We start from the raw sequence: 144,179 nt of genomic DNA on the forward strand, positions 1-144,179 counted from the left end.
TTTGCAGATTGAAGATCTGCATTGCAATTACAAAGCTTAATTTAATTAAGTTATCCATCTGATAAGAATATTTATGCAGACTTATACATATCTAACCAACATCAAAGCTGTTTGGACTTTTAAGCTAAATTTTACACTGGTTTTGCATACTTGAGCTCTCCAAGTATAATTTTTATAATTAACAGTTAAGAAAACTACTGATGTTCTTGGGCACACATAACACAGAAAATTCTTCACTTCTTTTTTCTGTTTTTGAAAATGATTTAAATCTATAATTTCTGTGATGTCATCAGAGATAGTAATATTAAGTAACAGAACAACTTTTCAAGTGAAAGCACATTTGCCTCATACCAGTACTATAAGGAAGATTCAGGTAATTGCACTCAATTTAAAGATGAGAAACTTTTAAAAAAAACTGGGACCAATTCTTTCCTGAAAGCACCTAAGTACTATGTGGAGGATCTAGATTCAAATTCTAGTCTATACTGTTCTGTTTTCCTTAAATGGCTATAGCATGCTTAGCACTACTCATTTTTACTTTTGATGATAACTTAGTTTTTCTAAAATAATATCCTAAGAGTTAAATAACATTTACTTCATAGGATTTAACAGAAATACTGAAAAAATCAGCTCTACATTATCTTCTTTTAAAGATTTATTTATTTATTTATTTATTGAAAGGGAGAGTGAGAGAGAGGCAGAGGGAGAGACAGAGATGCAGTCATTTCCATCCACTGGTCTTTCATCCGCTGGTTCACTCTCCAAATCGTCACAATGGCCGGAGCTGGGCCGACCTGAAGCCAGGATCTTGGAACTTCTTCCAGGTCTCCCATGTGGGTGCAGAGGCCAAAGAACTTAGATCATCCTCTGCTGCTTTTCCAGGCCACAGCAGAGAACAAGATCGTAAGTGGAGCAGCTGGGACTCGAACTGGCACCCATATTGGATGTCGGCACTGCATGCAATGGCTTTACCCACTGCCACAGCGCTGGCCCCAACATTACCTTTAGCTATAAATCTGAAATTGAATTGAGCATTTACATATATAATAAGAAAATTATGAGCCTTTTACATACATTATCACATAAAACAATCTTCTGAGGTTGTGACATAATGTATTTTTTTTTGTTTTTCTTCATTGAGAAAATTAAGACACAAATAAATTAAGAACATTTCCTATGTTTGTTTGAGTACAAATTAAACTTCCATAATTTGAGGTCAAAATCTAGTGTTTAGCCACTGTGCTAATGCTTCCTTTATATAAAATCACTTGCTCAATTTAGAAAACTTTAAAGATAGTATAAAGAATAAAATGCATCTAGATTCAACTATGATATTCAATACAATTGAAAGACAATAACAATGGGATATACCATTTAATGTTTTTAAAAATCTTAAGACTTGGTTTCCATGTTGACTTTATGCTGATGTGCTGTCTTTTCTGCTTTGAAGTATTTGAATAGAATGTGCTGTTTTAAAAAGATTGCTTGTTTATTAAAAGGAAGGCACTGTGTAAACATTAACGTTTCTTTCCAAAACCTGATCTTATAGAATAGGCTAAAAATAAATTACCTTTTATTTAAAGCAAAAACTGTACTTGACAGTTAATCTGTGCTCTCATTTCTTGGAACTTTACGGAAGTGAGAATTCAATAGAAATAACTGAACGAAATTCAAAAAAAGCATTCTTTCATATTCCAGTGGCATGAAACTTGGAGATAAGTGTTCCAAATTCCAGGCCAGTTGCTCTCAAAGTTTGTCAAATGTCTATGTGAAAGCAGGTCATTTGCACTGAACCACTGCCACCGTATCAGAGTAAAACATATTTCTGGTGGAAATGTAAATGATTGGACCCTGAACTCTTTCATGATATGTTTGGCATTATTGGAAACATGAGGTTATTGTTTGTCTTATGCTAAAAATAAGAACCATGAACACAGGTTGACCTCTGTTTACCACCTGGAATCTGTTCTTCTGTGGGTGAGAAAAGGCCTTCTTAGTTTGAGTTGGAGACTGAACCTCTAGCTCTAATCTGCATAGCAGAGCTGAGTTTGTAAATGGTAAACTAAATATACAGAAAACAGAAACAGATATATTCATAACAGGGCATGTGTAAAGAAAAGGAAACATTACAGATGATTTTTGCTTCAAATCATATATTTTATATTGTGTCTCTGCTGTTAAGTCATTCTAGGTAAATGTTAATTCTTTTCATTAATAGTAAGATATTGAGGACTAAGAATATTATGCATGTCTTTAAGAAATAAGTGCATTCTCTCATAGACATTTAGAAGGGTATTCATTTTTCCCAATCCTCCAAATGCTGTCAACTCAATTTCCATAATCTCTATGGATAACTCTTTTCTGATTTCTTTAAACCTATAGTGCTGACTTGACCATGTTATCTACTTTCCAAAGTTACTCCGTGTGACCACACCATTAATGTTTTATTGTTGCTTGCATACAGCTAGGGCCAAGCCTCTGATCTTCAATGTAGCAGTGTGGATCAACTTTTGGTTTTTCTGTCACTGAGAGGAATGTAGGAGGGTGGTATTTGCCTGAATGCTAAGTAGATGGATCCAGGCTTTCGACACTCCCTTCTCTTTTTCCACTGGGCCAATCAAAGGATAGCTAAATCCACAAATTCAAGTTTACACTTAGGGTGTGTAGAAGGCAATTCTGTAGATTTATATGCTCTCCAAATCATGAAATCTAAACAAACAAAAGTTGTAGTATAAATCTCAATATAATGACTTTGCTCTTTAATGATGTCTCTTATGAATTTAATTCTTAAACGTTTCTGGGTTTGTGCATTTCTGGGCTTGATACCATGTGACTCTTTACTCTCATGATCATTTAGATGCTTGTCTACTATCTTATCTGCTACTCATAACTTTCAGGTAGACATTGAGAGAGATGGGAATGTGCTCAATACGGTCATTTATAAACTTTATTATATTGCACTCATGATTGCATGTGTGATAATCCCACAGGGATAACCAGATTGGTTTTTTTTTTTTTTTTTTGATACCTGGCTTGCTTTTCTGCAGGTATATTAAATAATATGCACCACATTCTCAGAAGGAATGACAATGCTGTGCAGCAGTATGTACAAATGACCTAGTAGAAAATGTACAAATTACTGCACTAGTGTGGAGAAGAAGAGAGTATCCTAGCTGAAAAAATGTGTATTCCACACTGGAATTTTCTTATGTAAATAACCTCTTAAAATCACAATTCTATAATAAGCAGCCATTTGAACTTTTACCAACCATTTAAACTTTGCTGAAGTCCTTATGACTTCATGAATTTTCTTCATATATATTAACAAGATTTTTAGATTAAAAGATAATTAGTAGCCATTGCATCCCTAATATATGTTGATAGATCTAAATTAAAACTCCTTAACCCTTTATGTCCCATCATTCTGCATATAGGACACCCACAAAGACTATATTGAACAATAAATATACCACTTATAGTAACTTGAAATAAATATTAGGTCATTGAAATATCAACATAATTTAGAACCTAAGACTTAATGAATTGAAGTAGATAATTATTATTTGTTCTTCTGAATTATAGGAATCCTGAAACAAGTGAGGAATTAGTAGAAACTCAGAGAAGAGATAAAGAATAAAAAAGGATTACTTCAAATACTCTTTGACCCAGTAGCTGGATTAGAGTTCATCCACCTGAAGTACATGCTAAGCCCTGATTTCAGATGCAGTTAAAGAATTATCAGAGCAGACAAAGAATCTATAGGTAGAACAAAAGCAGCATTGTGCAGAAGATATCTGGAAGCCCCATTGCTGTGGTCCATTTCTGCACTATTACTTTTAATAGCTGAGGTCAGCCTGTGCCCTAGGCACTACATTAAGGTCTAAGCATTCAAGAATCTAAAGACTTAGACTTATTTCTATTTTCACTTTCTTCCGTGGCATAATGCAAATGGTTCTGTAACAAAACTGGTGAAAGTTTAATTGATACATTTGACATGCTTGAATTCCTACCTAGGTGGTTGATGCCTTCAGCTTGAGATTTTGACTTCTGTAAAAATACAGACTCCTCTGGGAGAAAATATGGCTTTCGTTTGGGTGCTTTTGATAATATGCTTTTATATATATGGTGTCACCATGGACATCAAGAGGGCTGAAAGAGGATTCAAGAGTAAAAGAACCCAGAAAGGAGAGCTAAGGGTGAGGGTTGTCCTCTTTAGATTTCCTTGTCAGAAATTTCTTCTTAATTATCCCCTTAACGAGAGGTGATACTATGGAGAAGCATTAGTTTCACTCATCAGGCTCCCCTGAAAAGCTTTTAATTCCTTTTACCAAAAGAAAAATTACAACCTTAGTGTCAAGTCAATAACTGATATGCATGGCTATAAAGCTACCTTATATGACAAGGGTAAATCTTTCAGGTAAAACCTGCTTCCCATTCAAGATGGGGTTACAGCTGCAATAACATTTACAGAATTTACGAGTTGAACTCCGGAAGAAAAAGACTTCTCAAGGGAGGAATTTCGGCCTAACCTAAATGTCCAGAACCCAGTGGGGACTGTGACTTTATGTGTTAGTTGCTGTAAGGTTCAAAGATGATAAAAGGGACAAGTGAGTTTGAGTCATTCGAGTGAAAATGTTTGTGGTCAGTGTTGAGGGGGACGGAATTTACAGAAATGGGAACCGCTTACTTTTTAAATATCTCTTAAGCATATCAGATCAATCAGTCAAGCATATTTATTATCATCATCTAATTTTATTAGCACAAATTACCCCAAAATTTATCTGTACTATGATTATGTGACAGTAACATAGGTGAACATGAGAAACCCAAGGGAGATCCTTATGTGAAATTGAATATGAGCAACCCATATCTTCACATCACTGACAAACTTTCAGTGCTTCCTGTGGAGGTGCGTGGTTCAGCTCCAGCCACATGGCTGGTGCTAGAGACTTGGTGAATCCTTAAGGAATCAAAGAGTGACTGGATTTCTAGCTTGCAAAAATTGTACCAAAATATCAGTGGCTTTGTCTTAAGTGGGTTTAAATCGTGCTGCCTTAGCATCCACTTGTAGGACTGAGGTCAACTGTTTGAAACTTGATTTTTCTTCATCACCTTTGACCTAGTCAAAACATCTCCTCCTGGGTAATTGTGATAGAATCCACTTGTTTCTTATCCCCATAACATGCACAGTGCACTCCACAGCTGATAAAAATAATTAAATCTAATGGTCAACACCAGAGTTCTATAAATAAGTTCTCCCTTTCTCTTGTGTTTTTGTAAACTAGGCAATCCCCAATCCCCACAGGAAAACCCAAGAGAGCCAATCCACAGATCTTTATAAAGGAGAAGTCCTTAGATCCTCTGTCTCCTTGACCTTCCCTCTGAACTCCCTGCAGCCAGCTGCCCAACTGCCCATCAGCTCCCCTAACTTCTCTGGGATCTGTAAGTAACAAGTTTCTGCTATTTTATGCATTTGTGTTTCACCTCCTGCTGTGTCTCACTTGACCCACACACCCAAACTGAACCGACCCCCACTCTCATTAGGGCACTCCTGGCAGTGGCTGTCTTGGCTTATGGCCACTCAAGAGCAACCTGAAGACTGGGGTAAAATGGAATCACAACACAAAAATAGAGGAATCTCTCAAAGAGCGTGGCTTGGTGATTCAAGGGGAGGCAAGAGAATTAACAAAGGAGAGGGAGTTTTCAGTGTAGACATTCATTTCAAGAGAGAAAGATTCCCATACATTCTTTTATCTTTAGACCATCTGTATTTACAATTATTTAAATTTTTTAAGATTTATTTATTTAGTTGGAAGGTGGAGTTAGAGGGAGAGAGGGAGAGGTGTTCCATTAGCTGGTTCATTCCCCAAATGGCTACAAGCGCTGGAGCTGGGCTGATCCAAAGTCAGGAACTTCTTACAGGTCTCCCACATGGGTGCAGAGGCCCAAAGATTTGGGCCATCCTGTACTGCTTTCCCTGGGCCGTAGCAGAGATCTGGATTGGAAATGGATGACCTGGGACATCTACCAGCACCACATGGGATGGTGGCACTGCAGGCTGCAGGTGGCTTTACTTGCTATACCACAGTGCTGGCCCATTACTCTTCAGACTAATACATCTTCCATATACCTACAATAAACCACAATACATGCTAAGCATCTCCAATGGAAAATAAATACAAAGTAGCTCTGTCTTCAAAGTTTACATTTGCTTGGGAGTAATTGTCATGTGTGGGGAGCAACTGGGAGCAACTCAGACTAGACTAAGTTACTGGAATTAAGACTTATTCTATGCATCTGCTCTCCCACAATATGGCGCTGGGAGAGGAGGAAACAGCTTCTACACAGCTGCCTCCAGTTCAACCAATAAACAGCAGGACCTGCTCCTGATTGGAGGAGAGCAGCGTACTCGGCGTGTGGGTAGCAGAGTTGGGATTGGTGGAAGAGGACTATAAAGGAGGAGAGAGACAACATGCACCAGGAACATCTAAGGGGAACATCTATCTGAAGGAACACCTGAGCAGCCCCCGAGAGAGCCTGCCGGCGGTGTGCCGCTCCCCCGCGGAAGTGGGGAAAGTGGCAGTGGGAACCGCCCTTCCACGGAGGTGGAAGGGACGGTAGCCAACCCGGGAAGAACCAGCAGCAAACCCGGGGAGGGCCGAGCAGACAAAAGAGCAGCGCAGGGTCCTGTGTCGTTCCTCCACGAAGACGGGGAGCGACAGTCATGGAAGCAAATAGTTATTTAGGACATCAGTTCCTTTTAGAGAGTGGCAGAATACATTTAAAAGTATAATATTTAATATTATTTGATAATCCCATAACTGGGTGAGTACACTGCTTATTCTAAATTTCTTCCTGGTACTGTAATCTTATAATCCATGATCAATATGCACCATGAACCAAAAGATCATTGGGAATTAAATGTGCTTATTAACATACATGTGGTTATGTGCACTGAGTTGTCAGAATTCTTTCAAACTGACAAAATTCGATATAATTTTTGCCATGCAATGTGCTGCATTCTTCATTTTTTTTAGTGATTTTAAAATGCTGCTGGGATCCAGACTTCATATCCTCACAGAAAAGATGATGTACTTTTCCAAACTGAGTGGCATAACTTTCTTTTTCCTATGGGGGACCCAAAATGAATTTTTGAATGTCAGTGTGGCATTTAACATTTGAGAACCACATCTGATGAGTCTATTAGACCTTTACAAGTCCACTTCCTAGGGCCTTTTTCAGAGGAAAGTGACAGACATTTTGCACTAGGCAAGGAGGAAGCATGAACTCTCACAGAGGAGGGAGTGCTTAAATTACAGGCCTTAAATAAGAAGGGATGGGGAGAGAAAGGCAGTGAAAAAGGCTTATCCTGTTAGTAACCCCATGCCAACAAAGGCAAGGTGTGTTGGAGTTGATGGTGGAAGCCCCATGCAAATTAACAAGATGGGAGAAATTGGAACTTTTACTTGTGGGTGGCTTGATCTGGAAGCCTGCTTTCCTTATTCTTCACACACAATTTCCTGAAGTAAAAGGATTAGGAAAAGTACACCACATTCCTTCAGTCTGCTTTCATGCAAATTTATAGCATGACTGTTTATTTATAGAGAAATAACAAAAGCCTTTGCAAGCACCATTCTTCCTAAATAACATTTCCCCAACTATTATTGAAAAAAGTACTGAATAGACTTTTTAAAAAGAATTTCGTTTTGTTCTTTCCTATGGAAACAATCATTTACACCTGTCATGAGGGTTCAACAAGATATAAATGGAACAAAGAAGGAGGGACCAGAACTTAAATAAAATGGAGGTGGAAAAGATGCTGCAGGTGCTGACCTAACTACAGGTGTGGAGGGTGGTATATATTTTGTGTAAGTGAAAAACACAGTACATCAGAATTATTCTCTGGCTATTGTCCTCTGAAAATATTAACCGCAAGTTCAGAAGGAAACGCTGATGTATAGTACTCTGATTTGTAACCCAATGTGCACAATATTAAATGTGCAGGAAGATGGGGTGGGGCATTAATCGTGTTATTAGGGGCTCAAGCTATAATGATTTTCCTGCACAGGATTAAGCATTTGTGACTTTAATTGGCAAAATTATGGTAAAGGAGAAATTCAAGCCGGTCACCAGAACAGGAAATTAGAAGCAGGGACAAAAGACCAGTTAAAGAGTTACACACACACACACACATACGATTTAAATAATAAGATCCTTAAAATTCAAGAGGTGTCAGAAGAAGAAATGTGACTAAGTTCCAAACGAGGCATATAGACAGATTTATGTAATGGACTAGGGGCAGAGAGAGGTTTGTTTTTAGCTATTATAGCCAGTGCCATTTGAACTCTGTTTTCCCTGTAACCTGTAATTATAACATAATACCAAATACTGCTTTATAAGTCTGAAGATGGTCTATGGATGCCCAGAAGAAGTGACCATCTCTATCTGCAATTCAGGAGTGATATTTGTGTTTCTGAAATTAGGAGATGTATTTAGAACAAAAGAACACAGAGTTGAGATGTGTAGCTTTGAGTAGGAGGAAATGTTTGAAGCTTGATCTACAACTCACTCTAGCAGGATGCAAGGGAAGCAAGAAGAAGGAATTATATAAAATTCATGCTAAGGAGTATAGGATCCTATAAGTACTGGAAATCTAAAAACATCTTTAACCTGAGAACAGTCAGAATCAGATTAACTTGAAGGAAAATAATTTCAGTCACAATATTTGAGTACTCCATAATATAGTGTGATACTGGAAAAGTTTATTGACTTATACAACATATACAAAGGGACTTTGGAAAGTTTGTAAAAAAGAGGAATTAAAGGAAATTTATTTTAGTACAAAAATTTTTGAAATCTAGCCTTTTAAAAAATATTTGAGAGGTAGTTAGACAGTGAGAGGGAGAGACAGAGAAAGGTCTTCCTTCCATTGGTGCACTCCCCAAATGGCCACAATGGCCAGAGCTGTGCCGATCCAAAGCCAGGAGGCAGGTGCTTCTTCCTGGTCTCCCATGCGGGTGCAGGGGTGTAAGCACTTGGGCCATCTTCTACTGCTTTTCCAGGCCACTGCAGAGAGCTGGCTTAGAAGAGGAGCAGCTGGGACTAGACCCAGCACCCATACGGGATGCCGGCGCCGCAGGCAGAGGATTAACCTGTGCCATTGCACCGGCCCCGGAAATCTACCCTTAACGTTTACATTGTTACACATTTTCAATGAGCTTCCTGAAGACTTCTTCTATTCATGGATTTCAAACTTTTGCACTAATCTTTTTTTTTAACTTTTTAACTTTTATTTAATAAATATAAATTTCCAAAGTACAGCTTATGGATTACAATGGCTTCCCCACCATAACGTCCCTCCCACCCACAACCCTCCCCTTTCCCACTCCCTCTCTCCTTCCATTCACATCAAGATTCATTTTCAATTCTCTTTATATACAGAAGATCAGTTTAGCATACATTAAGTAAAGATTTCAACAGTTTGCTCCCACACAGAAACATAAAGTGAAAAATACTGTTTGAGTACTAGTTATAGCATTAAATCTCAATGTACAGCACACTAAGGACAAGGATCCTACATGAGGAGTATGTGCACAGTGACTCCTGTTGTCTTAACAAATTGACACTCTTGTTTATGGCATCAGTAATCACCCTAGACTCTTGTTATGAGTTGCCAAGGCTATGGAAGCACCCTGAGTAATGAATTTTCCATGAATTTTCAGAAGTGCCTTCATGGATTACAAGAAAGGAAAACATTTTCTGGAAAATCCAATGATAAACGAAGGCATAGAGATGGGGTCAATGGATGAGAAGCTTAGTTTGGTAAGAAGGGCAGGTCATTCTGGGAAAGGATGGAGACCAAAGAAAAGGTTATGAGAATTATAATGAAAGCAACATTTGCTTCTTGTTGGTTTCTATTTAGTATTCATTTCAGCCCAAGAACTATGTAATGCTCCCAAAGGTGGTTCTGACTTATTCGGACAGTTACTTCATGAGATAAAAATCGTGTTCTCTGATTTTTGGGTATGAAAACCAACCCACAGAACTTAAGTAAGGATCAGGAATAGTATTCAATGAAAGATTTACTTGATTTCTAATCTGATGTTAGTAGGAACTAAATTGGAAATATAATTTTGTTGCAGAAGTAGAGTCAACTCTTATAAATGGGATAAGCCACATAACAGCCATTATCACTAAAGCGGGAGATGTTAACCATACCATTTTAAAGAGACTTCTGTTACAAGGGTTAACTTGACACTCAGGTGAGAGAATAAAATGAACATTACTTGCTAAGCCACTTCTGCAGACTGAGACTTCAGATCTGAATACTGGTCTTCTTAGAAAACATATTCTTCTAGGTACCAAAAGCACACTCTACAAGAATGCTCAGAAGACTTAGTTTCATTTGCTTGTTTAGATATAAGCACAGACCAGCGTTAAGACTGAGGCAAGATTATGCAATAAAGGGGCCAGTGTTTAGCACAACAGTTAAATTGCTAGTTGGGACACCTGCAGCCTATGTAAGCATGTGTTGCTCCCCCTCTTCGTGGAGGAACGACACAGGACCCTGCGTTGTTCTTTTGTCTGCTCGGCCCTCCCCGGGTTTGCTGCTGGTTCTTCCCGGGTTGGCTACCGTCCCTTCCACCTCCGTGGAAGGGCGGTTCCCACTGCCACTTTCCCCACTTCCGCGGGGGAGCGGCACACCGCCGGCAGGCTCTCTCGGGGGCTGCTCAGGTGTTCCTTCAGATAGATGTTCCTGGTGCATGTTGTCTCTCTCCTCCTTTATAGTCCTCTTCCACCAATCCCAACTCTGCTACCCACACGCCGAGTACGCTGCTCTCCTCCAATCAGGAGCAGGTCCTGCTGTTTATTGGTTGAACTGGAGGCAGCTGTGTAGAAGCTGTTTCCTCCTCTCCCAGCGCCATATTGTGGGAGAGCAGATGCATAGAATAAGTCTTAATTCCAGTAACTTAGTCTAGTCCGAGTTGCTCCCAGTTGCTCCCCACAAGCATGCCTGAGATTGAGTCCAGCTTTGCTTCTGATCCAGCTTCCATATATAATGCACTCCCTATAAGACAGCAGGTTATGGCCTAAGTGGTTGGGTCCCTGCAACCCATATGGGAGACCTTGATCGTATTTCTAGCTCCCAGATTCAGCCTTGCCCAGCCTTGGCAGCTGTGGACATTAGAAAACATGGAAAGAGAGTAGAGATGGCAAATTTCTTGGTTTGTATCCCTACCCTTCAAATAAGTGTAATTCATTGATTCATTCATTTTTTAATATAGAAAAGGGAAAAAATTAGGAATTTGCCTCACTGTTAAGATTGAATGATAAAATCCATTCTCTTACTGAATTATGTGTTCATGCCAATATCTGCATTAAGTTGTAAACAACCATATTATCTATCCTCTGCCACTAGCACAATGTCTGACATCACAGTCATTAAATAAATATTTGTTGTGTGAATTAATTATTCTACTCTATATGTCTCAATTTGTGGATGAGAACACTGAAGTCCAGAATTTAAGTAACAGATAGTGGAAGACCTGTGGTTACTACTGCAACTACTGGGCATACAATGATGTCAAGGTCTCAGAAATAACAGGCTGACTCTATAATATAATAAAGTAATTTATGGCATTCATGTATTTTTTTTTGCTGCTGATAGTTTATAGAGAAGTTTCAAGGCTTAACCATGAGCAACTGATAATTCGTTCAGACTATGCATTAAAAAATATAAGAGAAGGCAGCACAGTGGCTTAGTAAATAAGACACATCAGATAGCAATATTTGCATTAGCCAAATCATTAAGAACTGTGTCAAATTTGCCAGATCCCTTTCTATAACAGTGCCAGAGGGCTAGCTTCCTTTACTGTCTTCATTATTGAGAGAGATCCCAGACAACATAGAAGTGGAATATCTGAGCTCAAATTTGCATGTTCTCAACATTTAGGAAGTTTTCTCCAAAGTATCATAGGGGTAGGATTTGAAGTTACTTCTAAGATTTGTACCTGGAAATCTACAAGAAATGAAACTCCCTGGCCCTTACTCTAAATGGTCAGGATTGAGGAGTCACTGCAAGGGTAGATACAAAATTCAGTCTGTTCACCAGGCTCTGGGTGAAGTGGTTTGCACCTGTTAATGAGTTAACAGGTTCGAAATTTTTTCAGAACCCAGCCTGTCTCTATCCCTAATTCACCACTATTCATAGCAGACATTATACTGATAACCATATGTGCACTTACCTCTAAATAATAGTCCTTGCTGTTATAAAAATGGAGGATGTATGGAAAAAATAAATGCCTTAGATGAAAATATGTGAATAAGTGATTTCATGTAAAATGAGAAATATATTAAGTTGTAAAATTACTGTGGGAAGGAAAGATTTTAAAAAGTGGATACTAAGAGACCAAATGCTTACAGTTCAGCCACAGATCAAATTTAGAGCAAAAAATAATTGAATACATCCACAGATAGTCATATATTGAGGTTTACCCCAGATTGATGTTTTTAGTTTTCAGACAGGATGCACTTTGCAGCTAAGAAAGGCCACAGAGACGATAAATTAGATTTGTGAAGGCATATCCAACTGAATTGATAGCTGGAACTTGTAGATATAAGGCTATACATTCCCTAATGCACTTAATCCTGATATTTCCATAATGTTAACCTAAATGATAAGAGAAAAACATTTCCACTTTTAGACTGCCTGCCCACTTACATTTTTAAGAACCACATAACCATCAAAAATCATTCCATACATGTTTTCAAAGCAAGTATATATAAATTGACACTGGTAACAAATTTGAATTAAAGGTTGTTATTTTCACTTGTAAGATGAAATCTGGGAAGAAATAAAAATCATGAGGTGAAAAATGTTCAGAGACCTATTTGAATTATGCCATTTCAACTGTTTCCTCCAGTGCTAACTAGAACTTCATTCACTATGCCAAATATACTGTAGATACACCTGTTCTTCAAATACTAGGGATCCCGTATAGAATCACATAGTGCATCTTGTAGGGAAAAGGAGCTGCCTTTCTAAAGTAACCCAAAGAAAACTTTTTTATACCCATAGCCTTATGGGTATAAAATATTTATACAGGAAATTCAAATGAGTCTATTTTAATGTCAGGTGACACGACACTAATTTATTCTTCTCTAGTCTTAACCCCTTCATAACTTCATAAGGAAAAACAAAAACACATTTCTGCTTTCTTGCCTGAATGCCATTTATTGTATTTTAAAATCCATTTTTCTAGTGTATTAAGGAGTGTGTGAAAAAAGACCACATGAAACTACTTCTGCATTTTCTGTTGACATGCTACTAAAATTAGCAACTTTTTAAAATTTATTTTATTGGGGCTAGTACTGTGAAATAGCAGGTAAAGCCACTGCCTGCAGTGCCCACATCGCATGTGGGAGCTGGTTCGAGTCCCGGCTGCTTCACTTCCGATCCAGCTCTCTGCTATGGCCTGGGAAAGCAGTAGAAGATGGTCCAAGTCTTGGCCCCCTGCATCCACATAGGAGACCCAGAAGAAGCTTCTGGCTTCAAATCAGCCCAGCTCCAGCTATTGTGACCATCTGGGGAGTGAACCAGCAGATGAAAGACCTGTTTCTCCTTCTCTCGGTACCTCTGCCAATAAATAAATAGGTCTTTAAAAAAAGTCATTTGAAAGCGAGGTAGAGACAGAGGTTTGCCATCCACTGGTTCACTCACCAAATGATTACAATGGCCAAGAAGAGCCCATCTGGAGCCAGGAGCCAGGAGCTTCTTCGGGTCTCCCATGTGGATGCAGGGGCCCAAGGACTTGGGCCATCTTTCACTGTTTTCCCAGGCACATTAGCAGGGAGCTGAATTAGAAGTGGAGCAGCCAGGACTTGAAACGGTGCCCATTTAGAATCCTGGAGCTTCAGGCCTGGGCTTTTAACTCACTGCACCACAGGGCTGGCCCCTAAAATTGGCAACTTCTTAACATAACCTGGCAGACTAGACTCTTGTGATACATTGGAACATAAAGGGGAATATCATTCCTGTTTTTATTAAGCTTAAGTTCTAGTTGACCTAGATCAACAGTACACACAAAATTGTAAGTTAAATGGTCATGTTTTGGAAGGAAGGGCTTTCTTAGAGTTTTTTGTTGTATAGTATGGCCAGGGAAGGCTTTATCGTACAAAGAATATTTTAGTAGAGATTAGAAAATGTAAACAAACAAGCCTTGGAAATACATACAAGAAAATTGTTTTAGGCAAATAAAAAGTAATTTAAAAGGCAATAGAATATAAATGTGGCTTGAGTGTGTAAAACAATGCAGCTGCAGGAGTAAGAAAGGGTTGGGCACTGTAGATGAGGTCTAAGGGGCAGCAAGGGCCACATTCTATACGGGCATATAGGTTGCTGTAAGACTTGTAGATTTTACTTTAAGTGATATGAAAAGGGTTCAGAATTTTGCACATAAAGAATAAGGTGACATTAGTTTTCTTTTAGCAGGAATATTTGGAATATTGTTTTGAGATTACTATGTAGGAAGGCAACCACATCCAGTTAGAAGGATGCTGAAAAATCGAATGAATACCAGGAGCTATAGGGTGGTAACAATACATGTGGTAGTTATTGTATTTTAGATGTAGTACAAAAGTCAAGATAACAAAGTAGACTGAAACTGTACATGGAAAGTGAGAAAATTCCAGTGCTCTAGAATAGGCAACTAGAATTTGAAGTTGATTTTTTTTTTAATGAGATGTGAAGTTTCAGGGGGAAAGGCAGGCTTAAGGCAATGGTGGGAGCTGCCAGAGGGGAGTGAAAAATTGGGCTTTCAATTTTTATGTTAATGTTGAGATAGATCTTTGTTAGAAACTGAAGGGGAGGTCTGGAATGTATGGTTCTGGAACCCAAGGAAGTAGAATAGCCCGTGAAAACGTGGTTGCAAGGACATTGAGAAGTGTTTGATGTATCTGACGTGAGCTGTGGTGGTTGCTATCGTGAGTGTTTCATACATCTAAACTCATTAAATTGTGCATATAAAATATGTGGCGTTCTGTATCAGTTAACCTGAGGAAGAGCTGTGTAAAATGGAAATAGACGTTTGAAGATGGTCAATCTTTCCTAAGCATCCAATGTGACTGTATTCTATACAAAAGTACTTCACAACGTTTGTGCAATTGGATTTAAAAATTGAGTTTAGAGGCATGTTTTTTTTTTGACACAGCAGGTTAAGTGGCTGCTTATGATGCCAGCATCCAATGTAAGAGTGACAGAGCCCTGGGAACACCACTTCCCATCCAGTTTACTAATGTGCCTTGGAAAGCGACAACTGTAGCTCAAGTACTTGAGCCTCTGCTACCCTTGTGGGAGACATGGATAGAGTTCATGGATCTTGGCCTCAGCCTGGATCAGCTCTGTCTGTTGGTTGCCATTTGGGAAGTGAATCAGAGGATAGAAGATCTCTCTACCTCTGTCTCTGACACTCTGCTTTTCATATAAATAAAGAAAGCTTGGTAAAAAGAGTCGATTTTGATGCTAAAAGTTTTGAAATCAATGTGAAATTTTGAAGATAAGGGGTCTTCAAAAAGCCCATAGGGAATGTAAATTATGATTAAAAAAAATACTGCATGGGCTTCAAAATATTTTTGCACCAAAATGGACTTATTCCATGTGTCCACAGACTTTCAAATACCTCCACAGAATTTTAAGACTGTCTTATTTTTCATCACATAATAGAAATGCTACAGTATTTTTCCTAGAAAATGTTGGTTGCATTCAGAACACTTATTTTCAAATTCTCTTCATTTTGCTTCTTTTACTAATTTTAATTGAGGGAACAGAATTAAGTCTAATTTAGATGAGCCCAGGACAATTTGTGCACAATAATTTAGGAAGATCATTTGGGTTCTGCAGGCCACATTAAGAAATATGTTTACACATCAATGAAAGGGTTATGTTGGACAAGTTTGCTTCAATCAATGCCATTTGTTCTCAGATGTTCATAAATATAAACAAACAGGCTGAGTCCTCTTCCATTTGACTCTTTGTTTTTCAAGTATAAATTTAGTAATTTGTTCAGTTGATCTTTTCCCAAAGGGGAGAACTTACAGAGGGTGGCTGGCAGCACACGTTGCCAATACTCCTGTTTGTCTTAGTGAAATTTGCTGCAAGCTCTGTTCCTGTCTCTAGCAACTTGCTACTTCTTATTCAGCACTTTTAAATAAAACCACTTCTGCTCCAATTCATTAGTCCTTAGAATTTTATATTTTAAAATATTTACGTATTTGAAAGGTAGAGTGGCCACAATGGCTAGCGCTGGGCCAAGGCTAACCAGGAGCCAGGGACTATATCCAGGTGTTCCTCACCCATATCAGTGGCCCAAGTCCTCTAGCTTCCACTGCTTTCCCAGGTGCATTAGCAGGGAGCTTGATTGTAAGCAGAGCAGCCAGGGCCTGAACCAGCCCTCTGAATGGGATGTCAGCATTGCATGTGGCAGCCTTTCCCAATGTGCTGCAGCATCAGCCCCAAGTTCTTAAAATTTGATAGTATTCCTCTAAGGCCTGAGTTGTAGCACAGCAGGGTGGGCCACTGCCTCGGACCCCTGCATCCCATTTGAGTGCTAGATCAAGTCTCAGCTTCTCCACTTTCAATCTAGCTCCCTACTAATTCACCTGGGAAAGCAGTGGGAGATAACCTGAGTACAAAGGCTCCTACCACCCTTGTAGGACAGGATGGAGTTTCAGGCTGCTATCTTCAGTCTGGTCCATTGCGGCCATTTGGGGAGTGAACCAGTGGATGTAAGATTACTCTAACTCTGCATTTCAAATTAATAAAACACGTTTTATAGCGTACTGTATGTGTATACTACACAGTCCCTCACACTGCAAAGACACTAGTTTCTATGACCTGGAAAATAATCAAGATTCCTCTGGCAACATATACTACTTTACAAATGTATCAAATTCTTAAGGAGTATTTTGGAAGTGGTGAAGGGAAATCTAACTTTAGAGTGAGGAACTGCAAGATTATGAAAGAATCTTTAGTCACAAATGGAAAAATAAAATCTTATATAAAATGTGACCATGTGCCCTAAGTACAATGAGTGAATAAAGGGGAGTTTCTGAATAGGGGAAAAAAGGGAGAATGGCAATCAGGGAAGAGAAAACATAACTTGGAATTTTCAAAAAAAAGTTACATAAAGCAGCTAAACTGAACAAAAAGCTCAAAATTTAGATGTTTCATAGACTCGACAGTGAAAATGTAGATTTTTAAGAGGAAACATCAAAGTTTCATGGAAATTTGTGTTTTTTAATTTTATTTCACCATGAGCTTTTAGATACACCTTAAATTTGTAAAAGTAGAAGCAATTAATATTTTATACATTTTACAGATATTTACTTCATTTAATTCTGTTCTGTTATTCTGAGAGGGGCAGGTTTATGATTATGATTTGTTAAATGAAGATGAGGAAACAAGTTGAGAATGGACAATTAGTACCCAACATGCAATAGTCAGCAAAAAGCATAATCTGAACTGTAAAAGATTCTTAGATACTAAGCATATTGTTATCACTTTGGGTTTTGAACTGAATTTTTTTTCCAATTCTACTGTGGATCCCAGAAGCTCATTTATCATTTGGATGTTTTCACTCAAAGAAAACTACCAAAACCAAAAACTAAGCTTTGTAAAATACTGCTATTACTTTTGAAAAAGTATTTAGTAAAGGCTAATTCTTAAACTTATCTAATGAAGAGAACAGATTTCATGTATTTCATATATGCAGTTTTAAGAGCATAATGACACTTCCTACTTTTACTCCCTCCCTTATATCTTTGATCCTCCTGCCTTAATTTTTTTTTTTAATTTTGGAGATAACATACTTTGAATTTACTTGAATCACAAACTTAATCCTCTGCTAAGCAAAGAATTCAACAAGTAGAAAGTAGAAAGACCACCATTCCTTAGGCATATAGACAAGGGTTACAAACAATAATCAAATCTCAAAAGTCTATTTCACTCAAATTAGCTACCACAAATCAGAAAACATATTTGTCTCTTGGGGATTGGCTTAGTAAGTTTAATGGTCTCCAACTGCATCCATTTTGTTTTGAACAAAAAAATTCATTCTGTTTTTATGATTAAATAGTACTTGTGTGTGTGTGTGTGTGTGACATTTCCTTTATTCAGTCATCAGTTGACAAATACCTGGGTTGAGTCTATATCTTGGGTTTTGTGGATTGAGCTTCTATAAACATAAAAGTACAGATAAATCCTTCATATGCTGATAACATATATTTTGAGTAAATTCCCAGAGATGGGATGGTTGGGTCATATGGTTGATCAACATTCAAATTTTTAAGGAATCAACTTACTGTCTTCCATAATGATTGTGGCTAGTTTACAGTCCCAATAGTGTATTAGGATGTTTATCCTCCACTCCTCATGAGCATTCATTGTTGGATTTTTTTGATAGCCATTCTAACAGGGGTGAAGTGATACTACGTTGTGGTTATTTGCAGTTCCCTTAATGGAGTCTTTTGGTTCCCCCTAAGTATGGGATCATGTCATCTGCAAACAGGAATTATTTAACCTCCTACTTTGCAATTTTTATCTCTGATTTGTTTTTCTTGCCTATTGGCTCTGGCTAAAATATTCAAGAAAATATTGAATAGCAATAGTGCATGTGGGCATCCCTGTCTTGTCCCTAATCTTAGTGAAAATGCTTCCAACTTCTGCCTATTCAATAAAATTCTAGCTGTGGGTTTGTCATACATTACCTTGACTGTGTTGAAATGTTCCTTGTATATCCCATTTGCTTAAGGTTTTTAATATGAAAGGAAGTTGTATTTTATCAGATGCTTTCTCTGCATCTATTGAGCTAATCAGATCATTTTTATTCAGATTGTTAATGTGACATATCACATTTGTTGAATTGCAGATGTTGAACCATTCCTGCATTCCCGGAATGAATCCACTTGTCCAGGGTGAGTGATCTTTCTGTTATTGGGTTCAATTAGTATTTTGTTGAGGATTTTTATACCTTTATCAGTGACTGTGTTCTATAGTTTTCTTTCATTGTTGTATCTTTTTCTGGTTGAAGAATTAGGGTGATTATGACCTCAAAGATATAATTTGGAAGGATTCCCTCCCATTCAGTTGTTTTGTGAAGTCCAGTACAATTCAGTGGTGAAGCCATTCAGTCCTGGGCTTTTTGTTGTTGTTGTTGTTGTTGTTGCAAGGGCCTTTATCACTGATTCAATCTTCTTCCTAGTTATAGGTCTATTTAGATTTTCTATGTCTTCATGACTCAATTTGGGTAGACTGCATATGTCCAGAAATTATCCATTTATTCTAGATTTTCCAATTTTTTGACAAATAGCTGTAGTAATTTGTGATGATTCTTTTTATTTCTATGGTACCCATTGTAACATATCCTTTTTCATCTCTAATACTATAAATTTGGGTCTTCTCCTTCCTTTTGTTTTTAGTCAGTTAGGCCAATGGAATACCAATTTTATTATTAAAAACAGCTCTTAATTTCACTGGTTTGTGTTTTTTATTTCATTCTATTCTCTAATTTTTGTTTCTTCTAATTTGGGGCTGGCTTGTTCTTTTCTAGGTTCTTGAGAAGCATTGTTAGAGCATTTATTTAATGGGTTTCCAGTTTAATTCCTTGTGGTCAGAAAAGATATATGGTATCATTTCATTTTTTAAAAATATTTTGTTGACTTATTTTATAGTCTAGCATATGGTCTATCCTATTAAGTCCCATGCAGTTATGAAAAAAATATATGTATTCTCAGTTGTGGCATAACACATTCTGGAGATATTAATTAAATGCATATTGTTAATAGTGCAGATTAGCTCTGTATTTTTATTCATTGATTTGTTTTGTCTAGTTCTGTCCATTGATGAAAGTGGGATATTGCCATCCTCGATTATCATTGTATTGGAATACACGTGTCCCTTCAAAGCCATTGACATTTGTTTTAAATATTCAGGTGCCTTACCATTGGGTACCTATATATTTGCTATAGTCACACCTTTCTGTTGAATCGATCCCTTAATCACTACATAATACCCTTATTTGTCTCTTAACAGTTTTTGTGTTAAAGTCTATCTTGTTTCATATTAGGTAGGCTATTCCTGTTCATTTTTCATTTCTGTTCACATGAATATCTTTTGCCATCCTTTCATTTTCAGTCTGTATCTTTGTTCGTGCTATGCTATTGTCAGCAACATATAGATGGGTCTTCTTTTTCAGTCCATTCAGCTAGTTTGTATCTTTCAATTGGATAATCTAGGTCATTTACATTCAAGGTTATTATTGAAATTGATTTGCCATTTTTCTATGTTTTGGATCTCCTTTGTCCTTTTGAGGTTTTCTGCCTTCATATTCTTTTCCAATGCTGATTATCATTCTCTATTTCTGTGTGATCCTTAAGTATCATTTTTATGGCTGGCCATTTGGTTACAAATTCTTTCAATATATCTACTTTGGAAGGTTTTCATTTCACCTTCATTTATGAATGAGAGCTTTGCTGAGTATAGTATTCTGGATTGACAGCTCTGATTTGCTTTTAGGGATTGAGCTGTATTCTCTCCTAGCTTTTAGAATTTCTGATGAGAATGAGCTGTCATTCTAATTGGAGATCCATTGAAGGTAATTTGGCATTTGTTACACATTTTAGGACATTTTATATTTTAGTTTTGAACATTTGCTATAATATATTGTGGTGAATATGTTCTCTAATCATCTATTTTGGGTTCTATTTGCATTCTGTTCTTGGATACCCAAATGTTTGTCCAAATAATGGGAATTTTCAGATTATTTCACTGCATAAGTCTTCAAAATCATTTTCTTTCCCTAACTTCAGGAACTCCTAAGATATTTGCTCATTTGATGATAGTGCATAAATCTCAAACTGTTTCAGTTTTCCCACATTTCTCTTTTTTTCTGAGATTTCTTTTATTAAAAAAAATTTATTTGAAAGTTGAGAAAGAGAAAGAACAAACTTCCATTCTGCTGGTTCATTTCCCAAATGGCCACAATGGCCAGGATAGAGTCAGGCTGAAGCCAGGAGCTTCTTCCAGGTCTCATACATGGGTGCAGGGGCTGAAGCACTTGGTACATCCTCCACTGCTTTCCTACGCATATTAGTAGGTTGTTGGATGGCAAGTAGAGCAGCCAAGACTCAAACCACAGTACCCATATGGGGTGCTGAGATCACATGAGGCATCTTAACCAGCTATGTCACAGTGCTGGCCCCAGTATATTTCTAAAAATTTATCTTCTAGATTGGATATTTCTTTTTTTAACTTTTATTTAATAAATATAAATTTCCAAAGTACAGCTTTTGGATTACAGTGGCTTTTTCCCCACACTTTCTTCCCACATGTAACTCTCCTATCTCCCGCTCCCTCTCCCATTCCATTCACATCAAGATTCATTTTCAATTCTCTTTATATACATAAGATCAATTTAGTATATACTAAAGTAAACATTTAAACGCGGAAAAACAAAGTGTAAAGTACTGTTTGAGTACTAGTTATAGCATTTATTCACATAATAAAACACATTAAGGACAGAGATCCTACATGAGGAGTAAGTGTACAGTGACTCCTGTTGTTGACTTAACAAATTGACACTCTTGTTTATGGCTTCAGCAATCACCCTAGGCTCTTGTCATGAGTTGCCAAGGCTATGGAAGCCTCTTGAGTTCGCCAACTTTGACCTTATTTAGACAAGCTCATAGTCAAAGTGGAAGTTCTCTCCTCCCTTCAGAGAAAGGTACCTCCTACTTTGATGGCCCATTCTTTCCACTGGGATCTCACTTGCAAAGATCTTTCATTTAGGTTTTGTTTTTGTTTTGCCAGAGTATCTTGGCTTTCCATGCCTAAAATACTCTCATGGGCTCTTTAGCCAGATCTGAATGCCTTAAGGGCTGATTCTGAGGCCAGAGTGCTGTTTAGGACATCTGCCCTTCTATGAGTCTGCTGTGTATCCCGCTTCCCATGTTGGATCGTTCTTTCCTTTTTAATTCTATCAGTTAATATTAGCAGACACTGGTCTTGTTTATGTGATCCCTTTGACTCTTAGACCTATCAGTATGATCAATTTTGAACTGAAATTGATCACTGGGACTAGTGAGATGGCATTGGTACATGCCACCTTGATGGGATTGAATTGGAATCCCCTGGCACATTTCTAGCTCTACCATTAGAGGTAAATCCATTGTGAGCATGAGCCAAACTGCACATCTCTTCCCTCTCTTATTCCCACTCTTATATTAAACAGGGATCACTTTTCAGTTAAATTTAAACACCTAAGAATAATTGTGCATTTAATTAAGAATTCAACCAATAGTATTAAGTAGAAAAAAAAATTACTAAAAGGGATAGAGTATAGAAACTGGAATATAACCCTACCAGACAACCCAGCCATCCCACTTGGAATTTACCCACAGGAAATTAAATTGAAAAATATTAGAGCTGTCTGCACCTTATTGTTTTTTGCAGCTCAATTCACAATAGCTAAGATCTGGAATCAGCCTCAATGCCCATCAACAGTAGACTGGATGAAGAAATTATGGGCTATGTACTCTATAGAATATACAGCAGTAAAAAAAATGAAATCCAGGCTGGTGCCACAGCTCATTAGGCTAATCCTCCACCTGCGGCACAGGCACCCCGGGTTCTAGTCCCGGTCAAGGCGCCAGATTCTGTCCCGATTGCTCCTCTTCCTGTCCAGCTCTCTGCTGTGGCCTGGGAGGACAGTAGAGGATGGCCCAGGTCCTTGGGCCCTGCACCCGCACGGGAGACCAGGAGAAGCACCTGGCTCCTGACTTCGGATCAGCGTGGTGTGCCGGTTGCAGCGAGCCGGCCACAGCATCCATTGGGGGTGAACCAATGGAAAAGGAAGACCTCTGTCTCTCTCTTTCTCACTGTGTAACTCTGCCTGTCAAAAATAAATAAATACATAATAAAAAAATGAAATCTGTCATTTGTAACAAAATGGAGGAATCTGAAAAACAATATGCTGAATGAAATAAGCCAGTCCAGTTCCAAAGGGACAAATATCATATATTCTCCCTGATTGGTGACAACTGAGCACTAAAAAAGAAACCTGTTGAAGTGAAATGGATGCTATGAGAAACAATGACTTGATCAGCCCTTGTTCTGACTGTTGAGGATATTTGTTCTGACCAACCAAGTTTTTTGTTTAAGCTTTCTATAGTATTTTTATTTCACATATTGAATTCTTCATTTCTAATACTTCAGTTAGACTTTTCTTCACTATTTTTACTTCCTAGCAGAATTTCTCATGTCTGTCATGTATAAATTTTTTAACTCTTGTGTTTCTTGTTTGTTTGTGAGTAATCTCATTCTTTTGAGTTCCATTTCAAACATTTCATTAATCTCTTCATCTTCACATTCTAATATTGAAGTGTTGTGTTCCTTTTGGGGAGTCATATTGTCTTCCTGTTCATGTTTCTTGTATTTTTATGTTTCTTTTTCCAAAACTGTGGACACACTTGTTGGTTTTCTCTTTTGCAGCCTTTGTTCTTTGAAATAGCCACTATAGATTAATGAAATTCCTGCTTCTTCAGTGGATTTCCAGCAGTGTATGCTGGGTGGGGGCAGGAAGCAATATCCAGTGCTCAAGGATCTGGCAAGAGTCTAAAGTGACATTCATGTTCACAACCCCAGTCCCTCTCTGCCAAGGTGATCCACCTGCCCAGGGTGAATCCACAGTGCCTGTGTACAGGTGTACAAACTACACAAAGGGTCTATGTGTTCCTTAGTGTGAACACTGTGCCCTGTGTGATGATTCTCCCCAGCACTGAGGGGAGTCTGAGCTTCTTGAGTGAGACCTAGTGATTGTCCAAAGCACTAGAAACAACACACACCATATTGCATAGTCACAGGGCTCCCAAAGTCATAGGGAACGGTAGATCCACTCCCTTATGAACATCTCCATCAAAGGAGAGTGCTACTTCATTCATGAGCCAGCTGCCAGAGATTGCTCAGGTTCCACCTTGGCAACTTGAAAACATTGCCTTGGTGGGGTGAGAGGAAAGAAATGACATGAGCCCTTACTGGAACTAAGTGGATGCCCTGTTCCTCTCCCAGCTCTCCAGGCCAGACCCAAAGACTGTGGAGAATGCAGATGTACCCCCTCTGACAAAATCCACTATTGGCTCTAGGGCTGCAGCAGCCTCCATACACCTTATTAAGATAGTGCTTTCTCCCTGTTGTTCTCCATCTGCATTTGTTGGGGTAAGGGAGGAAATGTGCTTGCTTTTCCTGGCATTAGGTGGCATCTTGTGTACCCCAGTCAGTGCTTCAGACCAGTCAAGTTCAGTGGGGACTGAGAGGATCTCCCTCAGGCAATAACACCAGTGTAGATACTCCAGTTTTCTCTCACCTGACTCAGGGAAGGTGAGGCCCCCACTTGTTGCCAGCTGTGGGAGTCACTGGCAGCATCCTGCTAGTTGCTGTATGACTGTACAGTCCCTGCTGCTCTATAGTGTCTTTTCTTTCCGTAGACTTTCCATTAAAAACACCTCTCCAACTCTCCCCTGGGAAAATGATCCCTCCCTGTTCTTTTGGTATATTCCTATGTTCAAAGTCAGAATGTCTTTTCTGTACTCAACCATCTTGGATCTCTCCAAGGCTAATTTTTTAAGAGTTCTATATATTTGAAAAGCAGAATGACAGGAAGAGACAAAGTGAGAAAAATCTATTCTCTGGTTTATTCCCCAAATAGCTGCAACAGCCAAGTCTTGGCCAGGTCAAATCCAAGATTTAAGAACTCTGTTTTTGTCTCCACTTGCATGGTTGGTGTCCAAGTAGCTGAATCATTTTCCATTTGTTTCCCAGGCACATCAGAAAGAAGGTGGGTCAGAAGCAAGGGAGCCAGAACTTGGACTCAAACAATCACTATGATTTGGGATGCTGGCATTGCAAGTCTCCAATAAAATGGAACGCTAAAAGGCTAACTTGATTGCTATATTGTTCAATGAATTAATCCTTAAAACCCATTCCAGAATTTTTGTTTTTAGTTGATAAATAAGAGTTTATGTAAGACTGAGATAAAAGACATGTGATTCTCTTAACTGAAAATAGTAGGTGTATTTATTTATTTATTTATTTTACCATCCTTTTTTTTTTAACTTTTATTTAATAAATACAAATTTCCAAAGTACAGCTTATGAATTACAATGGCTTCCCCTCCATAACGTCCCTCCCACCCGCAACCCTCCCCTTTCCCACTCCCTCTCCCCTTCCATTCACATCAAGATTCATTTTCAATTCTCTTTATATACAGAAGATCAGTTTAGCATACATTAAGTAAAGATTTCAACAGTTTGCTCCCACACAGAAACATAAAGTGAAAAATACTGTTTGAGTACTAGTTATAGCATTAAATCTCAATGTACAGCACACTAAGGACAAGGATCCTACATGAGGAATAAGTGCACAGTGACTCCTGTTGTAGACTTAACAAATTGGCACTCTTGTTTATGGCATCAGTAATCACCCTAAGCTCTTGTCATGAGCTGCCAAGGCCATGGAAGCCCCCTGAGTTCACTGACTCTGATCATATTTAGACAAGGCCATGGTCAAAGTGGAAGTTCTCTCCTCCCTTCGGAGAAAGGTACCTCCTTCTTTGATGACCCGTTCTTTCTACTGGGATCTCACTCGCAGAGATCTTTCATTTAGGGTTTTTTCCCCCCAGAGTGTCTTGGCTTTCCATGCCTGAAATAGTCTCATGGGCTTTTCAGCCGGATCCGCATGCCTTAAGGGCTGATTCTGAGGCCAGAGTGCTGTTTAGGACATCTGCTATTCTATGGGTCTGCTGTGACTAGGTGTATTTAAAGTATTTCTCTCCCCCCCCAGCCATATAATCATAATTTGGAAACTGGCAATCTAATTCCAAGTCAAATCATGGTTTAGGGAATTTGGCACTTGAATCATTATCAAAATATTTCCCAGACTGTTTTCTTTTTTTATGGATAAGAAAACGCTTCTTAGATTAAAAGCAAAGTGGTTAGATAAAGCTTAGCATATCTAAGGAATACAGTAGTGATGTGACATGAGTATACCTTGATAAACTTTACTCCAGACACCTGTCCTCTTTTGAAGTACAATAATCATACTCAACTTCTAAATCCTTGATTAAAGTCCAATTATAATTTTAGGCATTTGACTTTTTTTTCTGCTGAACTGGGTATATTTACAAAACAAAGATACATATGTGGATTGGATAGAGTTTAATGAACTAATGAATTGTGCAAATTCCTTGAAGGTGAGATAGTTTAATAATCTCATTTCATAAGTTAAAAATGTAAAGGTAAAAGGAGAACGTTAAAGTGCTGATTTAATGAAATTTTCTGCTTAATGCGTAACCATGACTAACCACAGCATGGGGGAGCCTTCTGTTAATGAGGCAAACTTTCCTTGATGCAAGTGAGCAACTAATAATGTCTACCTCTAGGGCAGATGAATCTGTTATTTCAGTCCTGGTGAACAACGAAGAAAAGGGTTAGAACAAGAAATGTAATATAATTGCCTCTTAAAGGAAAATCCATTTTCCTTAGAGATAGAATTTCTTCTCTGACTGCATAGCAATGCTTTAGTTTTAGTTTTAGTTTTACTTTATTGCAGCATTAAGCCAGGTGTTCCATAAAGTAAAACCAGTTTCTTCTTTTCTTTAAGTTATATTCATTAAATTAACAAGCCAAGTGAGTCCTCCACTGCATCTCATTCTGAAAATTAATTATTTCAATTTACGATAGAGCATCCCCACTACCTGGAGTTCCCTTTTCATAAGTTATCTACTATTAATGCAGCAAAGATATAAAATCAAAATCTATTTTCACTGAATTTCAAAAAACGAAACAAAATACAACTCAAATGGATCTAATATGGCAGGGGTATTGAGGAAAAAAATCTAAAACATAAGGCAGGAAAAATGAATGGGCCTTCAAGTAGAAAGAGGTGGGTGGGCTTAAACTCTATGTTCTTGTATTTCATACGTGAATTATGCTAGTCAAATTGTTCAGACTAAATGAGCTTGACTTCCCATTTATGTAACTGAGGGAATAACACATGTACCTTAGAGTGTAGATTTAAAGATGAATAGGTTATGTCTCTAAAGAGCTTCCTTTTTTCTTTCCCTTTTCAAGTTAAATTGCACTTTTACTTCATTTTATGTGTCTGGCAGTTCTCATATTGTGTCCATATGAAGAGAATGCAACCTCATATTTTGAATAATAATTGTTCTTCCCACTCATTTTTTTGAGCCTTGAAAAAGACTATACTGTTGCTGTACAAAGTGTGTATAAGCACAAGAGAAAATTTTCAAGCTACTTTGAATTGCTATGGCTATTTTTGGTAACGAGCTAAAAGGATAAGGGAGCCTGAGATTCAGTTAATTCCTGGCACTAGCACTCTCTCATTATAATTATTAGTCCTAAAGATGTTCTAGCTGTCAAATTGTGATGAGAGTAATAAAAATTGGATAGCCTCTGAGCTCTACTTGGTTCTGTTTCCACTAAGTAGAACCAGATGATGGCCTTTACTGAGACCTGATTCCTATACAAGATAGTACCATATTGGTTACATTTCGTTATTTTCTAATAGTAAAATTTTAATTAAAAATAAATGAAACATTAATAGAGATAGGCAGTTTCAGCTGCTACAATTAAAGCCCTATGTAATTCAAATTATTTAGTATGATAATTTTAAAAAGAACTGTAAATAGTGTGAATGTTAACAGACCAAAAGGAAATTGGAAGACATAAGAATGACAGTACATTATAGTTATTTCTTGGTTGAATCTTGGTTATCTCCAATTTACATCCCAAACCTGGTAGACCATATATGCTGTCCTCTTGAGTAAGTCCTTATCCTCCAAAGTGACAAGCATATATACCTTGGAACACCAGTCAACAGAAGCCATGACAAGCATTAGTTCAAATTTCTAGAATGACATTTCAGTCATGATTGCCTCGAATTCTAGAATGTAGGAGCCCTGGTACTATTTTTCCTTCAGGAAAGGAAACTTTTATGCATACTTGTTCCATATGGTTGTGGGAAAAAAAAAAAAAAACAACTGGGGATAGCAATTATTTCCAGCTAATGGCTTGAAAACAAGATAAAACAATTTGTTAAGATCCAAATCCATTGTTTGCCTGTAAGCAAAATCACCATTGTATAGAATTTCTTTGTATATCTCTACAGAATTCTATGAAGAGTATATATGTATTTTATAGTTATTCTTCTTACTTGCCTACTTAATTATCTCCAGGACTCTAGACTATTGACTGACTCTGTATGTTTGCTTTGCCCACCAAAAACTGTAGGCAAGGCGGCCTCTGCTATACCACTTTAAAACTTTGGTCTCTTCTGTATTTCCCCCAAATGATTGCAAATAAAGGCTTAGACTTTTGAAATAATTGATATCAGGTCTTTGACAAATTGAAGAGAGTTAAAACATTGAATTTTTTTTAACTTTTATTTAATGAATATAAATTTCCAAAGTACGACTTATGGATTACAATGGCTTCCCCCCCATACCGTCTCTCCCACCCACAACCCTCCCATTTCCCACTCCCTCTCTCCTTCCATTCACATCAAGATTCATTTTTGATTATCTTAATATACAGAAGATCAGCTTAGTATACATTAAGTAAGGATTTCAAAAGTTTGCTCCCACACAGAAACATAAAGTGAAAAATAATAGATGATTTTTTTAAATGATTATGAAATCAGATCAGACCTATTGTCATGTTTAATCCCAGCAAGAGTCAAGTTGGGAATTGCTAATTTCTTTTGTTTTTTTTTTTTTTTTTTTAACAGAAGATCAGTTTAGTGTACATTAAGTAAAGATTTCAACAGTTTGCACCCCCATAGAAACACAAAGTGAAATATACTGTTTGAGTATCACTCTCCCCTTTATTTATTCTATCGGTTAGTGTTATCAGGTACTAGACTTGTTTATGTTCTCCCTTTGACTCTTAGACCTTTCATTATGATCAATTGTGAACTGAAATTGATCACTTGGAATAGTGAGATGGCATTGGTACATGCCACCTTGATGGGATTGAATTGGAATCCCCTGGTATGTTTCTAACTCTACCATTTGGGGCAAGTCAACGTGAGCATGTCCCAAATTATACATCTCTTCCCTCTCTTATTCCCACTCTTATGTTTAACAGGGATCACATTTCAGTTAATTTTCTTTTTTTTCTTTTTTCTTTTTTTTTTTTTTTTTTTGACAGGCAGAGTGGACAGTGAGAGAGAGAGACAGAGAGAAAGGTCTTCCTTTTGCCGTTGGTTCACCCTCCAATGGCCGCCGCGGCCGGCGCGCTGTGGCCGGCGCACTGCGCTGATCCGATGGCAGGAGCCAGGAGCCAGGTGCTTTTCCTGGTCTCCCATGGGGTGCAGGGCCCAAGCACCTGGGCCATCCTCCACTGCACTCCCTGGCCACAGCAGAGGGCTGGCCTGGAAGAGGGGCAACCGGGACAGAATCCGGCACCCCGACTGGGACTAGAACCCGGTGTGCCAGTGCCACTAGGCGGAGGATTAGCCTAGTGAGCCGCGGCGCCGGCCTCAGTTAATTTTCAACACTTAAGAATAACTGTGTGATAATTACAGAATTAAACCAGTCATATTAAGTAGAACAGACAAAAAAAAAATACTAAGAGGGATAATGTATTAAGTTGTTTATTAACAGTCAGGGCTATGCTGATCAAGTCACCATTTCTCATAGTGTCCATTTCACTTCAGGAGCTTTCCTTTTTGGTGTTCAGTCAGTTGTCACCGATCAGAGAGAACATATGGTATTTGTCCCTTTGGGACTGGCTTACTTCACTCAGCATGATGTGTTCCAGATTCCTCCATTTTGTTGCAAATGACTGGATTTCGTTGTTTCTTACTGCGGTATAGTATTCTAAAGAATACATATCCCATAATTTCTTTATCCAGTCTACCGTTGATGGGCATTTAGGTTGGTTCCAGGTCTTGGCTATTGTGAATTGTGCTGCAATAAACATTAGGGTGCAGACCGCTTTTTTGTTTGTCAATTTAAACTCCTTTGTTAAATTTCAAGGAGTGGGATGGCTGGGTCGAACGGTAGGGTTATCTTCAGGTTTCTGAGGAATCTCCAGACTGACTTCCATAGTGGCTTGACCAGTTTGCATTCCCACCAACAGTGGGTTAGTGTCCCTTTTTCCCCACATCCTCGCCAGCATCTGTTGTGGTAGATTTCTGTATGTGAGCCATTCCACCCGGGGTGAGGTGAAACCTCATTGTGGTTTTGATTTGCATTTCCCTGATCGCTAGTGACCTTGAACATTTTTTCATGTGCCTGTTGGCCATTTGGATTTCCTCTTTTGAAAAATGTCTATTGAGGTCCTTGGCCCATCTCTTAAGTGGGTTGTTGGTTTTGTTTTTGTGGAGTTTCTTGATCTCTTTGTAGATTCTGGTTATTAACCCTTTATCTGTTGCATAGTTTGCAAATATTTTTTCCCATTCTGTCGGTTGTCTCTTCACTCTCCTGACCGTTTCTTTTGCAGTACAGAAACTTCTCAATTTGATGCAATCCCAATAGTTGATTTTGGCTTTGACTGCCTGTGCCTCCCGGGTCTTTTCCAGAAATTCTTTGCCTGTGCCAATATCTTGAAGGGTTTCTCCAATGTTCTCTAATAACTTAATGGTGCCAGGACGCAGATTTAGGTCTTTAATCCACGTTGAGTGGATTTTTGTGTAAGGTGTAAGGTAGGGGTCTTGCTTCATGCTTCTGCACGTGGAAATCCAGTTTTCCCAGCACCATTTGTTGAATAGACTGTCCTTGCTCCAGGAATTGCTTTTAGATCCTTGATCAAATATAAGTTGGCTGTAGATGTTTGAGTTGATTTCTGGTGTTTCAATTTTGTTCCATTGGTCTATCCAACTGTTTCTGTACCAGTACCATGCTGTTTTGATTACAACTGCCCTGTAGTATGCCCTGAAATCTGGTATTGTGATGCCTCTGGCTTTGTGTTTGTTGTACAAGATTGCTTTAGCTATTCGAGGTCTCTTGTGCCTCCATATGAATTTCAGCATCATTTTTTCTAGATCTGAGAATGTCTTTGGTATCTTGATTGGGATTGCATTGAATCTATAAATTGCTTTTGGGAGAATGGACATTTTGATGATGTTGATTCTTCCAATCCATGAGCATGGAAGATTTTTCCATTTTTTGGTATCCTCTTCTATTTCTTTCTTTAAGATTTTGTAATTCTCATCGTAGAGATCTTTAACGTCCTTGGTTAAGTTTATTCCAAGGTATTTGATTGTTTTTGTAGCTATTGTGAATGGGATTGATCTTAGCAGTTCTTTCTCAGTCATGGCATTGCTTGTGTATACAAAGGCTGTTGATTTTTGTGCATTGATTTTATATCCTGCCACTTTGCCAAACTCTTCTATGAGTTCCAATAGTCTCTTAGTAGAGTTCTTTGGATCCTCTAAGTAAAGAATCATGTCATCTGCAAAGAGGGATAGTTTGACTTCTTCCTTCTCAATTTGTATTCCTTTGATTTCTTTTCTTGTGTGATGGCTCTGGCTAAAACTTCCAGAACTATGTTAAATAGCAGTGGTGAGAGTGGGCATCCCTGCCTGGTGCCACATTTCAGTGGAAATGCTTCCAACTTTTCTGCGTTCAATAGGATGTTGGCCGTGGGTTTTTTATAAATTGCTTTGATTATATTGAGGAATGTTCCTTCTATACCCAATTTGCTTAGAGTTTTCATCATGAAACGGTGTTGAATTTTATCGAATGCTTTCTCTGCATCAATTGAGATAATCATATGGTTTTTCTTTTGCAGTCTGTTAATGTGGTGAATCACATTGATTGATTTGCAAATGTTGAACCATCCCTGCATACCAGGGATGAATCCCACTTGGTCTGGGTGGATGATTTTCCTGATGTGTTGGTTTACTCTATTGGCCAGAATTTTATTGAGGATTTTTGCGTCTATGTTCATCAGGGATATTGGTCTGTAATTTTCTTTCAATGCTGCATCTTTCTCTGGCTTAGGGATTAAGGTGATGCTGGCTTCATAGAAAGAATTTGGGAGGATTCCCTCTTTTTCGATTGTTCTGAATAGTTTGAGAAGAAATGGGATTAGTTCTTCTTTAAATGTCTGGTAGAATTCAGCAGTGAATCCATCTGGTCCTGGGCTTTTCTTTGTTGGGAGGGCCTTTATTACTCTTTCAATTTCTGTTTCAGTTATGGGTCTATTTAGGTTTTCTGTGTCTTCATGGTTCAATTTTGGTAGATTGCATGTGTCCAGGAATCTATCCATTTCTGATAGATTTTCCTGTTTGCTGGCATACAGGTCCTTGTAGTAATTTCTGATGATTCTTTTTATTTCTGTGGTGTCTGTTGTTACATTTCCTTTTTCATCTCTGATTTTATTGATTTGGGTCTTTTCTTTTTTTAGTTAGTTGGGCCAATGGGGTGTCAATTTTGTTTATTTTTTCAAAAAACCAGCTTCTCGCTTGGCTGATTTTTTGTAGTGTTTTTTTGGATTCAATCCTGTTAATTTCTTCTCTGATTTTAATTATTTCTCTTCTCCTACTAGATTTGGGTTTGGTTTGCTGCAGTTTTTCTAGGTCCTTGAGATGTGCTGAAAGCTCATTTATTTGGTACCTTTCCAATTTCTTGATATAGGCACCTATTGCTATAAATTTGCCTCTCAATACTGCTTTTGCTGTATCCCATAAGTTTTGATATGTTGTGTTGTTGTCTTCATTTACTTCCAGAAAGTGTTTGATTTCTCTTTTGATTTCTTGAATGACCCAGTGTTCATTCAGGAGCATGTTGTTCAGTCTCCATGTGTTTGCATACTTTCTGGGGTTTCCTGAGTTGCTAATTTCCAGCTTCATTCCGCTGTGGTCTGAGAAGCTGCATGGTATGATTCTAATTCTTTTAAATTTGCTGAGACTTGCTTTATGGCCTAGTATGTGATCAATCCTAGAGAAGGTTCCATGCACTGCTGAGAAGAATGTGAAGTCTGTAGATGTAGGGTTGAAAGTTCTGTAGATATCTGTTAGATCCATTTGGGCAATAGTGTCAATTAAATCTGCTGTTTCCTTGTTGATCTTCTGTCCGGATGATCTGTCTATTTCTGAGAGTGGAGTACTGAAGTCCCCCAGTACTATCGTATTGGAATCTAAATCCCCCTTTAAGTCCCTTAACATATCTTTCAAATAGACCGGTGCCCTGTAATTAGATGCATATACATTTATAATAGTTACATCTTCCTGTTGAATTGAACCCTTAATCATTATATAGTGTCCCTCTTTGTCTCTCTTAACAGTTTTTGTATTAAAGTTTATTTTGTCTGATGTTAATATGGCTACACCTGCTTTTTTTTGGTTTCTGTTGGCATGGAATATCTTTTTCCAACCTTTCACTTTCAGTCTGCATGCCTCTTTGTTAGAGAGATGTGTTTCTTGTAGGCAACAAATAGTTGGGTTGTGTTCTTTGAGCCAGTCAGCCAAACGGTGTGTTTTAACTGAAGAATTCAGACCATTAATGTTCAATGTGACTATTGATATGTAGTGACTTTGCCCTGCTATTTTCCCGGAAATATTTTCTAGTACATGCTTTGAGCTTCCCATGCTCTTTTACTGGTAGGTGTTCTTCCTTTCCCTTCTTTCATATTGATGGCCGTGATTCTGTGTTTCTGAGTGTAGCACATCTTTAAGTATCTTTTGCAGGGCTGGACGAGTGGCCACAAAGTCTTTCAATTTCTGTTTGCTATGAAAGGTCTTTATTTCACCTTCATTCACAAATGAGAGCTTAGCAGGATATAATATTCTGGGCTGGTAATTTTTCTCTCTTAGCACCTGTGCTATGTCTCCCCATTCCCTCCTAGCCTGTAGTGTTTCTGATGAGAAGTCTGCTGTGAGTCTGATTGGAGATCCTCTGAGAGTAATCTGACGTTTCTCTCTTGCACATTTTAGGATCTTTTCTTTATGTTTCACTGTGGTAAGTTTAATTACCACGTGTTGTGGTGAGGATCTCTTTTGGTCATGTTTATTGGGGGTTCTATGAGCTTCCTGTACTAGGATGTCTCTGTCCTTCTCCAAACCTGGAAAGTTCTCTGCTAGTATCTCACTAAAAAGGCCTTCTAATCCTTTCTCTCTCTCCATGCCTTCAGGAACTCCTAGAACTCGAATGTTGGTTTTTTTAATAGTATCCTGTAGATTCTCAACAATATGTTTTAGATTTCTAATTTCCTCTTCTTTTCTTTGGTTTGACTGTATGTTTTCCTGTGCTCTATCTTCTAAGTCCGATATTCTCTCTTCTGCTTCACCCATTCTGTTTTTAAGGCTTTCTAATGTGTTTGTCATTTGATCTATTGAGCTCTTCATTTCATTTTGATTTCTCTTCACTATCACACTTTCCTGTTCTATTAGTTTCTGAGTTTCATTTTGATTCTTCCTTAAAATTTCATTTTCACGAGAGAGATTTTCAATCTTGTCCAATAAGGATTTCTGTAGTTCAAGGATTTGCTTTTGAAAACTTCTAAATGTTCTTATCATAAATTTTTTGAAATCCGTATCTTGCATTTCTTCTATCTCATCATCTTCATAATCTTGGTTTGGGGTGTTTTGTTTATTTGGAGGCATCATAGTGTCATCGTTGATCTTGTTCCCTCGATTTCTGTGTTTGTTACTTGGCATAGTTAATTCTTCTTTCGTCACTGTGCATTTTTTTTTATTTTATACTATGTCCGTGTTAAGTGGACTGCCTGCTGTTGGAGGAGCCTTGGAGGCTTGAGATGGGTGCGGCCTGAGAGCTCTGCTTGGTTCTTCCTGGTTAAGGGTGTGCAAAGGTGATGCCCTCAGGTTATGTGTGGTAAATCTCTCTCTATTTATTTATTTATTTATTTATTTATTTTATTCAGGGGGTAAGTAACACCACACGGCATGGCTGTGCAGAATTGATGGTATTTAGCTTCCAGTCTCTGGCTTCTACCCACAGAGTCTGTTTAGGCTCCTCTGGACTCCCACTGGGTTGCCTAGGCTACTGAATTGTAGTGACTCAGTTCCTTAGCTCTCCCCTGTTGATATGTAAATCCAGAGAGGGGGCCTGCTCTTTGTCTCTTGGGAATTCTTCAAGCCTTGCAGCCTTGTAACCTTTGCAAGGTTAGGGGAAAGAGAAACCCCTAAGCTTTTTTTTTTTTTTTCCTTCTTTCCGGTAGTGAGTTTGCTGCACTTTCTGGCCCCCTCTAGATTCTGACCCCCGTTTCCCCACCAATGTCTCAGGTTATTGAGCTCACCTCCCCTTCCAGCACCGATGTGTGTACTCGGAGCCCTGGACATCGCAAGTCTCCCCGCTGTTGTCTGTGTGGCATGCACTCCCCTTCAAGCACTGGCGCAGACGCTGTGGCTTCCGCAGCTCGGTCCCGCGGCTCGGCTTCCGCGCAGTGGGCGACCTTGTTCTCCCAGTAGGTCCTCCGATTCGCAGCCACTCAATCCAGAAGAGTTTCCTCTGCAATATTTTCCTGGTTCTTTTTTTCTGAGGCTATCGTAACTCCCCTTTTATTAAACTAAATTTTCCTGGACTATCGGTGCCTGCCCTCACTATTCCGCCATTTTGGCTCCGCCCCTTCTAAAACATTCAATTTTAAATCAGTGACAGCTAGTATGCACTTTTTCATAGAGGTTTTCCCTTGGACTATCTTCTTCCTTTTTTAACCTGGTTTGTGTGTCAAGGGTCCCTCTGTAACCTTGTTGCCTTCCAGGAACCCGTTTGAGTGCACCTCTCTTCCTCTAGAGTTGATGATTCAACTTCTGGGCAGTGATGGCAGAAACAGGGGAAAGAAGGCATTCATTAGGCAATTGTTTAGTAGAATGTTAATATTAGAAAAATTGTCTCTATCACAATGTCAAGCTTACTTGTTATGCAAAAATTGGCTTTCCATTGGTTTAAAACTACATTTTACAATGGATTGTTTTTTAAGATTTATTTATTCTAAAGGTGGAGTTACAGAGAGGTAGAGGCAGAGACAGAGAGAAGTGTCTTCTCTCTGCTGGTTCACTTGCCAAATGGGTGCAACAGCTGGAGCTGGGCTGATCTGAAGCCAAGAGCCAGCTTCTTCTGGGTCTGCCACATGGGTGCAGGGGCCCAAGGACTCGGGCCATCCTCCACTGCTTTCTCAGGCTATAGCAGAGAGCTGGATTGGAAATGGAGTAGCTGGGAATTGAACCAGTGCCCATATAGAATGCTGGCGCTGCAGGCAGTGGCTTTATGCACCAGAGTGCTGGCCCCTGGAATTTTGCTTTATCATTGTATAAAATAATTTTATGTAAAACAAAAAGTGGAATGAATTCACAGCAATTTAAAGTTTATTTTTTTAATTTTATTTTTGGCTTCTTTTCTAAACACAAATAATTGACAAGGGGTAGGCGTTGGGCATTGTGGTTAAGACATTTATTGGGATGTTTGTATGGGATTGCCTGGATTCAAATCTCTTGATTCCAACTTCCTGCTAGCGTGTACCCTGGGAGGCAGTAGGTGATAGTTCAAGCAATTGTGTCCCTAAAACTCATGTATGAGACCCAGATTGAGTTCTTGGCTCCTGACTTGCCTGGCCTGGCCTGGCCTCAGCCGGTACAGGCATTTGGGGGTGGGGATGGGGGGTGAACTGGTGAATTGGGGTAGCTCTATTCTCTTAGTCTCCCTCCTACCTTTGCTTCCATGTCCATCTCTCTCCATGTCCTCACCCCTTTCAAATAAACATAGTTTTTAAACTTTAAAAAACAATTCACAAAAATAGGGTGAGCAGTATAATTATAGAACAGCTATCACTTACTGGGAAATCATTTCTCAGCATTTGTTCTCATGACATCTCTTCAGAGTTCATCTGAAGTTGCTCTCCCTTATCTCGAATAGTCAATGCAGTACCTAGTAAACCTTTGCCATTTTGCTGTTATTAAGTGGAGAATGAAACTAAATGGCTCTGGAAAAACAATCATACTTACATGGTTTACAAAATCAGTTGCCTCTTCTGTAAAGCAGATGTAATAATGCCTGCTCTTTCGAATTCATTGCTGGTTATTGAATCTCAATGCCCTTTAAGCCCATGTGTGTGATGATGTGGAGTCTTTGGGTTTGACTTGTGTAGCTGCCAAAGGTACAACATTTATTTCCTCCCCGAATCCCACAGCTATGCACACACACTCCATTATTCCTTCTCCTGCAGAGTGGGCAGAGTATCTGAAATGTCTTACTTCAGCCATATTTTTTCCCATGCTTCACTTACAAGTGTTTCCACTGGCCAAAGAGACAATATCAGAAGATCCTGCCCCTTTCTTTAAGAAAAATGTAAAGTAAATAATAATAATAATAATAATAGAAATGAGATGGAATTTAAAATGAGACTTGGATGTCACTGCCAGCTATATTTAATCAGATGGTATTAATGTAAAGTCAGGGTAGGTTTTTGCTGCTATTGCTTATTTACAAAACTGTTAAAAAAAATCTTGGGTTTTATTTATAAATCTGAAAAGGAAACAAAGTGATAAGTGTTCCCAAATGTGTCCACATTTGTGGCATTTGTAGTGTATAAATGTACAAAGTACAAAAAATAGTTTTCCAAAAAGATAAATATGATGGGCTTCTTTGTAATATAATTCACATGGATAATAATTCTATGTACAGTATTCTAATAGCCACATTGATTGCATTTGAAATAATGAATTGCTTAAATTAACAGTAATTGGAATTTGCTTATTTGAGTACCTATCATTACTAATTTCAGTTAGCCAATAAAGGGAAGTTAAGATTATTCAATTACATGAATTTTATCAAGTTTTCTTTGGAGGAAATGCATTCATCCTGATATGAAAACTATTTTAATGCCAGCTCTGTTTTAAGCAAACAGATTTAATTTAAAATAAGAGCTTTAATTATGAAAAGATGTGTTTAGGCAGCAGTGCCTAGTTTCAGCATGGACTTGGTATGATAGATTATTTTGTGAGGTTATTTTTCCTCCCCCACCGTACTTCATGTTCTTCTTAAGTGCTTTAAAATTGTTTTCATAAGTATTCATCACAATAATCATAGGACATGAGTTAAAATGATGTTCTGTATTTGAAAAATAAATGCATAGGATCATTAATGCTTAAAAGTGGTTCCTTCAAGTCAAGACTGCAATAGATGCTCAGAGGTAGCTGATGTGTATACGTCATGATAACTCCATATACAAGCTAGCACGGTATTTGGTGCAGAAGAAGTCATTCAAAAATCTCTATAGTGGATACATGTTTAAAATAATGAATTGAGCTCTGGTTTGCATAGTTGAAGGCTAATATTTTGCCTTTTTCAGTGCTGACTTGGGTCCGTGGACATAATTGATTTAAGTTGTGCTGGATACAAATTTATCTTCTGTCCTATGTCAGTGGTTCTCCCATAATTGTACCTTAGACTATTGTAAAGAATTGGGGAATTGTTCTGTAAGATTGGAATGTCACTGCAGCTCTCAGTCTTTCTCTATAAGATGGCTATTGAACCTAGAATACACTAGGAAATTATAAGTACCATTAGTGTCAGATGAAAATCAGTGACTTATGGAGAAGAATATTTATTTAATACTTAAAATAAATACTAGTTATGAACCTATAGGGTTATATAACATGCTAGCTTTTTTGCATATGCTATAATACTGTTTTAATGTCTTATTTTTTTCTGCTTTTCCCCCCACCATAACTACATAGTGAGATTTATCTGCTTCTGTTTTCGAAAGATGAATGATTCTATTTTCTGACCTATGAATCTAAGGAGTTTGAGTGCCCAGCGTACATAAGATACTATTTGTTATTTTGGCAAAAAAATGTTTTACCCATGTGTAAAAGCTTGATTTCAACAAATAATAATCTGTTTTCTCTAGAACACATTGAACACATAACTGTGATGCAACATGTAATCTTACAGGTATGAAACAGGTTACATAAGATCTATAGGATTTCAGAGAAATAAACCATCTCTTGGTGTTAGAAAATGTGGCCAGTTGGAGTTTTAGTTTTAAAATATGGATAGAATTTCAGCAATTTTGCAAACTTAGAACTTCATAATATTGATTTCTGAAAATGCTCTTCAAGTTATTTCAGTGGCTAGCCACGTTTGGAAATCTCTGCCAGCTGAATTCTTGAATACCTATCCTTGTGAGAGGGGGTCCAACGTGCTGCAGATGGAAGAGAAGCAGAGAGAAGGATCTACCAAGAAAGAAGAGTAGGTACAGGTGTTCCTGCAGAAAAGGTAGTTTATAAAGTGGTAGTCTAGGTACAGCTTACTTTCCTATCTCATTCCCGCAGTATACTGTCTCTCGTGCATACACCATTACTATGAGTTTCTCAAACAATTTATTGCTGATCTAAATGTAGAGTTTAAGTCTCAATCTTTTGTTAGCAAGCTAGAGACCCGAGAGAGATGATAGTTTAGTTCCAGACCACATCTGGGACAAAGGGAGGAAAACAGCATGCATACAATGAGGGAGAGACAGCCTCTTTTCTCTTACTCAGGGTTTGCGTTGTTCAGGCCTTCTAAGAATTGGATGAAGCCCACCCACAGTAGGGAGGGTAGTTTGCTTTTGCTGTCTACCAAATTGAGTGCAAATCTCCTCCAGAAAGACTCACAAATACACCCAGATAATATTAACCTCAGTATCTGGGCACTCCGTGGCTGTCAAATGAAAATATAAAATTAACGAGCGTACTTTGTTTGTTAGGGGCCCTCATGGCAAAGGACCATGGGTTGGGTGGCTCACAATAGAACCTTATTTTATGGTGCTGAAGAATAAATCTGAGGCAATGGTCCTGGCAGGTTTGGCTCTTTCTGAGGGTGGTGAGGAAAGACAAATTATTCCAGGCATTTCTCCTTGTTTAGATGCCTATTTGCTCAGATTTTTCCACCTGTGCATGGAAGTGTCCACCTTGTGAAAGAAAGCTCAGTATCTTGGGTTAGAGCGCACCCTAATGACCTCACTTAAGCTTGACTGCCTTGTAAAGACTCTGTACATAGGTCACATTCTGAAGTACTGAGAGTTAGGACTCTAAAGTGAATTCAGCAGAAGACACAATTCAGCCATAATACCTGCAATCTAATCTCTCCCAGCAGCTGTTCTAGTCTGTCTTCTCCAGAGGAATCATGAATTTAGTGATTATCATTCTCCTTTTTCTTTATAATTTTTCTGAATATCTAGGTATAGCCAATGTATTCTTTAAATTTGGAAGATAATTGACTTCTAATAAATTAAACCATTATGTGATTCTTTGAATTTTTATGTTGATATTGTTTTCTGGGTTTTGGTCATGTTATAGAAGTACATGCTCACTTTGTAAGAAAGTATGTCATTACTTGTCCATTTTATATTAGATAGACATTTATGTTGAATCCAGTCTTACCACAAATAGATTGCAATGGAATTCCAAAATTTTTCTTGTGTTTCTTGGTGTATACAGACAAGAAGTACTTGAATATGCTCTCAGCAATGAATTTGCAGAACTGCAAATTGTCAGTCTGTGTTCAGTTCGGGTAGCATAGCTATTAGTATTATGGAATAAGGAGTTTATCATAGGTATCTTAAAATATTATAGGAAACGTGGGAGAAAGATTAAGGAAGGATCAGGGGAAAAACAGTGACCAGTCCTAACATGGTAGAGGAAGGAAGCTGTGGGGAAGCTAAGTAGATCCAGCTTCTTGAATGGATTGCACAGGGGTTGGCTAGAGAGAGAGAAAAACCCAAAGGTTCTCCTCTCAAATGCTTCCTCCGCATACTATTTTGATATCAGTTGTGTAAGTGTCTTGTCCCGTACATCCTCCTGTGGACACTAACTGAGGCCTTTTTTAGTCCATCCTCTGCTGCTATAACTAAGGCATCCTTCCCACCCCCACTTGTAACCATGTGTTTGGTTTCCTTGACAACCAGCTCTCACCCAGAAGCCATCCAGGACATGTAAGCTATCAGTCATTTTATACAAAAAGGCACTGACGACTTTGCAGAGTCCAAAGATTTTAGGAACTGTGTGCCAGGAACTGTGGAGAGATTACAGATGTATATTTCTTCTTACAGCATAATGTCACAGGAAGTTTGAGTTTTCATGAGTACTGCTTCTATAAGTTTGCAGGAAATAGTTGCAGAGCTGACAGAGAAGGAGGTTTGGTTTGGATGAGGAGCAGAGTTAAAAAGGGCAAGGTACAGGTGTTTGGCCTAGCAGTTAAAAATCTCTTGAGACACTAGCATCCCACATGTGAGTGACTGGGGTCAGCACTGGCCTTGAGCTCCTGACTCCAGCTTCCTGTTGTTGAAAACCCGAGGAGTCATTTATGATGACTCAAGGAATTGTGTACCTGCTACCCAGGGGAGAAACTGCACTGGGTTTCTGGCTTCATCAAGGGCATTTGGACAGTGAACCAATAGATAGGAGGAAGTCTCTCTGCTTCTCCCTCTATCCTTCCCCCTCTCCCTTTTCCTCTTCTTGCCTATTAAATATATACATGCATACATATTCAGAAAAAATGAATTTCACTGGCACTCTGAGTCTGCTTCTTCAAGGAATCTGACAAAATGACACGTAAACTTCCTAAGGGGCAAACCCAAACACGAAAGCACACAAAGGGTGTGATTCAGAGGTTCACATTTCCAGTTGGCTTAAATTGCAATAGTGTGATACCACTAAATCAACTTAATTAGGTAATTCCAAATACATTCCCAAAGTTGTACCATTATCCTCCTCACTAGAGTATGTGAAGTGCCCTGCATTCTTAGCAGAACTGGTTTTTATTCTGACCACTCCATTATCAAATGCACTGAAGTTAAAGGTAATTAAGAAATAACAATGATCTCTCTGCTTGGTCTTGTCCTAATTTAACATTGGGGTTTCTGAAGCTTGTGGAAATTCAAGGCTCACTCTTTCACTGGTGTGTTTGTGACCTTGGACTCTCTTTCCCAATATGCAGGTGATTTTTTCCCCAAAAACTTATAGTGTAGGTTTCTTATCTCAGTTCTTGTACATGCAGTAGTCAGTCTATGTTGAGATTACATCACCCTTACATCCCTTCCCAAGGTAGGAGTTAAGAGGGCTTTTGTCACTTCTATACAGTGTCCACTGTGACCCATGAGTAATACTGTGCCTTTCTTGCTCTAATTTTTGCCATCATCTCTCCTTCCCTTCCATGTCTTAGGCTCATAGAGCCATATTCTCAACTTTAGAGGCACCTTGATTAAACATGACCATACCCTCCTCCTCCAAAATGCCAAGAGTCACTGAAATCCCTTGAGGCAGTTCTCTTAGAATCCCTCTTGTCCAGAGTGAGTTGAAGGTATAATTATAACAGTTCTTGCTAAGGTAATCCACTCTTTCCACTTCTTCAAACTTAACCCACTTGTACTATCGAGTAGATACTGGAATAAAGTATGAAACCTATTTTAAAAATTTGAAAATAAACCTTGGGACGGGTATTTGACTTGGCAGTTAAGATGCCATTTGGGATGCCCAAATTCCCATATCAAAGTGTGTGGATTGGAACCCTGACTGTTCTGATTCCAGCTTCCTGCTAGTATAGACCCTGGGATGCAGGAAGAGAAGGCTCAAGTAGTTGGCTCCTTGCTACCCACGTGGAAATTCGGAATTGAGTTCTTAGTTCCTGAAACTGATAGACTGAGAGTGGATTTTTCTTTCTTTTTTTTTTAAAGATTTATTTATTTGAAGTCAGAGTTACACAGAGAGAGAAGAGACAGAGAGCAAGAGAGGCCTTCCATCTGATGGTTCACTCCCCAATTGGCCGCAACAGCTGGAGCTACACCGATCTGAAGCCAGGAGCCAGAATCTTCTTCTGGGACTCCCACAAGGGTGTAGGAGCTCAAGGACTTGGGCCATCTTCCACTGCTTCCCAGGCCATAGCAGAGAGCTGGATTGGAAGTGGAGCAGCCGGGTCTCGAACCGGTGCCCATATGGGATGCTGGTGCTTCAGGCCAGGGTGTTAACCTGCTGTGCCACAGCACCGGCCCTGGGAGTGGATTTTGCCAATGATTTATTTTTGCTCTATTTGAAATTGGCACCAGAGAAAGAAAAGCAGAAATCTTCTATCCAGTGGTTCATCTCCAAATAGCTACAATAGTGAGGCTGAAGCCAGGAGCCTAGAACTCAATCTGGACCTGCCATATTGGTGGCAAGGACCTGAGGACTTGGACCGTCACCTGCTATCTTCCAAGGTATGCATCAGCATGGAGCTAGAAATGGAAGTGGAGTCAGGATTCCAACCCAGGCACCCTGTTATGGCATGCAGCATCCTTTGTGGAATCTTCATGGCTTCACTAAGTGACCTCGGAAGTAGATGTTACAATCAGCATATTAACCACGAGGCCTTATGTGTGGCCTAAACAACTCTGCTTTATAAGCTCTTAAAAGCATGATTTGCGGCTGGTGTTGTGGTGCCACAAGTTAAGCTGGCTGTAATGCTGGAGTTACATATGGGCTCCAGTTTGAGCCCCATCTGCTTCACTTCCAATCCGACTCCCTGCTATTACACAGAGAATGACCTACGCACATGGGGAGCTGCCACCCATGAGGAGACCTTGAAGTTCCTGGCTCCCACCTTTGTCTTGGTTCAACCTCAGACATTGCAGTTATTTGGGGAGATAACCAGCAGATAAAAGGTCTCTCCCTTTCTAACTGCCTTTCAAATAAATAAGCAAACCTTTTTTTTAAAAAATTACAACTTCCACAATTTGGATACTTCAATTGATTTTCAGAAAGGCTTCCCAAGGAGATTTCTGAAGTTCTGAGTTTTTCCCCAGTGGTATCCAAGCTTCCCAGAAGCGGAAAGGCAAACTCTCTTCCTTCTGCTACCATTGAACCTAGTGGGAAGCGGTCCCAACTTCCTCATTCCATTTTTAAAAAAGTCAACGATGAAAACACTAAGTTTCTAAGTGCATAGCATATTTTCTCTTTGAAAACCTATACAAAAGCTAAACTCTCACTACGTGGCTTTGCAACCTTGAAGTCTTACTTCATTTTAGGATTGGATCAGAAGTTTTTCCGAAGAAACCAGTGGTCACTTAAGTAATGGAGCTATTGATTGTAAGCATTGTATTAGGAAAGTAGAACAATTCAAGAAAGAACACCCTACATTTGTATCTAAATTAAATCATTTAATCATTTAAATTAGTTTTGGGTTCTGACTGGGATATTGAGACATTCTAGACAAGTCATTTAATTTTTTTCAATTATGTAATGCCTCTCTATTTGTCAATATCTGCTACCTTTACCTTTATATTCATTCTCCAGTAGTCTTGATGTTCCTCTAAATCTCCATACACAGCAGTCTCTGAACTTGGTGGCTGAGTTTAGTTTACCTTTAACCCAGTTGTGTGCTGGGGGCCAAGTTGCGCTTTAGTCGTACACATCTCTTCCCCACTTCAATTGAGTCACAGCACATTGGTAGATTGAGGTCTGCTGTCATTGGAGGGATTATATCACAGTCGCTGACAAATTTTAAAATCGAGGTTTTGTTTTTGTTTTTAATTGCATCTTTAGACATCTTATTTACTAGTATGATAGTCCTGGTTTGGCCAGTGGAGGTACTGTCAGGAGGCCAGAGTGCAGGAAGAAAAATAGAGGTAATTCATTCTGATTCCTCTTGCTTCAGTGCCCCGATTTTGGAAGCATCTCCTCACTTCTCTACAATTCCTATCAAGCAGGTGTACTTCCATAGATTGCGCTCTTACAGAAGGTATGGTAATGTTACTGCATCCTGTATTTTGACTCCTAAGGTTTTCTTTGTTGCTTGTTGCTGGTTGCCTCTGCATCCTTTCAGGTTTCCCTTAATGCTGCCCAGAGCTCTCTAAGTAGCACCGTCATTAAATTTCATTTGAACCATCTGGCAGGAATTCTATTTCCTTCAGACTGTGAATGACGCATCAGTCATGACAGTTCTTCTGAAATGACCCAAATGCAGCCTCGGAATTCTGCTAAATATAGGACTCCTGGCAGTTCCTACCAGTGTACAGGATTTGGTATGCAGGATAAATTGCCTTGGGAATCCACACCCTGGAGTTTGGGATGGTGGCAGTTAGCCTAACACTAAGTAAAAACTGCTTTTCAAAAATTAAGCATTTTCTCATTTTCACACTAATTAAAACTTAAAAAGCCAAAGATTTAGCTTTGGGCTACTGGTGATCTTCCCAGCCCTAGCACATGTAACACTGGTTATTCTTTCATCAAATCACAATGATTTTTGCTTTACTTGAGACTTTGAAAGACTTCATAGTCTTTACTCTGTTTAATCTGCTGCCAAATAGCTCACCTGCTGACATCATTTCACTAGAGGAACAAACAATGGGATTCTTATTTATTTTTTAAATGTAGCTCTGAGAGGCATGTGAGGAATGTTAATATTCCCTCTCCCTTCTGTAACCAATTAGTCATTAAAAAGCACTCTGGGCCCAGGAAAGATGCAGCTCAGCTCCTTCCCTCCGTTTTGTTTGTTTGTTTGTTTGTTTTCTCAATTTTTAGCAAGACAGAGTTTTAAGGGTCATGGCTCATTTAATTATTCCTCCGGCTGTGGTGCCGGCATCCCATATGGGCACCGGGTTCTAGTCCCGGTTGTTCCTCTTCCAGTCCAGCTCTCTGCTGTGACCCAGGAAGGCAGTGCAGGATGGCCCAGGTCCTTGGGCTCTGCACCCGCATGGGAGACCAGGAGAAGCACCTGGCTCCTGGCTTTGGATCAGCGTAGTGCCGGCCACAGCGGCCATTTGGAGAGTGAACCAGTGGAAGGAAGACTTTCTTTCTCTATGACTCTACCTGTCAAATAAATGAAAAGAGTTTTAAACAGTGGAAATAGCATCCATTAGCATCAGATTTCATTTTAATGATTGGTTATGTTGATAGTTGTTAAACTGCATAATTTTGTTCTGAAATTAAAAATAGGGGAAAAATCTTTTCCCTACAATCATTTTTCATGAAATATATACTAATTCTCTCTAAAGTCTATTTTCATTTTTACTCCATTTTATTTCTCATGTCAATGTATGCTTCACATGCTATCTTTTTAAATAGCTCTGTTATCTACATCACCATTTGATGTGTGAAATCATAGTAATTATTTTCTAGTCCAGGGAACATAGCCATGTACAGAGCATGCTCCTTGTGAATGACTTTATGCTTAACTGCGTTTATGCACTGCATTAAGATAGATAAGTAGAAAATGAGTCTATGGGATTCAAACTCAGAGCCAAAGTCCAGTTTGTACATCTCATTCCAGTGTACTGTTTTGCAAATGTCTATAATCTATTGGCTTTCCTTCTTTGGAGGATCTTAACTGATTCAGTTATGGTATGCAGGTAGCTTTTCAGAATGTAAATGTTACTACTTTTAAAGTGACATTGCTGGCCAGCGCAGCGGCTCAATAGGCTAATCTTCCACCTTGCGGTGCTAGCACCCCGGATTCTGTCCCAGTTGCCCCTCTTCCAGGCCAGCTCTCTGCTGTGGCTAGGGAGTGCAGTGGAGGATGGCCCAAGTACTTGGGCCCTGTACCCGCCTGGGAGACCAGGAGGAGCACCTGGCTCCCGGCTTCGGATCAGCACGGTGCTTAGGATGTACAAACATCCTAAGAATTTTCATTGAAAAATATCTATGGAGTACATGCATGGTGAAAACTACTTCCTGCATTGTTCCAGAAATATATTCCAAAGTGAGAACCCTTTTACTATGGTGCTATAGTCAATTGTCACATCAAGGAATTGAAAAATTACAATTGCAATTATTTTTATGAATATATAGTATATATTCATCACATTTCTTTCACTGACTTTACCAGTTATATAATATTTATGTTCCTTGAAGTTTTATTTATAATTAGCACATAATGCGTGTATGGGATATAATGCAATTTTTGAAATCATATACTGTATAATAGCTAAATGAGTGTAATTAGCCTATCCATCACTTCAAACAGTATCATTACTGCATGGTAAGAGCATCCAAATTCTCACTTCTAGCTATTGTGAAATATAGGGCACATTACTGTGAACTATAGCCATCCTACTGTGTAATATAATATCAAGACAAAGTTATATAAGGCTTTAGAGGATACTAACATGAGACAATCAAACAGATTATGATTAATGTCTCGTAAGTGTATCTTTACTCATCAAAGTGAATGGCTTCCATGCCCCTGAAGCTAAATGACACTTCAAGAGTAATTGATAGAATGTAGAGTGGAGACAAAACTGCTTGTCTTAAGTTTTGAAGGTAGGGATTGTCAGTAATGATAGATAACGCAGAGTCTTTTGTATTTAACTTTTACTCCTAACAATTGACACCAGACAATATTGTAATGAACCTTGATATGCATTCCTAAGCCATGATTCTCTGAATACACTACTTCGAGTAATCAGAAGCCAGATTATTAGAACCCCTGACTTTAGACTTGAACCTCCAAAAACTGTGGAACACATACATCATTTTCCTCAAGGGAAAGAGGGAAAAAGGGAGAGATTTTTCAGGCTGGTTTATTCCCCAAATGGCTCCTGGCTTTATCCTGAGACTCCATCCATATGGACCTCTTATGTGGGTGGTAGGAGCCCAAAAAATTAGGCCATCATTTGCTGCTTGCTCAGGCATGTTAGCAAGTACCTGGATCAGAAGCAGAGCATCCTGGATGTGAACTGGAGCTCGTATGGAATGCTGGCATCACAGGTGGCAGCTTAACCTGCTATACCACAATTCCAGCTCCTAAACATCTTATGAAGGCGGTTGTGCTAAGCATTTGATCATATGACAAAAAACTGACTAATATAGTCTTGTAGTTAATTTCCCAAAGATAATGTAAGCCATAAAATAGCAAAATGACATTTAACTCTGAAAGAAAATACTACCAACCTAAGACCCCTTGTTTTTAAAAAAATTTTTAACATTTTATTCCAGAATAGTTCTAAATTTATAATTGAAAAATGTAATGATAATATTAACAAGTTGCCATAAACATCTTTCCCCATTTCAGCTATTAAAATCTCATATTTGTATCTTTGTCACCATTAATGAACCACACCCATCTTACAGTTAGAAAATAGTTGATGGTTTCCAAGTTTCAAAAGTTATGAATATATCTGCTGTTAACTGTCATGTGCAGGCCTTTATATGGAGCTATTTGCCACTCATCTGAGTGAATACCAATTACTATGATTTTTAGATTGTATCATAAGAGTATATTTAGATTTTAAAGTAAGAGTCTGGTGCCTTTCAAAGTAGCTGCTCCCTTTGCATTCTCACCAACAATAATTCAGAGTTCCTCTTGCCTTATATCCTCAGTGGCATTTGATATTGTCAGGAAACCCCTTAATTTATTACAGTTTACACATAGTATTTTGCTAGAAACTCTTGCATTTAAGAATTGATTGAAATGCACAAATTATTGGTTATTCCATGAAGAAATTACAAATGCAGATAGGTCAAAGGGAAAGAGTGAAAAATCATTCAGCCCTTGGTTACCCAAATATGATCTTTTTTACTATGTAGAAGCAATTTATTAAATGATCTGAACTGCATGTAAGCATATCACTACTCACTGCCTTTAATTATACTGGACTAATATCCCTTTCAAATCTTAAGTGACATGTGAGGAAGTTTTCTGTGTATTTCTTGGTTTCTAAAGAAACCTGTTCTAGTTGAGTCAATTTTTAGATTTCAAGTCTCATAAGTGGATATTTTCCTGTTCTGCAAACTTCTGCTGTTGTGAGTCAAGGTTTATCTATTGAATTATAGGGTTGTTGTTTCATTCTAATTTACCACCGCTCCTTTATGTTAAGCTTCCCTATTTTAATCTAAAATGGAATGGATCGAGAGTAGTATATAAGAAAACAGGAATATCATCTACTTATTCTTTCTACAACATTCTCCCCTTCCGTTTTGTTCCTTCTATGTGTCTAAACACTTAGCTGTTGCCTGTCCGTGGGGTTCTTAGGTCAGTTCTTGAAGCACCTTCTAAAAGTCCGATCCCAGTTGAGAGATGAATCTCACTGACTTCCCTTAAAACTCCCTTATTGTACTCTACTCTTTCTACCTTCTGGGTTCCTTTAGTTCAGCAACAAATCCTTTTGGGTGACATACTGAAAAGACAGAGTATGTAGTCAGACTGCCTTTCCATTTTTCTAGAAAACTAATGTCTCCCTGCTAAATTAGATGAATGAAAGATGCTTCGTTGCTACCCCTATCCTTGCCTTCTGTCTCTAGTTTTTATTGTTTTTACTCAGATAGGCCTGGTGATGTGACTGCCCTCCAACCAAAGAACAGCAAGTACATATCCCTAAGTTACCAAGTTGGGCTCATGGCTTAAAGCAGCAAGGAGAGTGTGCACTGTGTTAAAGTGTATTAATAATTTTTATCTACGAAGAGGGAAAACAAAAGCAAAGCTAAAATTGTAATTAGTAGAGAAGCACCATCTCTCATATTAGCTAAGATATGGGTTCATTTTGTGGCTCGAATGCTGTTCCGGTTTTATTTGTATGCAGACAAGATTGAGAAGTAGCCTTCTTGTTGTCTTGATCCATTATTATCACAGAAGGGTCCTTTATAGTATTGATGTTTTATGAGAATCAGTTCAACATCAAGTCCTAGCAATGAGTAAAAGGTCGGTCAGCTCTTGGCAGCACTACTTATTCACTGGTATAACTAGCCAGATTCTATGTATCAGTGTTCAAATAAGCAAGTTCAAAGCTAGAGGTAGAATTCAAACTGGTAATAAACCAGTTACTCTTTCTGACAAAACCCTATGCTCCTTTGCTCCTTATGCATAAATCTCTTAGGATCCATTTCACTTAACTCATTAGAAGGTTGTAGTAATTTTCAAATTTCTAACTTTGTTGATACAGGAAGTAAACATAGTGAGGTGATGGTTACAGATGACATTCTGCAATCTCATAACAAATGCTTCATAGATATATATATATATATTTTTGGTGGATGTCTTTGAAAGGGTCATATAACACTCTTCAAACTTTGAGATGATTGTTAGACTGGACATATTGCTAAGACAGTAGCATAAGATTCAGTAAACTTACTACATGTATGTGTATGTGTGTATACACTCATGATGTAAGTGTTTATCAAAATACATCAAGCCAAGCCGGCGCCGCGGCTCACTAGGCTAATCCTCCGCCTAGCGGCGCCGGCACACCGGGTTCTAGTCCCGGTCGGGGCGCCGGATTCTGTCCCGGTTGCCCCTCTTCCAGGCCAGCCCTCTGCTGTGGCCAGGGAGTGCAGTGGAGGATGGCCCAGGTGCTTGGGCCCTGCACCCCATGGGAGACCAGGAAAAGCACCTGGCTCCTGGCTCCTGCCATCGGATCAGCGCGGTGCGCCGGCCGCAGCGCGCCGGCCGTGGCGGCCATTGGAGGGTGAACCAACGGCAAAGGAAGACCTTTCTCTCTGTCTCTCTCTCTCACTGTCCACTCTGCCTGTCAAAAAAAAAAAAAAAAATACATCAAGCCAAAATATTCTAATTTGCTTTTATCAGCAATATAATTTGTATATTGTTCCATATGCAAATAAAATATAGTCTTCATATATTTGAATAATAAATTTTTCATTTTAGGTCATTCTAGGAGGTAAAATATTTAAATTCACACTGTTAGTGCTAGTACTATCTTCTGTTTTATTACACAATAAATTGTTAAAAGTGTATATAATCTCTTTATGTGAATTGATCCTGTCCAAATTGGGCTTGTTTGCTGTTTTCAATAAACTGTATTGGAATAGCAGTATTCCTGGATTATACTGTCTTAGCTTCCTTCAGAAATGCTTTTGCAGAATTCAGTTGTAATATTGGAGCTTGCATTCTGTATTGATGGTCAAAAGGGAATATTGTAGCTGAATGGACTTCAGTGGAATGAATGTTTCTGAGTGGAATTCTGATTCTATGTGTTAATGTCCAACATTTATTTGATAACTCTGCGTATATTTCCAAAATGTATTTCAAATATGCTATGTCTAAAACAGAAATCTTTTCCTCCCTGAACATGCTCATGCTATCTTTTCAATTTCAATGGATGGCAATTGCATTCTTACACTTTCTCAAGGCAAAATTTATTTTCCTTGGCTCCTCTTTTTTCATACTCCTGTATCACATGAACAAGCCCACTTGATGCATCTTTAAAACTATACTCAAATTCAGTTCATTACTTAGCACCTCTGCTACTAATATCTTTAGTCTGCTGTCTTTTGACAAGATTACTGCAAAATACTTCTAAATGCTGGTCTTAAAATCTTATTACTGCTTTATTTTTAATTTTGAAAAAAAAATTACAGAGAAGAGAGAGGGGAGAGATATCAGTCATCCATCTGTTGTTTCACTCTCCAGATGGCCGCAATGGCCAGCACTAGGTCAGATGGTAGTCACAGCCAGAAGCTTCATCTGGATCTCCAAATCAGTGGCAGGGACCCAAGTACCTGGGCCATCTGCCATTGCTTTTTCCAGGCCATTAGCATGGAGCTAGATCAGAAGTGGAGCATCCAGGACTTGAACTGGTGACTATATGGGATGCCAGTTTTGCAGGCAACAGCTTTACCCGCTAGGCTACATCACCAACCCCTTATTTTGGTGTGTGTATTTCTGTTGTGCTTTTTAATTGCCACCTGGTATATTTTATATTCCATTTATTTATATTGTTTCATTTTTTGGGGCGGAATCTGAGGACAGGGATTTTTGTTCTTGTTTTCTGACATTAATAAGCCAAGCAAAATACCAGGTACTTCATAATTGTCCATGTTTATATTTGATGGTGTGCAGGAATTAAAGACTGTCTTTGAGTAATCCTAATTATCTTTAGGGTCTTCCTATCTATTTAAAATAAAAAAAAAATGTCTTTCCCTACTTCAACAAATAATAAGTTTATTTTCATTATTTATTAAGTTCATATCATACTTAATCAATTTTTAAGGTTTTTATTAATATAAAGAGAAAATATTTCATGCCACACACTTCTAAGATAGCCATTTTTCCTACCTCTCTACCTCTCTCAACCCTCCCTATTCATTCCTTTTTTCCCTTTAATTTATGCTGTGATATATTTTAATTTTCTTTATTATAGGCTTAATGCATCCTAACCATAATGTTCAACAAGTGAAAAGTAGAGAAAACTCTGTTCCACAAATTATAGACAAAGACAAATTTTTTGAAGAAAATTTGAGATTCTATGGCCTTCCTATTTAATTAGGAAGTGTATAAAATGAAATAAAAACTTTGTTTTATATTAGTAGTTTATTAAGCATATGACTTTTATGCCTTTTTAAATGTTTCTCTTTTTTAAAAAATTTAAAAGCAGAGGACAGAGATGGAAAGACCAAAGTCTTCCATCTGCTGTTTGTTTGTCCAAATGCTCGTAACAGCCACAGGTGGGCCAGGCAAAAGCCATAGGTCTGGAGCTCAATCTGGGTCTCCCTTGTGGGGCATGGTGACCTACATCTTGAGCCATTATCTGCTGCTTTCCAGCATGCATGCTACCAGGCGTTTGAATAGCAGCAAAGCTGGGACATGAACCAGGCATTGCAATACGGCATTCAGGCATCACAAGTGGCAACTTAACTGCTATGTCCATTTTTTATGTTTACTTTAAGTGGAGGATTTAATAGAACAGTAAGTCATTTGAACATCAGTTCTTGATTTATTCCTGAAATGAATATTTCCACTTTCTGAGTAATAGCAGGTAAGCTCATGATTCTTCATAAATGTCTTCATTGTTTCTTAACACTTCTTAGTCTGAATCATAAATAAGCACATTCCCTGAAAATATTCATATCTTATCTAAATATTTCCCATAAATTGAATAATAAAGATTCTACTTGATCATGTTAAACATTTTTATCTGTTTTGAAACTTGCATTTGATATAATTCTTGAAACATTAATTGATTTCAGCATAAGAATAAGAATGAGAAGCTTCTTAAGGACTTCAAAATATTTAAAAATCATATTTGAAGGATCTTATACAATTCTTTCTTTCATCATGATACTTTGTTTCACTTGAAATTTCAGCACTAAAGTGTCAGGGACCAAATAAAGAAGTGGGAGCTTCTGTACTTTGATTAAGTGAAAAATTTTCAGACTGTAAACATAAGAAACGTTGGAACAGATGTTTTTGGGGATACTTCTAGACCTTACTGCTGGTACATCCATCCTCCAGCTGTGAATGTTGGCAGCTGAGGTCCTAAATCTGCACTCGCCTCTGAGATGTGAAAAGTTGACAAGCGCCACCTTGTCTGCGGCTGCTTAGGGTGTAATGATTCTGCCACCTTGCCTCTGATGGAAACAACCTTTGTGGCACAATTTCACACTCCTAAGATCTAGTGGGCATCAGACTAACACTAAACTTCATTTAACATCACATCATTGCCTGGCTTTTCCCGTAGCCTAAGTCTTCGAATCTATTGCTGAAAGATTGGAGACAACTGTAATATGGTTAATTGTTGTTTTATTGTTAACAATAAAATGAATTTGATTTTTAAGATTTAGTTTACTGGTTATCCTGTGTCTGACATTTTGAACACGTTTATGGGAAAACGGTATACTTTTTTTTTTTTAACTCAATGGTAGCACCAGATGTGTATTTCTCATAGAAAACACCTGAGACTAGAAGTGTGTTGGAATATTTTTTTGATTTAGGATAGTTGTATACACATACTGGGATATCTTAGGGAATGAAATTCAAGAACAAATGCAAAATTCATTTATGTTTCATATTTAAAGGATCTTTAAAAAGTTCACGGAAAAAGCACATTATGAAAAGAATGCATGTACCCATCCAAGGAAGCCAAATGTGGAATTTTCCACTATTGGATCCATATCAGCCCTTTAAAGTTAACATTTGGGATTTTGGAGCACTCTTTTAACTTTAGATTTCTATTTATTTGAGAGGTAGAACTACAAAGGGAGAGACGGAAAGGATTTCCATCTGCTGGTTCACCCCCAAAATGTCCACGATGGCTGGAACCAGGCAGATATGTGATAGGGGCCAGGAGCTTCTTCATGTCTCAAGCAGGTATAGGGGCCCAAGCACTTGGGCCATCTTTTATTATTTCCTAGACATAGGCAGAGAGTTTGCTCAGAAGCAGGATAACCAGGACACAAACCAGTGCCCATGTGGGATGCTGGCGCCACATGTGAAAGCTTAGCCTACTAGGCCTCAGCACCAGCCTTTGGAGCACCGTTTTAAAAACTTTATATAAGGTAGGGCCAGCGCCGCAGCTCGCTAGGCCAATCCTCCACCTGTGGCGCTGGCACCCCGGGTTCTAGTCCTGGTTGGGGCGCCGGTTTCTGTCCCGGTTGCTACTCTTCCAGTCCATCTCTCTGCTGTGGCCCAGGAGTGCAGTGGAGGTTCATCTCTCTGCTGTGGCCCAGGAGTGCAGTGGAGGTTGACCCAGGTCATTGGGCCCTGCACCTGTATGGGAGACCAGGAGGAAGCACCTGGCTCCTGGCTTCGGATCGGCGTAGCGCGCTGGCCGCTACGCACCAGCCATAGCGGCCACTTGGGGGGTGAACCAATGGAAAAAGGAAGACTTTTCTCTCTCTCTCTCACTAACTCTCCCTGTCAAAGTAAATAAAAATAAAAACTTTATATAAGGTAAACAAAGTTATATATACATATATAGAGTTTTTTAAAGATTTATTTATTTGAAGTACAGTGTTAGAGAGGTAGAGACTGAGAGAAACAGATTTCCATCCACTGGTTCACTCCCCAAATAGCCACAACCTTTGGAGATGAGCTGATCTGGAGCCAGGAGCTTCTTCTGGATCTCCCACGTGGGTGCAGGGTCCCAAGGACATGGCCCATATTCTGCTGTTTTCTTAGGCGCATTAGCAGGGAGCTGAATGGGAAGTGGAGCAGCAGGGACTTGAACCGGTTCCCATATGATATAGTTTCAGTTTATAAATAAAACATTAACATTAAAATAACTAAAGATTTCAACAAATAGTAAGAAAATACTGTTTTTCAGCAGTAGAGACAAGGGCTTCAAAATATTTAAAAATCATATTTGAAGGATCTTATACACTTCTTTCTTTCATCATGATACTTTGTTTCACTTGAAATTTCAGCACTAACCAAACTTCAATGTTAATTTAGCTCAAATACATTACATTTTTTGGTACTCTATTAGTTATCACAGATCTGGGAAAACATAGTTCTCTCTTTGGGACTGCTTTATGCCTAAGCATAATGGTTTCAAGTTGCATCAATTTTATTGCAAAAGACAGGATTTCATTTTTTTTGGCTCAGTAGTATTCCACAGTATGCATATACCACATTATCTCTAACCAGCCTTTGATTGATAGACACCTGGGTTGATTCCCTATCGTATCTATTGTGAATTGAGCTGCAATAAACATGACAGTACTGATAACTCATTCATATGCTGATTTCATTTCCCTTGGGTAAATTCCCAGGAGTGAATTGGCTGGGTCACATGAGAAATCTTCATACTGTCTTGCACGATGGCTATATTAGTTTACATTCCCAACAACAGTGGATTAGGGTACCCTTTTCCCTACATCCTCACTAGCATTTATTGTTATTTGATTTCTACATGAGGGCAATTCTAACGGGTGAGGTGAGACCTCATTAAGGTTTCGATTTGCATTTCACTGATAGCTTGTGATCTGAGAATTTTTTTAATGTGTCTATTGGATATTTGAATTTCATCCATTGAAAAATGCCAGTTCAAGCCCTCTACCAATTTCTTAACTTTGTTTTGCGATTGAGTTGAGCTTATTATAGATTCTATGTATTAATTGTTTACCGGTTGCATAGTTTGCAAGTATTTTCTCCTAGTCTCTAGGCTATCTTCACTTTGAGTGTTTCCTTTTCAGTACAGAATTTTCTTAACTTGATTTAATCACATTTGTCTGTTTTTGCTTTGATTGTGCTTCTGGTGTCTTTTCCTAGCAGTCTTTGCCTATGCCAATATCTTGCAGAGTTTCCCCAATGGTCTCCACTAGTAATTCAATGCTATCAGGTCATAGATTTAGACTCTTAATCCATTTTGAGTTGATGTTTGCATAAAGTATAAGGTAGGGTTCTTGTTTCATTCTTCTGCTACTGGAGATCCAAGTTTCCCACTGCCATTTCTGGAAGACCCTCCTCTCTCCAGGGATTGATTTTTAGCTTTTTTGTGAAAGATTAGTTTGTTGATGTATGAATTGATCCCTGGGATTTATATTCTATTCCATTTGTCTATATGTCTATGTTTGTGTCAGTACCAGACATTTTTGAATATAACTGCCCTGGTGTTCAGCTTTAAATCTGGTATTATGACACCTGTGCCTTCGTGTTTATTGTCTAACATTGCTTTAGCTATTCAGGGTCTCTTGTGTTTCTGTATGAATTTTGGCATAATTTCTTTTAGATCTGAGAAGAATATCCTTGATTGTTTGGGCTCTGTAAATTGCTTTCATTAGCATGGACATCTTGATGATAGTAATTCTTCCAATCAAGGAATATGGAAGAATTTTCCATTTTTGTGTGCATATCTTCTTTTTTTTCTTTCTTTAATGTTTTATAATTTTCATTGTAGAAATCTTTCACTCTGTTCAAATTTATTCCAAGGTACTTAATTTTCTTGTAGCTATTGTGAATGTGGCTGATCTTACAAATTCTTTCTCAGCCTTGGCATTGTCTGTGTATACAAAGGTTAATGATTTTTATGTGTTCATTTTATATCCTGCCACTTATATACTGCCACTTTACCAAATTTTACCCAATTCCAGAAGAGTCTTAGAGTGTTTTGGTTTAACTATATATAGAATCATGTCATCTGCAAACAGTGAAAATTTGAATTCTTTGTTTCCAATTTGAATCCCTTTGATTGGTTTTTGTTGCTTAATGGCTCTGGCTAAAAACTCCAGGACTATTTTCATTAACAATGGTGAGAATTGGTATCCTTGTCTGAGTCCAGATTTTAGTGGAAATGCTTTCAGCTTTTCCCCCATTCAATAGGATGTTTGCAGTGGGTTTGTCATAAATTGCCTTGATCATGTTGAGCAATGTTCCTTCTATACCCAGTTTGCTTAAGGTTTTCATTATGAAAGGATGTTATATTTTATCAAATGCTTTCTCTTCATTATAGAGATAATCACATGGATTTTATTCTTCAAATTCTTAATGTGATATATCATATTTATTGAATCATGTATGTTGAACCATCCCTGTATACCAGAGATAACTTCCATTTCATCTGAGATCTTTCTGAATGTTCCTTCTGATGTGTTTGATTAGCTAGTATTTTGTTGAGGATTTTTGTATTTATGTTCACCAGTGATATTGATCTATAGTTCTCTTTCTTTGTTGTATCTTTTTTTGGTTTTGGAATTAAGGTGATTCTGGTCTCATAGAAGGATTTTGAGAGTATCTCCTCCCTTTCAATTGTTTTCAATAGTTTGCAAAGAATTGGAATTAGTTCTCTAAAAGTTTGGTAGAATTCAGTAATGATGTCATACAGCCCTGGACTCTTTTTGCTGGGAGGGTCTACATTACTGATTCCATTTCCACCTTGGTTATTGGCATCTTTAGGTTTTCTATGTCTTCCTGATTCAATTTTGGTAGATTGGATATGTCCAGAAATCTATTCATTGTCTTTAGATTTTTTCAATTGTAGCGGATAGTTGTTTGTAGTAATTCGTGATGATTCTTTTTATTTCTGTGGTATCCATTGTAACATCTCCTTTTTGATCTCTAATTTTAATGATTTGGGCTTTGCTCCCCCTCCTTTGGGTTTTGCTCCCCTCTCCTTTTTTTTTTTCTTGGTTCGTTGGGCCAATTAATGTTGTATCAATATTGTCTATTTTTGTAACCCTTCATTCAATGATCTTTTGTACTGTTTTGTTCTCCATTTTGTTTATTTCTTTCATTTTAATTATTTCCTCCTAATTTGGGGTTTGATTTCTTTGCTAAGTCCTTGATTAAGTCATTTTTGATGCCTTTCCAATTCCTTGATGTAGGTACTAATTGCTATAAATTTCCTTCTTAATATTGCTTTTGCCGTATACCATAGGTTTTGATGTGTTATGCTGTCATCTTCATTTCCAGGAACATTTTTATTTCTCTTTTGATTTCTTCTATGATGCAGTGTTTATTCAGGAACATGCTGTTCTGTCTCTGTGTATTTACATATTTTCTAGAGTTTCCTAAGTTGTTCATTTCCAGCGCACTGTTTTAGAAGCATGTATATCTCAAACATTTAATTAGGTCTTATTCTGTGCCAGGCTGTTACATATGTTGTATAGTTATAACTCATATGCCTAAGACAGTGAGCACCTTTGGCATAATTGCTAGAAATGATTCCTTCTATGTGACCTCAACTAATTCCAAGAGTATTCTAGGTAATTACCTCAAGACTATATTGGACCTGACCCTGAAGTTTTTTGGTGCAGAGTTTTTTTCACATTGTTTTGCCATGGTCACATTTGTTGTTTTTAGCTCATGGAGACCAGTAATATAAGAATAGGTGTACTTCATCAGAAACCACTCTGAGCTCAGTGATCGCTCCGGAAGTCCTTAAAGATCCCAATCCCCTTATTGTTGCACCCTATTTCCTTGTTTGTGGTGTGTGAACTTAGTAGCTTTTAAGGAGATGTTGCTGGGGAATGTTGAGGAATAACAGAAATGAGTTGGAATAATGCCATCAATGCACACCCCTAGTTCCACACTAAAGTCTCTTACTACATAGACTCTGCTTTTTTCAGGACTTTTTCCCACTTGGCTTTCAGCAGTAATGCCTTCAGAAGGAACACAACAGGATTTCTTTATTGTTAGTTCTTCTTTTTCGTCTACCTTCTGAGACCAGTTTTAACTTCTTTGGCATTTTTTCACCTTTGGAATAAGACTGATCTTTTCTCATTGTAGCATTCATTTCATGGTCTAGCAGGGATAAGGAACTTTTCTTCTGTCAAGGGACTATTTGGAGATTTAGAACATCATTTGCAGGCCATGCAAAATTATCAGCATAAAAACTAGGCCAGCTATGGATCTGTTGAGTGTCAAGTCCCGCCTGCAGTTGCCTTGGCAAGGTCAGTCCAGATGATTTTATGCCTTTATGTGGCCCACAAGCAAGATGTTCCCCACCCCTTGAAGGCGTATGGTAGATTTTGCTACTAAATATAAAATGATTCTTTGTTTGACCAAAAGGTAACTCATCCTTTTCTGTGGTAACTGGAATCAGGGGGTTGTGGTTGTGATTGACTTACCCTCAGCTCCAGGAATAAATCTTGATTATCTTAAAGAGATGGTGCTGATGGTGTTACTGAAACCTTTGGTTTGGTTTTAATGGAGTCCTGAAATCTTACAGGATGGCTAACCCAGAAATTACAAGGACTAACAGCCAGCATAAGTGTAATAGCTTCTCTTTAGGAACTGTTAACAAGGAGCGGTCTACCTTGTAGGAACTGGAACCCTAGAAGAGATGTAGCCAAGTGCCTGACCAGTGATAACCAAAATAGAACCAGCTGCCTAACTGGAGGAGGAGGCAGTACAACATGAAAATGATGGACTCTGATCTTTCAACTTGTGTTTTTGGTCATTTTAAGTAAAGAAAAATTATTTTACCACTCCTCTTTATACTGGGCAGGGTTATATTTAAATGTACTATGTTTATGGAATCACTAAGGTTAAATAATCTACATATTGGAATTCAGATATACATTTGTGTTTTTTCTTACCAGAACAGTGTAATTGTTAGCTTATAGCTAAGTAGTTTTGGTTTCACCTCGTTATGCGTTTGTTCTACCAGCATACAATGGAAGCCAGTGACTTTCCAAACACCTTAATTTGGACTACCTTGAAACTTTCTGAACTCCCATGTGTGACTGTCCATCTGATTGTGTACAGGGCATTGTAAATACTATGTGAGGATGAAGAGACAAGGAATGGAGGATTCAGGCATTGTACTCATTACCTCTGCTTATATGCATGCTCCACTGTCTGACTGGACTTACAAAACACAACGTCAAGTGGAAAATTGATTACAGACTTTAGGATAACCACAACAGAGCATTAACTAATCATGTAGCCTTCCGAGCAAGACAGTGTTGGTGATGATACAGGTCACATGCTCATGAGCCCAATCTGAAGCAGTGGATAGGGTAAGAAGTGTAATGCCCTCACTTCTTCTTTTCTGCTCTCCAAGTTTCCAGTAGTCCCTCCAATTGCTCAAATATTTTTGGGAAATGGTTAGTAAGAGATCATGGAAATTTTGTTGGCAATTCTCAGACCCTTACACCACAATACAGCAGAATACAGAAACAGAGCAAACAGATGTAGAAGGGGCAAAAATATGTACCCTGGAAAATAAAGGTAGAAATTTTCACTTCCCTCTTAATATCTCTATTATTCCTTGTAGTGATAAAAATTTCTGGAATCTTTTATTATATGCTAAGCACATAGCATAAAAGTGAGCATGCTTATGTGTGGATAAAACTAAAAAAGTGAAGATAATGAAGTATCTGTTGCAAAAGCAATCATTCAATCAGCAGTCTTGAAAAATGGTATCGATTTATTCAAATTTGGCATATAAATAAAAATACAAAACTCTGCCTTGGACATATAGTATCCCCTTTTAAATGTGAATTAAAATTTTCATTTATCTTTCAGTTCTTGGTGTGATAATCATGTATATATTTATATATGTAGTCAAAGATAATTTGGTTTGAAAAATATTGTCTGTACGAGGTTTATTTTACTTTTACTTTGACTCAATTATGAAAGTGAATTACACTTTATAATACAAGTTTAACATGTCAAACTATATGTAAACATTATTGATAACTTACTGAAAGTTTTTTTTTCTGATAGTAACAATTTCTGCTTCATGGAATAAGCCATCCTGGTTCTAGAGTTCTTAGAAAGCAAATTTTTAAATGGACATGGCATACAACTTTCATACTGATATTTTTCTGAGTTCAAGTTTTGGCTTAGGTGTCTAGTATTTTTCACTTATTTTTTTTTTAAAGATTTATTTATTTGAAAGAGTTAGAGAGAGAGAGAGACAGAGAAAGCCATCTGCTGGTTCACTCTTCAAATGGCAGCAATAGCTAGAAATGGGCCATATCAGAGATGGGCCAAGCTGAAGCCAGGAGCTTCTTCCAGCCCATCCATGTGGGTGCTGGTGCCCAAGTACGAGGGTCATCTTCTGCTGTTTTCCCAGGCTGTAGCAGAGAACTGGATCAGAAGAGGAGCAACAAATCAGTGCCCATGTGGGATGTGGGCAGTGGCTTTACATTCTATGCCACTGCACTGGACCCTGATTTAAATTTTGCTTGTTTAAATTTATTCTTTTCCCTTTGGTAAAATAGGAATTGTTACATTTAACACATAGGATTAGTGTGAAGCAGAAAATGAACTGATACCTGCATGTTTCCTAATACTTAAGAACAAGTGGTGTGCTGAATGACTGTGGTGTGTGTCTCATAATGAAAATGTAATTCCACCTGATTCTCACATTATTCCTTTAAATTATTCAGTGGAGAGTTCTCTTTACTTCTCAAACCAGGCTCATAGGGGCTGGTGCTCCAGCATGCCATATGACCATCTGAGTTTTGGCTGTTCTACTTCCAATCCAGCTCCCTGTTAATGTCCCTGAGAAAGCAGCAGAGGATGGCCCAAGTCCTTAGGCCCCTGCACCCAGGTGGGAGACCTGGAAGAATTTCCTGGCTTTTGGCTTCAGTCTGGCTCAGCTCTGGCCATTGCAGCATTTGGAGAGTGAACCAGCAGATGGAAATCAATCAATATCTCTCTCTCTCTCTCTCTCTCTCTCTCTCTCTCTCCCCCTCTCTCCCTTTAAAACAAATAAATCAATCTTTTCAACAATGGCTCTTACTTTATGTGCTCATTCTGAAGACACAGAAAGGATTGGGCTAGTGTGTCTCAATTTTAAGCTGTCGACTGGGTTGCTGGGTCTCATACCATTTTCTCTGTGTTTCCCTCTGTGTCACTCTGCCTTTCAATGTTTTAAAAACAGAAGTAGAAGGCCTGTGCCATGGCTCACTAGGCCAATCCTCCACCTGCTGCACCAGCACCCCGGTTCTAGTCCCGGTTGGGGCGCTGGATTCTGTCCCGTTTGTTCCTATTCCAGTCCAGCTCTCTGCTGTGGCCTGGGAGTGCAGTGGACAATGGCCCAAATGCTTGGGCCCTGCACCCGCATGGGAGACCAGGAGGAAGCACCTGGCTCCTGGCTTCGGATCAGGGCGGTGCGCCGGCCACAGCGGCCATTGAGGGGTGAACCAACGGAAAAGGAAGACCTTTCTGTTTCTCTCTCACTGTCCACTCTGCCTGTCAAAATACAAAAAAAAAAAAAAAAAAAAAAAAGATTAAAAGTGGAAGTAGAACTTAATTATTTTGTTACAAATGACATCTCAGTGAAGGAATGACAATATGCAGTTTGATTTACAATTTAAATTTGAACCTGATGAGGCATTTGATCTTCCAACTCACATGCCTATACATGGCACAGTGGCTAGTTTCCTCTTCCCCTTACCTTCATTCTCCTTAGATGTATTTTGGAGAAAGGGAAAAAGATGAGTGTGGGGAGCAACTGAGACTAGACTAAGTTACTGGAATTAAGACTTATTCTATGCATCTGCTCTCCCATAATATGGCGCTGAGAGAGCAAACAACCTCTACGCAGCTGCCTCATCAGTTTGATAAGCTGCAGGAGCTGATCCTGCTCCTGATTGGAGGAGAGCAGCGTGCTCCGCGTGTGGGTAGCAGAGTTGGGATTGGTGGAAGAGGACTATAAAGGAGGAGAGAGCCAACATGCACCAGGAACACCTGAGGGAACACCTGAGGGAACACCTGAGCAGCCCCCAAGAGAGCCGGCCAGCAGTGTGCTGCTCCTCCGCGGAAGCGGGGAAAGTGGCAGTGGGTGCCACCCCTCCACGGAGGTGGAGTGGCCGGCAGCTAACGGCAGCTAACCCGGGAAGGGCCGAGCAGACGAAAGAACAGCGCAGGGTCCAGTGTCATTCCTCCGCGAATGGGGGAGCGACAGATGAGACATCAACAGAGATGAAAACACACACACACCCCTAAGGTTGGGGGGAGAAAGAAATGTAAACCTCTAATGCACTTTTTATTTGAATCACTATCTTTGAATTTGCCTTTTTTGTTTGTTTGTTTGTTTTTAGCTTTAGCCTCCTGTTTAAAAAAAAAAAAAAATCTCACATTTAAAATTTCCCTAGCCCCTAGCATCTGTATCCTGGCAGTGGGAGGAGGGTGCTTAATTTCTGCCTCAATTCATGGCAAACAAATGTTTCCCAGTCTCTTGGGACTGAGTTTGCTAAATCCTTTATGCAGCCCTCCTGGTGATCCCAAAGTGCCTTCATCTCTTATATGGCCTGAGAATCACTGAGACAAGCTTTACCCACAATCAGTCCTGAAGGAACAAGCATATCTATCCTATCAGTGAAATCTGCCTCCACCATCTAGAGGACAGTCAATGATTCTTCTACTCTTTCACCCAAATCCTTGTACAGGTGAGGTGGGGAATATGTGTGCCTCCAAGGACTATGTTTCCTTTCTCCAACTGCATCTCTTCACCAAGCATCCTTTACTTCACTCTGAAAATTTTACATTCCTGGATTGGAAAGGATATTTGAGAATTCTGGAAAAGTTTGCTTCTCTTTTAATTCATTTTAAGGTATGCATTTGTTGGAACTGTTGTTTTATATATAGCTAGGTATTCTGATAGCATTTTTTAAGTTCTTGAGAAATTTAGATAAAAAAACTACACAATACTTTTTCACTTTGAAAGCTATGGTTATGAATTAATGTACAAACTCCAGTCCTAGGAATATAATAATTTTCCTGATATCCAAGCATTTAACAATACATATTGAGTGAAGAGCCAAACATAAGACTGATAGAAAATAAGCTAGAGGGTACAATTGTATAGTATAGTTCCAAGTATTTCTATAAAGTCTTACATCTGAAAAAAAAAATTGATCAAAGGGTGTTTTAGAATGTGGCCAATTATATTAGGATAACTCACCTTTGTGGAGTAGAATAAAGGAATTGCCATGGTTCATAATACAGCTTTTCTTTAAATTTGGTTTCATCAGCTATTTCTGATACTCTAATACAGTGAATACATGTGGTAAGATATTTTTTCCATATAAGCAAGAATGTTTATCAAATATGTCAAAGACAAAATAAGTAAACATCACTGTACTCTATACACTGAATTATTTGAGAACAAGGATTAGAGCAAATTAGAATTGTCCAAAAATTCATACAGTATCAATTAAATGCAAAAATCAGTGTTAGCTCAGTGCAAAGGCACACTTTCTTAAGTGAGCTTGAAATCTCAGATTAAAAGTGATTAACAATAACTAATGAGTAATGCAGAATTGTCCCTTTATGATGTCATAGCTGAAAAATTAAAAATAAAGCAGGACCAGAACAGCAAATAAGAGTACTAAAATTCTCAACCCATTACTGACGTTATTAGTACTGAAAGAGGATTTTGTTCTTTCTTGATTATCTTATATTTGGGCTATAATACATGTACTGTTGGTTATTTGCCTCTTTACTGGAACTAAACACAAAAACATAGACATTATCCTAGTTTATATAGATTGCTTGATCCCTATTTACTCTGAAATCCATTTTTAAATTGGCTTTTCTTTTTAATTCCCAGTGTATTGATCTGTATTTTCCTCCTTACTATCATTTATCTTTTGGGTGCTTGCCTTCTTGACATGTGTATACAAAGGCAGCCATTTCTATCCTCCTCAGGAGTGTTTTAACACACAACTGTCTTTCTGAATCAATGGCTTTAACTATCTTCAAATCTCCCCTGAAAATCCATTTTATTTCCATTAAGTTTGTAACACTCTTCACTATATTAAATAATCTTGGAAATAGCTGATGAAACAAAATTTCAGAAGAGTTGATCATGGATTTGTTAATGAACCACTCAAAAGTATCACTTTATGTTATGATACTAATGTAACTCCCTGATGAGTAGCTCAAGTTGCAAGGCTGAGAATCAAAAATACTGTAGCATTTTAGGATGTTAAAAGATTTAATTTTCTGGTTTTGAATCATGTAAAAGGCCAGTAGGGTCAAAATATTTTCCTAGCATTTTATTGTTACTAAAAAATAACATGATAGAGCTGAGTTGAAAGAGCCTGGATTATGGCATAACTTTGGTCTCTACATCTTAGGAAGTGTGTTATTTCAGGTGAGGTAATGATACTGCTGAGCTCCCATTACTTCATTTTTAGGTAAGAACGATGATTTGCTCTACAAGTTTTCCTTCTTATGGAGGATTGCCATATAGAAAGCTCAACAGTACTTCAAAAAATTCATGGTAAATGAAATTACATGTTAAACTAGGGTTAGGCATGTGAACTAACAGTTAAGCTGCAGATTGGGATGCCTAAGTCCTACATAACAGAGCCTGGGTTGAGTTCCCAGTTCCAGCTCCTGTTTCTGGCTTCCTGCTAATGCAAGCCCTCAGAGTCAGCAGTGATTGCTCTATTAGTTGGGTTCCTCTCACTCACTAGGGAAACCTAGATCAAATTCCCTGTTCCTAACTTAATCCACCAGACCATTGTGGGCATGTGGCAAGTGAACCAGCACATGGGAGCAAGCTCTCATTTTCTCTTTCTCTCTCAATAAAAATGTTTGCTTTTTAAGAGATACTTATTTTGGTGGGTGCCAAAATTTAAAATTGGAACATATAAATTGTCTTCAAAATATTCATGAAAAATAAATATTATGATAAATGACACATTCATTTCAAACATTTTCCCCAGAATACACTTATCTCTTAATCTTATTTTTCATAAATTCTTTGAGTTAACCCTCATTTTGCTGTTCTTAGTAGGTACTCTGCTCCAGTTGAAAGGAAAGGCCAACACAAAATGAACCAAACACTGGAGTAGGGGAAAAGGTTTATTGTCAGGTGGGGGAAACCTGACAGGCTGCCTTCCTATGCAGCAGAGAACAGTAGCTTGTACTAGGAGAACATGTTTTATATAGCTTTGCAGAGGTAAGGAAGTGGGAGCAGCAAATCCACTTGGGTAGGCTTGTGATTGAGCCATTTGGTCACCTGATTTCTAGTAAGCCAGGCTGAGCTTAGGAAGATGGTACATTTTACTAACATTCTCTTCTCTTTTATTTTATTTTTTTTAATTTATTTTTTTGTAAAGCAAGTGTTGTTGTATGGGATTACATCAGCCCCAAAAGCCCAGCCGGGGTGGAGGGACAATGATCTATCTTCTAGAGCTGCTTCCTGTGGACATTCAGTGACAAGTTACTCTCTGCTGGCATGGGGAGATGTCTAAAATCATGATGGCCTTGTGTGGGGAGCTGAGTGTACCTCTGTAGTAGCGTTTGTTTGCCTGATTGGTGGAGGCTTTGGTTCATTCCATTATTGTTGTAGGCAGGCATAGAGAATAAAATTGATTAGGTTTGTGAGCTGGAAGACCCCACCTTCACCATGCCCCTACCTGGCCAAACCTGTGCACCCACCAGCCAATCAGGTTAATTAACCACTCCCCTTTGGAAGTGGATTAAAAACCTGGGACATAGTGTGCTCACCCCTTCCTTTCTTTGACCTTTTGCCAGTGTGGGCCTTCAGGCCACCCGCCCCATGCTTCCTGGACTAGATGCTCCTCCACTTGGCTGAGTCCTGGTACTCGGTATGAATCCAGATTTACCCCTTCTCCTTATATTTGACCAACACTCTAGTTTCCGTTGGTTCATCCCACCCCACCAAATGGCCACCACAGCTGGAGCACTGTGCTGATCCGAAGCCAGGAGCCAGGTGTTTCCTCCCTGTCTCCCACACGGGTGCAGGGGCTCGAGCACTTGGGCCATCCTCCACAGCCTTCCTGGGCCATAGCAGAGAGCTGGACTGGAAGAGGAGCAACTGGGACGAGAACCCGCCACTCATATGGGATGCTGGTGCTGAGGGCAGAGGATTAACCAAGTGAACCATGGCTCCAGCCCCTTAAAATGATTTTTAAGATGATTTCAAAATACTGTGAAAACCTCATTGCTTTAACATAGGATCAGATTCTAGTTCTATGCCAAATAATAGCTTTTGCTTTCCACCTGATTTCTTTGATTTACATTTTGAAATAACCTTTTAGAAATTTGTGAGTTAAGACAACATTTTCTAAATAAGATAGCACATCAAATTTCAACCTCAGTTATTTCCACCTTAGGGGCTATGGTGAGTACTGATTATCCATTGCTGTTTCATCAAGTACTGATTACCCATTGCTATATCATTGGAAACCTGTTAAAACAAATTGTGAAATAAGTTTTGCAAGTTATTGTTTACCATTATGTTAGGTTTAATGGGAGAGGGCATCCATCAGAACAGATGGGCACCCCTCTGGAGATTCCTAAGGAGAATCTGGTAGGTGGTAGAATAAGAGGAAATTATGGGAAAAAAAAAAAAGTCTGGAAATAGTTATTAACCCAGGGAGCCTGCTGGTTTGAAGGGCCAGTAGTCTTGATCATTATTTCACATAGGTTGAGAGAGATGGGTGTAGAATTTCTGAAATTTCTCTCAGAGCTTTATGGTCCCCTTGGTGCAGGGCAGAATAGATGCCAAAGTGGCTAAGTTAAAAGAGAGGGAGTGGAAGAACAGAGAAGGAAGGTTTAGGAAAAAAGAGAGGCAGTTTTGACATTTAAACCAGAGTTAATGAATGAAATACCAACCAGGCCAGTTGGTGGTGTAGAAAAAGATGACACATTTTTCTTTAAGCTCAGGGGTCAAGATGTTTCTCAAAACTGTCACTGTCTGTGGCATCCAGATGGGTGCTGAAGCCCACAGGTAACGAAAGAAGGTGAGGGTGGGATCAGCACGTCTCACCCTCTTCACTTAGCTTCCCATGCCTATGGCCTAGGGTACATATTTGTCAGAATAGCACATGCAGGGAGTGATCAGTTCCCCTTACAGTGATGTGCTAGACTGGGCCTCTGTCTGGTCAAATATATACTGTCAGTTTGTTCCCTACATGAAGAAAAATAGTTGCTCTCTGCCTATTAATCTTGAGTCATATCTAATAGGTTTGATTTTGACAATGAGCCTTCATGGCAAGAGCCTTAGCAAAAGTGTTTTTAAGCTAGAGAGTGCCAGCTCTGGTTACCACCCAGGTTGGTGACTTAGTCAGCTGAAGTTACAAAGAAGCAGAGTGGGGGAATAAAGTTCTCCCCAGTAAACCTCTGAGGTATATACTACATAGGGAGGACCAGACAGAAGTGACCAAAAAGAGAGAACTTAAGAAGGAAGACAGGGGATGCCAGAGACATGCTGAAGCTTGTCTACACAAGTTCAGGCCACGTGGGAACTGTATCTAATGGAAGTCTGAATTGAAAAACTGCCTGTCTGCAAACAGGATAATTAGATTTTAACCCAGAGCTAAAGAATGAAATATCTAGGAAATGCTTGTTTATAGGACTAGGAAATCAAGTTTGTAGGAACCAGGAGACCTGCTGAAGTCAACTTGACATTCAGGTACAAGGCAGGGAGGAACCCATCAAAAGATTTGATTTGTAGTCCTTTATTCTGTCTGTCTTGCTCATGATAGAACAATGAGCTCTTAGAAGAGTAGGGTAGGTGACTTGTTTACAGTAAACTGTGAATTCAAAAGGATGGAATCCCCACTCCCTTGCTATTCTTATGGTAAAATTGGATCAGGAGCTGGAGAAGCAAAGGCCAGTTGGAGGACCAGGGCCAGAGAGTGATGGCATGGAGACAGCTGGTTCCCAAACTTGCCTTTGCTTTCCAGGAGGAGGGTGTTAGGATCATAGATAAAGCAGGAGTAGACATGAACAAGGGCTGGTTCTGAGATAAGGGCAAGCAGGAGCTTAGAATTCCCAGGCAGGAGAGGTAGGGTAGTGAGCGAGGCAGTGAGAGCTGGAGTTTTGGGTTTTTAGCAAGAGCTTTGGAAGTTGAGGGGTTGAACCAGAGAACATGAGAAGAGATAGAAGGCTTAGACATAGGAAATCTTCCACGTTTTCAAATGCTGACAGACGTGGTAGAGATCCCCATAATGTTGGGGTTAAACATGCCATTAAGCAGCCATTTGGACTGTTTGTTGAGGTAGGAGACAACTGAGAGGAGGATCACATGGAATGTGGGATGAGGAAACTCCTATGGTGACCTGTAGAGTCAGACTGGTGGATATCAAGTGTCCCTAATATCACACCCATCTGATGGGAGGATATAGGAACAGAGGGTAGGGTCTTCACCTATGTACCCACTGGTGCCCATGGCATAGCCCATAGAAGGGAAACAGGGAGTTGAATTGCCACCCACACACACTGTTGCCTAGACACAGTGTCTGTAGAGGCAAGAGGCCGTAGGAGTTGTGGTACCTGGTTCCAGGACTTCAGGGTGAAGTCACGTAGAACCACAACTCAGAGAGTCACAATGAGAGGATGCTCTACCCACCCATCTTACCTCAGGAATTTTGGAGGGTTGGTGTGTGGATGGAGATTTCAGAGTGTTTGGTGGTAAAGAAAGAGGTCCAGGGGTGAGTTTTGTGGTTGGCAGAAGTCCAGGATCCTGAAGCAGCTCACAACCCCGAGGGGAGAGCAAGGTCCCAGGTTATGACACCAATGAAAGGAAAGGCCATCACTAAACACACCAAACACCAGAGTAAGGGAAAAGTTTTTATTGTCAGGTGGGGAAAACCTGACAGGCTGCCTCCCCTTGCAGGAGAGAATAGCAGCCTGTGCTAGATCAGGTTTTACATAGCTTTGCACAGGTAAGGAATTGGGAGCAGCAAATCCCGTTAGGATGGGGGTAGAGCTGATGCTTGTGGTTGGGCCATTTGGTCACCTGAATTCTAGTAAGCCATCCTAGGCTTAGAAAGTCGGTACCATTTTACTAACACCAATTTTTTTATTTTTTTTTTTGACAGGCAGAGTGGACAGTGAGAGAGAGAGAGAGAGAGAGGTCTTCCGTTGCCGTTGGTTCATCCTCCAATGGCTGCCATGGCCAGCGCGCTGCGGCCGGCGCACCGCGCTGATCCGATGGCAGGAGCCAGGTGCTTATTCTGGTCACCCATGGGGTGCAGGGCCCAAGTACTTGGGCCATTCTCCACTGCACTCCTGGGCCACAGCAGAGAGCTGGCCTGGAAGAGGGGCAACCGGGACTAGAACCCGGTGTGCTGGCACCTCAAGGCGGAGGATTAGCCTATTGAGCCATGGCGCTGGCTACTAACACCAATATTAATTGAACTTATTTTATTAGCTACTCAATACAGAAAAAGAATGGATTTTCCTATTGTACAACTGTGCAAATAGTTTTTAAAGATTTATTGATTTACAGAAGATAGAGATCTTCCATCTACCAGTTTATACCCAGATGGCTGCAGTGTCCATGGTGGACCAGATCGAAGCCAGGGTCTTCATCTGTGTCTCCGATATGGGTGGCAGGGGCCCAGGCACTTGGTCTTTCTTCCATTACTTTCACAGGTACATTAGCAGGGAGCTGGATCAGAAGTGAAATAGAAAGGACTTGAACCGGCACCCATATGGGTTGTCAATGCTACTGGCAGTGGCTTAATCTGCTATGCCACAGTACCAGCCCTGGTCACTTAATTTTAAAATAAACCATATAGAAATATAATTTATCTGTAATTAAATACAACCACTTTTATAATACTACATAACTTTACCAATGCATTCTTCTGTGTATTGATGACATCAATTATTACTTATAACATGTCATCGCTTTGAAAGGCATCTGCTGATTAAATATCTGTCACTGTAGATGAGTTTTGTATGTTATAGAACTTGATGAGTTGTAATTATATCGTACCCATTCTTTCTATAATTTGGGAGACACAAATATTTCCTATTTGCTTTTTCACTCCTGAAATGCATACAACTGCTGGGACTGGACTGGACTGAATCAGGTTGAATGTGGGATCTGGGAATTCAATCCCGGTTACTCGTGGTTGGCAGGGATCCAACTACTTGTACCTTCACCAACTGCCTCTCAGGGTCTCTTTTGGTAGGTAGCTAGAATTGGGAGTCAGAGCTGGGTGTTGAACCCAGGCATTCTATTATGGGAATTGGCCATTTTAACTGAAATCTTAAACATTCAGTCAAATGCCCACTGCTAATACACATTCTTGTATTTCAGGGTATATTCACTTACCATAAAAGTGTTGACATTCATCAGTGTTTTCCATTACTCTCATTCTATTCATGAATAATATTTCATTGTAAGAATGTGCCCTGGTTTTTTTAACCATCATCTGTTGATACACAGTTTGATTGCTTGCTCATTTGGTTTATTATGTTTCATGCTTTTGTTAATACTTACATACAATTATTTGTGATGGATATGATTTTTAAAAAGATTGGTTGGATAGACTGAGTTACACAGAGAAAGGGACATTAGAAAAAGAGTTCTTCCATCTACTGTTCACAAAATGCCCTCAACAGCCAAAGCTCTGCCAGACCAAGGCCAGGAGTAAAGCACTTCTTCCAGATCTCACATGTGGGTGGCAAGGGCTCTAACACTTGAACTGTCTTGCACTATTTTCCCTGCATCATTAGCAGGGAGCTGGATCAGAAGTGGAGCAACCAAGACTCAAACTGTTACCCATATGGGATGATAGCATTGCGGGCGGAGGCTTTGCCTGTTACATCACAATGCCAGCCCCAAGGATCTGATATTTTTATGGCTAGGTAATTGCGATGGTCAGATCTTGCTTCAGAACGGCTTGTCCCATGGAGTATAGTTAACTGGCAACTTTCAGCTCTCACTTTCTAGTATCTGTGGCAATGGCATTCATGTTGACACTGACTATTCCTAGCCAATGACTAACCTTTGACTCAGGCCATTTTCATCCAATGCAGGATTCCTTTAGCAAGCAATATGTGGAGTATTCCATCAATAGAGCAGGACATTTTTAGAACTACTGTGTGAGAATTTTCTTACCAAATCCTCTGTATGTTTGCACAGATATCAGACTTGTATTATGGTCTAAGGGCTCTTAACACAGAATTTCTCCTTTACCTTTTACATGTGTTGCATCTAATAAGTCTTTTACCACGTAATCTCATCTTGGTATCTTATTCCAGGAGGGAACTCAGTTATTAATCTTGTCTGTTAAAATTATGGGAGTTGAGTTAATGGTACAGCATCACAAAGTGGTTTATGTGAGAGAGACAGTATCTTCTGTGTACAATCCTTAATCTTTTATCAGGCACAGCTTGTACCTGGATGGTTTACAGCATGACTTAATTCTAGTTATGGAGTAGGGATGTAGCCAAGAGAGGATGTGGGAAGCATATTTTGGGATGGTTGATGGTTGATTTTTGTCTTTTGGTTGATAAATTCAATATTCTTTTAGAAAAGATTTATCTGAAAGGTTAAGTTACAGAGTGAGGTAGAGACAGAGAGGTCTTCTAACCACTGGTTCACTCCCCAAATGGCCGCAACAACCAGGGCTGGACTAGGCTGAAGCCAGGAGCCAGGAGCTTCTTCCAGGTCTCTCACAGGGGTGTAGGGGCCCAAGCACTCGGGCTATCTTCCACTGCTTTGCCAGGTGCATTAGCAGGGAGCTGGATCAGAAGTAGAGCAGCTGGGACTTGAACCAGGGCCCATACGGGATGCTGGCACTGTAGGCCAGGGCTTTAACTCACTGTACCACAATGTTGGGTCCTATGTATTACTTTATGCATAGATAAGGTATTAGCCTTAAATGGGCAGGAATGGGCTACTTCTGTAGGCCAAGAAGCTTTATATGAATCTGGGGAACAAAGATTCTGGGGTCTTCTCTTCAACTGTTTCTATCTGATGTGTCAGCCTGCAGGGTTATCCATACTAGGGTAATGACTTTCAAATAACACATCTGCCTTGGCTGAGCATTCAACAATCTTGACATTGGGCTTTTAATGATCACTCACTGCTTGAGAGGAAGACTTCTTTCTAAGCAACCAAAGGGATTTTCTCACTCTCATACTCAGTTGACACTTGCTTGCTAAGTATCTATGACTTTTTAATCTGTCTATGTAGTATCAAAACAACTTGGTAACAATCATCGAATTCTATTACGATTATACTTCTCATCACAATCATCAACGCCTTCTCTCCCACCAGAATCATCTTACTTTACAACAGGTGAACTTTTTAAATAACTGAATTGTTCTATTGTGACAGGAGCTGTCATCACATCACCTACCACCAGGTCTGGCATCTTTATTCCTACTAATTGATGGGAATCCAATACATATTGTCATGAGTTAAATTCTCTGGAAAGCGGAAAATGAGAGAGTAAGGTTTAGTGAAGCTGGGTTTGGTAGAAGACATCAGGTAACACAGATGTGAAAAGATCTCTGCCAGCCCAACAAGAATCCCCTTGGATCAAAGGTCCTCAGTTAAAGGAAGTATCTTGATGTGTACAAATTGTCAGTCTCTCATTTTACTTCCTCATGCAGTTGTTGACTAGGGTGCCATACTGAAAATGACATGACCTCAGCTTGAAAACAGGTAGAGAGCTAGGAACAGAAAATGTCAGCTAAACTCAATCTTTAAGAACTAGTTAATCAGTCTTTTCTCTGAGAGAAGTCTAATCCAAACATCTGTGTCTGTTAAATGTGATGTATACGATATAAGGAGAAATTTGCAAACCTTTTCACGGTGGTTGAGCATTTGTTCTGCAAATGCTAGTTCTCCACTTTCTCCACTTACTTGGTATTATCATTGTTACAAACAGATTTGTTTATTTGAAAGGCAATAAGTTAGAGGGAGAGACAGAGAGCTAGAGATATTCCATCTACTGGGTCATTCCTCATAAAACCACAACAGCCAGGATTGGGACAGTCGGAAGCCAGGAGCCAGGATTTCCTCCAGGTCTCCCGCATAGATTGCATGGGCTCAAGCACTTGGGTTGCTTTCAATGCATGTTAGCAGAAGCTAGATGAGGAGCAGAGGAATTGGAACTGGAGCCGGCACTTGATATGGGATGTGAGCATCACAAGCAGACTTAATCTGCTACACCACAACATTGGTCCCTTGTCAGTTTGTTTAACATTAGTTTGTCAAATGGTTGTGTAATGTAAGCCCTTCATAATTTTAACTTTATAATTAGTGTCTTCTCCAGTGGTTATTGGACACTTGTGTATCTTTTGTGATGTAAAAATCTTTGTGAGGTTTTAAAGTGAATCATTGGCTGTTTACTACTCAATCCTAAAAGCTCATTACATATGGTAGATACAAATCATTTTACAGGTTGCAGATATTTGTAATCAGACCGAGGCTTGCTGTTGTCTTGGTTAAATTGGGACTTTTGAAGAACAGGAACATTTTAAATTTCATTAATCCATATTGTCTTTTTTCTTTTATGCTTATTACTTTTTGTGTCTTGTGCAGAAATTGATTTTTCAACCCAAGTTTACAAAAAGTATTTTATACTTTACTTGTTTATAGTTTAGCTTTATATTTAAGCCTATGTTTACAAACTTTTGTGCAGGGTATAAGAAGGGATTAAGAGTCTTTTTTTTTTTTTTTTTTTTTTTGTAATCACATATCTACCAATGATTCCTAAAGTATATCTAGTAGCATTTGCTGAAAGTTGAATAACCCAACAACTTGTTGAAAAGTCTACCTATTCATATTGAATACCCTTGTTAGAAATTCTATTAACTAAATTTCTGTGTGTATACTTCCGGATTCTCTGTTCTTTATTATTTTTAAGGATTAATTTTTGAAAATCATAGTTACAGAAAAAGGGAAAGAGACCATTTCTCCCAGATGGCTGCAATTTCCAGGACTGTTCTAGGATGAAGCCAGGAGTTAAAAACTTCATCCAGGTCTCCCAGGTGGGTGGCTGGGGCCAAGTGCTTGGGCCACCTTTGGATGTTTATCCCAGGCCTTTCGTAGTGAGCTGGATCAGAAGTGGAGCAGCCAGGAAATGAACAGGCACTCATATGGGATGCCAGCATTGTAGGTATTGGCTTTACCCATTTTTAAATTTTTCTTATCTTTAGTTTTTAAAAGATTTAATATCATTTGTAAATACAATTCTAAGAATACAATATTCCCTTTCCCTCCCTCTCCCTTTCTTCAATTTTTGAAGTTTTTGCAATAACATCTTTTACATTACAGGAAAAGGTTTAATGTTTCACCAAATAAGAAATTTAATAAGTAAAAAGCAAAAGTACACAAGTTCAGTGGGATTATAGGCAGCAGCTATAAACAATAATTGAGTGGAAAAATAAAAACTTCACCCATATACTATTATTTTTTAAAAAAATCTCAGATCACTAAATATATAGTACAACATTGTTATTTTTAAATGGATAAAGAAATTATGGGACATGTACTCTATAGAATACTATATAGCAGTCAAAAACAATGAAATCCAGTCATTTGCAACAAGATGAAGGAATCTGGAAAACATTATGCTGAGTGAATTAAGCCAGTCCCAAAGGGACAAATACCATATGTTCTCCCTGATTGGCAACAACTAACTTAGCACCAAAGGGGAAACCTGTTGAAGTGAAATGGACACTATGAGAAACAGTGACTTGATCAGCTCTTGTCCTGACTGTTGATGTACAGTGTAATACTTTATCCATTTTAGTATTTTATCATTGTTTTGTTCTAGTACTATTGGTTGAACTCTGTGATTAACACACAATTATTCTTAGGTGTTTAAATTTTAACTGAAAAGTGATCCCTGTTTAATATAACAGTGGGAATAAGAGAGGGAGGAGATGTACAATTTGGGACATACTCAATCGGACTTGTCCCAAATGGTAGAGTTAGCATTGTGCCAGGGAATCCCAATACAATCCCATCAAGGTGGCATGTACCAATGCCATCTCACTAGTCCAAGTGATCAATTTCAGTTCACAATTGATCACACTGATAGGTCTAAGAGTCAAAGGGATCACACAAACAAGTCTAGTGTCTGCTAATACTAGCTGATAGAATCAAAAAGGGAGAGAACGATCCATCATGGGAAGCGGGATACACAGCAGACTCATAGAATGGAAAATGTCCTAAATAGCACTCTGGCCTCAGAATCAGCACTTAAGGCATTCAGATCTGGTTGAAGAGCCCATGAGAGTATTTTAGGCATGGAAATCCAAGACACCCTAGGGGAAAAAAAAAAAAAAAAAAGAAGAAGAAGAAGAAGAAGAAGACCTAAATGGAAGATCTCTGCAAGTGAGATCCCAGTGGAAAGAACGGGGCCATCAAAGAAGGAGGTAACTTTCTCTGAAGGGAGGAGAGAACTTCCACTTTGACTATGACCCTGTTGGAATAAGATCGAAGTCGGCAAACTCCAAAGGCTTCCATAGCCTTGGCAACTCATGACTAGAGCCTAGGGAGATTACTGATGCCATAAACAAGAGTGTCAAATTGTTAAGTCAACAACAGGAGTGAGTCACTGTGTACTTACTTCTCATGTAGGATCTGTCCTTAATGTGTTTTCCAATGTGAAGTAATGCTATAACTAGTACTGAAACAGTATCTTCCACTTTATGTTTCTTTGTGGGTGCAAACTGATGAAATCTTTACTTAATATATACTGAATTGATCTTCTGTATATAAATAGATCATTGAAAATGAATTTTGATGCGAATGGAATGCGAGAGGGAGCGGGAGATGGGAGGGGTGTGAGTGGGAAGGAAATTATGGGGGGGGGAAGCCAGTGTAATCCATAAACTGTACTTTGAAAATTTATATTTACTAAATAAAAAATTAAAAAAAATTATTTAGGCTATACCTTTTGTGTATTTCATATACACAGATTTAGGAACAAAGTGATACTTCACCCCCTACCCTCTCTCTTGCCCATGCTCCAACTTTCTTTCTTCTCCCTCTCACATTCCCACTCTTAATTATTGCAGAGATCTATTTTCAGTTTACTTAATTATTGTATAGTTAACCCTACACTAAGTAAAAGAGTTCAACAAAAGGTATGAGAAAAAATATTGTTCCTCAACAGAAGAGGCAAAGGGCTATAAACAGTCTTCAAATCTCAAAACATCATTTAACCTGTATTGGAGTGAAGTAGTATAACATTCTAAAGCATTGGTTTGGCAAAGATATGCAGCAAAGTTTTACAAAACTATGTTTTTAGCATTACTGATAGATATAGGCATTTCTTTTGAATTTTATTTTTGATTTATCTTTAAAAAATTTAGCTCCCAAACATTCAGGAGAAAATGCAATATTTGTACAGTTCACATCAGTGAACATGATGTTCTCCAGTTGTGTCCATTTTGATGCAAATGTTGAATTTCATTCATTTTTAAAGCTGAATAAACTTCTAATGTGTATATATACTAATTGCCTTTTTTTTCCATTTATCTGATGGAAACACCTTGGTTAATTCCACATTTGTGGCTATCATGAACAGTGCTGCTATCAACGTGGAGATATGGATATCTTTTTGATCATTGTATTCAAGTCTTTGGGGTATATACCCAGTAGTGGAATTGCTGGATTAAATGGCAAGTCTATTTGCAGTTTCTAAAAAAGTTCATTCCCCAAATGGCCGCAATGGTCGGAGCTGTGCTGATCTGAAGCCAGGAGCCAGGTGCTTCTTCCCGATCTCCCAAGCGGGTGCAGGGACCCAAGCACCTGAGCCATTCTCCACTGCCCTCCCGGGCCACAGCAGAGAGCTGGACTGGAAGAGGAGCAGCCAGGACTAGAACCAGTGCCCATATGGGATGCCGGCAACACAGGTGGAGGATTAATTTACTGCGCCATGGCACCGGCCCCTAGTATTCAGTTTCTTTTTTATCATCCCTTTTTTAAATGATGGAAGAAACTGTTTTCTCTGACTGATTAAGGGATAAATCATTTTATTTTTGAGTTTGTGGATTCATATTCATGTTTATTAGAAACTACCTTCTTAAGGGATCTAAGATGGCTGGATAGTGAGAAGTCACACTGAACACAACTGTGGAAAGATTTCAGGAGATGAGAGAAGGGCGATGCTCACAGAGAAATTTTTAGTGGGTAGAAGTTTTTAGTGGAGAACAGATAAAAATGAACAGATTCCATGGAGCAATGAGGGGAGGGGACAGGCCACTGGCAGCCATTCCTGCATGTAAATGGCTTCTAGTTCAGAAGTACCATCACAGAGCAAGGTGAGATGAGGCTGCCACGGCCCCTCTCACTGTCAGCTTTGACCGATAGAGAATTCCATGGACTCCATGGACTGGGGGACTGGCAGGCATCCAGGTGATTACTTTGTTCCATGAAGGGAAGCCATTTTGTCTCCCTCTTGTCCTCCCACCAAATTACCTGACTGAATTTTCAGAGGTTGAGGCTGCAATTGAACTCTGCCCTGGCTTGGGGAACAGTGTGCAATTCTGCTACTGCCAGAGGACTCAGGGGATAGGGATGTTTTTCAGGATGGACAGATGACCCCCCTCCTGCACCCTGTGACTCTGGAAGCTCTGGGCACAGGTTTGGGATGAAGTTGGGTTCCTATGTACGCACCCAGTCTTATGGTAGCTACTCGGAGCTCCCTGCATGCTGGAGATGGATCTCGCAGATGGCTCCAGAGATGTCACGTGGAGCGCTTCAGTGCATTGTATAGAGTGCATGCGTGGGTGAATGGGCATGTTGCAGTGTGAGCTCACTCTAGGCTGTGAAGCAGCTGGTAAACCCTGACAAAGAGAAGGGCTAGAACTATGAATGCGTTAGCTGGCTCCAACATCCTTTCCATGCCTCCTTATAGCCGGAGGTACTCCAGCATGCCCAACTAGGGTTTCACTCTGGACTGTTGCTCCATCTATAAATGGTAGTCTAAGATGCTTGGGCCCATCCACCACACCTTCCTGGAACTGAAGAGTGAAAGGTATTCCATCAAGTCCTAAAGGCACATTTTTGGGGAATACAACTTTCAATCAAAACAAACAAAACCATTCTCCAGATGAGGTGGTAAGAAGACATTCCCGGATGCACAAAAATCAATGTAGAAACAAAAACACGAACAAAGAAGGCAGCGAGTCTCCTCAATAGGGATACAATAATTCAGTAACATTGGACTGTGAAGAAGGGAGAATGCCAAAACATCTGAGAAGCAATTCAAAAGAATAATTTAAGCTTACTCAAACACATGGAAAAACTGTTAGAATGAAATGAGGAAATCAGTTCATGACATGGAGGAGAAATTCTGTGATTACACAGAGATATGCAGAAGAAATAATAGAATTGACAATTTAAGGACGTTTCATAAAAATACACTGAGAACCCTTAATACACACTTGGTGAAACAGAAGAAAGAGTATCAATCTAGATGACAGGTCTTCTGAAATATCTCACTTGAAAACAGAAAAAAAAATAAGACCATAAATTTATTTTTATTTTAAATTTATTCCTGGAGTCCATCTATTCTTGGTTTTTCAATTTTTTCTTTGGAGTTAATGTTCATCTGGAAGGTAGCTTGCAGCCTTGCTGGTTCTCTGTTGAAGGGAACCAAGGTGCCTGGAGCATCTTTGGTCTCTGTTAATGTCACAAATTATTTGCTGGTATCTGTTGCTCATTGTGGCTTTAGCCTGTGTACTGCATACTTACATCTCTAACTCTCAATTTTGCCTGTTCACATTAGCTCTCAGTGCTACTATAGTCTCCAAGGATAACATTTGCAAAATACTATATAGAGTTTGCATTAAAATAAACTAAGTTTGCTTGAGAGATTTTGAAATATATTCACTCATTTTAAATCTCAAATTCTCCCTTGACTGTTAAGGAAACAGAGAGAAATATATATATTTGTTTCTAATGCGTGATCTGTTTCATATTTTTCATGTTTGTACACATTGTAACCATGCAGTGAGCCAAAGGGTTGTGGTAGGGAGTGAAAGGCCTCAGTTCCAAGTGCTTTCCTATTATTTTGGACCAATAAAACTATTGGACAATTAGGAAATTCCTAGAGAATACTGGCATTTAATGATGCTAATACACACCTGTCCATTTTTCTGTAGGGAACTTTGGGTAAGAGGAATAGTTTGCTTGAGTGTCGGAGTGTTGTCATCACTGGTTCCTTTGTGCACTGACAAAAGAGTAACAATTGGCAAATGTCTAACACAGCTGCACTATTGCCTATAAAAAATAGAAATGAAGCAAACGTGTATCTAGGGTAAATGAGATAGTGGCACCCTTATACTGCTTCCTCCAAAAATAAATTTCACTCAGGGTCAGTAATGAGAAAATGTCTCCGTGTCTTTAATGGATATTTTAAATTTATGTAGTTTGACACTTAAAATTTTTAGAAACATCTAAAATAGCATAAAAATAACCAAGCCATGAGGTTAAAATATTCTACAGTCTAACCTTTAAATCTTTCAGGAGGGGTTTTAGAGCAACACATCAAATTAAGTGCTTGTTTAAGTTCTGTTGTCATTCTTTTATTGAAGATACCAGGGAAATCATCAAGGAAACATACAAATGGCACACTCAGGATTAAACTTTGCTCAGGAATACATGACGATCTGCTGTTGTGTATTTGGATTTTCACAAGCACAAATGTGTTGCTTGTGTTCAGCACTAAACTTTATCTTGAATTCTTGAATTCCCTTTTTTTTTTTTTTTTTTTTTTTTTTTGACAGGCAGAGTTAGAGACAGAGGGAAAGGTCTTCCTTTTCCATTGGTTCACCCCCGAAGTGGCCGCTCTGGCTGGCACGCTGCGGCTGGTGCGCTGTGCCAATCCGAAGCCAGGAGCCAGGTTCTTCCTCCTGGTCTCCCATGTGGGTGCAGGGCCCAAGGACCCGGGCCATCCTCCACTGCCTTCCTGGGCCACAGCAGAGAGCTGGACTGGAAGAGGGGCAACCGGGACAGAATCCGGCGTGCCGGCACCGCAGGCAGAGGATTAGCCTAGTGAGCCGTGGTGCCAGCCTTGAATTGCTTTTAATTATGATTCTGTATTTAGAATTTAGTAATAATGATAATATCCATTTGTGTTCCAATTTCTAGATGAGCTCTTTGCTGTAAATGTTTTGCCGCCTGTTGCTCAAATTCATGGTGCTGTTTGAGGTACAGGGAATTCCTAGAAAATGACTGTTTCAAACCAATTAATATTAACACATTAAGAGTGGTTATTTGCCAATAAAAGAAACATTTTGCCTTTGGTCATCTTGTTATGAATTTTCTATGGAACTTGAAACTTGAAAACATTCTATGTTATACTATTTTAAACCCAGATGCAGGGGTGTTGGGATGTTTTTGAAACACACTTAGAAAAAAATTAAAAATGTACAGGTGAGTTTGATTTTCCTAGAAAAGGATCTTTCAGCTCTGCACTGCTTTTCTTACTGTCTTATTCTGTCTGCCTTGCCCTGAATTTATTGATAATACTGAGCTCCTTTACTGAAAAGCTGATACATCAGTTAATCTACTTCTAGATATTTACGTCCTTATCTTGTATTCTGGTACCAGTCATAATCACTTTCTTTGCCACTCAGTAGCGATACAATATTAAAGAACATTTGATGTAAGCCCTGCTTTCTTCACTGTTAAAATTATGATGACAGCTACTTTGTCAGAGGGGTGTGTGTATGTGGGGGTGCGGTGGGGATATGGAGTATCCCAATAAGCTTCTGTTTATAGAAACAAGTTCCTGGTTCAGGTTCAGAGTCTCTATAAGGTTAAATCTAGGCCCTCAAAAAATAATGCTGCCATTTTGCTTGAGTAAAAGTACAATGCAAATATAATTACAATTAACTCATTCACTTAACAAATATTTAGAGAAAACATATACTATTAATATCTGCTTTACCATAAAAGACATGAACTATCCCTACAGGGGCCATCCTGTGGTATGAGTCACTGTTCTTTTCTTCAAGGAGGTTTTAAAAAAAAGAGGAAATAACAGAGTATCTACACTAACGCATGGGGATTTTATATCAACTGCACTCCTCACATTCTTGAGGATAATATAATAAAATGTTAAAATTCAAGTCTTACTCCAGTGAAATAAAGGCTTGTACTTTAAGTACTTACTCATAGAATGGCCACAGCACACCCATATTTAGAAATGGGATCTCTTATTTGCAAGCTCAACCACTTGTTCCTAATATAATTCATTACAGCATGAGTGCTTTGGCATATGAGTGAAGGTAACTACTTGATACTATGTCTTAGGTGATTTCTATAGCACGCCTGCATTAGAAGCAAGATGTGGAGATCTCCCAAAGGTTGATTATCTGGTTCAGATCCCAGCTGCATGTTTTATTGCAGTTTGATTTGGATAAGTTATTTACTCTCCAGTTTGCTTTTTCAGAAAAGCTCAACTTCATATCCCCATCATTTAGTATTTCTGTGAGTACTGAATGAGCCAGTATGTAGTTGAAGAGTGCCTGTGAAGAGAGGTATGCCCCAGCTGTATCTGCCCAAGAAAAGATCGTTCTCTAGGATCCACAACCAGGTTAGGCTACATTGTAATTACATCACTGCTTACTCTCTAAGAAATGTTCTAATGAATTTTCCAATTTCTCTGTAGCTCTGAAAAGTGATTTCTTCTCTAAGTGAAAGATCTTATACCCACAAAGCTGTGACCTCTTGATCTATAATTTAGTTGTCTACCGGCACTTTGTATTCTAATTAAAAATGTCTCATCAGTTTTTACTCATATGTTAGCTCTAAGCGGTTGGTAATGGCTGCCTAAACCTGGGTATTGAGAAGAATTCAGAGCTCCCCCCTCAACATCTACCAGAAAGGCTTACCTGTTACTGAAGTCAACCTCAGTCACAGGAGACAGGGGAGAATGCAAACACAGGGGCCTTATTATTCACATCTGTTGTACTGTGTATGGCCCCCCACTTTTATACAAAGTATTGTTAGTGTTTATTTACAACCTTCCACAATTAAACATATAATTCATTTTCAAAAAAATGTGCTTAGTCTTAGTACATTTTGTCTTAGTATATTTTTCTGTTGGCTTAACAACAATAAAAAAAAAGACTGGATAATTTACCAGGCAAAGAGATTTGGCTCATGGTTCTGGAGACTGAAATGTCCAAGAGCATGGCTCTAGCATTTCTCTGGCATCTGGTCAGGGTCTTCTAGTAGTATCGTGACCTGAAATGAGATGACACATAGCAAGACACATAAGTGTGCTCTTGGGTCTTCTTTTCTCATTTTGGAAAGCTGTTAATGCCATTGTGGGATATTCTGATGACCTCACTTTATCCTAATTATTTTCCAGAATTTCCACCTGTATACACAAATAATATGAATTTGTTGATCAAGTACCCAGCATAAACTTTTGCAGGACAGATTTAAACCAAATTGTTTACTATATTCAAATATGCACTGCAAGAGAAGGTATGTGCAGAGAGCAGGATGTTGGGGGTGTAACCATTACAGTTCATCCAGTTCAGTTTAGAAATATCTTTTAACACAAAGAAATAGAGGTGAAATAAATGTTACTGCAGAATGTGTGTCCTCATTAGGGCCTTCTGGAATAAACAGACATAAAATTTAAAAGAAACACTGTGATCTTAGGTCTATTAAGTCAACTTGTCAAGATCTACAATGCTCGAATCCCCTAAGGAGGATAATGGTCATTAATAAACAGCCCATTAAGTTGAAAACAAAACTGTCATCAGTCTCATACACTTAATTTGTGACCAAATGTTAAAGTTACATCATTTAAAGCCCTCTTTAGGATCTGAGGTAATTCAGACATGATATATGCAATTTTCACTGTGAGAAGTGCTGTGTATAACCCTTCTGTATTCAGGGCAGGCCTTCTGTTTAGTGGTCACTTGAGAAGCCTATATCCCTATCAGAGAATCTGGGTTCAAGTCCCTGCTCCCGTTCCAGATTCCAGTTTCTTGCAACTTTGTACCCCAAGTAGGCAGCAGATGTTTGTTCAAGTAGTTGGGTCCCAGACATCCATGTGGGAGACCAGGACTGAGCTCCCGGCTCTTGGTTTTGCTCTGGCCCAGTACCAGAAATTTTGTAAATTCAGGGAGGAAACAGTGGATGGAATAGCTGTCTCTGTCTCTCTGCCTTTCAAATAAAATAAGTAAAAATTAGGAAAAAATTTTTTCCTATCCTAATTATTATGGTTTTTACAATGAAACTTTATGCCTAGAAATTAGTGTATGAATCAGGAATTCATTTTTGTTGTTTATTTCTCTGAAGCATGATTTATTATCTGGATCCATATTGTATACAGAGGAACAACTTAACTATTCCTTTTAGTATTTTTTTGTTCTACTTAATACCATTCATTGAACTCTTTAATTAACACACAATTATTCTTAGGCATTTAAAATTAACTGAGAAGTGATCCCCGTTAAATATAAGAGTAGGTATAAGAGAGGGAGGAGATGTACAGTTTGTTACATGCTCACTCGGACTTACCCCTAATGGTAGAGCTAGAAAAGTTCCAGGGGATTCCAATTCAATCCCATCAAGGTGGCATGTACCAATGCCATCTCACTAGTCCCAGTGATCAGTTTCAGTTCATAATTTATCATAATGAGAGGATTAAGAGTCAAAGGGATCACATAAACAATACTAGTGTCTGCTAATACTGACTGTTAGAATTAAAAAGGAGAGAACAATCCAACATGGGAAGCAGGATACACAGCAGACTCATAGAATGGCAGATGTCCTAAACAGCACTCTGGCCTCAGAATCAGCCCTTAAGGCATTCACATCTGGCTAAAAAGCCCATTAGAGTTTCTCAGGCATGGAAAGCCAAGACACTGTGGAAAAAAAAATGAGCTAAATTAAAGATATTTGCGAGCGAGATCCCAGTAGAAAGAACAGGCCATCAAAGAAGGAGGTACCTTTCTCTGAAGGGAGGAGAGAACTACCACTTTGACTATGGCCTTGTCTAAATATGATGAGTCTGTGAAATCAAGAGGCTTCCATAGCCTTGGCAGCTCATTAGAAGACCCTTGGGTGATTACTGATGCCATAAACAAGAGTGTCAATTGTTAAATCAACAACAGAGTCACTGTGCACTTACTCCTCATGTACAATCTCTCTCCTTAATGTGTTGTACTATGTGAATTAATGGTATAACTAGTACTCAAACAGTATTTTATACTTTGTGTATTTGTGTCGGTGCAAACTGTTGAAATCTTTACTTCGTATATACTAAGTTGATCTTTTGCATATAAAGATAATTGAACATCTTGATGAAGAATGGGATGGGAGAGGGAGTGGGAAATGGGATGGTTGTAGGTGGGAGGAAGGTTATGGGGGGGAAGCTGCTATAATCCAAAAGTTGTACTTCATAAATTTACATTCATTAAATAAAAGTTGAAAAAAAAAAAGAAAAAATTCAGAGCTTCAATTCATTATACATTGTAGCCTCTTAAAAGATCCATATATTTTAAAATCTCTTGATTTCTATAGTCATCACATTCGGAGTTTTTATTTCTCATTTTTGACACTATGGTTTCTTTATGGATATTCACCTTTTTACTCCTTACCTTTTGAAAAGTTATTAGGTTTTTTCTACTCCCTACTTTCTTATTTACCTTTCACTCATTTGATTTTCACCTTGTTTTATTTGTGGCCTTAAACTTACCTAATCAATTTTGTTTTGAATATTCTTAAATATCTCCAGATATGTTTCCAATGATTATCAGTCACTATTATTCATGATACTACATCTTTTTCAATTTTAATTTGTGTCAATTTCTATATATGGTCTCAGCCAGAACATCTGTTTTACTTTACAAAGACTTATGAATTTTCTCTATATCATCCCCATGGTTTGAATATAGTAAAATGGTTTTAATTCTGATATTTATAATTTATTTAGGCTTTGTTTTCAAGGTCATATTGTTTATAATGTACTGGTATTCACCTTTAGGAAGAGTCTTAAATATTTATCTTTCATTGAAATTTAATGCTGTGATATAGAAAATAAAACTTGTAGGGTTGTCTCAAAACATATACAACAATCTCTTATTTACCTGCTCAAATCCTTGTTAAGAAGTGGGGATAGGCATTTGGCATAGCAGTTAAAATGCCACTTGAGTCACCACCTCCCTTAATAGAATGCCTGGGTCTGAGGCCTATTCCAGTTCCAGCTCCCAGCCAATGTGCACCCAAGGAGGCAGGTGACAGCTCAAGTACTTGGTCCCTACTACCCATGCAAGAAACCCAGATTGAGTTCAGGGTTCCTGGCTTATTCAGGCCCAGCCCTGGCTGTTGAAAGCATTCAGGGAATGAACTAGCAGATGGAAGGTCATTCATATTCATTCATTCATTCATTCAATCTCTCTCTCTCTTTCTCTCTCTCTCTCTGCCTTTCAATTAAATAAAAACAAAGCAAGCTGCAAAACATGTGAAAAGCCTTTAGATTTCTGTTTATTGCATCAAATTCTAGGCATTACTTGGTCTCAGAGTATGAAAGTTTTTGACTATTATGGACATAAACAAAGATTATTATCTGTTTCATTCATTCTTTGACAATTCACTCTAAAAAGATTGATGAAAGCCCCTGGAGGGCCCAGCGCCGTGGCTTACTTGGTTAATCCTCCACCTGTGGCACCAGCATCCCATATGGGTGCCGGGTTCTAGTCCTGGTTGCTCCTCTTCCAGTCCAGCTCTCTGCTGTGGCCCATGAGTGCAGTGGAGGATGGCCCAAGTGCTTGGGCCCCTGCACCTGCATGGGAGACCGGGAGGAAACACCTGGATCCTGGCTTCGGATAGGCGCAGCTCCTGCTGTGGAGGCCATTTGGGGGATGAACCAGTGGAAGGAAGACCTCTCTCTCTGTCTCTCCCTCTCTCTGTAACTCTATCTTTCAAATAAAAAGCTTAAAAAGAAAGCCCCTGGAAATAACTGTCCTAATAGTTAAGTGAGTCTGTGCTTAGTTGATAGACCCCTTGGATATACACATGACAGATAATGGGAATTGAATTTTCTAATGAAAATATCCTTTTAAAATATTAAGACCAGATAAATGACTTCTGACACATCCTGTGCAGGGAAAAGGAATGATACAAAAGTTCCAAAATGGTGATTTTTATCTCAGGTGAATCATAGAGAATAATAGGAATTACCAGGCAACAAACAAGAGAGGAAAGGAGAGCAAGACAGACAACTAAGGACTGACATTCTGTAATAGAGTAAGGGTGGACTCTATGCATGTAACTTGGTTGGAATGCTGTACTCACTGGATTTGGGGTTATGTTATATTTGTGTGTTTATAATGGGAGTTGAGATGAGCAGTGAGTCATGTATTTGAATTTAAGTTTCTAGAAAAATAGAAAAAGTTCAACTGTTGAACTCTTCAACTATGTATTATATAATAAAAGAAAATTATTGTATACTTTTTTCTAGTAATTCCATTTTCATGGTCCTATTTATTACTATGTATAAACCTATGGGGCTGACTCTAATACAATTCCCAATATAGTATGGAGAAACTGAAAGTTATCAAGATTAATTACAGCTATAGTTTTTAAGAGGGAGAACAGTAATTCAAAACCAGTAGATCTACTTCATACCATCTCTGCCTCTGCCAATATCAACATCTGTCTCTATATTTTCAGATCAAACTATAATGATGTTGCTTATACTATGTAAGTATGGTCCTTCTGCAACAGAGAAAGAAAATTATGATTATGGAAAACAGTTATGGAAGCAGAAAAACGACAGAATCTTGAAGTTCCAGACTACCACTTGGCAATGGAACCCCAACACACGTTTCTTCTTGGTTCGGTGGTCACATCTTGTATTGGGTCAGTACATTAGTAAGATGAAGGATTGGAAAGAAGCTCACCAATTGCCTATTGCCTTTCACTGAAAGACACATCATCCTCGAGTAGTTCAAATTGGCCTTAGATTGAATTTTTTTTGAGCTTTTATAAGGTTTAGTAAAAAAATGAATCCTATTTAAATTTACCAATAATTTAGCGCTCACCCTGAGGCTGAATTATACATGAAATCCTTGCTATGGATAGAATAATGTCTTTTTTAAACTCTGCAGAGCCCACAGCTGGACATGTACAGTTTGTAAAGTCTACACATAAAGTCCTAGATATTATTGAATATCACCTTGCCACCTGTTCTCCACTCTCAGAGAAATATTGTATGAGTATATGTGTCCCTTCCTTGCTCCTATAAATCTTTCCCATACTATCCAAAGCCACTTGTCTGGCAAATCTCCACTGTTGATTCAGGGAAGAATAGCATCAGAGTATGTTTTGCCTAGAGCTCTGCTTATTCAAAATGATAAACATTCACAAGACAGTAAACTTGAATTTCAAATAACAGGAGAAGAAGATTATGTATAAATTATACATATGAACTACTTGGTTTCTATCTCTGAATATTAACCTAGATAAATATGCAGTGAAGGATGCTAGAAATGTACCTGTCATAAAACAGAGGACAAATGTCTTCACATATGTCATAGAAACAGACAGTATATCAAATTTCTCAATAACAATCTGGAGGAACACCAAAAAGTGACTTTTGGCCGGGTTGAAATGCTACATCAACAGTGGCATCCGTGACAGGAAGCACAAGTTCAAGGAAGACAGAAAATGTGAACCATACCTTGGGAGGCTTGTGTGCGGTAACATTGGTAGTTAGAATGGGACTAATGACGCTGAGCTCTTCCAGTGCCTGAAGGATAACTGAATTAAAAAGTCATAAACATTAGATGGGAAAGAGCTCCATTAAGGTCACCTCATTCATTTCCAGCCCGCCGAGGGTTGTTCCCTATAGCATATTCTATAGCACAGTGGAATAATGTTTGGGAAAAAAAAAAAAGGAACAAAGTTTCCCCAGTCCACACTAGATAATCGCTGTGAATCAGAATCTCTCAAACCACTCATTCTGTACTCTATCCTGGTTAGAAAATTAAAGTGATTAATAGATTTGGAGGCTTCAGGTCTAGATAACAAAGGAGGGATTGCCTGTGCCAAATTTCATGGGGGAAGGCATTGATTTAATGAAAAGGGCTTTAACTGAATGACATGAATAACGGAAGCACTAGATAAAAAGGACCCCTTCCCCTAGGTGGACATGGTAGTTCAGAAACCTGTGAGATGTCACCTGTAGTAAGTATTATTTAAGCCACAGTTTGCAAATCTCTGAAGTTGAAACCTTTAGCACATGTTTTAGATGAAGTGCTTTATTCTCTTTCTTGCCATTGTGTTCCTGTAATGAAAGGATCTCTTAAAGGTGTCCAGAGCATTAAGACTTGAATAACTGAATGTGAGTCTCATAAAGGATAATTGCTATGTCCTGATTGACTGCAGAGTATACTGATATCAGTGGGTAGGAACTTAAATGCAAAGGGCAAAATACAATGAAATGGGCCAGGGAGTCACATTGTGCAGTATGGGACCTGACTCTAGCTTTAGTTTGCTTTTGCAATTACTTACTTCCATATTAGGTCTCATTTTTCTAACCTTTGCCTCATAGCTCTTAACATCATAAGCCACAGCATCTAGCAAGCCAAATTCTTTCTCTTAAAAAAATCAAATTAAGAGGGAGAGAGTGGGATGCCTTTTCTTATTGAGATTTCCAAGTCTTCCTAGCTATGGATGTGTTTTGTATTTCAGACTGTCAGAACTGGAGACAGCACAACATACCTAGACAGGTGACAAGAAATCTCTCACCCTCAGTGTGCCAATGAGCTCTTAAGTTGTCAGAAACAGAAAAGAGCAGGAGAAGGGATGATCAGCATATTTGTAGATACAGCTTGGTGGGTTTCCTCTGGAAGATCATAGAGGCCGGATGGTGCTGTCCAGGCCTGAAAGGAACAGAGGTGTCTCTTAGTGAAATAATGACTTTTCCACCTTTCTATGCCATCACTGCTGTTAGGTTTCTCTTGGCATCAGATGACCTGATCCTGCATCCCTGTGGACTCTGATGCAAGTTGTCTCTGTTTTTTTGCACTCCAGAATTGTGAATAACTATAACAACTGCTATCTGTTTCTCACTATTTATGAAATTTATGAACTGTAACATTCTATGTTTGAATTTATTATTTGAAATTGTGAGTTGTGTGTGCATGTTCATTTCCAATATTTTTGCTAGCAAAAAAGCTACCTCATTTCTTTTCTATCTGTCAATCTATTAATTTACTCATGAATCATCTGTGTAGTATTATGTGGTATTTATCTTATGTCTAAGTTATGCTCAAAATTGCTTACCATAGTATGTTGAACTTCAGTTATATATTCTCAGCAAAAAACACTTGTCTATGTATTTTCTTCATGTAGGTGTTTTCCATCTATATTATCTCCAACTTTTTATTGCGTTGTTTGAATTCTGAATGGTCTAATGGAGCTTTTAGCATTCTGATGCAAGAGTTTTAGAAACTGACTTCCACTTTATTTTTTTAAGTGTGTATTGTTTATTTTTTAAACTTTTATTTAGTAAATATAATTTTCCAAAGTACAGTTTATGGATTACAGTGGCTATTTCCCCCCCATAACTTCCCTCCCACCCGCAACCCTCCCATCTCCCACTCCCTCTCCCATTCCATTCACATCAAGATTCATTTTCAATTCTCTTTATAAACAGAATATAAATTCAGTATATATTAAGTAAAGATTTCATCAGTTTGCACGCACACAGAATATAAAGTATAAAATACTGTTTGAGTACTAGTTATAGCATTAATTCATATTGGGCAACACATTAAGGACAGAGATCACACATGAGGATAAGTACACAGTGACTCCTGTTGTTGACTTAACAAATCAATACTCTTGTTTATGGCATCAGTAATCTCCCTAAGCTCTAGTCATGAGTTGCCAAGGCTATGGAAGGTCTTGAGTTCTCTGACTTCGATCTTATTTAGACAAGGTCATAGTCAAAGTGGAAGTTCTCTCCTCCCTTCAGAGAAAGGTACCTCCTCCTTTCAGATCTTTCATCTTTCATTTAGGTTTTGGTTGTTTTTTTTTTTTTTTTTTTTTTTTTCTTTTTTTGCCAGAGTGTCTTGGCTTTCCATGCCTAAAATAATCTCATGGGCTCTTCAGCCAGATCCGAATGCCTCAGGGCTGATTCTGAGGCCAGAGTGCTGTTTAGGACATCTGCCATTCTATGGGTCTGCTGTGTATCTCGCTTCCCATGTTGGATCATTTTCTCCCTTTTTCTTTCTATCAGTTAGTATTTGCAGACACTAGTCTTGTTTTTGTCTTCAGCCATACCACCCTGAACGTGCCCGATCTCGTCTGACTTCCATTTTAAAGAAATACTCTTATAAACTGTCATTCTAGAAGGCCTTTTTGAGCACCTCTGTGTAACAATACTATTAAACATTTAAGTCCCATTTAATGTAATTCATGAAATTTTATTAGATAATTTTACAATATGAATTTACATTCTAGAGTCTGAAGGCCTGAGTTTGTTTATCATGTGAGTCCCCTATTAACAGTACAAATTTTGGTAAGCTGCTTAGATGTGCAAAATCATTTTTTTCTTTTAAGAAAATAAAAGCAATATTGGTAGTTGTATCATTATAAAACAGGTGATCATATGTTTTAAAGTGGTGTGCACTGGGCTTCTTACCTACTAAGTGCCCAGTACCATTGTAGTTGTAGCAGTGTCTTTTACTTTATATTTCCTTAGTATCCAACTGCAGCATAGACAAAAACATTTGTAAAAGTTTACAGAAAAGAATTAAGATGTTATTTTGGTGTAAACTTTTTTGAAATTCTCACATAACTTTTTCAGAATCCACAATTTCCATGTGATTATGAAGTTCCGTTGTATTTATTTGGTGTGTCACCATTCTTATTCTATGTTTTAGACATTTCATCACTAAACGAACTATAGCTATCAGGTGATAGTAAGAGTCTTCAAAGAATTCATAGAAAATGTACACTGTCAAAACTTCATGTTTGTCTTTAACGATTTATTTGAAGAAATCATTGTACAGCAGGTTGAGTCATGAGTTGAGGCACGCACATCCCACGTTGGGGTACCTGGGTTTGAATCCCAGTTACTCATACTTCTGATCCAGTTTCCTGCTGACATACCTGAGAGGCAGCAGGTAATGTCCCAAGTACTTAGTCTGTGCCACTGACTGGGGGACCCAGGGGCTTTCTAGGCTCCTGGCTTTGTCTCGCCCATTCCCAGCAGTTGGGTTTGGTAGATGAATGAACCCATGGATAAATGAACCCATGGATAGAATATTTCTATTTCTTTCAAATATTTATTTGAATGACAGAGAGAGAAACAGAGAGAGGTAGAGAAAGTGACAGACAGATCTTCCATCTATTTGTTCACTCCCCAAAGGCACCAACAGCCAGGGCTCAGGTAGGCCAAAGCCAGGAACTCCATTCAGGTCTCCCATGTGGGTGGCAGGAACTCAGGTACTTGAGCCATCATCAGATGCTTCCCAGGCACATTAGCAAGTAACTGTATCAGAAATACATAGCAGCAGAGACTCAAAGCAGGTACCCTGACATGGGATGCATGTGTCCCAAGAGGCAGCTAAACTCATTGCACCACAATGGCAGCACTCAAAATGTTTTTTATACCAAAATAAAGTGACCTTTTAACTCCTTTTTTTCTATGAACAATTTGAGGTATCCTTGTGTATATAAGTATTTGTATATATTATAAAACAACTGGCTTGTATTTTTTATTTTTTATTTAGTAAATATAAATTTTCAAAGTACAGTTAATGGATTACAATGGCTTACCCCCCATAATTTCCCTCCAACTCACACCCCTCCCATCTCCCGCTCCCTCTCCCATTCCATTCACATCAAGATTCATTTTCAATTCTCTTTATATACAGAAGATCAGTTCAGTATATATTAAGTAAAGATTTCATCAGTTTGCACCCACACAGAAACACAAAGTGTAAGATACTGTTTCAGTACTAGTTATAGCATTACTTCACATTGGACAACACATTAAGGACAGATCCCACATGAGAAGTAAGTACACAGTGACTCCTGTTGTTGACTTAACAATTTGACACTCTTGTTTATGGCATCAGTAATCTCCCTAGGCTCTAGTCATGAGTTGCCAAGGCTATGGAAGCCTTTTGAGTTTGCCGACTTCGATCTTATTCCGACAGGGTCATAGTCAAAGTGGAAGTTCTCTCCTCCCTTCAGAGAAAGGTACCTCCTTCTTTGATGGCCCTGTTCTCTCCACTGGGATCTCACTCACAGAGATCTTTCATTTAGGTCTTCCTTTTTTTTATTTTTTTTTCAGGGTGTCTTGGCTTTCCATGCCTAAAATACTCTCATGGGCTCTTCAGCCATATCCGAATGCCTTAAGGGCTGATTCTGAGGCCAGAGTGCTCTTTAGGACATCTTCCATTCTATGAGTCTGCTGTGTATCCCGCTTCCCATGATGTCTTGTCTTATAAATTGAAGGGATGTGAGGACCAATACAGTATTAAAGTCCATGGAAAATAGGGCATTGCTCTTATATGCTAAACTTTGATCTTGACAATACACATTGCTGAAAGACTTTAGGTTGCCTGGTGTGAATTTTAGTTATGTTAAACATATCCTATAAAAATAAATTAGAAACAGAAGCAGGAAATAAGAGTTTTTAGGTAAGAAAGTTTTGTGCACATCAACTATTAGTGCACTAAGTAGTAACATTTCTATCTGAAATGATTTTTTTGGAGCTAGTCTAACACAGAGACAGTATTTATTACTTTGATCTATGATGCATTTGTTATTAGTCCTTAGAGGTTAATGTTATAACACAATTTTCAGTGGATTGATGATATTTACTTTTGTCATTGTATTGAATTGGATGAGAGAAAATAAAAAACCAGGCCGGAGAAAAATATTTGACTTTCAATTGAGCTTGGAAATTGATAGCTAATTAGATAGAAGAAATAAGAAGACTATTTCAGGAAATGAGGGTTACAAGGGAGAAATTCTGTTTACTAGTTCCGTGGTAATTAGTGGATAGCAAGGATTGAGAGAGGAAATTACAGATTACATAGATTGCCATAGGAAAAATTATAAGGAGACTGTCGTAAGTTTAAAACTTTTTTTAAAAAAGTTTAGAACAAACCCTTTACTGAAGAGATAGTCAATGGAATTGCCAGAGGAAGAGGGGATGGCAGTTGTGTGTCTACATGAGGCTGTCACTAGGCCTTTGCAATTGCACCATGTGGTATATTATGTAACTTGAATATATGAACCCCGAGAGGCTATTATAGAAGTGAACTGAGTAGTTAAATTGAGAGGTGGTAAAGGCATGGATAAGGAGCTAAGTAGAGATGCAACTGTGACACAGTGGTACACGTGGACAGATTTGCAGAAGCGGTTTTAATGTGTTTTTAATGTGTTTGTAAAGGCTGTGGAAAACTTGGCCTGCTGCCCAAACCATCAAGGCTTCAAACAAGTAGGTTGGAGGGAAGACTTGAGACAGAGTTACAGGAACAGCATGGAGCAGGCCATCAATAGCTAAAGGGGTAATAAAGTTTATTAATTAGGGAAATTAATTGGCTAACTGTGACTTTTGCCTTATGTCGTCAAAATAGAATAAAACAAATGAACTGTAAAGTGAGTACAATTTAGTAACTGAGCTTAAAAATGGAATCTTGTAAGAGACCCATAGAAATGAGATGGAAAAGGGCAAAGGCCAAGAAGTAGGAAATATAGAACACTGTGAGTATCTGTATGGTTTATGAAGTATCACTTAATGGTTCTTGTTTCTTAGGGACTATAATTCAAAATCATCCATTGAAAGAGGTTAGCCAATTCCTTAGAAGCTGAAATAAATTAAATGTCATTTTACTGTAAAATAGAGGTTCTTGATTAGAACTTTCCGATACTATCTCTGCTATGAATTATTTTATAAAATTTATAAGCCTTATTTTTCAAAAGAAGAAATCCAAATGTTGAACAGACACATGAAAAAATGCTCAGGATTACTAGCCATCAGGGAAATGCAAATAAAAGCCACAATGAAATTTCACCTCACCTCAGTTAGAATGGCTCTCAAACAGATCTCAACAACCAACAGCGGGGAAAAATGTGTCTCCATCCACTGTTGGTGGGAATGTAAACTAGTACAGCTATTATGGAAGACAGTATGGTGATTCCTCAGAAGTCTTAAAAATAATTCTACCATATGTCCCTGCCATCCCACTCCTGGGAATTTATCCAAACCAAATGAAATCAGCATGAGTTATCTGTACCAATTCTACCATTCAAAATGATAGAATTTCATCATTTTTACAGCTGAATAATATTCCATTGTGTATATATACATCACATTTTCTTTATCGATTCATCAAAGGATGGACACCTTGGTTGATTCCAAATTTTGGCTATTGTGAACACTGCTGCTATAAACACGATGGTGCAAGTAACTCTTTGATTCAGAGTCTTGAAGTCTTCTGCGTATATACCCAGTGGTAGGATGGTGGATCATATTGCAAGTCTATTTCTGGTTTTTAAAGAAATCTCCACAGGTTTTTCTCAGGGACTGCACTAATTTACATCCTCACCAACAGTGTATAAGAGTTCCCCTTTGTCCCCATCCTTGCCAACATTTGTTATTCTCTGTGTTTTGGATTTTAGCCATTCTGACAGGGGTGAGTGGTATCTCATTTGTGGTTTTGATATGCATTTCCCTGATGGCTAGTGAGTATGGAGATTATTTTTCATATATTTGTTGGATATTTGTATTTCTTTTTCTTGGAACTATCTATTGAATTCCCTTGCCTATTTCTCTACTGGATTGGTTGGATTTTTTTGTTATTCTTGTTGTTTAAGTTGTTCATATATTTTTGAGATATTAGTCCTTTGTCAGGTTGTTTGGAAATATATTTTCCTGGGGCTAACACTGTGTGATAGCAAGTTAAGCATACACCTGTGGCACCGACATCCCATCTAGGTGCTGGTGCCAGTCCCCGCTGCTCCAGTACTGATCCAGTTCCATGCTAGTGGCCTAGGAAAGCACTAGAAAATGGCCCAAGTGCTTGGGCCCCTGCACCCATGTGGGAGACCCGGAAGAAGCTCCTGGCTCCTGATCAGCCAGACTCTGGCCACTAGGGTGTGAACTAGCAGATGGATAGACCTCTTTCTCAATCTTTCCCTCTCTCTGTAATTCTGCCTCCCAAATAAATAAATGTTTAAAATTATTTATAATAAATAAATATATTTCATATACAAATGTATAGTTTTATAAAATATAATTTATACATTTAAATATATATTTAATGAGTAAATGTATCTTCCATTCTGTTGGATGCCCCTTCAATCTATTGATATTACCTTTGTTGTGCAAAAGCTTCTGAGTTTGATATAGTCCAATTTATTTAGTTTTACTTTTGTTGCCTGTGCATTATGGTTCTTATCCAACAGGTCATCCCATACATCAATGTCTTGAAGGTTTTCCCCTGTGTTTTCTTAGAGCGACTTCATAGTCTTGAGTCTTATATTTAGGCTTCTATCTATCTAAAGTTGATTTTTATTTATATTGTGAGAGGTGTGGATCTAATTTCATTCTTCCACATATGTACATACAGTTTTGCCAGTGCCATGTTTTGAAGAGATTATCCTTATTCCACTATGTGGTCTGAGCACTTTCCTGAAAAAATCAGTTGGCTTGGCTGCATGTACATGGATTAATTTCTGGGCTCTCTATTATGTTCCATTGAACTATGTGTCAGTTTTTATATAAGTACCATGGTGTTTTCATCACTATAGCTTTGTAGTATACTTGGAAGTCAGGTACTGTGATGCGTCCTCATTGATTTTTCTTGGTCAGGATTGCTTTAGCTATTCTGGGTCTTTTGTGATTCCATATGAATTTTAGGATTGCTTTTTCTAATTCTACAAAGAATGTCTTTGGGCCGGCGCCGCAGCTCACTAGGCTAATCCTCCGCCTTGCGGCGCCGGCACACCAGGTTCTAGTCCCGATCGGGGTGCTGGATTCTGTCCCGGTTGCCCCTCTTCCAGGCCAGCTCTCTGCTGTGGCCCAGGAGTGCAGTGGAGTATGGCCCAAGTCCTTGGGCCCTGCACCCCATGGGAGACCAGGATAAGTACCTGGCTCCAGGCATCAGATCAGCATGGTGCGACGGCCGCAGTGCGCCAGCCGCGGCGGCCATTGGAGGGTGAATCAACTGCAAAGGAAGACCTTTCTCTCTGTCTCTCTCTCTCACTGTCCACTCTGCCTGTCAAAAAACAAAATAAAAAAAGAATATCTTTGGTATTTTGATAAAGGTTGCATTGAATCTGTAGACTTCTATAGGTAGTATATACATTTTTATATTGATTCTTCTCATGCATAAGCAAGGAATATCTTTCCATTTTTTGTGTGTCCTTAATGGTTTCTTTCATCAATGTTTGATAATTTTCATTGTAAAGATATTTTTCACTTCTTTGGTTAAATTGATTCCTAAATATTCAACTCTTTTGTGGCTACTATGAATGAGATTTTCTTCTTGACTTCTCTTTCTGTGAGTTTATCATTAGCATATAAAATACTATATTTTTGTATGTGTATTATATAACCTGCAGCATACTATTTTTATTCATTCTATTGATGTGATGTTTATTGGTTTGTGAATGTTGAATCACCCTTGAATTTCTTGGATAAATCCCACCTGATCATAAAGTATCATATTTTTAATGTGCTTTTAGATTCAGTTTGCTAGTATATTGGTTAGAATCCTTGCGTCTACATTCATTAAGGATATAGGTCTGTGGTTTTCTTTTTGTGTCATGTCTTTATTTGGTTTTGGTATCAAAGTAATGCTGGCTTCATAAAAAGAGTTTGGCAAAGTTCCATCCTGTTTAGTATTTTGGAATAATCTGAAGAGTATTGGAGTTACTTCATTTTTGAATGTTTTGTGGAATTCAGTAGTAAAGCCCTGAGGTCCTGGAATTTTCCTTGATGGAAGACTTTTGATTGCTGCTTCATCACAGTGCTTGTTATGATTCCATTCAGGTTGTTAATATCTTCTTGATTTAATCTTTGTAGGTCATATGAATCCAGGAATTGATCCATTTCTTTGAGATTTTCCAGTTTATTAGCATTGGATTTTAGTTTATTAGCATTAGATTTTCCAGTTTATTAGTTCTTCATAGTGTTCCTTAGGATCTTGTATTTCAGTGGTGTCAGTTGTAATGTTTTATGCATCTCTAACTTTTTTCTTTGTTAATCTGGATAGAGGTTTACCTACTTATCCTCTCCAGGAAACAACTTTTTGTTTTCTTGATTTTTAGATTTTTTAGTTTCAGTTTCATTTATTTCTGCTCTGATCCTTATTTCTCACCTCCTGCTGATTTTTTTTCTTGTTTTTATAGGTCTTGGAGGTGTATCATTAGATTTTTGAGACATTTCTTTTTTCTTTTTAATGTAAGTACTTAATGTTATAAACTTTCCATTTTTTGAAGATTTATTTATTTTTTTTATTTGAAAGCAGAGTTACGGAGAGAGAGACAGAGGGAGCAGGAGAGAAATAAAGATCTTTCATCTGATGATTCACTCCCCAAGTGGCTACAAAAGCCAGGGCTGGAGTAGGCTAAAGCCAGGAGCCAGGAGCTTCATCTGAGACCCCTACATGGGTTATAGGGGCATAAGAAATTGGGCCTTCCTCCACTGTTTTCCCAGGAGCATTAACAGGAAGCTGGATCAGAAGTGGAGCAGCCAGAACTCAAACTGATACCAATATGGAATGCTAGCATCGCAGGTAGCAGCTTTACTTGATATACCACAATGCTGGGCCCTGAACTTCCCACGTAGTACTGCTTTTGCTGTATCTCACCAATTTTGATATGTTGTGTTTTCATTTTTATTTATTTCAAGAAAGTTTTTAAATTCCTTTTTAATTTCTTCAATGACCCATTGATTATTCAGTAGCATGTTGTTTAATTTTGAAGTATTTAAGTGTTCTACTGTTCTGCTTGTTGTTGATTTAGTTTTATTCCTTTATGGTCTAAGAACATACATGGTATGATTTCAGTCTACTTAAATGTGCTGAGACTTGATTCTGGTGCTGTGGCATACCAGGTTAAACTTCTACCTATCTTTCCAGCATCCCATGTAGGCATGGGTTCAAGTTCTCTCTGCATCACTTTTGCCTGGGAGAGCAGTGAAAGATATCCCATCTGCTTGAGTCCCTGCTCCTACCTGGGAGACCTGGAAGAAGCTCCTGGCTTCAGATTGGCCAAGCTCTGGCCATTGTAGCCATTTGGGAAGTAGACAAGCAAATGGAAGATTGGCCATTTGGGGAGTGAACTAGTGGAGCGCTCTGTCTCTCCCTTTCTCTGTCTGTAACTCTGCCTCTCAAATGAATAAATAAGTCTTTAAAAATAAATTACTGAGAATTGATCTGTGGCCTACTATGTGGTCTTTCCTAGAAAATGTTCCATATTCTGATAAGAAAAATGTGTATGCTGTAGCTGTATTCTGTAGCTTTTGGGTGAAATATCCTGTAAATATCTGTTAGGTTCATTTGCTTGAGTAAGTATTAAGTATGTTTCAACTCCAATGTATCTTTATTGATTTGATGTCTGGATGATCTGTCCATTGATGAGAATAGAGTGTTGAAGTCACTTGCTATTATTATATTGGAGTATACCTCTCCCTTTAAGTCTAATAGTGCTTTCTGTATGTATCTGAGTGGCCTTTTTTAGTGCATATATATTTATGACATGTCTTCTTCCTGAATTGGAGCTTCATCAACATATAATGTCCTTCTTTAACTCGTTTTGCAGTTTTTGATTTAAGGTCTATTTTATATGATATCAGGATAGCTATTTTTGTTCACTTTTGGTTTCCATTTGGCATATCTTTTTCCAATCCTTCACTTCTAGTCAGTGTGAGTCTTTGTGAAGTGATTTTCCTGTAGGCAACATATAGTGGGGTCCTAGTTGTTATATCCATTCTATCAATCTAAGTCTTTGGGTTGTTGAGTGTAATCCATTTACATTCAGGATTAGTATTGATAGGTAGCTAAGACCTGCTACCTGCTCTGTTAGTGAATTTGGTGGTGACATGCATTTCCTGTTTACTGTAATGCAGGGCACCTTTTAGATTTTCTTGTAAGGCTGGTCTGGTTGTGATGAATTCTCTATTTTTACTTATATGGAAATACTTTATTTTTCCTTCATCTTTAAAATATAGCTTCACTGGATATAATATTCTTGGTTGATTTTTTTTTTTTCTTTTAAGACCTTGACTATATCATTCCACACTGTTCTGGCCTGTAGGGTTTCTACTGAGAAGTCTGATGCTAATCTAATTGATTTTCCTTTATATGTAACACCACAGTTTTCTCTTACTGTCTTTAGCATTATTTTTAGCTTTTGACAATTTAATGACAATATGCCTTGGAGAAGACTTTTGGTGGTTGAGTCTGCTGGAGTTCTTTGGGCTTCTTGTTTTTCCAAGACTTGGGAAATTTTTAACTATTCACTTAGCAACTATTCATTTAGCAAGTTCTCAATGACTTTTCCCTTTCTTCCCCTTGGGAATACCTATAATAGGAACATTTGGATGTTCAATGGTATCCCATAATTCACAGGCTTTCTTCGTTGTTTTAAATTCTTTTTATTTTTATCAAGATTGAGCTATTTCAAAAATGTTTGTCCTCAAGGTCAGAAATTCTTTCTTCCACTTGATCTATTCTGTTAAGCCTCTCAATTATATTTTTTATTTCATTGAAAGATGATTTTACTTCTAGTAGTACTTATTGATTTTCATTTCCTTACTAACATTTTTATTAATTTTAATCATTTATTAATTTATTTAACATATCAGTATTCTCCTGCATCTCACTGATACTTTTCCTTACAGTCATTATTTCGAATGCAATATCTATAATTTCATTTATTTCCTTCAGTTCAGATCTAATTCTGGAGGAGTATTGTGTTCTTTAGGAAGCATAATGATCCCTTGCTTCTTCATGTCTCTTGTGTCCCTACATTGGTAACTGCCTGTCTGGTGTATTCATCCCTCCTGCTTTATGGAGTAGGTTTTGTTATAAAAGAGTTTGTTTATCTGGAATGCAGGCTATCACTTGGCTTGTTACTTTGGCTCTGGTTCTGGTGAGCCCAGTAGTATAGTCTCTGAGTGATCCCTTTTGTCTTAATCAATTTCAGCTGTGTCTGTAATGGAGCGTTCTAGTCTGTTGCAATTTGTAAGGATAGAAATGTGGCTTTCAGATGAATAAATGTTTCCTTGGGTGTTTACCTTTAGCCAACAGAAAGTTTGCTGTTAGTCTTCCTAATGAATGTGATAGCCAGGACCTTGTTCTTGGTGCTGAAGGAGAAACGGATGGCTACCTCCTTGTCCTACTGGCAAGCCTGAGTGATGCCGGGACTTGTGGTACCAGTTGCTGTGATTCTAGGACTGTGTGATACGGATGCACCCTTCCTCATTTCCTGCTAGGAGAGTCCAGCTAATGCTGTAGCTTATAATACTGACATCCCTAGCCACAGGACAAGAGGATGTTTATTGTAATTGTTCCATTTCTACAGGGACACTAAAAGGTATATAGGATATTTTACTCTGGAGTATATGAATCCAGAGAGGTGGGGTGCAGGTGGGTTCTTCCCTATGTCCCCTGGATAGATTCCCATGGCATTGGGAAATTTAGAATGAATTGTTAGTCTTGATGTTGGAGGTATAGTGGGGTTATTACTCAGCTCTCCCAGGGTGGGAGCAGATTTTTTATGGGCTGCTTCTGGTGTTAGCCCCAAGCAGCTTAGGCAAATTTCTGTGGCTCATGTAGAGTGCATGAGCATAGTTTGGAGCTGGTGCCCACACACTCACATTTTTGCAGGATGCAGGCAATCTGTCCTTTGCCCTACACATTGCCCTGACTCCGGCAATGATGCTGGTATGAACAGAACAGAGGTGTACTGTGAGACTTTTCCCTGTGGAGTATGGAGCCTTGCACTGGTGAGGGGAGGGGAAGAAAGCATGTGGCTTTCCTGCTCTGAGCCTAGCAGTTGACCAGACTCCTATCAGCTATCCAGGCCGAAGTAGATCTCACTCAAATTTTAAAACTCTCATGGTTTTAGTGCTTTTGATATATATTTTACTGTTGATCACATTCTGAGTTTTCCTCAGAGTTCTCAGACTTTGTTTTTATATTAGGTTTCTTTAGCAGAATTGCCATATTACCTCTACTTTTGATCATAGGTATATTTTTATGAATTAAAATTTCAGTTTCATACTATATATAAAAATAATATATATTCCCTATCCCTTATTTTACACATTCACAAACAATGCCTTCCTCAAACTATTAGAATATCCATTCAATTTCTGTTGTTAATAACAACCAGTAAGATATCAATCACATCAGATAAATAGCTTTTGCATCAAAATTAAAAGTTAATACTTATAATTTCATGCTAATTTACATTTTATAACACTTTCTCATATAATGTTTACTATGAATTTATAAAATACATCAGATGTGATTCTTACACGTTGAGAATAGGTAGGTGACTTGTTTATTTTTAGCTAGTTGCTTATAGAGATTTTGAACATTTTAAACTGTTATCTCAGTACTTTCAAATTCAGTAAAAAAATACAGCTTATAATCTCATGACATGCTGGACATTATGTCAGTAAATGAACTATAAAATAGCTTTATTTTGAACTTAGTGAACTTACAGTGTATAGGGAAAAGGTTACTGTTTTGTTTTACTCTGGAAAGAGCTTTGCTAGAATTAAGTATAATGGTAAGAAAGCTGAGACATAGCAGAGACAACTAATGCAGTCAAATGAAGGATAAAGGATTTCCTTAAGAGACTCCATCAGTCTAAGAAAGTATAAAAACAACAAACCATTTACAGTCAGAAACACACACAGTATTCTAGAAGCAAGAGAAATGTTAAGAGAGCATGTATATAGAGACTATTTTATTTATTGCAATATGAATGAGAGCAGGATAAGAGAAGATGAGTGTGACATATGTAGACATGAGAATAGATCGTGTGTGGAGAGCCTTGAGGCACTGATTTTCAGTTAGTGTTTTTTTTTCTGCTTTTCTTTTTCTTTTTCAGTTTATTTGACAGGTAGAGTTACAGACAGTGAGAGAGAGACAGACAGAAAGAAAGGCCTTCCTTCCATTGGTTCACTCCCCAAATGGCTGCTGTGGCTGGTGCTGCACTGATCCATAGCCAGGAGCCAGGTGCTTCTTCCTGGTATCCCACGCAGGTGCAGAGGCCCAAGAACTTGGGCCATCTTCTACTGCCCTCACAGGCCACAGCAGAAATCTGGACTGGAAGAGGAGCAACTGGGACTGGAACCCAGTGCCTATACGGGATGCCAGTGCCACAGGCAGAGGATTAACCAAGTGAGCCACGGCGCTGGCCCTCAGTGTTTTTATCTTTGCCATTCTCCTTCCATTGCACAATGTCCTCCTATGACTTGCGTGCTAATTTGACAATCCCTGTGGTATATAAAGGAGATTTTTGCATACTGGGTGATTGGGAAATGCCATCACTGACAAACTCAAGTTTTAATTCATAGTCATTGTATTCTGCTCCTTTTCATATTTAATGTGCAGCCCATCTGTGTTCAACAAGAGTATAGATAGTATTTTATTAGGTGCCAATAATCATTGCTAATAACGGCCGATATTTACATTTCTTCTCTCTATTTTGGTCTCTTCCTTCATGCATAGAACGCTAATTGAGTGAAAATTATATATGAAAAAAAACTTTTGGAAAAATAGAATTTTTCCTATTGGTGAAAATTCACAAAGTGTGTCTGTCAATAATTAAGTAGAAGAAAACTCAGATAACACTGAAGTTCTCTGCTCTAACACAGACATAAAATACATTGTAATTTTTTATTAAAATATTAAAATTATTATTTTGACTAGAATTTGGTAAGAGATTTATTTGGAAGTCAGTTTCAGAGAGAAAGGCGGGAGAGAGAGCAGAGAGAGAACACAGAGAGAGAGAGCAGAGAGAGAGAGAGAGATTAATTGATTTTGCATCCTCTCATTCACTCCCCAGATGGCAACAGAAGCCAAGAGCCAAGAGCTTCCTCTGGTTCTCCCACATGGGTAGAAGGAACCCAGATCCTTGGGCCATCTTCTGTCCTTTTCTCAGAGCATTAGCAGGGAGCTGGTTGGAAGTAGAGTAGCCAGAATACAAACCAGCACCCATGTGGGATGCTGACATTGTAGGCAGCTGCTTAACCTGCTGTGCCATAATGCCAGTCACAATTTGGGTAGAATTTTAGACTATATGTATGTGATAGGGAAATATCATATTTTATTTCTCCAAATCTAGAGATGTTTTTCATAAGCTTATTCATAAGAAAAATATTCTAGTCATTCCCTTGACGATTCTTGCCTCAATTTTCCAAGAAACAATGGTGAGTTGCAAATAATTATTGTTGTTATGGTTGTGTTGTTTTATTTGGAAATCAACATTTTTCCTTCTTTGACATTGCTTTATGATTGGAAGCTTGGGGCTGGACCAGTCTATTTGTTCATAAAATATATACTAGGTTATTGTGAACTATACTTTCCCTACTATGCTGGGTAACAGTAGAAACATATTCCTTTAATCTAATTATTATTTGGCACCTATTATCCAAACTACCTCAATCTTCCTACCACTTGCAACATCTAGTAATTACCATTCTCTGTTTAGTTTTTCTTTTTATAAAGTTCCGCATATGAAGGAAAAGAAGTATTATTTGTCTTCATGTGTCTTGCTTATTTCACAGTTCAATCTATTTTGCTAGAAATGACTTAATGCCATTATTATAGTTGAATTCCATTCCATTGCATGTATATGATACATATAATGTGCATAAAATATATATAGCAATTTGTTTATCCATTCATCTGGTTGTGGATCCCGTGGTTGATTCTATATCTTGGTTATTATGAGCACGCTACAGTAAACATGATGGAAGTGGAATCTCTTTGATACAATTATTTCAGGTCTTTGGGATATATACTCAATAGTGAGATTGCTAATTTTTAAAAGAAACATCCATACTTATTTCCACATCTGCTATATTAACTTATTTAAAAATATTTAAGACAAATATTATGCATTTCATATACACAGATTTAGGAACATAGTGGTTCTTACCACTCTAGCCTCCCTCCTGCCCATTGTCCCACCCTTCATCCTCCTCTCTCTCATATTCCCACCCTTGATTTTTTACAAAGATCTCTTTTCAGCTGACTTCATGATTAAATTAACTCTATGCAAGGTAAAGACTTCAATAATAGTATGAGGGGCAGAAAGCACTTTCTATATAAATTTCCACCAACAGTATATTAGTATTTCCCTTTCTCTGCCTTTTTACTAGCATATTTTTTATTTTCTGTCTTTTTGATAATACTGATCTTAACAGGGTGAGATGATACCTCATTGTGGTTGTGATTTGTATTTCACTCAGGCCTAGTGTTATTGAGCAATTTTTCATATTTAACATTTGCATTTCTTTTTTGATAGGTATATTCAGGTCTTCTGCTGACTTTGTAATTGGATTAGTTGTTTGTTAATGTTGTTGAGTTCCTGATATATTCTGGATAGTAATCCTTTGTCAGATAAGAAGCTTGCAAACATTTTCTCCCACTCTCTTGGTTCTCTTGACCGTATGTACTAGTTCCTGTGCTGTGCAGAAGCTTCTGGTTTTGCTGTAATCACTATTATCTAGTTTTGCTGTTGTTGACACATTCTTACATTGATATCTGAGATATTGTTGGCACACCAATATCTTGAATTTCTCTTATGTTATCTTTTAGTAATTTCATAGTTTCAGGTCTTAAGTTTAGGTCTTGGAAACATCTTGAGTCGGTTTTGTTATATAGTGAGTAGTTTTACTCTTCCACATATACATTGATTGAAAAGACTATCCTTGTTTCATACTTCGGCACATGGAGATCCAATTTTCCCAACACGTTTTGTTGCAGATACTGTCCTTGTTCCAGAGATTGGTTTTAGCTACTGTGTCAAAGATTACTTGGTTTTAGATTTGTGGATTGATTTCTGGGTCTTCTATTCTGTTTTGTTGGTCTATGTGTCTATTTATATGTCTATTTATATGCCAGTACCAGACAGCTTTGACTACAACTGTCCTGTAGTAAATGAAATCTGCTATTGTCATGCCTGTGGCTTTCTTTTTGTTGTTGAAGATTGCTTTAGCTATTTCCATATGGAGTATGAAAAGCTTTTACATTTCCATATGAAATTTAGCATCATTTTTTCTAGATCTGAGAAGAATATTGTTAGTATTTTGATTGAGTCCACACTGAATCTGTAAATTGCTTTCAGTAGTATGGACATTTTGATGATATTATTCTTCCCATCCCTGAACATGGAAGGTTTTTCTTTTTTGTGTGTCTTCTGTTTCTTTCTTTAATGTTTTGTAATTTTCATTGTAGAAATCTTTCAACTCCTTGGATAAGTTTATTCCAAAGTATTCACATTATTTGTAGCTATTGTGACTGGGAAAGATCTTTCAAATTCTTTGTCAGCCATGATATGGTCTGTGTATGCAAAAGCTATGAATTTTGTATGTTGGTTTTATATCATGCAACTTTACCAAACTCTGTTATGAATTCTAATAGTCTCTTACAAATGAACTAAAAATGAACCATGCATCTATACATATGACCTGGTACCATTAGATTTCTACAGGAGAACATGGGGGAGACTGCAAACATTGGCATAGGCAAAGACTTTTTGAAAAAGACACAAAAACAGACAAATGGGATCACATCAATCTAAGAAGCTTCTGCACTACAAAGGAAATGTTCAACAAAGTGTCACTAATAGAATGGGGTTACATATTTATAAACTATGCAACTGATAGAGTGTTAATATCCACAATCTATAAAGAGCTCAAGAGAATAAACAATAACCAAACAATCCAGTTAATAAATGTGCAAAGGACTTGAGCAGGCATTTTTCAATCAATGAAATTCAAGTGTCCAACAGACAAATGAAAAGACCATTAGCCATCAGGGAAGTGGAAATAAAAACCACAATGAGGTTTCACCTCACCCAAATTAGAATGGCTTTCATATAGAAATCAACAAACAATAAATGCTAGCAAGGGTGGTGGGAGTTTGGGAGATAACCTAATCCATTGTTGGTGGGACTGTAAACTAGTACAGCTGTTGTGGAAGGCAGTATGGATATACTTCAGAAATTTGAAAATAGATGTACTGTATGTCCCAGCCATCCTACTCTTGGGAATTTAACAAGTAAAACTAAATCAGCACATGAAAGAATTATCTAAATTCTCATGTTTACTACAGATCAATTCACAAAATCTAAGATATAGAATTAACACAAATGTCCATCAACCAATGAATGGATACAGAAAATATGGTATATATACACTAAGGAATACTACTCAGTCATAAAAAAGAATGAAATCCTGTATTTTGCAACAAAATGGCTACAACTGGAAAGCATTATACTTAGTGAAATATGCCAATCCCAGAAAGACAAATCCTATATTTTCCTTGATGTGTGGTAACTGATCAAATACCAAAAATTTGTATAGGAATGAAATTGACATTTTAAGATTCAATGATTTTTTACAGCCCTTGTCTGTACTGTTGAGGAGCAGTGTTTTTTTTCCTTACAACTTCTTGAATTCTAAGCTTACAATCATAAAATATACTGAAATTATGTCATTATAAAAATGACAGGATAAGAAAGGATGGAGGAGAATAGGTGGGGACATGTGTTTGAGGGAAGTTAGGATGAAAAGTATCATTTTGCTTCTAAATCTGTACATAGGAAATACATGAAATTTGTTCACCTTGTATAAATAAAAATTATTTAAAATAGACTATCCTTTCTATAATGTGTGTTCTTGACACCTTTGCCAAAAGTCAGCTGTATGTATTTGATTGTTATGTTCTCTATTCTGCTTCATTGATGTATGCGTTAATTTTTTTTATTTGACAGATAGAGTTGGAGACAGAGAAAGGTCGTCTTTCTGTAGGTTCACCCCCCAAAATGGCCACTATGGCCGAAACTATGTCGATCTGAAGCCAGGAGCCAGGTGGTTCCTCCTGATCTCCCATGTGGGTACAGGGGCCCAAGTACTTGGGCCATCCTCCACTACCTTCACGGGCCACAGCAGAGAGCTGGACTGGAAGAGGAGCAGCCTGGACTAGAACCCGACACCCATATGGGATGCTGGTGCCACAGGTGGAGGATTAACCAAGTAAGCAATGGTGCGGGCCCCTTATGTGTTAATTTTTTATGGCAGTACCATGCTATTTTAATTACTACACTTTATAGTATGCTTTGAAATTGAGTATTATGATGCCTCTAGGTTGACTGTTATTTTCCCCAGAATTGATCAGGACATTCTGGATTCTTTGTGGTTCCATATGAATTTTAACATTTTGTTTTCTCATTCTATAAATAATATAATTAGTATCTTACATTGAATCTGCAGTTGTTTATGGAACATGGACATTTTAATGATATTAGTTTTTCAATTCATAGATAATATATTTGTATGTTTGATCCTTAATTATTTCTTTCATCTGTGTTTTAAAATTTCTATTGAAGGGATGTTTTATTTCTTTGATGACACATATTCCTACATAATGAATTTTTTTAGCTATTGTTAATGCAAATTATTCTTTGATTTCTGCTCCAATGAAATCATTGTTGTTATATAAAAATGTTATTACTTTTTGCCTGTTGATTTTGTATCCTGAGACTTTACTGAATTGCTTTCTCAGTTCTAACAGTGTTTGGGGGTGTGTTTAGATTTTTCCATGTAAAAATCATGCCTTCTGAAAACATGGATACTTTGATATACCTTTCCAATTTTGATGTCCTATTTCATTCTCTTCCCTAATTGCTAATGCTAATATTCCAATACTATATTGAATAGGAGTGGCAAAAGTTAATGTTATTGTTTCAGTTTTAAGGGGAAGTTACTTTTAATTTTTTCATTCTGATTGACATCAGCTGTTTTTTTTTTTTTTTGATTGTAGAGCCTTTATGAGCTATGTTCTTTCTATACATAATCCGTTAACAGTTTTCATCATGAAGGGATATTGAGTCTTATCAAATGTAGTATCACCCTTTATTGAGCTATTCTTTTGGTTTTTGTTCCCCATTCTATCAGTGTATCTCATGATGTTTGTTGATTTGGAAATGTTGAGCCACCCTTGCTCCCTGGTATAAATCCTGTTTGTTCATGATGTATGATCTTTTTGATATAGTTTCATTCAGTTGCTAATATTTTGTTGACAATGTTTGCATCTATGTTTATCAAGGATATTGATATCTAGCTTTATTTTTGTGTTGTGTCATTGTTTGATTTTGATATAAGATTAATGCTGGCCTCACAAAGATTTCAGTAAAGTTCTATCCTTTTCAATGACATGGGATGCTTTTTGATGTATTGGGTTAATCCCTCTTTAAAAGTTTTATTTAATTCAGGTGTAAAGCCATTAGGTTCTAGAATTTCTCTGACTGGAGACTTTTAATTACTGTTTCAGTGCAGAGTTAGACAGCGAAAGAGGGAGAGAGACAGAGAGAAAGGTCCTCCTTCCTTTGGTTCACCCCCAAATGGCCACCACTGCCGGCACAGTGCACTGATACGAAGCCAGAAGCCAGGTGCTTCCTCCTGATCTCCCATGCGGGTGCAGGGCCCAAGCACTTGGGCCATCCTCCACTGCACTCCCGGGCCAAAGCAGAGAGCTGGACTAGAAGAGGAGCTTCTAGGACAGAATCAGCACCCCAACTTGGATTAGAACCCGGTGTGCCAGTGCCGCAGGTGTAGGACTAGCCTAGTGAGCCACGGAGCTGGCCTGTTTCAGTCTTATTATTTACTTGGGCTACTTAGATTTTATGTATTTTCTTGATTTGATATTGGAAATGTTTTCTATCAGGAATATGCCCTTTTCCTTGGGGTTTTCCCATTTGTTAGCACATTGTTGCCTATAGTAGCTTCTTAAGATTCTTTGTATTTCTGTGGTATCAGTAGCAATGCCTCATTTTACATCTCTAATTTTATTTATTTGAGTTTCTTATTTTCTTTGTTATTCATTTAATTTATCTTTACAAAAATAGCTACTAATCTAGTTTTTTTCAGTTTGTTTCATTTATTTCTGTTGGGAGCCTTATTTCGTGCTTTCTGCTAATATTGAGTTAGGTTTACTTTCGCTAAATCCTTGATGTGCATCATTAGGTTGTTTATTTGATATCTTTCTTTTTTAATATACGCATTTATTACCTTTTATAAACTGCCCTCATAATATTGCTTTTGCTGGGCTGTGGCATTTTAATTTGTTCCAAGAAATTTTTTATCTTCTTTTTAATTTATTCAGTATTCCATTGTTCATATAAAAGCATGTTGTTCAATTTCCATTTATTGGTAAATTTTCTATTATTCTTGTTGATTTCCAGTTCTATATCTCGGTGATCTGAAAATATAGCATGATTTCGGTGTTTTAAATGATTACTGAGACTAGGCTAGTGTTCTAACATATAGTTTACCTAGAAAAATATTTCATGTACTGATGAGATGAGTGTGTATTATGAAAATATTGGGTGAAATATTCAATGAATGTTAGTTTCATTTGACCTACTGTATGGTTCAATTCTAATGTGTTGATTGGATGATTATGTCTTGATAACAATGGGGTTTTGAAGCCGCCCATTATTGTGGAATCTATCTCTCACTTCAATTCTAATAATATTGGTTTTATATTTTCAATTTGTCTTATATTGGGTGCATATCTATTTCTGATTGTTATGTTATTTGTTGAATTGATTTTTATACCAATATAATGCCTTTATTTGTCTCTTTTTACCCAGTTTGATTTAAAACCTGTTTTATCTCCTAGAATTATAGCTGCTCCAGCTTGATTTTGATTCACATTTGTGGGCCATATCTCTTTTCAACCCTTCATTTTCAGTGTGTGTTTATGTTATCTATCTTTATGGATGGATATAAATGAATCACTTCCATTTTATCAGTGGCTTCATAATTGCTTTATGTATTATGTTTCTTTATGCTTCTCTTATTATTTGTCTTTATATTTTAGAGTATTTTTCCATGATAATGGGATTTTCTTCTTCTTTCTCTACCTGACCTGTTATTGAATTCTGTCATGTGTTTTCTTGAAGGTTACTTCTAATGCATGACTTGTTTCAGGATTTCTTGTTTAGCTGGTGGTAATGAATTATTCTAGCTTTTCCTTGTCTGGAAAATATTTCTCCTTCAATTACAAAGGATAGTTTCACTGGGTACACTATCCCTCATTAGAAGTTATTTCCTAGCTCTACCCACGTATCTCAAAGTCTTGAATGTATAATCCTATTTTCTTTGGTCCTCTATGTTCCTGCCAAGAAGTCTGCTGTTAGTCTAGTCTTTTTGGTTTTATGTTATACATAACTTGTTATTTTTCTCTCACTGTCATCAGCCATATGACTATAAAATGTTTAGAAAAAGCTTATTTTGGCTCAGCCTGGTTGGGATACTTTGAGCTCTCTTGTATCTGGTTGTCTTCATGTATTTTCAGAATTGTTAAATTTTTGACTATTATTTATGTCATTCATTAGTTTCTCAATGCCATTGTCCTTCTCTTGCAGTTACCATAGTGATATAAATATTCTTTTACTTAATGATATACCATATGTCTTATGGTCTTTCTTTAAATTTTTTTCTGCTTATTTTTGTTTATTTTCAAAAGTCTTTTCCTCAAGGTTAGCATTTGTTTCTTCTGGTTGATCTATTCTGTTGCTGAAGCTCTCCATTGTATTTTAATTTCATAAAATTTTAAGCTCCCACATTTCTTACTGAAATTTTTATCTTTATGTTGAATTTCTCATTAATATTTTTCACAGTTTTCCCCATTATATTGAATTATCCATTTGCATTATCTTGTATCCCATTGAGATTCCTGAGGATAGTTATTTTGAATTTTTTTCAGCCATTTCATGCATTTTTTTGAAATCAGAATCTATTTCTGGTATCAACTACTGCGTGGTTTTGGAAGTTTCATGGTTTGTGGCTTCCAGTATCCATGCTTCCAATATCCCTACATGAAAATCTACAATCTGGTGTAATAGTTTCTTTTTCTTTATAGATCAATTTTCCTTGAAAAAGGCCTTTTTTTAGATAGAACATGGGGTGTCACTTGGTTAGTCCCTTTGGCTTTAGTTCCAGGTGAACCCACAAATATAGCCTCTGAATAATTTTTTCTGCTGCATTCAATGGAAGCAGGGTCTATAAGTGCCTCAGTTGTCTACGCTGCATTACTCTGGTCATAATAGTATGACTTTGAATTGGATGTAGACTTCCAGAAAGATGTATTTTCAGTCTTCAGAGGGTTGGTATCAATAAAACTAGGGTTTGCCATGTTTTCACCACATTCCTTTTGCTGTGAGACAGAGAGGAGGCAAGCCTGGTTGATGCTGGGTTTATGACACCAATAGCTGTGGCTCTAAAACTGTGGGATGTGAATGGATACTTCTTCAGTTTTTTTCTGCTTGGGCAGGGGGGCACTTGGGCTTATAGAATGAACAGCCCTAGTTTTAGGACTGGAGGATGTGAAGGGATCTTGTCCTGGTTCCATGTTTTGGTATAGATTATATTGGGAATGGAACATGTGGAATTGTGGCCCTGCACGAGTGCAATGGAGATGGAGACTTCCTCAGGTCCCAAAGGGCAAGTGCAGGCATTTCCAGGACTCACAGAATAAACAGTGTGATCTCAAAACAGCAGGATACAGTGGAGAAGTTACCCAGTCTCATACTTCATGTGCAAGTTATTCTGTGGATTGTGCCCTGGACGGCATGAGCCTGGAGTGGTGGAATATAGGTGGCTTCCTTTCCAGGTCCCATGAGGATAACTTAAGTGACTTTGGAGTATAACATCTATATCTTATTTCATGAGCTGCAAGATTCAAAGCATTGCTTACCCAACTACCACAGGTTGATTATAGATTACGCTTGGGACTGTGCCCTTGGTTGAGCCAGCCTAGTCAGCATTATGTAGATTCAGCCATCCTCAGTCAGTCCCTGCAGGTGAACATAGGTGTCCCTGAGATTAAAGAACAAATAGTCACAGACCCAAATCTGCAGGATACAGTGGGGTCCTTATGCAGGTCCCGCAAAATGAACTCAGGTGACTTTGCATTATAACTCTGACTGTCTGAGAGCTTTGGTTCACATTGAGGTCCTTACCCAGATCCAAACAGTTTGAGTGCTAGTTATAATAGGTAGTCTGGACTGTTAGCTGCAGTGTGAGGTTAGGAATCTTCAGGTCCCACTGGTGAATGTAAGTTACTCCAGGGAATGTAGCATTGGCAGCCAGTCTCAGAGCTACAAGACAGAGAAGGGCCTACCTCCAGCTCCCAGAGGCATGCAAATGTTCTGTGACTTATTCTCTGAATAGCCCATACCCTTTGCTAAAAGATGCAGGTGGGGCCTTGCTGTGGCTTAGTCCTGTGGGCTTTTGTGTCATTGGTTACTGATGTCGAGCCCCAAGAAGCAGAGGGAGGCTTCCTTGGATCATACATCGGGAGTGAGCCTGGTTCTGTGATTTGTGGCCAATAATCCTGTAACTGCAGGATGCAGAGTGGCCTGCTCTCTGCTCTGTGAATCACTTTGGCTGTCTCTGGGGCCTGGTGGATATGACAGGGCTATCTGCTGTCCTCTAAGTATAGAGTTTATCAGTGGCTGTACTGCAGCACTTCAGTTCTGGGGCTTTGGGGCCAGAGGCAAAATGTGTGTGTGTATGTGTGTGTGTGTGTGTGTGTGTTTGCACGTGCATGTGCATGTATAGAGAAAAGTTGCTCAGAGCAATAGCTCTCTAGACTGAACATGGAGCCAGTGAGGAGTGTGGAAAGCTCCTGTAGTTAAGACTGCTGGTCTGTGGTGATGGGTGCAGGCCGGTCATGGACTTCTCCAATTATTTTTCTGTCAAGATGGAGATACCTGCCGCACCGTGCCCCCTCTCCCCACCCTGCACTGCAGCAATGGAGCCTGAGTAGGAGCTCCAGTGTGCTTTCTTCCCCCTATGCTGGCTTTCACAGAGTCTCTGCCCTTTACATTCCCTTGACTTCCTTAATGAAGTTTTCTCTCAGTCTCCAGGATGGCAGAGGGGAGTGCAGGACTCTGTTCAGCCATCTTGGATTACTCCTGGTAATAAAAACATTTTAAACCTCACACCGTTTTCACCAGTGTTGAGCCTCTTGGCAGAAATCAACTTTATACAGGCAGAATATAGATAGAAAACAGTTTGGGAACATTTCAAATCTATTTTTATTTAACAAGTATGCTTATGTCAAAAGAAATTTTGTCTCCTATCAAAAGTTTTATTCACTTCCTTTGCTTACCTTTTAAAGTACACATTCCTTCACTTTATATTCAAGGCCTATCCTGTATTTTTCAACCAGAATTTTTAATAATGTTGTACTCATAATGGTTGATGCATGTGATAATCTTCATATACAATGAAGACATCATCATTTACTTCTCATATGCAAAATGCTAGTTATAAACTGTAACCTCTAAGAAGAACTCTAGGTATTTCTCTTTCCTCTAATTTGGCTCCCCTTCCCATGAGGAAAATTAAAGCAAGTAGTACACATACTTATGTGCATGGTGCAGGTTAAATATTTAGTAGGGAACAATAAGTGGATTGTGAATGGAATTGAACTGTTGCAAGTGATTTTTATTGATGGACCTTATCTGTTTCCTTCTGTGTCACTTGAGAGGCGTTCAGCAGTTTGAAAGGCAAGTAGGACCCGAGGGAAGCCTGGAGGAAAAAGGCATTGACTGTCTAAATCAGGGAAGGTTTATAATGCTTAAGAACACTGGCCACAGGGTTGGATACATCTGATATTAAATGTCATCTCTGGTCTGAATATTTATATGGAGGTGAGATAGTCTCTTTAAGTCCCTAGCCTTACTATGCCTCAGTTTTCACATTATAAATGATTTTTTACTTTGACCACTATTACAGAAATAGAGGTTATGATTTGTCTTTTACACTGCTTATGTTTCAGAAACTATAATTTTGTGGCAGTGCTGGGCAGACACTCCTGGTGTGGGCATCACAACTGTCATCACTTCACATGCCTGACAAACTGCTGGGCTGGACTGCTTCTGTTTATTCACAAAAAATGTCAAATATGATCTCTTCCTTCCTATGGACAAACAACTCATGACAATATTTTACTTAGAATGACCTTAATACAATTTAATAACTTATACCATGGTAGAGAGAAAAACTAAAAGATTAGATAATTTCATTTGCTTTTCTACTTCTTTTGGTAAATATTAGGCAAAACAATAAAGGCAAATAATTCATGAAAATCTGACCCAATTATTTATTAATTATAATCTCTATACCCTACATTACAAATTTTCATTAAGTATCTAATAATCTTTAATAACTTAAAAATGTGACCATTTTAGGAACAGTTATTTGAAAAGGACATAATGGTACAAAATTATGGCAGAAATTGCAGGGTAGAAATTTAAGAGTTAAAATGTTTAACAGGTGAAAGAGAATGAGATCAAGAGGAAAAAAATGCAGGAAAGAGTTACAAAGGTCTGGAGTAAGAAAGTAGTACAAGGAGTTAAGTAGCAGTAAGAAGAGTTTAGTATCAGAGAAAGAATAGAAATTGAACAGAATGAAAAAAGAAATGGCAGAATGAGGGCAAGAGAAGGCAAAGGATCTCCTATCAAGCACTGATGAGAATTCTTTAAATGAAAAGTGTGACCTAGAATAAAATGATATTTTTAGTTTAATGGTTACTTGAGAAGAATGCTGCTGACAATTGTTGAATAAAGGTCACTCAATATTTAATTTTAGAATCTCCTTTTTAATCTCTTTTGAATCTAAGGTTTTCAAAAATGTAATTTAGTGAAATTGTGAGGCATATTTGGATGATGGAATCAAGTTTTTGTAGTTCTAATCTAACATACTGACTAATGATACATGATTACCATTATACCATCCACTTCTCTTAAGCCAGTCCTTGTTTAAGAACACACCCACTCACACACACACATACACATGTGCACATGCACACACACACAGAGGCACGCACACACACACATGATAGTGCCTTTTATCCTTGGACTTTTTTTATTCAAATAATTTCATAGGTCATAGAAAGAACCCTATGTGTAAAAATGAAGATACAATAGCTATAAAGACCTGAATGCCACTGGTTGTTTACCCATCTGCTCTTGTAGAATGTCACATATTTAAGAGGACCTTGGAAGGCCTATGACATGTACATAGCAGAGTATGCTTACAGGGTGTGCTGCTTCTTTCCTGGATCCCAGGGGGACCCACTGTAAGTTTCTAGGTCCTGCAATCACCCTTGCTTCTTGCTGCATGACAGGCCATGGAATTTTCAAAATGCCAGAGCTGTACTGTGTTCTGTGAGAAACAGGTAAAAATACCTTTCTTACTAGTTTTTTACATTAGAGGGCTAATGCAGAAGCTCTGTTCATCCCACCAACACGTAGTAAAGATATGGGTATCATGACTTTTTTCATCTGTTTCTGCTTCTTCACCTTCACCTGCCTGCTTTTTAAAGATGTTATTTATTTATTTGATAGGTACAGTTACAGAGAGAGAAAAGGAGAGAGAGATCAAGCTCTTCCATCTACTGGTTCACTCCCCCAAATAGCTGCAATGGCTGAAGTTGAGTTGGTCTGAAACCAGGAGCCAGGAGCTTCTTCTGGGTCTCCCACATGGGTGCAGGGGCCCAAACACTTAGGCTATCTTCTACTGCTTTCCTAGGTCATCAGCAGAGAGCTAGCTCAGAAATGCAGCAGTCTGGACAGGAATCGGCCCCCATATGGAATGTACGCACCACAGATGGAGGCTTAGCCTACTATTCCACAGCTCCAGCCCACTGCCTGAGTTTTGTCAGATGGAGTTCTGTAAGAGAACAACCAGAGTGCAGTGGATATTAGAATGACAGGCAGATACTTACAGGATCCATTAGGCTTTTTTAGCTTCACCACTGAGAAAAGACCTTTATTCCTTGATCAGGTTTATTGAAAGATGTTCCTCCTTCCCTTAGGCTGAATTTATTCTGAGGAGGCCAATTGGTACTTTGTGAACATAAAATTTACCCACTTCACTCAGCTCCTTTGCCAGACATGCTTAGCAGAGGCACAGTCTTCGCTAGAGGTTAAAGGGAAGCAATGATGATGCCAACGATAACAACATATTTAAAGGCTTTATATGTGTTTATGCTATGATTATGATACATTTGAGAACAAAGTTTTAGAAACTGAAACATCTTTTTAATTTTCGTGTTCTATCTAGAAAATAATTTTGATTTTTCTTGTCTCAGGCATTTTACCCTTAGCTAGTTTACACATACTCCACATAAATGCCAAACACACAGTACCTGGTAGGAAATTGACCTGGACTATTACCCATTTTTATCCTAGCAACGTCTAGGATTCTGGCCTCCATCCCTTTCAGATATTTGAATTCATATCCTGACTTTAAAACCTGCTTTCAATTGCAGCAAAAATTTCATTCTTTCACATTTATATATGTACAATAACAAATATGTATACATTATGTAACTGCTCATTAAATACAGTAAATGAATATAATATATGATATGTTATATATAGTTATAAGTGTAGAGTTCATTGTATATTAACACATGATTTACATAATATATGTTTATATGTGCATTTGTTTAAAGATTTATTTATTTACTTGAAAGTTAGAGTTACACAGAGAAGGAGAGGCAGAGAGAGAGAGAGGTCTTCCTTCGCTGGTTCACTCCCCAATTGGCCACAATGGCTGGAGATGCACCAATCTGAAACCAGGAGCCAGGAGCTTCTTCTGGGTCTCCCACACGGGTGCAGGGGCCCTAGGACTTCGGCCATCTTCCACTGATTTCCCAGGCCATAGCAGAGAGCTGGATCAGAAGTGGAGCAGCGGGACTCGAACTGGTGCCCATGTGGGATGCTGGCATTGCAGACTGGAGCTTGAACCTGCTGTGCCACAGTGCCAGCCCCATATGTGCATATTTTGTAATTAGTGGCTTCAGACTATGGAGAGAAAAAATAGTGTAATAGCTATAACTTTTTATGTACTTTTGTAATAGATGAGAATGGAAAAAGAATGGAATGAATTGATAGCAAGAATTGGTACCAATTAGGATAGTAGCCAGGATTTCCTTTGTTGGTACTTTCTGAGTTACTTTAATCTATTTTATTTGTTCTGTTTAATAATAACAATTGCAAACTTAACAATTGAATAATTGGCAAAAGCATAAACAGTTAGGCTTATAGAGTAGTTCATGCTCCAAAGTAGTTCATCAAATAAAAATGGCAATTTTATAATTTAGCATATTTTGCTAACATAAAATGCAGCAGCTGTTGATAAATTAACAACATGAAGACTTGGATGAGGTACAGTTAAGGTTTTCTGCCCTTTAATGTGTCATTGGATTATTTTTCAAGTTACGATACCTGTATCATCTTTATGCTTTCATATTTAGGGCACATATTTGCTTTTCTAGAAAAGTGTTCCTAATATGTTTTCAATCATCTTTAGCTGAACTATACCTGGGGCTATGTAATCAGAACATAATAAATGATATTGACTATTATTGTCTCTGATATGTTTGTCTGCTTGTCCTTCAAGTACTACTTGAAATGTATTCCTTCTGAGAACTTGAAGCTTTCTCTTCATGTACAAGTTATGCTATGCCTTCAAATTTCTGTATGCTTGAATCTTCAAATGTATGTTGGACTTTTCCCATACCATCCATTTGACAACACTTCCTGCTTTCAAAAATTGCCAGATGAAGCCAATTGGGGAGTAGATATATCTTCTTTAGGCTTCCTAGCTGCTATGGAAATTGAATATGACCTAATATAAGCCAATTGTATATTTCCACCTGAGATTTAACTTTTTTAATAAGTTCCACAAAATTCAAACTCAGTTAAATATTTTTTGGAAGAGAACCAAGTTTAGAAATGGCAGCAAGGTAGTTAGTTGCCTAGTGTGCTAGAGTCCAGTAGCAGATTATAAGGTCACATGGACTGAAGCTTTGAAGCCTAACATACGCTATCACAAGTATAGTAGTACAGGTAATGAAGAGTTGCTGTAGATGAGCATTTCTCTCATTTAGTTCTGCTGTGGATCCTGCATGCTTAGCAAATATGGAATACTTAGATATGTGACTAATCCTATACTCCCAATTATTTGAATTTATGCATAAGATAGTGGTTATGAGTTAAGGTGATACAGGCTTCACAGAAGGAGTTTGGGAGGATTCCTTCCCTTTCAATTGTTTTGAATAGCTTGAGAAGAATTGGAATTAGTTCTTGTTTAAATGTCTGGTAGAATTCAGCAAGGAAGCCATCTGGTCCTGGGCTTTTCTTTGTTCGGAGAGTCTTTATTACTGATTCAATTTCTGCCTTGGTTATTGTTTTGTTTAGGTTTTCTGTGTCTTCATGACTCAATTTTGATGGATTGTGTGTGTCTAGGAATCTATCCATTTCTTCTAGGTTTCCCAATTTATTGGTACACAATTCTGTAGTAATTTCTGATTTTTTAAAAATTTCTGTGTTATCTGTTATTACATTTTCTTTATTTTATTGATTAAGTATTCTTTTTTTCATTAGTTGGGCTAATGGTATATCAATTTTGTTTATTTTTTCAAAAAACCAACTCTTCATTTTATGACTTTTTTGTATTTTTGTTTCAATTTTCTTTCTCTAATTTTAATTATTTCTTTCCTCCATTTTTTTTTATTTTGCTAGCTCCTTGAGATGCATTGATAGCTCATTTATTTGGTACATTTCCAATATCTTCATGAAGGCATCAACAGCAATAACCTTCCCTCTTAACACTGCTTTTTCTGTATCCCATAAGGTTTTTTTTTTTTTTTCTGACAGAGTGGACAGTGAGAGAGACAGAGACAAAGTCTTCCTTATTCCATTGGTTCACCACCCAGTGTCCGCTGCGGCTGGCGCACCACACTGATCCGAAGCCAGGAACCAGGTGCTTCTCCTGGTCTCCCATGTGGGTACAGGGCCCAAGGACTTGGGCCATCCTCCACTGCACTCCCGGGCTACAGCAGAGAGCTGTACTGGAAGAGGAGCAACCAGGACAGAATCCAGCACCCCAACCAGGAATAGAACCCGGGATGCCAGTGCTGCAGGCGGAGGATTAGCCTATTGAACCGCAGCGCTGGCCCCATAAGTTTTAATATGGTGTATTGTCACCTTAACTTGTTTCCAGAAATGTTTCGATTTTTCTTTTGATTTTTTTCTATGTCCCACTATTAATTCAGAACCATGTTTTTCAGTCTCCATGTGTTTGCATATGATTCTCTCTCTCTCTCTCTCTCTCTCTCTCTATATATATATATATGTATATATGTGTGTGTGTGTATGTGTGTGTATAAATATATTTATGTATGCATAAATCAACACATACAGATATGTGTATATATATATATGTGTGTATATATATATGTGTGTGTGTGTGTGTGTGTGTGTGTGCTTCATTCCATTATGGTAACGGAAGATACAGAGTATGATTTTGATTTTTTGAACTTGCTGAGACTTGTTTTATGGCCTAGCTTATGGTCTATCCTGGTCTACCCTAGAAAAACTTCCATGCACTGGTGAGAAGAATGTGCATTTTGAAACTGTGGGGTGAAAAGTTGTGTAAATATCCATTAGGTTCATTTGATCCATAGTGTCCATTAGCTCTATTTTTAATTTGGTGATTATTTTTCTAGTTAATCTGTCCATTGATTAAGTGGGGTGTTGAAGTCCCATGTTACTATTGTTTTTAGACTCTGTATCTCCCTTTAGATCCATTAAAATGTCATTAAATAGGCAAACACTCTGTAATTGCTTGTATCTACCTTTATTATAGTCATGTCTTCCTGTTGAATTGATCCTTTAATTATTACATAGTGTCCTTCTTCATCACTTTTAACAGTTATTTGTTAAGTTCTATTTTGTGTGATATTAGGATGGCAACACCTGCCCATTTTTGTATTCTGTTAGCTAAATGAAAGTTAAAAAAATTTTTAAAAAGCATGGAATATCTTTTTGATCTGTTCATTTTCAGTCTGTGTATCTTTGTTGGTGAGATGTGTTACTTGTAAGTAGCAAATGGATGGGTTGTTTTTTTAATCCATTCAGCCAGTGTGTATCTTTTAACTGTAAATTTGAGGATTTAATATTCAAGTTATATTATTGATAAGTAATGACTTGGCCCTGCTATTTTTCCATAAATATTTCTAATGCTTAATTTGCATTTCTTTTGCACTTTTATTGCGGGATTTTCTGGCTTCATATTCTTTCATAATAATGGCTATCTTTCTGTGTGTAGCACATTCTTTAGCATCTTTTGTAAGGCTGGATAAGTGGTGACAAATTCTTTCAATTTCTGTTTGTTACAGAAGGTATTTCTTTCACTTTCATTCATAAATGAGAGCTTTACAGGCTACAATATTCTGGTTTGACAGTTTTTTTTCCTTTTAAGACTTGAACTATATCTCACCATTCCTTGTAGCCTGTAGATTTTCGACTGATTATTCAACTCTGAGTCAAATTGTAGATCCCCTGAGAGTAATCTGGCATTCTTTTCATGTAACATTCAGACTCTTTTCTGTATGTTTTACTGTGGAAAGTTTGACTACAATGTGTCATGGTAAAGATCTTTTCTGGTCCTGTTAGGAGTTCTATGTGCTTCCTCTAATTGGATATCTCCTTATTTCTCATATTGAGAAGTTTTCTGTAATTATTTCACTAAATAGGACTTCTAGTCCATTCACTCTTTTTTTTTTTTTTTTTGAAAGGCAGAGTGGACAGTGAGAGAGAGAGACAGAGAGGAGAAAGGTCTTCCTTTGCCATTGGTTCACCCTCCAATGGCCGCCGCGGCCGGCGCACCACACTGATCCGATGGCAGGAGCCAGGTGCTTCTCCTGGTCTCCCACGGGGTGCAAGGCCCAAGGACTTGGGCCATCCTTCACTGCACTCCCTGGCCACAGCAGAGAGCTGGCCTGGAAGAGGGGCAACCGGGACAGAATCTGGCACCCCCGGGACTGGAACCTGGTGTGCCAGCGCCGCAAGGCGGAGGATTAGCCTAGTGAGCTGCGGCACCAGCCCTAGTCCATTCACTCTTTCCACACTTTCAGGAACTCCTAAGACTTGTAGGTTGAGTCATTTGATAATACAGAGAAAGGAAACTATAGCCTAATATTCCTAATGAACATATATGTAAAAATCCTCAAGAAAATATTGGCTATTCAAATCCAACAACACATCAGAAAGAACACTGACATGAAACAAGTGGAATTTATCTCTGGTGTGTAGGGATGGTTCAACATTTTCAAATCAATCAATGTGATACATCACATTAACAAACTAAAAATAAACAAAAACCATACAGTTACCTCAACAGATGAAGAGAAAGCATTTGATAATATGCAACATCCTTTCATGACGAAAACTTAAGCAGATTGGGTGTAGTAGAAATATTGTTCAACACAATAAAGGCAATTTATGACAAACTCATGCCCAGCATCCTATTGAATGGGGAAAGCTAGGAGCATCCCCCCTAAGATGTGGAACTAGACAGGGACCCTCATTCTCACCCTTTCAATATCTTTAATATAGTCCTGAAATTTTAGTCAGAACCATTAGTCAACAAAATTAAATCAAAGGGACACAAATTGGAAAGGAGGAAATCGAACTATCCCTTTTGTGGATGATAGCACTCTATATGTAGGTTAGCAAAAAGGCTCCACTGACAGACTATTGAAACTCAGAGTTTTGATAAATTGCAGGATATAAAATCAACACAGAAATATCAATAGCCTTTGTTTACACAGATAGTGTCATGGCTGAGAAAGAACTTTTAAGATCAATCCCATTAATAATAGCTTTCAAATGAATTAAATACCTTGGAATAAACTTAACCAAGGGTGTCAAAGATGATGAACATTATGAAGTACTAAAGAGATAAACAGAACTAGACATTAAAAAATGGAAAAAATCTTAGATGTTCATGAATTGGAAGAATCAACATCATCAAAATGTCCATACTACCAAAATCAATTTACATTTTGAATGTGATCCCAATCAAAATACTCAGAACATTCTCAGATCTAGAAAAATGATACAAAAATTCATAAGGAAACATGAGAGACCCCATATAGCTAAAGCAATGTTATACAACAAAATAAAAGCCAGAGGCATCACAATACCTGATTTCAAGACATACTACTGGGCTGTTATCATCAAAACAACCTGGTACTGGAACAAAAACAGACTTACAGACAAATGGAACAGAATAGAAACTTCATAAATTAATCCATATGTCTACAACAAACTTATCTTTCACAAAAGAGCAAAAATCAACCTGTGGAGCAAGGGCAATCTCTTTAACAAATGGTGCTGGGGAAACTGGGTCTCTGAGTACAGAAGTATGAAACTGACCAATAGCTTACACCTTACATAAAAGTCCTCTCAAAATGGACCAAAGAACTAAATCTATGACCTGATACCAAGAAATTACTAAAGAACATCGAGGAAGCTCTGGCTATTGGCATAGGCAAAGATTTCTTGGGAAAAAACAAACAAACAAACACAGGCAATCAAAGCCAAAATTGACAAATAGGATTACATCAAACTGAGAAGGCTCTGCACTGGAAAAGAAACACTCAGCAAAATGAAGAGGGAACCAACAGGATGGGAGAAAATATTTTCAAACTACACGACTGATAAAGGGTTAACATCCAGAATATATAGAGCTCAAGAGATTAAACAACAAAATGAACAATCCAGATAAGAAATGAGCAAAAGATTTGAACAGGCAATTTTCAAGAGAGGAAATTCAAATGGCCAACAGACACTATCAAATGGCCAACAGACAGAAAAAAATGTTCAGGATCCCTAGGCATCAGGGAAATTGAAACCAAGGCCAAAGTGAGGTTTCATCTCACTCCAATTATAATGGCTCTCATACAGAAATCTACACATAACAAATATTGGTGTGAATGTGGGGAAAAAGGTACCTTGGTCCACTGTTAGTGGGAATGTAAGCTGATGCAGTCACTGTGGAAGACAACTTGGAGATACCTCAGAAATCTGAATACAGATCTACCAAATCCAGGGAATTAACTCAAACAAAAATCATTATATGAATCCCATGTTTATTGCAGCACAATTCACAGTAGCTATATTATGGAATCAATCTAGATGTCCATCAACTGTTGACTGGATAAAGAAATTATCAGGATTCAAATATGGCAGAAAAGTGAAAGGATAGTCCAAATCACACAGGGAAAAATTAAAGAGTTGAAACTACACACCTGAGATAAAGCAATGGAGAATTCACAGCAGGAAAACCAGTAAGGACAGCAGAAATGGTCCAGGTTCATGCCTAAAGAGCAAGAGGAAAAAAAAATGGAGGCTCTGGACTGGAAAGGAGGGTGCTGGCCACAGTGGACCAGATTAGAGAGCTGTGGATAGCAGCAGGAGGGAGTGCTTGGTGAACTACTTCTGAATTTCCATGTGGGGAAAAAGTAAATGAACAAAAAGGGAGGTGGTACAGCTCCTCTATCCTTCAGGGACCAACAGGCAGCTGTTCCTTTGGCTTTCTTTCTTTCTTTCTTTCTTTCTTTTTTTTTTGACAGGCAGAGGGGACAGTGAGAGAGATAGAGAGATAGAGAGAAATATCTTCCTTTGCCGTTGGTTCACCCTCCAATGGCCACCACGGCTGGCGCGCCTTGGCCAGTGCACCGTGCTGATCTGAAGCCAGGAGCCAGGTGCTTCTCCTGGTCTCCCATTGGGTGAAGGTCCCAAGCACTTGGGCTATCCTCCATTGCACTCCCAGGCCACAGCAGAGAGCTGGCCTGGAAGAGGGACAACCAGGACAGAATCCGGTGCCCTGACTGGGACTAGAACCCAGGATACCGGTGCCACAGGCAGAGGATTAGCCTATTGAGCCACGATGCTGGCCCCTTTGGGTTTCTTTTCTTTCTATTTTTGGACACATGTTTTTGGCAAGGGGAAGCCACACCTCTTAAATGCTCATTCCTGTCCATAATACTGAGAAGTGATCTGGGCTCTAGTAGGCAGGGGCTCCATGCATACACCTGCAGCCCACAGAACTGTAGCAGCTCACAACAGAGGGAATTGTGGTCACAGGAAAGTTGCCACAGAACAAAGATGCAGTTCATTAAACAGTCCAAACTAGTGCTGAAAACCCCAGAGACTAACACCAGACATCCCACAGCTGTGAGAAGCGTGGGTCACACCAACAGAGTTGAATACCCTCCTCCATGCAGATATCCAAAGGAGAGCCACAAAGCCCCAAAGAAGCATTACCTTGGGTACTTGCTCCACCGTGGAATACTGAATAGAGCAACCAGGCCACACCCACCCCACTCCTCCTGGTGCTCACTGAAAGTATAGTCACTACACTAATCTACACACATGCTAAAAAACAAAAGAAGAAACAAATAAGTATAAAGAAGACACTATGGGCCCCCAAAGAAATTCTACAATACTTCAATAGTAGATTTCAAAGATGAAGAGATTAGAGTATATGCCAGAAATGGAATTTGGAAAATTAATCATCAGATTACTTAAAAGCAACCAAAAACAAATTCACAAACTGAATGAAAATTTTTACCATGAAATTGAGATATTAAAGAAAAATCAGAATGAAATACTAAAAATGAAGAACTCTATGGATCAAATAAAAAATAAAGTGGAGAGTTTTAGCAGCAGAGTAAGTGAGACAGAAGAAAGAATATCAGAGCTAGAAGACAAATATCAGGAAATTTACAGAAGATCAAAAAAAGAAGAAGTTTGAAAACAGAAAGAAAGAAGATACTATTAAATGGCCCCACATATAGGCACTAGGAGTTCCTGAAGGCATGGAAAGAGAGAAAGGATTAGAAAGCCTTTTTTTTTTTTAAATGAAATAATAACAGAAAACTTCCCCGCTTTGGAGAAAGAAAGACATTCAAGTACATGAAGCACATAGAACTCCCAAAGGACATGACCAAAAAAGATCTCCAGAATGACACATGATAGTAAATCTCTCCAGAGTAAAAACAAAGAAAAGATTCTAAATGTGTATAAGAAAAATGTCAGGCCACATTCTGTGGAACCCCAATTAGACTCACAGAGGAATTCTCATCAGGAACTCTACAGGCTAGGAGAGAATGGCAGGATCTATTACAAGTTCTTAGAAAAAAAAATCTGTCAACCTACGAACTGTATGCTGCAAAATTCTTTTATGAAAGAATGTGAAATAAATATCTTCCAAAACAAACAGAAATTGAAAGACTTTGTAACAATCTGCCCAGCCCTACAAAAGATGTTCAAGGATGTCCTACACAAGAAACACAGAAACTGGAACATCACTATGAAACAAGGTAAATGCAGAAAATTGCCCAGTAAAAGTACAAAGGAAACCCCAGTAAAAATAGGAATACTTATGGAAAAATCAGAAATGAAAGAAGGAAATGTAACAGACACCACAGAAATAAAAGGATTCATCAGAAATTATTACAAAGAGCTGTAAGCCAACAAAATGGGAAACTTATAGAAATGGATAGATTTCTGAGAATATATGACTTACCTAAATTGTGTCATGAATACATAGAAAACTTAAATAGACCAATAACCAAGACAGAGCTTGAATCAGTAATAAAGACCCTCCCAACAAGGAAAACCCCAGGACTGGATAGTTAAACCATTGAGTAAAATCAAATATTTGAGAACTAGCTCCAATTCTTCTCATGCTTTTCAAAATAATTGAAAGGGAGGGAATGCTCTCAAATTCTTTCTATGTAGCCAGTATCACCTTAATTCGTAAACCTAAAAAAGATACGACAGAGAAAGAACTACAGACAAATCTCTCTGATGAACATAGATGCAAAAATCCTCAAGAAAATACTAGCCAGTCTAATCCAACAACACATCAGAAAGACCATCCACTAGGAAAGAGTGGGATTTATTGTTGGTATGCAGGAATGGTTTGACATTCTCAAATCAATCAATGTGATAGATCACATTAACAAATTGAAGACCAAAAACCTTATTATCTCAATAGATGCAGAGAAAGCATTTGACAAAATACAATATCCTTTCATGATGAAAACTTTAAGCAAATTGGGAATAGAAGGAACATTTCTCAACACAATCAAGGCAATTTCTGACAAACCCATGGCCAGCATCCTATTGGATGCAGAAAAGTTGGAAGCATTCTCACTGAGATCAGGAACCAGACAAGGATATACACTCTCACCACTCATTTTCAATATTGTCCTGGAAGTTCTAGCAAAAGCCATTAGACAAGAAAAAAAATAATAAAAGGGGTACAAATCAGGAAGGAAGAAGTCAAGCTATCCTTATTTGAGTATCACATAATCTTTTTTTTAACATTTAATAAATATAAATTTCCAAAGTACAGCTTATGGATTACAATGGCTCCCACCCCCATAACTTCCCTCCCACCCACAACCCTCCTCTTTCCCACTCCCTCTCCCTTTCCATCCACATCAAGATTCATTTTCAATTCTCTTTATAAACAGAGATCAATTTAGTATATATTAAGTAAAGATTTCAACAGTTTGCACCTACATAGATACACTAAATGAAAAATACAGTTTGAGTAGTAGTTATAGCATTAAATCACAATGTACAGCACATTAAGGACAGAGATCCTACATGAGGAGTAAGCGCACAGTGACTCCTGTTGTTGACTTTACAAATTGACACTCCTGTTTATGGCATCAGTAATCACCCTAGGCTCTTGTAATGAGTTGCCAAGGCTATGGAAGCCTTTTGAGTTCACCAACTCTGATAATATTTAGACAAGGTCATAGTCAAAGTGGACGTTGTCTCCTCCCTTCAGAGAAAGGTACCTCCTTCTTTGATGACCTGTTCTTTTCACTGGGATCTCACTTGTGGAGATCTTTCATGTAGGTTTTTTTTTTTTTTTCCCAGAGTGTCTTGGCTTTCGATGCCTGAAATACTCTCATGGGCTTTTCAGCCAGATCCGCATGCTTTAAGGGCTGACTTAAGGGCTGATTCTGAGGCCAGAGTGCTGTTTAGGACATTCGCCATTCTATGGGTCTGCTGTGTATCTCGCTTCCCATGTTGGATCGTTCTCTCCCTTTTTGATTCTATCAGCTAGTATTTGCAGACACTAGTCTTGTTTATGTGCTCCCTTTGGCTCTTAGTCCTATCATTATGATCAATTGTGAACAGAAATTGATCACTGGGACTAGTGAGATGGCATTGGTACATGCCACCTTGATGGGATTGAATTGGAATTCCCTGGTATATTTCTAACTCTACTGTTTGAGGTAAGTCAGCTTGAGCATGTCCCGAATTGCACATCTCTTCCCTCTCTTACTCCCACTCTTATATTTAACAGCTATCACTTTTCAGTTAAGTTTCAACACTTGAGAATAACTGTGTATTGATTACAGTATTCAACCAAAAGTATTAAGTAGAACAAATAAACAAATAAAAATACTAAGAGGGATAACATATTAAGTTGTTCATCAACAGTCAGGGCAAGGGATGATCAAGTCACTGTTTCTCATAGTGTTCATTTCTCTTTAACAGGTTCAGCTCTTGTCCTGACTGTTGATATACAATGTAATACTTTATACATTTTAGTTTTTTTTGTTCTAGTACTATTGGTTGAACTCTGTAATTAACACACAATTATTCTTAGGTGTTTAAATTTTAACTGAAAGGTGATCCCTGTTAGGAATCTGGAAAGCATTATGCTGAATGAAATAAGCCAGTCCCAAAGGGACAAATACCATATGTTCTCCCTGATCGGTGACAACTAACTGCGCACCAAAAAGATCACATGATCTTATACATGGGGGATTGAAAAGACTCCACCAAGAGACTAATGGAACACGTAGAAGAGTAAAGTAGAAGGGTATAAAGTCAACATCCAATAATTAACAGCCTTTGTGTATGCATAAAATGTCACAGCTGAGAAAGAGCTTCTAAGATCAATCCCATTCAAAATAGATGCCAAAAAAATAAATAGCTTGGAATAAATTTAACTAAGATGTCAAAGATCTAAAAGCAATTTACAGATTCAATGCAATACCAATCCAAATACCAAATACATTCTTCTCAGATCAAGAAAAAATGATGTTGAAATTCATATGGAAACACAAGAGACCCGGAATAGCTAAAGCAGTCTTATACAACAAAAACAAAGCTAGAGGAATCATATACCATATTTTAATATATACAACAGGGCATTTATAATCAAAACAGCTTGGTACTGGTACAAAAACAGTTGGATGGACCAATGGAACAGAATATTAACACCTGAAATAAATCCAAGTCTCTACAACCAACTATTTTTGACAAATGAGCTAAATTCAATCCCTGGAGCAAGGACAATCTCTTTAAAAAATGGTGCTGGGAATACTGGGTCACCACATGATAGAAACATGAAGCAAGACTTTACCTGACACCTTTCACCAATATCCACTCAATATGCACTAAAGAATTAACCCTATGACCTGACACCATCAAATTATTAGAGAACATTAGGGAAACCCTACAAAATATCAGCACACAGAGTTCTTGGGAAAGACCCCAGAGGTACAGGCAATAAAATCCAAAATTGACATATGGGATTACATCAAGCTGAAAAGCTTCTGCACTGCAAAGGAAACACTCAGCAAAGTGAAGAGACAACTGATAGAATGGAAGAAAATATTTGTGGGCTGGCACTGTGGCTCACTTGGCTAATCCTCCTCCTATGGTGCTGGCATCACATATGGGCACTGAGTTCTAGTCCTGGTTGCTACTCTTCAGTCCAGCTCTCTGCTGTGGCATGAGAAGGCAGTGGAGGATGGCCCAAGTGCTTGGCCCCTGCACCCACATGGGAAACCAGGAGGAAGCACCTGGCTCCTGGCTTCGGGTTGGCGTAGCGCTGGCCATAGCGGCCATTTGGGGGTGAACGGAAGGAAGACCTTTCTGTCTCTCTCTTTCTCTTGCTGTCTAACTCTGTGAAATAAATGATAAAATAGAAAATATTTGCAAAGTATACAATGGAAAAAGGATTAATAGCAAGAATATGTAAAAAGATCAAGAAACTCAACAACAACAAAACAAACAATCCAGTTAGAAATGGGCAAAGACTTAAATAGACACTTTTCAAAAGAAGAAATCAAAATGGCCAACAGATACATGAAAAAATGTTCAGGGTCACTAGCCTTCAGAGAAATGCATATCAAAACTACAATGACGTTTCACCTCACACCCATAAGAATGGCTTTCATACAGAAATCAATGAACAGCAAATGCTAGTGAGGATGTGTGGAAAAGGTACCTTAATCCACTGTTGGTGGGAATATAACTGCTACTGTGGAAAACTGTATGGAGATTCCTTAGAAATCGGAATATAGACCTACCATATGACCCAGCCACCACATTCCTGGGAATCTACCCAAGACAAATGGAATCAGCATATGAAAGAGCCATCTGTACCTCCATGTTTATTATGACTCAATTCACAATAACAAAGACATGGAATCAACTCAAATGCCCATAAACTAAAGACTGGATAATGAAAATATGGGATATGTACACCAAGGAATACTACATAGCAGTAAAAAATGAAGCCTATTCATTTGCAACAAAATGGATGATTCTAGAAAACATCATATTTAGTGAAATAAGCCAGTCCCAAAGGTATGAATTCTATGTCTTCCCTGTCATGTCATAACTAACTGAGCACCTAAAAGACAACGTGTAGAAATGATATTGATGGTATGAGAAACAATGATTATGAACAGCCCTTCTCTTGACTGTTGAGGAACAGCTTCTATTCCATATTTTCGTTTATCTTTTCCTTTCTTCTCCTTTATACTATTTTTCCTATTTTCTTTCATATGATTCATTGAATGCTGTATTTAATAGTTAATCATATGTATGATGTTAATTGAAAATAGATCTTAGTAAATAATAGGATAAGAAAGGGATGAGGAAGGGGATGGGAGTGAGGGCGGGAGGGTAGGCACAGTGGGAAGAATCACAAAGATCATAAAGTTGTAATTGTGAAATGTATGAAGTCCACAACTGCAAAGCAGTATAGTCCTACACACATTCATATAAACTTACTTCTAAGGGTACAACTTTACAACTAGCCATAGATGCCAAAATCCCATAAGCCGGCTGTTAAAAATAACAGTTTAAGTGTTTAACAGATAAAATGAATAGGAATAAGGGGTAAAGTGACAACATAGATACAATCAAGATTTAAAGTGATCATATAAGTAGGACTAAGTGTTTGGAAATAATAAGGGAATTAAAAAGAAGTGAAGGCCCCAACATGGGATGCAGTCCATACAGCAGAGTCATAGAATGATAATTGCTTTAAGTAGCACACTGACCTCAGCATCAGCCCTTCAGGCATTCTAGCCTGGCTGGGAATCTTGGTGGGAGCATTGCAGGCATGGAAAGCCAGGACACTCTGGAAAAATGTGTCCTACATAAAGGACTCCTGTAAAAAGAGAGGGCCACCAATGGAGGTACTTATCTCTGAAGGGAAGAGAGAACTTACACTTTGATTATGGGCTTGTTGAATTAGTGGATCCAAAAGGTTTCCATAGCTGAGGTAGCTCATATAAAGAGCCTTCAATGATCACTGATGGCATACATAAGAGTGCTATTTGTTAAATAAACATAAGAGTCACTGTGTATTAACTTCCCAAGCAGGACTTCTGTCCCCAAGGTGTTGTATCATGAGACTTAATAGTAAAACTTGTTCTCAAGAATCACTTCCTTTTAGTGTATTAAATGGAAGATATTCTTATGTCTCCAAGTTTTAGTTATGTCTAAGAGCTCACAAAAGATGCATCATCCTTGGGTTCTTCTTTGAAGAGAATTTAGTTTCAAAAAGGAAAGAAGAAGGAGGAAGGAAGGGAACAGAGGAAGGGAAAAAATGTGAAGTCACCGTCAAAAAACAATACCAAACAACAGCCCTTGCTTAGACTGTTGAGGAACAGGTCTCTTAGTTTTTTATTCCACTCATTTTTTTCTTTTTTTTTCTCTTTTGTTTTCTTTCTTGGACCAAACAGGAGAGAAAGGAGGAAGCAGGGGAGTAGGTGGATGGGCTGGTGGGTATGTTTGGAATAATTACTATGTTAATAATTTTGTATTTATGAGATACATACAAATAAATAAATTATGGTGTGTGTACACACGCACACACACACACACTATGGAGTACCACTCAGCAATAAGAAACAAATGAAATCCTTTCTTTTGCAACAAAATGGATGCAACTAGAAACCATTGTACTTAGTGAAGTAAGCCAGTCCCCAAAAGACACATATCATATGTTTTCCCTGATTTGAGGTAACTTACAGAGTACCTGAATGTCATGTATTGGAGTGACGTAGACATCTCGATGATTGTTTATAGCCCTTTTCTCTTCTTTTGAGGAACATTTTTTTTCCTTCATACTATTTGTTGGACTCTTCTATTTTTGTAGGGGTAACTATATGATCAATGTAAACTGAAAATAGATCCGTGTAAAAATTAAGAGAATATGAGAGGGAGGAAGAAGAAGGTTTTGAGCATGGGTGGGAGGGAGGGTAGGGTGGCAGGTGTCATTATGTTCCTAAATATGTATATATAAAATACATGAAACATATAATTTAAATAAAATTTTAAAAATTGTTTAACATTATTTGCAATGACAGAACAAACAGACTTGATTTCAGAAGTCAATTCAAGACATGGTTTCTAACAAAAGGGAGTTAGATTTGCGTTTTACTAACTGAGCATGAATCATAATCTTATTCGAACATGGGCAAGCGTCTCTGATATCCCAGAGTACATAGTGATGAAATACCTGACTCAGTTATGACCTGTTCTCACCTCTAAAAAGTTACCACTTAAAAATACTTTTTATGATTTAAGTTGCTTCTGTCTTTAGAACAGTATGAGGGTATGAAGAATTCAAACTGTTAGGTAGAATCTTGCTTAAATAACTTGAAGAAAATGATACATGCAACATTCTGTATTCCTCATGGCATGGTCTAAAGTCATGACATGGCAAAAGGAAATTTTACCTGTGAATATGCTATATATATACAGCATAATTTTGTGAAAATCCAATTTTTACATTAGTTGGATTCATACAACAGGTATTTTAAATGAAAATTAGAACATTGTTTAAAAATGAGTAGAGGTATGAAAATTATGATGGAAACAAAGGTCTCAAGAGCTTTCAGTTATATGACTTTCTACCCAATTCGAATATCCATTATCAGAAGATGTTGTCCCTTATGTCTTATCATATGTTCTTACTTTCTTGCTGGAATATATATAGCTTTTTTATCTTAGCAAGTTTCTTTCAAAACAAAATAACTTTTCTCTTGTTTTGGCTCTTAAATCCTCATTCTCCTAGATGACTTGAAACTGAACATGATATTTATTTCCAAATATTGTTAACCTCTTTTAAAAATTTACTTATTTATATAAAAGGGAACAGATTTCATGAATTTCATATATAGTTTTAAGAACATAATTATAATTCCCACCCTACCCTCCCACCACTTTCCTCTCTTATTTTTCTTTTAATTTTTACAAAGAGATACATTCAATTAACCTTATAATCACAAGTGTAATCCTCAAATAAATAAAGAATTCAGCAAGAAGTTAGTACAAAAACTGCTGTTTCTCAGGAGTATAGACAAGGCTAATACATGATAATCACATCTCAAAATGTCAATTCCACTCATATTCAGTACAACCTTAAGTATTGGCTACCACAAATAAGAGAAAACATAGGATATTTGTCTTTTGGAATTGCATTTTTTCACTAAGCATAATTGTCTCCAGTTGCATTCTTTTGTGGTGAAAGGATTCCATTCTTTATTATGGCTAAACAGTATTCTATCATGTTAATAGACCACATTTTCTTTATGAAGTCATCAGTTGATAGACCTCTGGATTGATTCTCCATCTTAGCTATTGTGAATTGTGCTGCTATGAACATGGTGGTTCAGATAACTCTTTCTTACACTGGTTTTATTTGCTTTGGGTAAATTTCCAGAGGTTGAATGCCTGGGCCATATGGTAGATCTAGTTTCAGATTTCTGAGAAATCTCCATATTGTATTTCATAATGGCACTATGAGTTTAAATCTCCACCAACAGTGTATTTCAGTATGTTTTTTTTTTTTTTCACATCCTGGCCAGAATTTGTTAATGTTATTATTATTTTTGTGTTGTTATTATTATTAATGATGATGATGATGATAGCCACTTAACTAGGATGAAGTGAAAAACCTCATTGTGGTTTTTACTTGCATTTCACCAATGGCTAGTGATCTTGAGCACCTTTGCATGTGTCTGGTGGCCATTTGTATTTCATCTTTTTTTTTTAAATATTTGAAAGGCAGAACTGGCAAGAGAGATAGAGGGAGGGAGGGAGAAAGGGAGAGAGAAAGAAGAGAGAGAGAAGAGAGAGAGAGAGAGAAGAGAGGAGAGGAGAGGAGAGGAGAGGAGAGGAGAGGAGAGGAGAGGGGAGAGGGGAGAAAGGAGAGAGGGGAGAAGAAAAGAGAAGAGAAGAGAAGAGAAGAGAAGAGAAGAGAAGAGAAGAGAAGAGGAGAAGAAAAGAGAAGAGAAGAGAAGAAAAGAGAGAAGAGAGATTGAGAATCTTCCATCCACTGATTCACCCCCTATATGGCTGCAACTGTAAAAGCTGGGCCAGACCAAAGCCAGGAGCTTCTTCTGGGTCTACCATATGGATACAAGAGACCAAGCACTTGGGCCATCCTTCATGCTTTCCCTGGCCATTAGCAGGGAGCTGGATCAGAAGTGGAGCAGCCAGGAATTGAATCTGTGCCCATATGGAATGCTAGTATCACAGGTGGTGGTTTAATTCATTATGCCACCATGCAGATCCCTATATTTCATCTTGTGAAAAATTACTGTTCATATCCTCAGCCCATTTATTAGCTGATTGTTTATTTTGTTGATGTTGAGTTTCTTATGTATCCTGATTATTAATCCTTTATCAGATGTATAATTCAAAAGTATATTCTCCTGTGTCTTGATTGCCTCTCCACTTGGTTGAGTCTTTCCTTTGCTGTGCAGAAACCTCTTAGTAGATGTAATCCCAATTATGTTTTTGCTTAAATTGCCTGTGCTTCTCTTGCAGAAAATTTTTGTACACTAAAATAATGGCAGAGTCTTTTCAATTATATCAGGAGCAATCTGGGGATAATTCAGAAACAGATATCAGGTAATTTTTTTCTTTGGAGAATAAAAATTAATCTTAGATCAACAGAATTTACCATTATATTCATGAAGTTATTCTGATTGTTTAGCTGGCTGATGGTACTTTAGATTTAAAGAACTATGCTAACATTAGTTGAATGTCAGCAATATAAATAGGAATAATAAAATTAGCAGTGATCATCAAATTTTAGTGTCAGAATCTTTGTTAGTTATTATATATGATCATGACCCATTTGCAAAAAAACTAATACATTAAGAATGGATAGAGTTTCAGAAGTAAGTATTTTAATGAGTGTTTCAGAAAATCCTTATGTATCAAAGCTTGGGACATTGATGTATAAATCAAACTTTGGAGATAGGAATGTATAGTGAATACACATTCACTATACTGACTGGTAATTAACCTTTATATTCCCTAAATTTTCCCTAGGGAGTGGTTAGATGGCCTGCCTGCCCTCATTATTTTGAGAAATGCAGTAGTGACAGTACCTTGAGACCCCTTGAAACACCTAGGTGAGCATTGTAGTACAGTGAGGTTTAAGCTACTGCTTGAGTTCCTACATCCCATATCAGAATTCTGGTTCTAGTCACAGCTATTTCTCTTCCAATTAAGCTTCCTAAAAATGTGCCTGGGAAGTATCAGGCAATGGCTCAATTTTTATTAGTTGCCACCTATATGGGAGTCCTGGATAGAGGTCCTCATTTTTTAATGATCTATTTTACTTATTTGAAAGACAATTACATAGAGAGGTAGAGACAGAAAGAGAGGTCTTCTATCTGCTGATTCATTCCACAAATGGCCAAAATGGCAAGAGCCAAACAGATCCGAAGCCAGGAGTCAGGAGCTTCTTCCAGGTCTCCCACATGGATGCAGGGGCTCAAGGACTCGGGCCATACTCTGCTGCTTTTCCAGGCACATTAGCAGGGAGCTGGATCAGAAGTGGAGCGGCCAGGATTCTAAGAGGTGCCTACATGGGATGCAGGTGATGTAGGCCAGGTCTTAAATCTGCTTCATCACAGAGCTGGCCTTGGATAGAGGTTCTGACTCCTTGCTTCAGCCTGGCTCAACCCCAGTTGTTGTGGCCATTTGAGGAATGAACCTGTCCTCTGTTACTCTGCCTTTAAAATCAATAATGCTGTTTATTTTAAAAGGGAGAATGTGCTGAGGTTACTTTACTCTGTAACCTGGATATTCTGGCTAGAGATGTTCTAGATGTTATTTCAGTAGATGTAGGAATATTCCAAAGGGACAAAACCAGATAAGCATCTTAATCGATCCAGAGGGAAGGCATTTAATAAAATGCAACAGCTTTCATGAATAAACACTGTGAAAAATTAGGTAAAGAGGGATCAACACAATCAATGTTATAGTGACAAACTCATAGCTAAAGTAATTTTGAAAAGGGAAAAGTAGAAAGCTTTACCTCTAAGATCTGCAACAAGCCAAAGATGTCTAATTTCACCACTCTTATTCAATTTAGTACTGGGAAGTTTAAGCCAGGGCAATTAGAAGAGAAACAAAAGACATACTATTAGGAGAGGTGAAATTAATATCACCTTGTTTGCAAGTGACATGATTCTCCATGCAGGAAAACCTTAAGACTCCACCAAGAAACTATTAGACCTGAGAAATAAATCCAATAAATTTGAAGGATACAAAATCAATGTACACAATTCATTAGCATTTTATATGCCAATAACAAATTTACTGAGAAAGAAATGAGTAATCCCATTCACAATAGCTACATATGCACATGAACACACACACACACACATACACACACACAAACACACACTCACCAGAAAGAAATTTGACTAAGGAATTTAATGATTTCTTCAATGAAAACTATCTGTCAAGCACTGGTAAAATAAATTGAAGAGTAAACAAAAATAAAGATATCCTGTATTCATATATTGCCACAACTAATATTGTTAAAATATGCATGCTACCCAAAGCTGTCTACAGGTTCAGTGTAATTTCTATCAAAATATCAATGTTGTTCTTGATAGAAATAGAAAAAAAATCCCAAAATTCCCATGGAACCAAGTAACCCCCCCAAAAGAATAATACTAGTAGCATCCCACCACTGGACTTCAAAATATACCACAAAGCTGTGGAAACAGATAATAGCATACTAGCTTAAAAACAAATGCTTAGGGGCTGACATGTGGCATAATGTATTAAGCCACCATCTGCAATGCCAGCATTCCCTATGAGCACAGGATTGAGTCCTGGCAACTCCACTGCAGATCCAGTTCCCTTCTGATACACCTGGGAAAGGAGTGGAAGATCACTTAGACTTCTGTAACCCATGTGGGAAACCCAGGTGAAGTTCCAGGCTCCTAGTTTGGCCTGGCCTTGCCCTGGTCACTGAGGCCATCTGGGAAGCAATCCAGGGGATAGAGGAGCTCTCTCTCTGTTTCTCACTTTCTCTCTGTAACTATGCCTTTCAAATGAATAAATCTTAAAAAAGAAAAAAAAATAATGCATAGACCAAGGAAACAAATATGGAAACACAAAATAAATTTTCAGGTTTAAATCCAACTGACTTGTGAGAAAGGGACCAAGAGCCTATCTTAGAGAAAACGGTCTTTTCAGTCAATAGTTTTGGAAAAATTGGTTATCCACATGAAGAAGATAGAATCTGATCCCCTATTTGCCATGCCATGTACGAAAATCAACTCAAAAATGGACTTAAATATAAAACCTCAAACTATGAAACTACTAGAAAACTCAGGGAAAACACTTTAGAAGTATAGAGCAAAGATTATTTGGATAAGTCCTCAAAAGCAAGTACAAAAAAAGAAAGGTAGATACTTGGATATAAATCAACTTCAAAAGCTACTGCACAGCAAAGGAAACCAGAGACAACCTGTAGAATGACAGAAATTATTTGCAAACTGTTCACCTGACAAGGGATTAATGCCCACTGGACAGAAGAAACTTTAACAATGCAATGGCAAAAATACTCCACAAATATTCCAATTGAAAAAAGGGCACTGACTGGAAGAGCCATTTCACAAAACAAGAGACTTACAAAGATCAATGAGTATATGAAGCAAAATATCAAACAGGATATGCAAATCACAACCACAACAAGCTCTCATCTCACCCTAGTTAGAGTGACTACAATCCAAAAGACAAAAGTAAATTCTGATGAGAATGTGGAAGAAGGGGAACTCATATACTGCTGGCAGAAATAAACATTAGGGTAGCCATTATTGAAAGAGTGTGAGGATTCTTTACATAAGTAAAAGTACAATAACATATGTTCCAGCAATCCAAACTCTGTGTATATATCCAAAGCACAGGAAATCACTATACCAAAGAGATGTGCACCTCCATGTTTACTGTAGTACAATTCACAAGAGTTAACATACTGAATCAACCTAAGTGTCCATGCAACTACAAGTTGATACAGAAAATGTGGTCACATACAGAATGAGTTATTTTGCATGAAGGAGGCAGAAAGGGGTTGAAAAGTATTGGTTATTGAGGAAAAGAATACAGTTTTGTAAGAGTATTTAGTTCCAGTGTTCTATAGGACAGGATATGGCTATACTTAACAATTTATTGTACATTTTAAAGTAGCCTGAAGAAAGGATTTTCAGTGTTTTCTGCACTAGGAAGAGATGCTCCTGTTGATATGCTGATTACTCAATTTGATCAGTGCACATTCTATATATGTACTGAAATGCTTCAAGGTAGCTCATGAATATGTGCAAATTTGAACTAAACAAAGAACATGATCAAATGCAAAAGAAACATAAAAAATTTCATTATGGAATTCATAGTTTGGTAAACAGTTAAATTCACTTTAATAAAACTTTTTAAGAGTATTTTGTTGTTTCACATTAGGGAAGACCATACAGAGAGCAAGAGAAATATGTATACTTATCTACATAGGTGGCAAGCTGCCTAGGATCCAGAATAAGTTCATCTGCAGAGACCAGTGGTTGTGGCTCATTGACAGGAGTGTAAGGAAAATATCATTTTAAAAAGTGAAATTTTATATCACTTGTATAACACCTTCAAACAATATGGGAGTGTTTTAACTCACCATATTAAAGGGTTGACTTAAAACAAGATTTTCATACCCAGATTCTCATCAAAAATGGTGATACTGAGTAGCTTTTAAAAGGAAATTTGGAACAGTATCATAATTATCTTCAGTGAGCCTCTTCCCCATATATGCTACAGAGGAGGGGGTTACCATTACCAAGGCAAATATGCTCTGAAGGGAAGGTAAAGCCCAATCATTTTAAGTAGTTTCTTGATTTATTTCTTGTAACTTACAACTCAGAATGCTATAATAGAATTTTAGTATTGTGCAGATTTATGGAGTCATCTGAAACAAAACAGCTTCCAAGTATTGCACAGAAGTTCAAGTGCTTTTTCTTTTCTTTTTTTTTTAACTTTTATTTAATGAATATAAATTTCCAAAGTACGGCTTATGGATTACAATGGCTTCCCCCCCATATCGTCTCTCCCACCCGCATCCCTCCCCTTTCCCACTCCCTCTCCCCTTCCATTCACATGAGGATTCATTTTCGATTCTCTTTATATACAGAAGATCAGTTTAGCATACATTAAGTAAAGATTTCAACAGTTTGCTCCCACACAAGTGCTTTTTCAAACTAGCACTTCAAACATCTTGATTATCTGAGTTTGTACATATATATTTGGAACTGAGACCTCAGCATCACACAGAATCCTCATTTGTCCGTATGTATGACCCAGAGGTTAATACCTGTTGTGGTAGAAAGAGCAAAGAGGGCAAGTTTGGAATGCTCTGTAACAACCAAAAGATAGTAAAGAATGGTACTTCATCTCTGGGCAAATGGCATAAATTAATTTTACCTTCAAAGCAGAAGTTGTAGTCAATGACTTTAGACTTATTTAAAATTCTAGTTTCACCTTGGTAGACAGTAGATACACCTGATAGCTAAGCGACATGGCACAAGGATCTTGCCTTAAGATGAGGATTGACGAGGTTGGGAAACTATAGGAACCACTTGGAAATAAAGGACAATAGCAGCCAGAGTTGTTTTTTTATTTTTATTTTTTTTTATACTCTGAACATGCCTGTTGGTGTTCTCTGTTATATAGATGGAAATTTATTGAGAGAAATTTACTTAGATGCTTATAAGGTCTGACACATTTGAAATTGATAGAATAGACTTTTGGGATAGGCTGAAATTCTTAAATAACAGGAATAGACTTGAGCTAATATTTACAGGGGAAGTTTATTCTGATAACCCTCTGTTCTGCTTTTCGTATCTTTGAATTGATAGAATCAGATCTACCATGGTTATCTAGGATAACATTCCTTGATTAGAATTAACTGGTTATAGATTTTTTAAAGATTGATTTATTTTAAAGTCAGAGTTATACGAGAGAAGGAGAGACAGAAAGGTCTTCCATCTGCTGGTTCACTCCTCAATTGACTGTAATGGCCAGAGCTGTGCCGAAGCCAGGAGCCAGGAGATTATTCCAGGTCTCCTATGCGAGTTTAAGGGCCCACGGACCTGGGTCATCTTCTACTGTTTTCCCAGGCCACAGCAGAGAGCTGGATTGGAAGTACAGCAGCTGGTATTCAACTGGAGCCCATATGGTATGCCAGCACTGGAGACAGTTGCTTTACCTGCTATGCCACAGCACCAGCCCCTGGTTATAGATTTTAATCACACCCTACAGATATCTTCATGGAAATACCTAGATTAGTGTTTGAGTAACTAAGTTTTGAATAACAATTTAGCAAACTTGACATATTATGCTTACCATCACAATCCAAAAATTAAGTCTTTACAACACATTACTCCACATCTCCTTATTTTCATTGCTGACATTAGTTTAAAGATTTTTGACTGATGGATACTCAAGAGTGTGTCCATGTTTATGCTATGTTTTGCCTTTGGATGTAGGAGGTATCTGTAGTTGTAAAGTTTGAATTGGAATAAACAATTACATTATGAAGTTTTTTTAAAAAAAGGAGGAGGAGGGGCCAGTGTTGTGGTATAGCTGGAAAAGCTGTCACCTGAGATGCTGGCATCTAATATGGGTACCAGTTCAGGTCTTGGCTGTTTCACTTCTGGTACAGCTGCCTTCTAATGGCCCAGGAAAAACAATTGAAGTGGGCCCAGCTGCCACCCATGTGGGAGACCTGGAGGAAACTCCTGGCTCCTTGTTTTGACCTGACCCAGCCCTGGCCATTGCAATTAGTTGAGTGAACCAGTGGTGGGAAGATCTCCCTCCCTTCCTCTCTTTCTCTCTCTCTCTCTCCTTTTCAAGTAAATACGTCTTAAAAAAAGGATCTGACCTAAGATAGGAAGTCCACAAATGTTGAAATAACAGATCATGAGTTATTCCCCAGATAAAAGAACAAGATCACTTCATAGTTTTGGTTATTATAACTGTCTTCAATTTGGTGTGTTTAAAAATTTGAACCTTATAAATTATAGAAATTGTAGAAATTTTTAGAATTATTTGAACTTATAAATGAAGCAACTGATTCCAGGTTTCTGAGTTTTGCTTCCATTGTTCTTAACATAAAGACTTCTAAGTACTTACATGAAAAATGCATAGCTTTCTGCATTACAGGTTTTATGTTGTGTGACTTAGCCTTGTAATGATACTCGATTAACTTCTAAAGATTTCTTAGCACTAATTTCTTTGTAAATTAAGTAATAATCATTTACATAGAAAGTGAATTCTTCCACCTTCTCCCTACCTAAGTTTTAAAAATGTTCCAGTGAAATATAGCAATGCCAAGGTATCCAATTTACACCAGAATAGTGAACTTTGGAAGTTTCATTAAAAAGTTGATATCCCAATGCCTCCAGCAATAATTCCTAGAATGAAGAAATGATTCCTAGGTTATATTCTATTAAAAGTATGATTGCTATGTTTCTTGTAAACATTAGTTTCTATATACTGTGTCTACAACAAGTTGATAATCAAAGGTCAGGTTGTAGGGGATGCATCCACATTTTTCTCTACCACCTTCACTGTTACCAAATCTATAATCATCTCTCAGTTGAACTATGCCTTCTAACTCTCCTTTCATCCATTGAAATATAAACATTATCATACTAATTCTTTTTCCTAAAACCCTAGAATAAAGTTCAATATCTTCAACGGAAAAGGAAGACCTTTCTCTCTGTCTCTCTCTCTCTCACTATCCACTCTGCCTGTCAAAATAAAATAAAATAAAATAAAATAAAATAAAATAAAATAAAATAAACAAAAAAGATTTAAGGACTGTGATGAGTTGACTTTCTTCTCCCTCTGAAGGCTTGTGTTTCCAATATCTTCTTTATAGCACTGCACTTTTTGATAGTAGAGGTTCTCATACAAAAACAATTAGAAAATAAAAACAGTGGGGCAACCATCCCAGCTTACAAAGAAGTTTCACAAGGATATGATATTCAGAAACTTCCTAGTGAGTATTGTCGCTCCCCCTCTTCGTGGAGGAGCAACACAAAGCCCTGCCTAGGCTTCATATCCGAGTCACGGCACCATTATGTCGCTCCCCCTCTTCGTGGAGGAGCAACACAGGACCCTGCGCTGTTCTTTCGTCTGCTCGGCCCTCCCCGGGTTTGCTGCTGGTTCTTCCCGGGTTGGCTACTATCCCTTCCACCTCCGTGGAAGGGCAGTTCCCCCTGGCCGCATTCCCCACTTCCGCAGGGGAGCGGCACACCGCCGGCCGGCTTTCTCGGGGGGCTGCACAGGTGTTCCTTCAGCTAGATGTTCCCCATAGATGTTCCTGGTGCATGCCGTCTCTCTCCTCCTTTATAGTCCTCTTCCACCAATCCCAACTCTGCTACCCACACGCCGAGTACGCTGCTCTCCTCCAATCAGGAGCAGGTCCCACAGTTTCTTGGTTGAACTGGAGGCAGCTGTGTAGAAGCCTCTTTCTTCTCTCCCAGCGCCATATTGTGGGAGAGCAGATGCATAGAATAAGTCTTAATTCCAGTAACAATATAGTCCGAGTTGCTCCCCACAGTGGGAGAGCAGATGCATAGAATAAGTCTTAATTCCAGTAACAGTATAGTCCGAGTTGCTCCCCACAGATCCCCCTTTCTTTTTATTTTTTGGCGTTGATACGCGCCTGTCTTCGGTGTCCCACGGCACACACTCTGCTCTGCTTGCTAGAGTTGCCACAGGTTCTTACAAGTCCTATCAATCAGGCAAACCGAATCCGGGTCCTCTCTTCGCCATGTTGTGAGGAGGTTTTTAGGCGCTGATGCGTGCCTGTGTTCGGTGCCCTGCAGCGCATGCTCTGCTCAGCCTGCAGGGGCTTACAAGACCTATCAGGCAAACCGAATCCAAGCCTTCTCATTGCCTTATTGTGGGGGAGACTTATTAGTGTTGGTTCGTGCCTATCTTCGGTGACCTGCAGCTCATACTCTGGTCGAGCTGCTTGCTGGCGCTTACCGCCTTAAATCAGGCAGACCGAATCCAAGCCTCCTAATTGTTGCATTGTGGGGAAGCTTTACTGATGTTAATTCGTGCCTGTCTTCGGTGACCTGCGGCGCATAAGCTGCTAGCCGCCCAGGTGCTCATCGCCTCACTAATCGGGCAGACCAAATCCAAGCCTTCTAATTGGCATGTTGAGGGGAGGCCTTTCTATTTCTCTATTTCTCTATCTCCGGGCATTCCTATTTCTCCCATTTTACTTCTATCTTCCAGCATTCCTATTTCTCTCACTTTACTTCTAAAACTTCTGTTTCTCTTATCCCTGCGGCTTTCCGGCGCCCGCCCCGAGACTGCTTCTCGGCGGCTTCCCAGCTCTGAGCCGCTTCAGCCCGCGCTTCTCCGATCTGCGCGGCTTCCCGGCTTTGCGCGGCTTCCCGGCGCCTCGCCCCGCCGGCGGGTTCCCGGCTCTGCGCGCACGCTCCGCGGTCTCCACGCACTTCGCGCCCGCACCACGGCCTCGCGCC

At 38.3% G+C, this 144,179-nt stretch overlaps 1 long non-coding RNA gene across 2 annotated transcripts; it reads left to right on the plus strand.

Annotated features, from left to right (window-relative positions):
• Positions 1-5,273: 5,273 nt before the first annotated feature.
• LOC127483442 (uncharacterized) lies at positions 5,274-108,148 on the plus strand. 2 transcript variants are annotated; one of them, XR_016213120.1, is made up of 3 exons: positions 5,274-5,442; positions 18,924-18,969; positions 107,881-108,148. It is a non-coding gene; the product is annotated as an uncharacterized LOC127483442 (long non-coding RNA). The 2 variants fall into 2 exon arrangements; XR_007909666.3 differs by lacking the exon at positions 107,881-108,148 and adding an exon at positions 24,869-24,992.
• Positions 108,149-144,179: the final 36,031 nt, after the last annotated feature.

This window comes from Oryctolagus cuniculus, chromosome 1, assembly GCF_051225735.1.
Source record: "Oryctolagus cuniculus isolate XC-2025 breed Fujian yellow rabbit chromosome 1, ASM5122573v1, whole genome shotgun sequence".
NCBI lineage: Eukaryota > Metazoa > Chordata > Mammalia > Lagomorpha > Leporidae > Oryctolagus > Oryctolagus cuniculus.